General features: G+C 37.8%; 1 protein-coding gene and 1 long non-coding RNA gene across 2 annotated transcripts in view; both read right to left on the reverse strand.

Moving 5' to 3' along the window:
• Positions 1-41,580: 41,580 nt before the first annotated feature.
• LOC145984539 (uncharacterized) lies at positions 41,581-61,813 on the reverse strand. Its single transcript, XR_014441347.1, has 3 exons — positions 61,628-61,813; positions 48,029-48,073; positions 41,581-43,195 (listed from the first exon to the last, which is right to left on the reverse strand). It is a non-coding gene; the product is annotated as an uncharacterized LOC145984539 (long non-coding RNA).
• A 37,902-nt stretch (positions 61,814-99,715) lies between these two features.
• The window catches only part of LOC145984151 (tumor suppressor candidate 2-like), a 44,604-nt gene continuing 140 nt past the window's right edge, over positions 99,716-144,179 (reverse strand). The window contains exons 1-3 of the mRNA XM_083117618.1: positions 144,027-144,179; positions 114,978-115,095; positions 99,716-105,489 (exon numbers count right to left, since the gene is read on the reverse strand). The exon at positions 144,027-144,179 is cut by the window's right edge and continues 140 nt beyond it. Coding sequence (XP_082973744.1) covers positions 105,424-105,489; positions 114,978-115,095; positions 144,027-144,157 — 315 coding nt within the window. The 5' untranslated portion in view covers positions 144,158-144,179 and the 3' untranslated portion in view covers positions 99,716-105,423. The remainder of the gene's footprint in view (positions 105,490-114,977; positions 115,096-144,026) is intronic.

A 144,179-nucleotide genomic window follows, 5' to 3' on the forward strand; every position in this document is an offset into this window, starting at 1 on the left:
TATATTGTGATATACATAGTAAAATAGCTGTAACAGAGTAAATATGTACATTTACTACACAAACATTCAAGCTGTTAAGCACTTATGGACAAAAATATAAAACAAAAACAATTGAAGATAACTCATACTAAAAAATCTGGCTTGAACTAGTTGCTCTAATACTAGTTGTCTGTGACTTTAAAGGGATCTCAGGATGGAAAAAAGATAAGTACAGATTTAGCAATATGGAATGGTGATATATTTGTACAATAATTGTTGCTTTTAAAGCATTAAACTGGGCAATGTTATAATAACTTGGATGTTTAAGTTATATAGAAGCCTTTTATGACTCGAAGGAACTTTGAATATGATATAATCTTATAAAGATTCGAAAGTTGTGAAATGACACTGATATGTATAATAGATGCCATGTCGAATTGGAAGCAGTGAATAGGTATCTGTTTTCATCTTCCTTAATGGGCAGGCTTGTAAAAGTTACAGTTCCTCCAATGAGTGCTTTGAGGAAGGTCGCATAGAGTGACACTTATATGTTCTACGTTTGGAGGTGATTTGATCAGATGATGAATTTCCAAAACTGAAGCTCAGAATTGTAGATACAAAGACTGGCTTTATCCTGGAAGGAGATAACAAAGATATTTTTTCTTTTTATGTATAGCATTGATATCTTATAAATGTTCTTGTAAACATTTTCAATGTAGCACCGTGGCTACCTATTGTGCTGATACTGAGTTTGAATTATACTGTCAAAGTCGTTATAAAGTTACTTGAATGCAGCACTTGAAGTTGAGGTGATGCCAGGAAAATTTGCAAAAATCATCCTCCGCTCCACACCTCTTTCACTGCCTACCATGTTAAACCATAGGGCATCCTCCCATTTAGACCAGAATTTCGAGCAAACATTCCTTCACCCAACAAGGTCCACTTCAAGGGCTGCTTGAAAGGTGACATTAATGAAATTGAAACAAACAGCAATTTATATATATAAAAATGGATGTGTGCGTGTGGGTGTGTGTATTTGTTTGTTCCGGCATAACTCTCGAATGCCTGGAGCAATTTCAACCAAATTTGGTACACGTATCACTTGCAATCTAGAAATAATATTTTGGGGTAAGACACCCCTGGCACCCCTAGGGGTGGAGTGGGAAGGGGTGACCGAGAACCACCGATATTAAATTCCGCACAAACAGACATCTGTGACTCTATGCAATCTGCACAACGATAGTGTTTCTTGGGTTGTCTAACATTCAGGCTGTGTTGCGAATGGAATCCATAGTTTTCGTGACACTCCCAATGCGGCTCAACTCCAAGTTCGTCACTTATCGACATGGGGGGGGGGGTGAGGGGGGTGAGAGGGGGTGAAAAATAAAATTCCACAAATGACCTAGATTAGTGTCGAATCCATTGTTTTCAGAGTCGCTAAGCTAATTGGTGACATTCACGATCACATTTAAAATTAGTTACATTTTACACTATAGTTAGAATTCGTTATTTTCCTGTCTAATAAAAGATTGGGATAAATAAGTACCCGGGCACACCGGGTAATCAGCTAGTAATATATAAAACTGTAAAGGGCATCCTAAAAAGATAGAAAAAAGTGGCAAATTTTGTAGCTGATCAAAGTGGTATTTCAACATTGGACAACTTGTTAATAAGCTGTTAAATGTGTGTAGGAGACAAATGTGAAATATATTAAATACACATACCAGAACCATTGGTCATAAAATCTGAAGTTAATGCTATTTAAAAGTTTAAATAAATATACAAATAACAGAGCCCTTGGAATTATGTTAACACTAGAGGTATAAATTAAATATGCTTAATGGAGATTTCAGACAAAAGCGACAAGGAACAGGCAACAAGTAACATGGGGGTTTCACACCAAAGTGACAAGCAACATGGGAACCTTTAGTCTATAAGCAAGCATTCACTGTGCATGTGCAACAACAGACCAAGGTGACATGCAAGTAACAAGTGGCATGCACAGCTTGTTATGTCCCTTCAGTTTGATAGTTGTATTTATTTCTGAAGGTTGGTTTTCTAGAGACAGGCATAACTTGTCGCTTCAGTCTGAAGCTGCCAAAAAAAACATTAATATCTCAAATTCATGCAGTCATTTGTTTACATTGATTGAATTTGGTGTTTTAAGTCCACTTTATGCACAGTAAGGCTAATCGGGACTGGACCTACAGTTTAAAGTGGAATCCGAACCATTATGTGCCTCCGACAAGGTATCAAACCTGGGACCCCTTGATTAAAGGCGAAGACGCAACCCGTGCCATCGGGAGGAATGAATGAAGATAAAATTAATTAGCCTAATTAATTACTCCCTCTGTCCCATAATTATAGTCCCGTATGCCAAAATGGTGACTTTTTATTTATGTTCTTTTGGATACTTGATAGGCAAATTTGTACTGATCCTTGAGTAATAACGTTGTATGACTCATTTCCGTGTTTAATTTTCTTCTTCTGTATACACCAATGTCACAGTTTGCCTATCAGGCAAATATTATGAGACAACAAACAAAAGTGTACAGGACAATAATTATGGGACAGAGGGAGTAATAATAATATGAAAATACTTCTAAAAGTAGCAAATGAAATAGGTTTGTTTGTCAGCAAAGTATATGTTTTTACAGGTCAAAACCAAATACTAGGTAATAATCAGAAATAAATTATTCGAATCTGTTTCCAGATTCAAGTAATTAAAGAGTAATATTAACACATGAAAATAATAGCAATGAGGAAATTAGAAGCAGACAATTCAAGTAATGCATGTCATTTCTTTCTCACAAACTGTTCTTCTCAACTAACATAAAAAAACTAAAAGTTTATAATGCATAAAACAATAATTTTACCTGTAGTAATAATATATGGATGTGAAACATGGTCTCTTACACTAAAAGAGTTATCAATTACGAAATTTTGAAAATAAAATTCATAGAAAAAAATCAGCATTTATGAAATATGAAGAAACAGGTGCATGGAGAAGGTTACATAACATAGAACTGCATAATCTATAATCACCTCCTAATGTTAGTAATTATTTAAATCAAGTAGACTTTAATGGGTGGCAAGCATAGAAGAAGTAAGACAAGTTTACAGAATCCTTGTTGGGAAACTTGAAGGTAACATGGCTTTGGGAAGACCAAGATAAAGGTGGAAGGACAATGTGGAGATGGACCTGAAGCCAGGGGCGATTCCTCCATGTAGGAAGTGAGGAACTTTCTACAGTTCATTTATACTTATTTCCAGTTCTCTACTTTCTAGGAGTTTAACGAGCATTATAAAATTATGAGCACAATGTGCATACACTTGCCTAGGTTGACTATCGTTCACTATCACTCGCTTGCTCCAGCTGCTAGCCAAAGAAGACAGTCTTCCCTGCTTCTGAGGGAAGCTTCCACCTACAGCAGGATGGGTGAGGGGTGTGGAAGGTATTCAATACTTGCTTAGTTTAATTGGCAACGAGGAAGAAGCAGTCACTTCCTCATTCAGCGATGCCAATCCTAGCATTATGGTTCTAAGCCTAGCATAATTTAAACTTTGGGGGCACCTAGCACCCTGTGCTTGACATAAGAGTAAAATCTAGCATCAACTCTGGGAGACAGATAAATCGAATTCAATGGAAGATACTTTGAGGAAATATATTTTTTGAAGTTATATATTATTTGCACTTCTTCAACGAATTTGTTTCAAATAAAAGGAAGCATGCCGACCAAGTGTTTACCATCATATCCCAGTACATCCTCTTCTTTTCATATTTTCTTTATCCCCCCTGATTTAGCAAATGAACGTTTTATGAAAGGAAATATGTAGAAAGTTGGAGGTCACAAATGAAACATGAGCCACAGTTCCCAATCGAATTTTCTCCAACTTTTGCAAGCACTATGCTGAATCCATTTAATTGAACCATTGTAATTGATTTGATGGGCGAAATTCTCAAATGTTGCTTAACTATAGTAAATAATGGATAAACCAAGTTCACAACACCAAAATAACTGCATAAATTGAACTTAAGACTACATAATTAGTTGCATTTAGCATAATTTAAGAGTTGGAGAAGCAATATTCTTATCACAGGATTGGCAAAACACACGACGACAGGCTGAGATGACTCCACAAATGTCGAACCACAGATAAACATATTATATGTCAGTACCTGTGGTCAAACCAATCAACTTGGTTCCACTCAATAGTGGGTACAGTGAAAAAAACGTTAGTTTATGTTTTTAATAAAATAAATTACTGCCTTGGTCAGCATATTTAGTTTTTCATAATCATGGAAACAAGGCTTAATGGAGTTATAATGGGTACAGTGTTGCAGCTAAATGCAATGGATAGTACAAGTGGCATGTGGGCCTATTTAATTGAATGCATCTTCAAAGTCTTCCCTCGGTCTGTTTACCATAACTCCCTACACCTAAAAAAAGCCACGAGTCACCACTGCCTGAAGCTGGATTGATCTTGCCCAACTATGCATAGATGGAAAGCTTGTTATTCAATGGTAATAAACACAGATTTGGAAATGAAAGAGATCTAGTTACATTTCTAGATCTAAATCTGCTAGAACCATGAAATAAAGAATTACATTGTTTTAATGGTAACTGCTTAACATACGTAACTGCTGAATGACATATCAGAATCACAATGGACACAATGGACCAATCTTGATGGAAGCCTAGAGTCAGTATAAAAGATAGGATCTCACATTTGGAAAACTGATGACACTGTCACAACACTTATAAGAATGATTCAATACTTGTGTTAGTAGATATACAAAATAAATTGTACTGCTAAAATAAAAACTAAACTCCATGGTGAAATAACCCTGCGAAATGTTCGTCTGTCAAGTGTTTCTCTTTTCATTGGGTGTGGTCAGGGCACCTATTGCTGTTGTTCTCTAGTTTTCAAGACCGGAGCTCACTACTACTTCTATTCAAGTAGCTCCTCAATTGTCCTCATCATCCTGGGCCAACACCAACATTTTTAGGGCTAACACCTGGATTCGAACCTGGGACCACTCACACAAAAGGCTAGAGTGCTAACCATTTGGCTATGCAGAAGCCTTACATTATACTGTTACGTAAGTTTACACCAGCAGAAGATTTAGGAAACGATTTGAGGACCAGATCCTTTTCATTTATTGTGAAGTATATCAGTACAATATCATTTTCAATGATGAATTGAACAATAAAAATACTGCAGGATAAAGATATATCCTCCAATCTTTAACTTTTCACAAGCAAAGATGTGCACTTGTATGGTAACAATCACACTTGGTGCAACATCACTTATTTATTAAGAAGTGCAAGAAATAGACTGAAGCACTATGGTATTCAGGGGAACACTGCATTATTAGGAACTTATTGAAAAACAAGCTGAAATTCCTACAATTTAAACCCAAACATGAAACACAATCCTACAGCAAGTATTGCTTTTTTTTTTACATTATCTGCCTGGTTTTCTCCCACCTCCCCCAAAGGAATATAAGTTACAAGAATATTAAGGTGTATTTTATTGATTTCATAACAGCAGAAAATTTTCATGACTGTGCAGTCAGTCCCCATGTTAACCTCAAGCGACTGACCAGGATGGCTAATTGGAAGGTCAAAACACACACTTTCTCAAAAGTCCATTATTACTTGATGCTCCAGTCTGTGTATATTGTTAAAAATTAATAAATTTCTATTGAGTTGCCAGGATTTTCTCATGAAAGTGCACATATTGTTAAAACTGTTCCATGAATTTTCACCATTTAATTTTCCATCCATTAATCCATCCATACAACAAAGCCCTTTGTTCTGTTCCTGACAATCACGCCAAAATCTTCCCAGCTGATCATGGGTCCACCATAGCAGTCATGAATTTATCAGACTGCAGCACTATCCAACTGTATGGCTCATATACTTACAAATTCACAGTGGTTGACTTACCCCACATTCATCTCATTATGACTAAAGATTTCATCCCTTACAGAGGTTGCCTTGAAAGCCTGCCCAACTTTCCATCTCTACCAAAATTCCTGACAATATCTACATCCCTGCTTCCTACCTGCTGTGAAATATATATAAACTCGACAACCTAGAGAGATCCAAAGTGTGCAGCTACTATTTGCCTACAATGAAGTTTCCCACCTTTGGTAAAAGCCTGCTACCTCATTTCACCTAAAAATTCCACATGCCCATGACCTCCAATCTATCATTGTTCAGTACTGTAACATAATTATAATTAAAAATGATGTTAGAGTTGCTTGCTAGATGGCAGGGAGGTCTGCCACATGAAGTATGTGTCATATGCATGATGCAATAGGACTGACTGAACACATGTGTCTCAGTGTGTGTGTGTGAGCAAGTGCGGCGTGACCACAAGTGGTGGTACTTCGTCATCTATAACCTGTGTCTTTGTGTATAATATCCATTATTATAATACATGTTTGTGTTCATGACTTCATTCTTTCATCCAACACGAAATCAACACACTCCTGGACTTGAGAAAGTTACGCCAGGTGTCTTATTGGTGTAACACCACTTCATGATTCACCACGTATACCAGACTTCAAATATTGAAGTTTCTGTGCATGTGACAAAGAGTTATTATTATGTACAGATGAAACGAACAAATCACGAAACGAAAGTCACTGCTGTAAGTTTCCAGCGAACACATGGAAGTCCAATTTGGGCAGTCTTACATCACTTTGTGTTCATGAGCTATGAGACACTTCATTCTTTCACCCAACATGATATCAACACACTAATGGACTTGGGAAAGTTACGCCAGGTGTTTTATTGGTGTAACGCCGCTTCAATCATACATCACAGTCCTAGCAGCACTCATTTTCTGGCCAAACTAACCCATACTATATTCAACTGCTGTATCCTAGGGGCACACAGATTTGAGGAAGGGGGGGGGGTGGCTATTAAGTAGTACATTTTATTAAAGGGGCAATCCATTGTCATGGGTGGGATATGCAGTTAAGCAACATTTTTCTAATTTTCTGTGCAATAAAATATGAAATATGAAATTTAACACTGTTGATTGAATATAACTACCCTTAAAATATTTCTCTGAATAATCCAATGATGAAAAATAAATTATTCAAGACAACGAGAGAAGGTAATTGGCCTTCGAATATTCTAATGGAGTTGAGGGGAAAATGTAACATTTGAAGGAGAAATTAATTGTATATTTCGTGTCATGGGTGGGGAAAAAACATTAGTAAATAAAAAAAAAAAAAGTTAAAATAAACAAACGATATGTAACCTTCTAACTGAAATATGTATAATACTTGAATTTTTATGCAAATGGTAATTTTAGATCGTTCACTCACAAGATAGGATAAAGTTACAACATTGTATTTAATTTTAAAAATAGAGATTCAGGGGCACTTTGACATGGAATGCCCCAATATATATTTTTAAAATCTCTTTCTGTAAGTATGCATTAAAGAGTGAAAGAAAGGTGAACTCACATTGCAAGGTGATGCCTATCATCAAATCAGAGGCAATATACGTAAAACTACACTCCCTCTCTTTATGCATGTATCACTTAGACAATATTGCACATGTAGTGATGTAGTGGTATTGCACTACATCAATTGTTAGGCAATGGTCAAAACATGAAATCGATCTCCTTTACTGCCAACAACATTGAAGACTTGATGAATTTGAAGTACACAAGCACCAAGCAATTATGCAATCTTTAGTGGCTGGGTAATGGTGATTCAGTTTAATTTGAAATATTAAACTGTATGATTGTGTGGCTTTTAGTTTTGATTCATGAAAAACGAGTGACATTCACAAAAAAAAAAAAAGTGGTTCTCAGTACCAGATGTTGGCAAAAGACATTGCAATAAAAAAAGCTGACGTAGTGAGAAAGACTGCAAAAACTGATCTGCTGTTTAAAAGATGATCAACAAGCATGCAGTACAACACTCCTTGCCTGACTACTTGGTGAGTTTAATATTGATGTATTATTATAATTATAATTACTACTATTACTATTATTATATTGTTACTATGCAAAGTGATGAGATGTACTTTGTTGTTTCCAATTATTTTATTATATTTCAAATGTTTCTACTGTGTTCTAGTTATAAGGATCTACAAAAACTTATTGATTCAGCATTATTAGTTTATGTAGAAGAAACCTGTAAAAAAGCTAAAAAAGTTACTATTTTTCATTGAACTTCTTTCAACAGATTGAAAACTTTCAGGTTTTTACATATGAATTATAGAGTTCAGCAGCTAAACCATGCCAAAAAAAAATAGAATCAATACAGAAATTATTTATAAGATTATTGTGTATGAAAACTCAAAATTGTTATGTAACATTAAATATGAGCATACCACAAGTATTTGTACATTAAATACTCTCACCAAAGATTGATAGTGACATTTCATGAGAGCTTTGATTACAAGGTTCCCAAATATAGCATTAGACACAATTCCCTTATGTCAGTAAATACTTACTGTCAGTGACAAAAATATTGAGCCATCGGTTTGCGTGCTTGTAAAATTGTACTCCGTTGGAGGAAAAAAGTCAAATATACCTCATTGGAAAGCTACAAGTGTCTGCTTTTAGAAAAAGCAAGACAAAGTGATTTTAACTCTGTCTGTTTTCTATTCAGACAAAAATGTTCGTAAAAGTGTAGTTTTTTTTTAGTTTTTTTTTTACATAAGTCGAATTCAATTGAATGTAGCTTCGTGTAAAACCATAGTAAAAATATGATTTCTTTTGTGATTGAACCTTGTTTATGTGAAAATATCTCAGCCAAATATAACGGTACTATCATCTGTGGAACAGTCACAATTAATGATTAACTATGATGTTGCAATCTCGGTAATTGTCAGCCCAATGGTTATGAAATGCATATCAAAATGATGGCCGTGGAATAAAAATCAAACTTTCATATCTCATTCTTGCACACTGTGCCAATTGAAAACAACAGAGATAATTGTTTTTCTTGGCAACAGTTTCCCGTTCGATTCACATCGTTTCTAAGAACGCATGTAGTGTTGCTAAGCATCGCCACTTGCCCTTTAAACTCCGCATCCGAGCAGCTTTGACATGGGAAATGAGCCGAAACAATGTGTTGCGCACAGGAAAGCATTGTAGAGATGCCGAAATTTTCTTTTGCCACTTCTATGTTTATATTCCTGCCATGAATTATTGCCTGAACTCCCAGATAGCCATAATAATTCTTATGTGCATTCTATCCACGCAGTCGGTCTCTCACAAGTTCGCGTGTTTGTTTGTACGCACTGTATTGAGTGATGACGGTTCTGTGAAGTGATTTTTTTGTTGTATGAAAATGGCAAGACAGTAATATCATAGTGGTGCAAAAGAAATGATAGTGAGTGCCAAGAGATATTTTGACCAGGAGAAACGAATGGGCGCATCTCACGACATAAACCAAGGTGTCAAGTGCACGATGGAGTGTTTGGGGGTTATGTCAGCACAGTGAAAAAGGTGTGTAAAGAAAAAGGGAACAACAAAAATTTGCATCGACTCAATATTTTATTGGGCGAGTTTTTCCAAGGTGTGGTGAGAAGAAAGATACACGACATTTATTTTAATTATCCAGTTCAACATAATCCATTATACAGCATTTCATACTTTTACCTTTCACTCATATTTATTGAAAATTTATTAATGTTTTTAGGCCTTTTGTCTCTATAAATGAACCCACAACTCCTTGCTTATTACAAGAGTTGCTGCTGTGAAACAGACCAAAATATAAAAGCAATATTTCAGGTGTGTTAAATGCTGAAACCACCACCACTACTCGATACGATGATTAAGTGAATTTTGCGAGATAAACACAATTTACATGCATTTTTGCTCGAAATATATTTTATTGAAATGTTAGTTGGCGTGAAGGTTTCAAATGTGCAATTTTTTAAATATAATTTCTATGCTTTGCTATCGCTAGTATGCACCGCACTCTGTTTCCCTTTCTTATGAAATTGTTGTACACAGCAGGTGCGTTATTATTGTATACAGAGAAGACTGGATTTCTCATTGACTTCATTCGAATAGTACTCATCAAACATAGTTTTACTCAATACATCTGTTTAAATGTGTGACATAGAACAATACTGGGAAAATGACGTTCTCTTTAAGTCCACTTTATGCACAGGTAGGCTAATTGGAACTGGACTTACAGTTTAAAGTGGGATCCGAACCACTATGTACCTTCACCGGGTACGGAAGGAGATGATGTTCATATGAAGATAAAAGCTAGAAAAATGGGGGGAAAACCACTGCAGTACAGCAGTACTCCATTTGCAATATGATAAATATGTCATTTATTATTTTATGCTGCGACAATCCTTTGGATCGGCTCGATGTGCGATTCTCGCAGCGAAGCGGCAATGCTGTGGAAGTCGCCTGCTGCCCGTGGAGACAGATTGGCCACACTCCACCATACGTCATGCACCCGTTTACCATATTAGGAGTGCGAAATAATAATTAATATCTGGAGCCATATTTGGGGTGCACACGCCAAACTTCTGTAATTTGCTCAAATACGTTATATCATTTTTTTTTTCATTGAATTTGTAATTATGCATTTCAAGTTTGCATGTTTTCCTAAAACGTCAATTTTTGAAGTATCTAGTAAAAATATGCATTTGATTTTTTCTACAGAGGTGTAAAAATAATCAAACTTCAAGTTAAGAAAAATCTTCAGATAACGCTTATTAAAAAGTAGATACTTGAAGCTTTCCAATTAGGTATATTTGACTTTTTTCCTCCCACGAAGTACAATTTTTCAAGCGCGTAAACCGAGGGCTCAATATTTTTGTCACAGACAGTAGTAACAATGCTGGTGAGCTAATAAAAACTCTAGACTATTTAAAGAATAATGTGTTGTGAATTAATTGTAGAAATTGTATGTGGAGGTGTGTCTGACTGCAAACTTCACATCACTACTGTTTCTGGTTTCTTCGCTATTTCAGGTGGTACTTTTAGGTGCCTCACGCGGTATATTTAATATACATACTATGCAATACACAAGAAGAAAGTAGTGCCAGATGCATGTGCAGACTGAGTGAAATCTATTGTTGATGCATGTCTGAATTGTATAAATTAGAATCAGTGACCACTGGTGTGCAGGTGTGGTAGTAGTCACACAGAAAACTGTAATGTGATAATATATGTAACAAAGAATGTTAACAAGCCAGACTATTAATAAAAATATTGTACTTATCAGGCCACTTTCATGTTGACTTAAGATGATCCTACATTAATCTCCTTTCAGTTATACATTTTACTGAATTATTTAAATGGCATTCAGCTTTACATTTAATTGAACCATTCAAAGAGAGAGGTAATACTGTGACATTCATTTCAAAATTTACTAATGCATCTTTTTCTGTAGTGATCCATCCTTATTTCCTTTCAATTGAATATTGCCATTGTTTTCAGATCTATATGGTTCAAAATAACATTCAGGATTTCTCACACAACCTTATCTTATATTCATTCATTCATTCATTGTTTTCTGCCTAATTGGCAGGTTTTTCACTGCAATCTCCAGCTTTCCCTGTTCTCTGCCTTACGCTTCGTAATAGCATACGACCCAGTTAATTTAATATCATCCATAAGCTGATATCTCTTTCTTCCACGGACTTTTCTTCCTTCAACCATTCCCTCCAAGGCATCTCCTAGCAGGCAGTTCCTTCTTAGACAGTGTCCTAACCAGTTTCTTTTCCTCTTCTTGATGGTCTCCAGTATAGATCTTTTTTCACCAACTCTTTTCAGTACGGCTTCGTTTCTTACCTTGTCCGTCCATTTTACACGCTCCATTTTTCGCCATGTCCACATTTCAAAAGCTTCGAGTCGTTTCTCTTCATTTCTTCTCAATGTCCAGGTTTCTGCACCATATAGTGCTACACTCCACACAAAACATTTCACTAATCTCTTCCTTAGACCTATGTCCATGGGTCCACAAAAAACATTTTTTCTTCTATTGAAAGCTTCTTTTGCTATTGCGATTCTCATTTTCACTTCTTGGTTGCAGCTCATGTCAATGCTTATAGTGCATCCGAGGTACTTGAAGCTATCCACTTGCTGGATTCTTTCACTGTTTGTTTATCTTATATATTTTATCTATATATATAAAAATGGATGTATGTGTGTGTGTGTGTGTGTATATATGTTTGTTCTGCCATAACTCTCAAACACCTGGAGCAAATTCAACCAAACTTCGTACACGTATCACTTGCAATCTGGAAATAATATTTTTGGGGTAAGACACCCCTGGCACCCCTAGGAGTGGGGTGGGAAGGGGTGACTGGGAAGGGGTGACATGTAAAAATAATTAATCACGAACGACCGATATTAAATTCTGCACAAACAGACATCCATGACTATGCAATCCCGCACAACGATAGCGTTTCTTGGGGTGTCTAGCATTCAGGCTGATATGACTTTGTGTTCTGAAAATGACCGATATTAGTGTGGAATCCATAGTTTATGTGGTCGCTAAGACAAAATGATACAAAATGAACTGCAAAATGTGAAATAAACTTTTAAACATTTTTAAATAAGTTTAGTTTTTATATCACTTTTGATCCCAAAATGTGCCTAGTTTTTTGTACCAAAATCTTGATATTTTATTCACCATAAATATGTGACCCTACCCATGGCATATCAATGGAAAGCTTATAAAATTATATTTTTATTTTGGGTCTGAAAATGACATTGTGACCTGTAAAAATGTTATTGAATGGAGAGATTTTATTCAGCATATTTTCATTTTTTGGAAATATTATGTGGAGCATTTACAGTTGATGACAAAAAAGTTTGTCTCAAAAAGAAGCTTTCATATATATATATAAAGAAAGGAAAATTAAATGGTGGCTGAAAGTGCATTCTGCTGAAGCCTACAATGGTAAAAATCACTAATTTCCTATAAATAACAGAAATAAAGTTTCATACTTTTCATATAAAAATGCACAATATTGTTAAAATTGTGACTTTAGCCTTTGGTTTATATCACATTCAATATGTATGATATTAGCCAAATGCATCTCATTGCTTATTTTAATTGGCGAGATCTTTTACAACTGGTAATGCTCATTGAAGAAATTATTTCTTCCTAATTCAAGAATGTGATTTAGTTCCACATTACTTACGTCCAAATTTATTTTTTTTTCTCGCAAGGCTACCAGCTTTTTGCATTGGAACTTTGAAAATGACAAATTATGGACATACCTATTCTGTAAAATGAGCAACAAGTTAAAAAGGAATAAGAATTGCCCTTCTCCATGCCCTAAGTAAACCTGAATAAGAAATGGAATTTTATTCATTGCTGATGGAAGACATTTAATGTTAACTGCAAGATATAAATGAAATTGTTGTTACTGTCAATAAATTATTCAATAAAGTAGAGGTACAATAAACTTCCAAACTGTTAAACACAATATACCATGTTCCACATATATTAGGCATTAATTGTGAGTACCCCACATAGCATAATGAGGACAATGTAGAGAGTGTGAACTCAATCAAGGCAGGTTCTCATGGAAGGAAGAAATATATTTTTGTGAATCCCAAAGTGCAATGAAAGATGGCCAGATGGGAAATTCATTGGTGCAGTTGTGTTGCGCTATAGAATCCTGGAATACAGCAGCAAGGAAGTGGTCTGTGCCAGTACTAGACACAAGAAACAGTTCAAATCTACGCAGCATGTTTTTCATGGGTATTGTTGTCCCCTCCCCTTCTTCTGACCCCTCATAAAGCGCAGTATGGATGTGGAAAATTTTACAGCATGGTACTGGTAACCAGTGACCCCCAAACCAAATCATCGATGTGGAATGTAAATCCAAGCCTGTGACCACAAGCAAGAAGTTTAAGCATTTCTTTCCCAGAAATATAAACAGCCACAAACCCTTGAGGCATTCTCAAAGAATTACAATTGCCATAAGTCAGGGGAAACTTGTAGAATTTGTGGACTTCTGTGACAGGAGATGTTGCAGAATGAAGCCATGAGGTAAGATCAGTGGTGTCATTCCCATACAATCTAAAACAACTAATTCTATTATCAAATTGTCCACAGGTTATGTAATAAGTATAGACCCTTTCATGGAAGCATACTAAGTGGTAAGCTTGATGTAATGTGTGTTTCCAAAATGTGGCTAACGTCAGTCATCTCATGTCAGTTTTGAATACTTTAATCCCCAGTACAGTCACACACTGTGGCCATGCAGTCTAAGCTGCAAACTTTGGGCTTTGGATACAGAGTGCATGCAGGTTCGAGTTTCTCTTAGTGTAAATTGTGTAACAACTTTTCTCCTGAGATTTCAGCCTGTGTATGGAACCAGTGGCCACCCACCATCGTGACAAAATTAGAAATGAATGAGTAGCATAACCGGGTCATAGAAAACCTACAATGACTGGGGGTTTGTCATGCTAACCATACATCACCCCATAACTGATTGGATGATCTCCACCTCTGGTGGGAGTGAGGCTGGCAGTCGGTTGGTAGGTACTGGGCTGTTATGTTACACCATGGGTTGTTATTATTATTATTATTATTATTAATCCTCAGTACACCACACACAGATGTGATTTCTGCATTCCAATGCTGCAGGACATGGAGGAGCACAGCTTTTCTAAATATTTCTCTTTTCTCTGATGAATCAACATTTCATCTCAGTGGTAAGGTGAATTGCCACATGAGAATTTAGGGGACAGTACACCCTGGTATAGCTGTGGAACATGAAAGGGACTCACCAAAGGTAGATGCACTTTGTGCCAGCACAGCCAGGAAAATATGTGGGCCTTTGATGAGTCAATAGTCAATATCTGTCCTATCCAGACATGTTACAGAACTGGTTGTTTCTTCAGCCTGAAGAGGACTTTTGAGGACCTCATTTTCATGCATGATGGGTTTCCACTGCTCTTCCACAGGGATGTCTGAGGTTATCTGCATGCCACCATTCCAGGATGCTGGATTGGAAGAGGTGGCTGCCCAGGTCCACAGACATCAATCCCTGTGATTTTTATCTCCAGGGGTACATAAAAGTCATTGTTTACCATGCACACACACCTGCAATTCTATATGAGCTGAAGCATCAAATTTGGAGTACATAACTGTAGCCCAGTTGAAACATGTGTGGAAGGAAATGGATTATAATTTCAATGTTTGTCACATCACACACTGTGCTCATATTGAGTGCATAAAACTTTGATTCTTGTTCTCTCCCCGGTGATGCATAGCACGTGTTTGTATCCTTTACCACCTGTCAACAATAAATATTTGTAATCTGCTCCTCCTTTCTGAATAACCCAGTAATAAATGCCCCTTGTTGCAAATTTTTAAGCTTTCTCTCTTAACCAATACTTTTCACCTAAATGGAAAATTTCATCAGTCTGTCCTATCCCCAAGGACCAATCTCAATCTTGTTTAGTTTTACCACAAAACTTGAACTAACCATTTATAACAGGAGGCTAGTAATTTCTCCCTGAAAACATGGATTTACATCAAAGAGGTGAACAAACTTAGCTAACTTCACCTATCATGTATACACTGGATAACATTAAGTATATTAACTTCCACATGACCATCATATGTGCACACACATCATGGTGTCAATATAGCCAGGAGAACATAATTGAACATGATCATTTTGGAAGTTCTGGGATTCTTGTGGGGGCTGAAATTATGATGGGCTCTCCTACACCTCCCCACATCTTTGCTAGGGGTTCTGTCACTGCCTAGATATACCAGGATGAGATTATCCAACAATATGTTTGTCTATTCAAGGGTTGAATGGGACAAGCTTTCTTGTTTATGGATGATAATGCAAGGACCCATAGAGTGGATCTTGTCAGTGAATCCCTGTATGGCATGCATTGCTGCCAGGAACACCAGATTCACTATTAACATTTCTGTGGAGCATTCAAATTTGCCCTTGTGTGAAGAGGTATCAATCACCGTGTGTACATTTGCTTTTTTCCATTTCTACAATTGCTTTCCACCACGACTGTTGGCTTCTTGCATTTTCTTATTGTTTTCAGTTGTATCTCACATACATAAACCAAACTGGTACATGCTAGATAGCTGTATGTGTCTGATGTGCCACCGTCCCTAATTTATGGACTGGGGTGTAAATAAGAACCTTTTTAGTAAAATTATTTCCAGCATTTTACTAATGACTTCTTGCAAGTATTCATATAACTAATTAAAATGCTTACATTTTAGAGATTGACTTTCATTAGCTCTCACTCTACATTTTAACCTGTGTACTGCCTAATTCACCTTTAGCTTTAAGGAGATTTCACACCAAAGCTACAGGCGACATGCGACAAGAGAGTTCCACACTGAAGCAACAAGCTGTAAGCAACACGCAGCAACTGACACTTGTTTCTTTGCTCAGTTTGCATGATGAAACCGATATAATTGCATTCATCAGTTTATTAGTCACCCAAAAAGGTTATGTGTACTTTCTAGTAGTAATTCCTGAAGTCCTCATTTTGCCATCTTTTTCTGTCTTTTTCTTATTTCTTTTTTCAAAGAATATTGAGCCTAAGCAGAATTATGATCTTCACCACCCCTCCTTGAGCACGCCACTGGACACTCGGAAGAATCTTGACTCCAGACAAACCCTGCCGTGGCTGTAAACATGAGGATGGAGGCTGAAAAAAGGACCTGTTATGACCCAGACCTTCAAGAGTGGGGGGAAAGTACAGGTTGTTGGACCTGTCTGCCTGTTCGGAAGAGTTCGACTGTTCTCGGCACTGGCAGAGACTAGAGAGATTCACACCATTCTGCGATGAGTTGGCCAATGAACACCATTGCCTTCATAGGAAACTTAGAGGGAGGGTTCGGCGCAAGGGGTAGTACTGGGACCTCATTTTGATGCTCTAAGATTAGCGAATCTCTTGCGTATTTCGAGCTGTTTCATGCTGTAGCTTGGCTTATTTCGCACAGATATGCGAGTATTCTGACTTATTATTTTTACTGCTTCTCTAAAATATACAAAATGCAATATTTGTATTATTTGGTTGGTCATCGCCGCATCTCCCGATGACCGGAGATGACCTCTGGCCAAGACCCACCTATCAACTGCCATCCTCAGTCCCACATACCTCAGGAAAGGTGGGCCAACCAGTTTGTGGTCAGCATGACGAACCCCAACTGACTGGGACAACCACTGACAGGACACAATTTAGAACTACAACCACTGACAGGGAATTATGAACATCACACGAAAAACTCCACAGAATTCGTAAAGACACTGTAGCACATCAGAACATCACCAAGTGACATCTTAGTCAGTTTCGAAGTAGTGTCACTCTTCACCAAAGTACCACTTCAAGACTCACTGGAGTTACTGAAGCACCACTTCACACCAGAAATCATCAGACTACTCGAGCATACACTGACTTTGACCTATTATAGCTATGGAGTACAGTACTATGAACGAACAGATGGAAAGGCTATGGGCTCCCCACTCCCGCCAGCCATAGCCAACTTTTTCATGGAAAACTTCGAGCATAAAGTGTTGCACACAGCACCATTGAAACCTTCATCATCTGGTCGCACAGTACAGAAACTCTTCAGTCTTTTCTGGATCACATAAACAACCAGCACCCAAACATCAAGTTCACCATGGAGACATAAGAATAACAGCCTCCCATTCTTGGATATCCTCATCAAATGAAAGAAGGAACTTTGGGGCACAATGTGTACTGAAAACCGACTCACACCGATCTATACCTCAATGCCAACAGTTCTCACTACCCATCTCAACAAACCACAGTACTCTCCACCTTGTTCCACCAGGCCATCTCAATCAGTGACGCAGAGCATATACAAGAAGAAATTCAGCATCTTCATTCACATGACATTCAGACAGAATGGGTACTCAGAAAACATAATGAACAGAACTTTAACCCGAGTACTGTCCAAGAAGACCACCACAGCAGAAAACTCTGACACGTCAAGGAATCCAGATGCAGCGGGAAATCTGGACACACCAGGGAATTCAGACACACCAGGAAATTCGAACACATCAGGGAATCCAGACAAGACAGAGGGCGTGAAGATAGCTATCCTGCCATACATCAGAAACCCCTCCGGAATTATAAGCCATATTCTTAGTAAACACAATATCAAAACCATCCACAAACCACTGCCATAAATCAGGAGCTTACTATGCAACCTCAAGGACAATTTAGGACTCAAAACACCTTGAGTTTATCGGATTCCTTGCAACTGCAGAAAAGCATGCATTGGTCAAACAAGCAGGCCAATTGAACAACGCTGCAGAAAACATCAAAGTTACATCAAGAATTTCCATCCAGAGAAGTCAGGACTAGCCGAACATTCGATCAATCAGAGGTCATAGAATATACTTTAACAATACAGAAATTATCGCTAAATTATCAAACTATTGGGACAGAATTATCAAAGAAGCAATAGCCATCCACAGGAAAAAGCACAATCTGAATCGCGACACAGGGCTCGAACTGGATCCAGCCTGGCTAACAATAGTCAGTCGGCAGTGGGAATGCAGCAGACACTGCTCCCATTTGGTCCGCCATCGACACCGAAAACAGTCACACACAGATACATATAAACCAGGTTGATGTTCAGCACTGCACTTCTACCCTGAAGATGAGAGTGACGGTAGCCCTCGAAAGCTCAGAAACTTTTCCAGAATTGACATGGTCGATAGCCTGAGAACCCCCAGTCATTGTTGTAGGTTTCCATGACTGGGTTATGCTACTCATTCATAGCTCCCCAATTTCTTCACGATGGTGGGTGGCCACTGCTCCCATACACAGGCCAAAATCTCAGGAGAAAACTTGTTATGCTTCCCTCCAAGAGACTCAAACCAGTGCATGTCCCATAGCCTGAGGCCAAAGCCTGATGATTTAAACAGCATGGTCATGGTGCAGGATCAGAGAAATTTAGGTCATCAGAGATTATCAAGTTTTTGTGTCATTGCAATCTACAAACCCTATTTCATGGACTCAAATAGAAGTAAGTCACCATTTGCCAGTAAAGAACTCAGAAGAATTCAAGCATGGAGTCATCTCTTGACAGATGAGGTGGCATTGTTTGCCTTCCATCTTCCCATTTCGCTCAGATGCAAGGATGATCTTCCGAGTCACAAGCACATGAATTCCACTGCCAAAAGAATCTCTCGCAGCAGAGATGTCCTTCCTGGACATAGTATGTAAAATTTTGTACATTCTTGTACATAACATTATTTTTATTAACTGTCTCCCCTATATTACAGTATTAATTATGTACATGCATTTTGCATGTTCATAACTTGACACGTGTATGCATATGTGTGTGGAAATCTGGTCAGATATTTGTAATTCTAAGGAACATATTGGGTGTTCTTTCTACGTAATTCTTAATTCTCTGGTGCCTTGATGTATTTATTTAAGCTCTAATACCTTTTTCTGATGGTTTGGGAGTTGTTCCCCCAAAACCTACATAAACGCTGGTTGAGAAGAATTTTTGCTGTTGGTCCAAATGATATGTGCAGATATTTCCTGAATTGTGTATTTTTGTGATAAAAGCTTGAAAACTGCATAAATTTGGAACATCATTGGATGCACTGGAAATACACCATACGATGGGAGATAGGGGGAAATTTTCAAAATGGCTGTCAAAGGGATCCTTTATAGATCTTATGGGCTATATTTTGAAACCAGAGTTACTTGTTTTATATTGTTGTCACAGAAAATGGTACAGTAGGCTCTATAAAAGTAATTATTATAACAAAGAGAGGTAGTGACATGTAAATGCTGATTGCCTGAATTACAGGAGCAATTCTTGAACACTGATACACTGTGACTCTGCTTGCATCATATACAGATGTAATATGTGTAATATAATAAAATAGACAAATCACTATTCACAGCCATGTTTGACTTGTCATGTTTAACACATACCAGTACAGTAAAAAATAAACCAAACTTTTACAGTAACATTTATTGCACATACAATACACCCTTTTACAGAACCCACGCACTTCTGCCAGCATTCATACCACTTGTCAAAACAGCACTGGAGGCCATCTTTGGTCACCTCCTTCAGAGAGTGCATCTCATACGTCTTGACTTCATCAGCTGAAGTAAATCTCTACCCTTTGAGAAACTGTTTCATCTTCGGAAAGAGGTAGTGATCAGCTGGGGCCAGATCCGGGAATATGGACGCTGCAGAAGGATAGGAATGTTGTGCTTTGTGAGATATTCGTTCACCTTGAGCGACCGGTGGGGTCATTGTCCTGGTGGAGGAGCCAGTTCTTGCTTTGCCACAAATTAGGCCTTTTCTGATGTACTGCATCTCGAAGATGATGATGAATAGCAACATACTTATCCCGAATGATGGTTCTACCTTCAGGAATGAATTTGAAATGCACCAATCCCTGGATATCAAAGAAACCTTCCAGCGTAACCTTTCCTTTGGCTCTGTCTGCACAAAATCCTTTTTGTCAGGGTGAGGAGGATGATTTCCATGTCGATGACTTCCGTTTGGATTCTGGATCGCACAGGAAACACCATGTCTTATCACCTGTTCTCTTATCACCACTCTGTTCGAAAGATCTGGATCCTGGTCCATCCTGTCAATCATTTCTCCACTGACTAGTGCACACTCCTCCTGTTGCTCGTCTGTTAACTTCTTGGGAGCAACGTGCTCACACACATGTTGTATCTGCAAATCATTTGTGAGGATAGGGTGAACCGATTCATGAGAGAGTCCTGTCACTTTTGCCAAGTCATTTGTCAACTGTCTGTGGTTCTGATGGACCTCTTCCTGAACTCTGGCAATCATTTCTTCCATTCATGCTGATCTGGGTCTTCCTGGATGTGGATTATCTTTGGTGGACATGTGACCACTTGTGAATCGCTTGTGCCACTTGTGAACTTGGGTCTGCGACATTGGGTATGCTTGGCAAAGCAGAGTAACAGTTTCCGTAAATGTCTTACCCAGTTTAACACAAAATTTGATGTTCACTCACTGCTCTTGAAGCATCATCTTACCAGCACGATGAACTGTGGTAACAGCATCAGATAGCTTTCGCCATAATGTGTTTACCTTGAGAGCTGCATGAATGAACTGTCTGCTGCACATATCATACCACACAAGCTAACCCTCTACGCAGCTGCAGGCCAGTCATTGCAGATACAATGCCATGGTGGCTAAAGTTTGGTTTATTTTTGACTGTACTGGTATGTCAGATGCTGTAAAAAGTTCAAGGCACAACCTGCAATGTGAATCTCTCCTGATGCTTTTTTGTGAGCTCCTACATGCATTGCAAAACTTGATGTAAAGAGATAATTGATCCTTAATTCATGCTGCAAACGTCGGTGTCAGCATGAATGCCCTAATCTCTGTAACACAACCATTGTTAATTTTTCAAAGTGTTGGAAGATTTTGCCCACCTCAACTGAAAATGGCTTGTTTACTACATTGGCAATAAACAACCTCGATTTGTTGGATGAACATCAGTCCTGACTTCAACTCAAGTAACTAGCTATGGAACATCAGACTTATTCATTAAAGCTACACATGTGAAGAGAACACTTCATGCACATCAAGTCACAGCTTGCATTCTCTTCGAACTTCAGCAGGAAGCTTATGATTTAAGTTCAAAGGAGATGGATCAAGATCCTCAGAAGCCTGAAGTGTAAAATAAGAGACGAGAGTGCCCACTTTGCTTTTTGGGAGATGATCCTGCAATTAGAGTTTAGTGTTCTCATCTCGGATCAATCTGTCCACAAAGGTAATTTTCTTCTCTATGTGGAGTTTCTGGCAAACTTCACATGGCTATTTTTGCCCTCAATCACCATAATTATACCCATGCTCTTGAAGTACACATACAGAGATATGATTGAGTTTGATGGAACTGAATCCAACATTATTTGGCAAATTTATTAAAGGAAAAAATGCAGTGCAAAAATTCCAGAGGCCTTGACTGATGAAGTGCACAAACAGAACAATGTGTTAGTTAAGGGGACTGGAGGAGGAATCAGATTGACAGAGAATCCAATACAACTACTTAGGTGGATGGTTGCCAGACCAAAAATGGCATGGGTCTTCGAAGAATTCCTTGCTGCAACCACGAAGAATATACACAACAAAGATCAAAATTGGCTTGAGTTCCATCACGTGGATGAGAACAAGATAGAACTTTTCTCTACACTTGCCAATAAAGTCTCTTCATTTCCTAAGATGAAGCAAAGGTCACTGTGGACACAAACACAAATCAGTTTTCACAGTTTTTGCAGGAAGAGTCAGACAGTCAAATGTTGCTTCATGCTTTGGACAGTGTTGCCTGCAACTTCAAGAAAGCACTCCAAACAGGGGATGCAGACATGGTCATCCTTGCCATCAGTTTCGCTCAGAAGCTTGGATGCGAACCTTTGGTGGTGGAATTGGAAACTGCAAAAGTTTTCAATATCTGGATTCCTCAAAAATGGCCAAATAATTGGGTGAGGTAAAGTGCAGTGTTCTAGCTTTCCATACCCTCAGTGGGTATGCCACCAGGTCTAGCATTGTGGGTAAAGGAAAGTCTTCAACATGGAAGTCCTTTGAAGAAATTACACCTACAATTTAGTTCTTGTCAATGGCACCACTAGCTGAGAAAATTATCAGTGTTCTTGAAGACATTGAGCAATACATCCTGGTTTTGTATGATCAATGCAGTTCTGAAGGGAATATCAACAATGCTTGAAGAGCATTTTGTCAAAAATGAAGCAAAATTGAACATATTCCTTCTACAAGAGAGATGCTCTACACCAATATCTTCAAGTTGCTTACCAGGCTGCCCATGTATGGGGTCAAGCCCTGGAAAAGTCTCCCGTACTACCCAGTCCATAAAGGTTTGGATGGTTTGTTCAAAATGGGCAATACTGTCACAATATAATCCTGACCACCACCACCTATCAATCACCCACAGAAATGTACATAGTGATACCTAATGCAGTTAGCACTACTATAATTCCCCAATACCTGAGGAATCACATCAACAGGTTCAAGGGATCACATGAACCTCTAATTGAAAATGCAAAAATTAAAAACTATGTTTTCTTTTTGGCACAATAAAACACTTGGCTTCAAATTTTACAATTTTCCCTGACTGTTCACAAGAAAAACTCACCAGGTGGGGAAGCAAGAAGCCAATACACACCACCTGTGTGAACCAATTTACAGTCCTTTGTGATTTTCCCTGTTGAAAACATTTAGATTGGTATTTCGCCATTCAAATCTCCTCAACTCAGGAAGTTCTGCCCCTGTTCGAGTTTGCTACCTACACTTTCAATTGTCGGTTAGAAAGTTTAACTAAGCAAACTCCAGATGGCAGCACCACCTGCATAGTGCATTATGTTAGCGCCAAGGCTTGCAACAGAAAGTGTCGAGCAGTCACTGCTCAAGAGTCTAACAGCTTCAAGGCTGACCAGTATTTGTACAGGTCTTGGAAACACTGTTGATAGTCATTGACAGTAAGTGTTCGCAAAATGTGCGTAAAATTTAATTTAATGTCCGCGACGTCATCAAATCTTTGCCCTTTCATAGCCATCTTAAGCTTGAGATAAAGGCAAATATTCAGCAGGCGGTTAGTCTGGAGAATATGGAGGGTGACTGATCACTGTCACTGAATGCTTAGAACGGTATTTTTGTACAGACAATGTGGTACGAGGCCGAGCATTATCGTGTAACAGAAACCATTGGCCAGAATCACAGAGGTCCTCCCTAACCCACTTCATCCTGTTTCTGAGTCGACCAACCACTTCCTTGTAATACCAATGATCTCACCAGTGCGTTCTCCACATTGTCGTCATTCCTTGACGTTGAAGGGCATCCTGATCTTGGTTCATCCTCGACACTTTCACGTCCACCTTTGAAATGATTGTACCAGTCATACACCTGAGTTCTTGATAATGCTGCATCACCATACACTGCCCGTATCATCTGCAACATTTCGGTAAACAATTTATCCAATTTGTAACAAAACTTTATGCTGTAACGTTGTTCCATCTTGGCACGCATATTTTGTACACAGCCTGCACACGACCTGCATCTGACGCACGCTTGCTCTGATACTGACTGCCTGTAACAGGTTGAAACATGTACGGTACCTTTTTATTTGGTTTGGTTATTTTCTTTTGAAGTTTGGTTCCTTTATGGGCAGACCTTGTAGTTTCAAATCGTCTATTACATACTATGCACGAACGACCAAGTGAGTGAGAACATGGACAAGATTTGTAGTTACACCCAGTGTTTCTTTCAGGCACTTTTCCGGGGGTGTGAAGCAACCCCGGAGAGAATCTACCCCCCCCCCCCAGACAAAACTGTACAACAAAACCAAAGTATAAAACTTTTCTGCTACCGTTGTTTCCCTTGCATCAGACCGCATTACTTTGTGTGGCGAATATCTTTGCCTTTATATTTCCGTCTGTAAATAACAACGCCCACACTTGTCCAATCTTACAGAAGAAGCAGAATAAAACTGGCAACCGCACTAGCATTATCTCCTCTCTCCCATCTCGAATGAAAGTTTCATTATTACTTGCAATGTGATGAATGAAATCCTCAGTGCTTTACAAAAGAAGCATTTGAGTCTGGCCAAAGTCATCCCTCTAATTACTTCAACCAAATTGCATTTGCAGGATATTGAAAATCAGTGTGAAAACATCAACAGTGATCTGCAAAAATTATTCGGAGTGAACGGAAGAATATCGGATCTGAAGCGCACCTGGTTGCTGATGAAGATGCTAGGAAAACTTTCTGTGGGATGAAAGAATACACGGAAAGTGTAATTGAAGAAATGGAAAACAGGTTCAATCTATTAATTCCATGAGATTTGCAAGTCAATTTGAAACCTTTCAGTCAGTTGTAGACTAGCAAGACACCGAAGTCAAAAGGTTTTGTGCTAATTGTCCCATGCTTAAGGTACAAGGCGTTCTTGCTGACCTCAAGTCCTACAGTTTTTTTGTCAAGTCGATGCTTGATAAGGGAATAATATATACAGAAGCTGACAATCCATTGTTGAAAAGCTGACATGAGATATTGCGAGTTGAAAGAAACTCTGTGAAGTCCTTCAAACCATTCCTGTAATGACAGCAGGCATAGAAAGGTCTTTTAGTGCTATGAATAGGATACTAACTAGGACAAGAAGTAGAATGCTACCAGGAACTTTAATGCATTGCATGATAATAAGCATCGAGGGACCTAAGATTCCAACTGATGATTTTCTGGACAAAATAGTGGATTTATATGCCACGAAGAAAGTTTGCTGCAGGATAAGATTGTTGTAAATTCTTCATGCCATCTTAAGCTTTGCATGATGTGTTCTATTGAGTTTAATAATTGTAATATTTTTCCTGGTTCACCATTGTGGAATTTGTTCTGGATGATTAAATGTAAAAGTAGGGGATAATTTACTATTTACTATTGTAATGCTAATTGACAATATAATATTTGTAACTGTTAGACAACACTATTAAAAAGAAACAGACACAAATAAAAAGAAAAATCTATGTCTTTCCACATTGAATTATTAAGTATACTTAGGTCACTGCATTCTACTTTATTTTTGTTACTGTACGTCATTTCCCACCTGTAACGCTCAGCATCAAATTCATTGACAAACCACGAATGACCACTGGTAATTCTCAATGTTAAACACACATATGTTGTATGTCACAGATGAGATTCACAACGCCCTCCTGCAGCAAATTTTCTGAAAGAAACACTGGTTACACCATAGCCCCTGATAGATTTTCTACATGAAGCCAAGAGAGAGAACTTCACTGAGAATCTAGTTTATTTCCATTATATGAGATTTACGTCACAGGAGGAGGAAACTAACTGGGTTGATTAATGTTGACATTATTAATTGTTGTGATTGAGAAACACAAATATCCAAAAGTGAATACAGTTAATAAGGCTCACACATAGCCAAGTGGTTAGCACTCTTGCCTTTGGTGCAAGCGGTTTCAGATTCGATTCCTGGTGGGTGCCCCCTAAATTTCAGCATTGACCCAGCATCGTGAGGACAATTGGGAAGCTACTTCAAGAAGTAGTGGGCTCCGGTCATGAAAGTCAGAAAAACAGTGGTGATGGGATCCGATGCACTGACCACGCATCACCCAATGAAAAGCCGCTCTGGCAGGCCCTGGCACTTCAAGGGCTGTTGCGCCATGTAGTTTAGTTTAGAATACAGTTAATAAATTATGAGGGCATTCATTAAAATAACAATATTGCTGTTAAATGTACAAACGTTGCGCATCATTTAAAATATTTATCAGAATCAACCACTATGGATACCTTGTTGTATTGTTACATGTTTATTCTTGTTGAAAACCTACATTGAGAAAATAAAATAAACTCAGTTTAATGATACTTCAGGACTGTTCTGTAATTTCACCTGCAACATTATTGCAAGATACGATATGCATAAAATATGACTGGTGATGGTGCAGTAGGTAGTAGTAGTGTAGTGGCGTAGTTAGATTTAAAAGTGCACATTTGAAAAACAACCTCAAGCACAATATTATACATAATTTGTTACTCCTAAACTTGTTTGATTGTCTTATGCCGAAACTTAAAAAATCGGCATTGAGGTTGAATAAGAGCCTTGAACCGGTCCATAACCTCTGACCAAAAGCTTAAAACCAAAAACTCTTGTGCATGCTATTGTTAACATCATCAGCTCCCGGACTTCCTGCATGTTTCCAAATGAATGACAGAGTAGAACGTTACACTTCTTAGCTCCACTGAGGAAGCTGCTGAAACTAACAGGTAAGCAGAACACACCAGGTGCTGTGAACCTAGTGAAAAGTCTTCTTGGTCAAAAGTTACAAAACTGTCAATGAAACATGGTCTCTACTTTGTATTGAGGGAAAGCAAGCAGCAAAAGATACAATGCAATCATTGCTTGCACTTTCATAATAATTTTGAAGTTCTTTACTGTTTTTGCCTAATATCTTTAGATTACAGTGACATTCCTTTGCAATACATTTTGTGAAATTTTTGGTCACTAACTCCTTCGGCTACTGCAAGCTGCACATTTCAGCCCCCTCTACACTTTCATAATATTTTTCACTGGGTACATCTCAAGTAGTCTGGACCTTCTTGACTGCAAGCAGATGTCAATATCATCCATGATAAATGTGTGTTTACTTGATCAAAACAGACATACATCATGCATATGGAAAAAGTCTCTCCATGCTCATTCATACATTCACTACAATGTAAAAAGTGAGTCATCAGAGCATAAAATTTGCTTGACACGTGGAAACTGATGCCGTAACTTGGTGACAAGATCTCTCACCTGTGTGCATCACTGTGTATTTGCCAGACACAGGATGTTGCCGAGAATTTGCAGCATCTAAATATTGATCCAAAATACTTCCCTTGAACTGTTCTAACATGGTGATAGCTCACAATTAAATTAGTTAGTGGGTCTGCTGGCAAGAAATAATTTATTTAAATTGCAAATAAAGCATCACATGCACTGGTAAATGGAGAATGTTGTTCACGATCTATGGTAACAAGTTATGAAGGTAGTGGTAGCACCACATGTAAATGTACAGAAGCAACGCAAACTGCAGCAGTGTGAGTGATACATACAGAGTTTACAGCAGAGTATTAAAGTGCCATGCACGTAGAATTGAGCTGAAAATTGAACCATTCTGAAAAAGGTACATCACCACACTTTCCGATACAAAATACTTGCATTGGGAGATTATCAAGCAATGTAAGAGATGTGGTTTCACCATCTCCAAGAAAGGCATCTCATGCGTGCTGCACAAACAAGGTAAGCCCAGGAGAGGACTGATTCCAGAGGGTAAGAAACCTGCACGTCCACAACCAGCCACCAGCCGGACCCTGGATATCATTCAGAAGATGAAGGCCCTACCTAGTCTCTGACCCAAATCCAACAATGCAGAGAGCCAATGTAGTGCAACTCAAGATCTTCCTGACAACTGTCAACACTATTATCAACCAAGATTTCAACCTGAATAGGCAGCATTAACGCTGAGTTCATAAGCAGCTGCCCTGGCACATTGCACAACGTGCCACGAACAGCCAAAAGCTGTATGAACACCACCTGGCTGGTGAAAAGTGGATGTTTTTGTTACATTAGATGAGGCATATGTCTAAGTGACTGCAACAAACCCTGGGCAATATATTAACAACCACGGGCTGAAAAAGGGTTTGCAAGATGGTATTGGGAGATGAAGGAAAGTCTCCAAAAGTGTTCCATGGTCATCACAAGATACAGCTACAACGACAAGTTAACCATTCGCCAGGTAGCTGCAAATGCGAAAGTCAACTCTGTCTATTATCAGACTCACGTCCTGACCCCAATTTTTCACACAGAAATTCCAGCTCTCAGTGGTGCATATTCCACTAAGGTTTGGCTGCATCACGATAAGGCTTCAAGCCATACGTCTGCTTCAACCCACAAATTCTTGGAGGATATGGAGAAAGAAACGGGAACACATTCCATTCCTTACAGTGACATCCCTGTTAAATCACCTGATGCATTGTCAATGGATTTATGTGCATTTCAGTTATTGAAAAGAGCCCTTGGATGCAGATGACTGCAAACAGTGAACAGTATCTGCAAAGCCTGCCACGAGGTGTGGAATAAACTGGATATCACTGTACTTCACACAAACTTGCTGCAGTGGAAACTGTGATGCAGTGTGATAGCTCATACTCATGGCCACCACATCGAACATCACCACTGATGGAGGCGTGGTTTTTAATCAGATATAGCTGTTTGAATTTGTTACCATAGATACAAATATCTTCGGTAGAAAGGTCTGGTTTGTTGTGGGTTTGGATTTGAATGTTTACTGCAGTACAAACAAAACCTAGAATGTTGAACATGATCATGACATAAGGAGGGCAAAATTTAAAATAAAGTATATCAAGAGCTTTTTTAGCAAATTCTACTTGAAAATATGTGAAAAGATTATTATAAACCTCTTTCCTTGGATATCTGGATATATTTGGTGATCCCTAATTTCAAGTGCGTTGCTTTCAACTTTTCAGATAATGAAGCAAGCTATGCACAAACACTCAAATGGTGCTACAGTTTATAAAAGTGTCTCCTCATCAATCCAAAATGAATCATTGCACTGCAGTTAATATCTTTTTATAATTATTGTCACATAACTACTGACAATTGCTAGATCAAAAAGTTTGTCAAAGCTTGTTTGAAATCTACTTTATGCACATGTAGGCAAATAGGGACTTGGCCCACAGTGTAAAGTGTGATCCAAACCACTGGGTAATGTGCCATCACCAGACATTGAACCAAGAACTTCTTTGATTACAAAGTGACAGTTATTAGTATGTTACTGGGGAGCAGTGGCATAACAGCTGCATCCGGGGCCCCACAATATTCTCTCTCTGCTCCTGAAATTTTATATAAAACCCCAGAAATTCAACATGTAGTGTCACTTAAAAAAATATTTACTTCCAAAAATCTTGTAGCAGATAGTACTTTACATGATTTCGGTTAGCTTTTGCAATTACAATGTATAATACAGGGTTATTACAAATGATCTTTCAGATTACAAAGTTTAATAACTCACATTTAATAACACTCAGATATGATTGATTGATTGATTGACTTGCTTTATTTTACTTCGCTTTTAGTGCCACTTTTTGCTAATTTGCGAAGATGGGGATCAGTGATTATATCATGTAATTGATGAAAGGACAATCACAAAAAATTTCCATGCCCAGACCAGGATTCGAACCCGGGACCCCTGGCATCATAGCGTGATGTGATCTGCCATGAGGGCCAGCAACACTCAGATATGAAAGTGGTATCAATGGAAAGGGAAACTCCCAAAAGTTTTGTATTACATTTGGTTCACAACATCACATCACATGTGCTCAATGTGACCTCCCTGTCACACCTCTCTGCTGGCTGTGGTGGTGGATTTCTGTGGACTTCATATGACTCTCTCTCTCACACGCTCCACAGTTGCCTCGCTTACTGGTGACGGCCGGTTGACTTTCGTTTGCAGATGCATCCCCTTGCTTTAAAGTCAGAATACCACTTACAGATACTGGAACCACTGGATGCATCTTCACCAAACTTCCTTCTAAAATTACATTGCACAGTGACAACAGACTGGCAGACATGAAAATCCAGCACACAAAAAGCCTTCCTGTCTTCGTTGGCAACCATTTTCTCTCCTATTCCCCTAGCGACGAAATCAATAACTATGCAACAGTTGTACCAACCACTAAAACTTTTTGAGTTTCCCTTTCCATTTATACAACTTTCGTGTATCTGAGTGTTATTAAATGTGAGTTATTCAAGTTTGTAATCGGAAAGATAATTTGTAATAACACTGTATATACAGCATGAAAGATATGTTGAGTTACATCATCTATGGTGAGTGCATGGTGTTTACAATTGAAACAACTAAAATATTCTTCCATATGTGTACTGCATGTGTTATAAAGCATGTATTTAAGCAGCGCCATTGCTTTGAACCTAAAATCTTTTTATAGGGAACGTTATCCTTTCAGTTGAATAGTTATCAGCTTTTACAAATATGAAGTTATACCAGGGCTGGACTGAGACTGCCAAGAGGGCAGTGGCAAATTGCCTCAACAGGGTGCCCAATTGTGAGCAGTTGGAGAAAAAGGACACCAAATGTGCATTTTCAGAAGGACACCGAGAGGGTGCACTGGGATTTTGCCCGGTGTCCTGGTGAGCCAGTATGGTTCTGAGTGATATGTTGTTTACATCACACTCAGCTGCCATTGCATCTGCACTTGTCACAAGCTTGCTTGTGATAGGTTGTGATATGAAAAATGGTACAGAAATAGCACAGATTCTAACCTTGAGAACACAAGTTTTTTCACTTTACACAGTCATTTCAGTCATGGCATAAATGTTAAGAAAATACTAAGGAAAATGCTTTCATCTAAAGAGGCCTCACAGGTTCTTCTCTCTCTTCTTTTTATCTGTACCATGACAAGGTAGTTACTTTTCCATTAATTCTTAAACACTGAAGGGGCCAAATAATTCAGTTGGAGGTGGGGTCCAGGAGTAAAGTGTCCCCTTGCCCTAAGGGCCTGTACAAACTCTTCGGCTGTACAAAATAAATGTCCCCATTATTTTGGAGGATTTTGTTAATTTTATACATCTTCCATATTGAAATTTTGTGGACATTTCTGTTGAACCAGTTAGTCTTTCCCAGTGTGTTATGATTTGTGATTTTACAATCTACAATACTTGAAGCTGAAATTCCTAGCTAGAAGTATGCTTGGTCAAGTTAAGGGATAGCAAGAAGGTGGAGAATCCTTACGAAAATTATCCAAATTGGGGGAGGGGGGAGTGCTTCATGCAAATTTCCTTAAGTAGGTGATAGTATCCCCCTTTGTTCCCTCCACACACACACACTTTCAGCATTGATGATTACATGTATAAAGAGGTCTTGTTCCATGAAAAAGTCTAAGAAATTTATGTTTGGTGGTATATCACAAGAAAAGACATCGTTACAATTGTGATGAATAACATTGAGGTCCACTAATATTAAAAGTAAACACCATGTCCATGTTGCAACAATCTTTTGGGGATCAAGTCCTTCCAATATGCTTTTCATTAAGTGACACATTTTCAGTGAAAAGAGTCCCATCACCACTTCATTGCCAATATTTCAAGACAGGAGTGAACGACTATTTCTTTGTAACAGATTCCAATAGGCCTTGTGATATTGAGTCAACACTGACATCCAGATGTCCAGTTCAGTTTTGAGGGTTGAAGTACTAAGTTTTCTTGAAGATATTAGATATTAATCACAATTAGTATAGTATTAATTGGCAAATGTGAGCTACTATTCCACTGAATCGGTGGCTGGTTGAGCTAAAGCAATGGCATTTGGAGCTAGCAAAGACATTTCGAGCTGAAGCCCCACATACCTCAAAGTCCAAAAGAGGAGCTTTGCTATCCTCCAAAAACTTCTTTTTTAACAGTTGCGTATGTTTATACATAAACATGTACAACTAATTGTTATTTTAAATTATGAAGCAAAAAATACAAAAGATCATGCACTTAATGCACATGTACTTCGCAGCATGAAGCATCATCCCCTTCCTCAAAGAAAGAATACTGGCTGCAAAGTAATAAAAAATATTTCCAATTTCCTCTTCCAGTTATTTGTCAGAGACTCAGACCATTCTGATTTGGTTTCTCCAACCTAGTACACTGACATGCAAGTCAACACGAAAAAATAATGGAATGCAGGGTATTTGGGATAAAAGTTAATTTGTCAAACAACTGTGCATGGGGATGGGGACCAGCTAACCATTGTATGTCACTCAATCCCTCTGGCATCATCCATGGTATATACGCAGGCATGTAGCCTACAAATATCGAATTTAAATAGTGTATAGTGGTAATTAATTTTACTTCCTTAGCAGGATTAAACATTTTAAATAATAAGTTCCAATATGCTGAAAAATTTATCTTTAAGGCTTCTACCTCCCTCCACACTCTTTCGCTTTTCAATGGTAGCTGCTGATAAGGGATGAGCCCCCAGAAATAAAATTCTGGCTATGAGACTATATGTACAGTATTCTTGAGATTTTTTCACTAAGCCCCCCCCCCCACCAACATTTTACTTGCAGGGGGAGGAGGGTACAGAAAACTAGTGTCAAGTTGGATTCAAAAGTTTAAGCTCTTAATATTGATTACATTTGCTTATTATTTTTGTCCTCCGTAACATTACACCAATACCAAGATAGTCAAGTTATCTAGTTATTAGTGTTGTATGTTACTGTAAGTCTTGCACCATGGTTGTGCGGTCTAAAGCATCATGCTTTGAGATTCGGCTATGGGACACGTGTAGGTTCATGTCTCCTGGGGGGAGTGTAACAACTTTCCTCTGAGATTTTGGCCTGTGTAAGAGACTGGTAGCCACCCACCATCATGAGGAAATTGGGGAGCTATGAATGAGTAGCGTAACTCGGTCATGGAAACCTACAACAATGACTGGGGGTTCATCTTGCTGACCACAAGTTGGATGGCATTGGTTGGATCTTCCACCTTGGCAGGGTGGGAGTGAGTGGAATCAGGTGGGCGTGAGGCCGGCAGTCAGTAGGTAGGGCCTCAATGGGCTGTTGTGCCACGGGTTATGTTACTGCAAAACCAAGAGTCCAGCTTTAATTCTTCAATAACATTTCAAAATTAATCAATTTCACTTGCATCTCCAGTTTTCTCCTCTATCATGGTGATCAATAATTAATTTGTCTGTGTGTGTGTTGCATGGGGGTGGGGGCAAATTTGGCGTGTGTATTTAGACTGGTTGTGAACACCCACAGATATTCTCCACACAATGCCACTGACCAATACAGATTTTTTTCATTTAACCCATCCGCTTACCTAGTCCTTGAATCGACGACCTGTCTGGACGTTCGCTGGCCGTACCTAGTCGTCGAATCGACGGGTTCCCGATTTCCATCATGTAGTTTCTTTTTCATTCAATAGATGGAAGAGGTTGTATGATCTTTCGAATCTATGACGTGTATGTTTGTGCTGCTAAGTTTTTCATACCATTTCAAGCGTGTTTCGTTCAGTAATTTCTCATGTAAACAAACCTTCATTTGTTACGTCTTGCAAACATGTTGCGTAAGAATGTTGTAGAAGATTCTGCGATTGAAAAGTTGCTTTTCAATAGTGATGAAGAGGAAAATGTGGATTTTGGAAGTGGAGATGAACACGGGGGTTCATTTTGTGTTAGTGAAATTGAAGAATGTAGTGAAAGTGAGGAAGAGGTGGCTGTGGCAGGAAAACAATAAAAGGTTTAGGAATGAAATGCAAAGATGTGTGTGATCAAAATTATTAGGCGAGTTTCTAATTATCTTTCAAGTAAACTGCATATGTGCATACTTATTACTATACTTCCACTTCAATATATAAAATTTTCACATAGATTGCTTGGATAGTTTCCACAATATTTGACGTCTTGTCTTGCTGTGCAACCTTCATGGGAGATAGCCAAATTTAAATGGTATTTCATGGCAAAAAATTTGGCATTTAAATGGTATGCGGATGGGTTAAGGATCAGCTATTCAAACATAAATAAGTGTAATATCTGGTAAAAAAAAATCCCTTTAAGTAGATTTGATCTGATTTGCTTTATTTTACTTCGCCTTTTGTGCCACTTTTGGCTAATTTGCGAAGATGGGGATGAGTGATGATATGATGAAATTGTTGAATGGACATGCACAACAAACATCCATGAAGAGGCTGGGATTCGAACCCAGGACCCCTGGCATCAAAGCACGATACGCCAACCACTCTGCCATGGGGGCCAGCCCCTTTAAGTAGAGACAACCAAGAAAATCCAAAATTGATTTGTATAAAATAGTAATGTTACATTGATGAAAAACTACACAAGGAAGATAGTTGTTATTGTAATACAACAGTGTGATTGTGTGTCAATGGTGTAGAATTTGGATGCAATTCATGTGCCTGCATGCTGATTACTTCAATGGCCTTCAATTTATTGAACATCAACAAATGTTACTAATATACTGAAAAGGAAGTACTCACTCACCCATGATTTGGATGTATGTGTGATTTACTAATTTTGGTAGCCACTGCCACCAACCTCTTGCGAACTTGTTGTTCCTTTCAGTACATTAATCTGTTACCATATAGCAGATGCTGTTGGACACATCAATGAAGGAATCCAACAGTACCTAACAGATAAAAAAAAGCCCAACCCAGATACAATAACAAAAAGAATGAAAAAAGTACATGTCAGACACACAGTGCATTCTCTCATATACACTAAAATCGAAGAAAACACATGCCATCATGCACTTCCCACACAAATTAAGCACCAACTGTGGACAAGCACACCATTTATGGATCACCCTACTACAGCACTTAACACCAAGGAACAGCAGATGATGCAAGTGCTGGAAGAGGAGAGACAACAGCACACCTTGCGGAATGTGACACATCAAAGCAACAGAAGGATGCCAAGAAACAGTGCAGCAAGTTTCAAAATTAATAGAACAATAACAAAAAACAGTTTCACAGAGAAGTGAGTACATCAGCTCTCTACATTTAAATTTAGCAGTTGCAAAGTTAAAAAAATAAGGAGCTTTAAGTCACAAATGTAACTCTAATTTCTAGCTGGAGTCTATCGCAATCTTTTAGTTCACAACTTTTAGCAACTATGCAATTCTTAAATTTACAAACATGATGGAAATTTTGCATGTTCATTGCAATTTATGCACCAATATAAAATATGTGATACTTTTCAATTCCAATTCTTTATCACTCTGAAAACCAAAGTAAAAATTTATTATTGCTGGCAATGTACATAGGTTGAATAAAAAGTAGTGAGAACACTGCTATAATTCGTACCAGGCTTTATTGGCAGCAGAAAAAACCAATTACACTGCTTCACTACAACCTTTGAAAAGGACAAATGTTGAGAAGAGTTGTTGCTCTTGGCCACTCTTCTAGCCACTCAAACCCATTGCTATCTGATGGTATTGGTGAAAAAAATTCAACCGATACCACTGGTAACGAATGCATTTGTATTGGCTCTACCCTAGCTTTAATATGGATAGAAATACAGTGTTCTTTACTTGAAAATCCATAGTGGTTTATTTAAACTTTTTCAAGAACCAGGGAGTGAATTATCACACAGTGCATATGATGAGAACCAGTAGCGTACGCAGGATTTCATCAAGGGGGGTGTTATTTCGAAAACTTTCTACAAATTCACATTACCATTATTTTATTATACTTTAATTATTAATAATAAAAAAATAATTAATAATTATTGTAATTAATTAATTAATTAGTTTAATTACTACTAATAATTACTACTAATGCAGCTGCTATTTATGAAAGAAATAGAACAAAATTACATTTCTTTTGTTTCTTTGTTACAAAATAATTCTCTAGTCAACGGTTATTTGTATATGATAAGTGAGACATTTTAAGTGTGAAGAAAATCCATAAACACAAGCAAATATATTAAATTTATTGAAATAATCGAAATATGAAACTCATCCAAGGAGCCGCGCTGGTCTAGTATGACAACTTCGTGGGATATCCGGGTTCGATTCCCGGAATTGGTTGGAATTTATCCAGCCTTGTCTCCGCACCCAGCCTCATAGCAATGGGTACCTGAGAGCAACCCTGGGGGGATGAAGGCTGCCGGAGCATGGTGCTGATCACATCACCTGCAAAATAGTTCGAGATCGAGAATCTTTGGGACCCACCACACCACTACGTGTGCCTTCATGGCACGGGGAATTTACATTACCTTTACCTATGGAACTAGCCCAGGATGATGATGAAGCGCGAGAATACATGTTGCTAAATTCCACTGAGTCTATGTTTTGGTTGAAAAGTAAGTTTATAGACATTCCAACACATTTATCACTTCTAGGTGATTCACAAAGCACTTCTTCAACATTATTTAATGATGTGGATGTAGACTCAGCATCACTTGAGAGTTCACAAGGGGATGTGAAATCAGTACCGGGAAGAACGTTTGCAATAAGGACGAAGCAAGGAATTTTCACAATTTTCGCGAGAGTCACTGCGCGACTTTTTAAAAAACAAATTGCAAAATTGAACTTTGCGGCTGCTTAGATTGTGTTTGGAATGTTGCGTTTTTCTTCATGCTGCATGGGAATAATAATTCAAATTATTATTATTATTATTATTATTATTATTATTACTGTCGCAGATCTTTGACTGTGATAAATTAGCCATTTTTATTTTTTTCTACAGCATTTTCCATAATATTTCAAAAGCTCAAGGGGGGGTTTAAACCCGGTAACCCCCCCCCCCTTGCGTACGCCACTGATGAGAACTACTATCAGAAAATTGAACAACACATAATTTACATTTTCTCACATCAGCTAACTTATATTGCATTACATAATGGGTCATTCCATACCAAACCACCCAATGGTGGTTGCATGACCAGATTAGAAAAATTTCATTTTTAGTACTCCCTCTGTCCCATAATTATTGTCCGGTACACTTTTGATTGTTGTCCCAAAATATTTGTCCAATATTCAAACTGTGACATTTGTGTATACAGAAGAAGAAAATGAAACACGGGAATGAGTCATACAACGTTATTACTCAAGGATCAGTACAAATTGGCCGATCAAGTATCCAAAAGAACATAAATTAAAAGTTACCATTTTAGCATACCAGACTATAATTATGGGACAGAGGGAGTACATACATTTGTACATGTTTCTAGATATCAAAACCAATGTTCAAAAAGAAATATTGTCTTTAGTTCTCCTGGGGCAGTCATTTTTCCAACATGGCGCAGGGCTTCTTTTCCTCATGTAGCAGTTTATGGAAACCTTAATATCTCAAAAAACATTAGAGCTAGAGTCCTGAAACAAATTTCATTTTGTAGGTAATAAAGCATACCTTCTGTGATATTCAAGTATGTTTTGCTTAACAAAATTTCCTAAGTAAACACAGTCAAAAAAGTTTTGCATCAGGATGGAAAATGACAAAAGATATATGAAGCACAAGATTTATTGACAGTGACAGTGGGAATACAAAAGAAAAGATGAAGAACAAGACATGTTGAATGAAAAGGGAACAAAAAACTTACAATTTTCTCAGAAATGTGTTTAAAACGAAAATGGCACAATTCATTATCGAGGCGAAAAAACAAAGAACTGTCACAAGGAGACTGTTCATCATAGCGGATCCACCAGAAGCATTGTCTACCACCTGATGTGTCCTCCCCTGGCTGCAAGAAGGTTCTGAACATGCTGTGGCATACTGAGGATGAGACGATCAAGGTGATCTTGCGGTAAGCGATCCCATTCATCCTGTGCCGCAAGAAGAACTTCATGAAGATTGGTGGGAGCCACAGGACGGTTTGCAATGGCAATGGCATTTTTTAGGATTGCCCATGCATGTTTGATGCCATTTATATCGGGACTTTGCGCTGGCCAGAGCATGCGAGGGATATTTGCCACCTGCAGATAATCGTGTACCATCTGTGCGCGGTGTGGACAGGCATTGTCATCCACCAAGACAAATTCGTCACCAATTTCCTGATGAAATTGTTCCACAGTCGTCTGGAGAATGTCCCTGACATAACGAACAGCTGTTTGTGTCCCTGTAATTGGAATTAGGCATGTTCTATGTCAGAGCATGATCCCTGCCCACACAATGATTCCTCCTCCTTGGTATGGATGGACCCCTTGGACACCACGAAGCTGATCCTGCAGTCCAGGGCCTCGCCACACCCGTCCTCTTCGTGAAAATGGCCTTAGACAGAGCCTACATTCATCGGTGAAGAGCACATGAGCTCAATGACCAGGTCCCCGATTTCGATGTGCACGGGCCTAATGTACACTGTCACGCCAATGTCGTGGCAATAGATACTGGCGCAGGAGAGGTCTTCTGGAATGTAAACCACTTTCTCGGAGTCTGTTACAGACAGTTTGGTTTGACACATGGACACCAGAGGCTGCCTAGAGGGCATGAGTGATGTTCCTTGCCATCATGGTATTCTGTCGCCAAGCTGAGACACATACATAGTGGTCATGTGCTGGTGTTGTGACCCGTGGACAACCTGTCCGTTGACGATCTGCTATTGTTCCTGTGTCTGTATACCGCCTCCAGGTCTTACAGACATCGCTTTGCGCCACTCCAACAGCCCTAGCTACAGCCTGTTGTGACATGCCAGTCTGCAGCAGCGTGATGATCCTGGCCCGATCAAACTGCACTGTCGTACGTCTAGGCATGCCTTGCACACAGCTGCACTCGCTTGCCTTTGCTAACTGGACACAAGGACCACGTAACTAACCTTCGCCGACTACCGTGGAGCTACGCTAGAACACACTCATGCACTTGCCGACTCCAGTAGTAGTCTGTGGTGATCGGTATTGCACGTCGACCGCGTTACTTCGCACAATGAGCTCTGCTTCATCGTTTATTGTCGGTTTCGGCATGTTACGGATGCTTTTTTCATCACTTCTCGGGTGATGCAAAACTTTTTTGACTGTGTTTATAAATATTATGGTGGAAATTCGGTTAACAATAGTTTAAAATTTGGATTTTTAAGCCCGATTTTTTTTAATGAAGGCATTTAGTTTATGGCTTGAATTTTCTTTTATGTGTAGATCTACCTGCAGGGTGTCTGTAAATAAAATATCAGTGCTTAGAAATGCACCCCTTTTTTACAGCATGGGCTCAAACATGGCCGTTCATGGAATTTTGACAGTTTTAAGGGTTAAATATCTCAAATGGGTCCTCTTGAAAAATTCTGAAATTTGCACAAAGGAAGCCCTGCATGAACCTGAATCACAGTAAAAATCTCAACTTTTAGATTCAACTCGTTTTGGTCAATATGAGGTAACATATGTGACCTAATTTGTGATGTTGATAAGTAAGGTTAAGCTACATGTACACCTAGAAAAATGGAGTCTTTTCTATTTCTTCTTTAAAGTTGGGTTATAAAAGCCTCAGAAATTATAGTAACATAGGATTTTAATACTTCACTTACCAGAAATTAAAATTACAAGGTATGACAATTGAAGATCTGCAAAATCTCATTGCAAAGGGTTTGATTTATTTGGTATCCACATGCAGTTGGTGGTGTCAGCTCCAAAACTGAGAGTTTTCTCAATATTTTATTTACTGAAATCCAAGTGTCAGCAGGTATATTTTCTAAATATAGCAGTGCATGTAGCTTAAAAGTAGGCTATTTATTTTGGAGTGTCAAAGCTAGTAGAAGATATGATTTTATGTTCCCTGTACTTTCCACTATATTTTGCAAGAAAAGACATTCGTGGAAGTAGATATGAGTCATGCACAGCAGAAGATTCAGACATGATTTGATAGGATTTGAGGCAAGTCTGGAGTTGATATGTGCATGAATAATCTGTGTGCTGTCATTCCTTATTTGCCTAATGGGCTGAGAGGTAGTGGTTGTGAATGTTTGCTATTTGTGACTGGAAAAGCAGTGTTCTGCAGGATTTTTAACTGGAGAGAACTGTCACAAAAATACTTTTGGTAAAGTAGCCAAAGATTCAATTAATCTTAAACAACTTAGTGAAAATGATAAAACACTTCTTAGGTCGAGGTACAAATGGATGACTTCGAGACATTTATGCAAATGCCAATCAAAAAAGATTTTCTTTAATATAATTTTTTATGTGGTTAAGTACACCGTGATCTTCTGAAATACCATTTACAGAAAAAGGTAAGTAAGTGAATTGTTGAAATCAGATCAAGGGATATTTCCCCATACAAAATGAAGGGTGAAAAATGATGCACCAAAAAATGTTATATCAATCAATCAAACAAATTGCATCACATGGCAAAACCAAAAAGTGTCAAGTCAGTCTTACAGTATACCAGGTAAATCAATATGCCCATGTTACAGTGAAATTTTCTTCTTTGGAGAAGTAGCTCACATAAAAGCCAGAATGGAAATGATGCCATTGTGCCATCCCAAGGAACACTGAAGGAATTGGATGAAGTCTGTTCTGTTTTTGAAGTATCTCCTATTTCAAAACAGAGAAGGCTGATTGCAGAAAAATTCTAACATGCTCTTGCTCACAAAACTATTTGCATCATACAAGGAGTGCAAAGGAAACTGGTAAGGTCTGTTCCAGCAAGTATTAGAACTGAAGGAAAAGAAAGCAAGTGTAACATTCCTTTGCATCGACATTACAATCATTAATTGAAATTTTGAAAAGAAAAATGTAAATTAGCAAAAATTAATGGTGAAAAGGTCAGAATCATCAGTTTGATTATTACCACTTGGTCAAGAAAAATATATGTGATGAACTGGAGGTTTTTATCATTTAGTGAGAGTAGGAACTTAGTGAAAGAAAAAGGATTTCTGCATGATTTGACAAAGGGAATCAGTAGGAAACTGGAGCTGACAACCAACTGGACGTGGGTACCAAATAAATCAAACCCTTGGCAATGAGATTTTGCAGATCTTCAATTTCAGAATTTTTCAAGAGGACCCATCTGAGATATTTAACCCTGAAAACTGTCAAAATTCCATGAATGGCCATGTTTGAGCCCATGCTGTTAAAAAGGGGTGTATTTCTAAGCACTGATATTTTATTTACAGACACCCTGCAGGTAGGTCTACACATAAAAGAAAAGTCAAGCCATAAACTACACCCCTTCATTAAAAAAATCGGGCTTAAAAATCCAAATTTTTAACTATTGTTACCCAAATTTTCACCATAATTTTTATACTTAGGATGCAATTTTATGCAAAACATACTTGAATATCACAGAAAGTATGCTATTTATTACCTACAAAATGAAATTTGTTTCAGGTCTCTAGCTTTAAATGGCTTTTGAGATATGAAGGTTTCCATAAATTGCTACATGAGCAAAAAAAGCCCTGTGCCATGTTGGAAAGATGGCTGCCCCAGGAGAACTAAAGACAATATTTTTTTTGGAACATTGGTTTTGATATCTAGAAACATGTACAAATGTATGTACTAAAAATGAAATTTTTCTAAAATGGTCATGCAACCAATTATTTTAAAATTGGTTGATTTGACATGGAATGACCCTATTTTGGTTGTGACAATGAGGATGAATAAAAACTTGATAAAATGCATAAGAGAAACACAAAGAACCATAAAAACCAGAAATTAAAATCCCTGGCTTCATATACTACCAGTCAATTTGGGTTTCCTTGCAGTGATGAACACTGTAGCGTAATTTAATGATGATAAGTTTTAAGTGTTAGGCCCCTTCCAGATGCATTGACTTCTCACCATTTGTTCCTAAGGGACCCTTCATATGTATTAAACACAGCTTACTGCTCTTCATGGCTGCCATGAACAGTTCAGTATGACGTGGACTTTGGTGTGAAATGCACACGACAATATATGGGAGAGTTCATACAGGTCACCCTCCATGTAAACAGTGTAGCTTGAGAAGCACTTATCAACTGCTCAGGATGGGACTGTGTGCTTACATGGTTTAATTAAAGTTCAATTTTATGTAGGTGGTGAATGTTTCTACAGATATTCACAACTGTAGTCAAGGATGGGCCAGTTACTTTGGAAATGAAAACCTAGAAATACCTCAGGCAACTAGTTTGATGATTTAGGCAGCTTACAGACAGATGTGACAAGCAACATAGTAAGAGTATGACAGATGTGACAAGCAACATAGTAAGAGTATGTCATGTTATTCAGGATGCTGATTCTGCACTGTGAGCACTTTTTATGCTTAATTAAGAAAAAATAATAATTTTCATGTATATGTTGATAGATTGTAGCTAAGTATAGCAATCTACTGACTGGAATTTCTGGAATTATTGACATGTGGATCGATTCATAAATATTCAAGTGGCTGGTTGATTCACTAATTTAACAACATTTATTTTTACTATTAGATTAAATGTGATGAGGAAGATGGCAGGACAATGGAAAGAATCTAACCAAGAAATGGAAGAAAGCATCTGGGCCTTCATCTACGGTTATCTTGTCGGAATTCACCTAGAATGTGAATCTCTGACTGGATGGCCAACATTTTTTCACAAATGCAGAAACTCTCACAAACAATTATATCTTTCACAGTTTTATCAGGATTCTCAACCTGGGGCTGCATACCCTTGCAAATGAGTGTTTTTTTCTTCTTTGTTTCTTTTATATCTATTGTTAATAGCCTTCCCATTTATTGTTATGTTTAATATGTATATTCCTGTCTCTTCATAATTTCATTGCATTTATTGTCATCTCCAGTGTTTGTATTTAATAGTGTCCATCTTTCACACTTACCCATTTGGAGTGTAATATAGTGTAAGATGTGTGTATATTAAATAACATGGTTAAATTTTAGTTTGTTAGTAATCCTTGTCAAGGATTAAACTAAAAATATTGTTTTAAAAAATTATTCAACAAAATAAGCGAGAGAAATTGTTTACACATAGAATTACTTCGAATTTGATAAATTTATCCTGAAAAAACCTAAAATTATACTTGAATTTGGTCTTGTCACTAGAGTAGCCACCCTGCAGGAGCATAGTTCAAGGCCTTGTTGGAGCACTCTCTTTGACCTGCAGCATTCTTTTTGTTTCCTGCATGGCTTTCAGCACTGCTGGTGCCATAAATGGTTTACAGCGAGAAGTCAATGTGTCTGAAAGAAGTGTTTTGCTGACCAAACAGCACCTGAAAGTGAAGCAATATATTTTTAGTAAATTTAGAGTGTACTGTAATTACAGTCACAGATGCTTCTGGGTTAAGTTGCTGTACAATTGTTACAAACAGAAGTCTTCATGACAGTGCACAATATCATCTGTGGCTATTGAATCAAATATTGGTGAATAAGTCTTCAGTTTTAGCACCTAAAACCTTGACTTCCAGTTTCAATCCTTATAGGGTGACCCGGAGTAAATATTGGATAAAAATCAAACTTTTACCATAGCTCCCACATTTATGTATTTTTCTAGCCAGTAATTTTTTGGTAATGACTATTTGATATATCTGTCGAGTACCATTGTTGAAATTTACTAATTTCAGGAGTAGAAAAAAATAATAAAACTGTGTCCAAAAATTACCCCGCCCTTGGGGTAATTGTTGGACACAGCGGCGTAAATATTGGACTGTAGTTTTCAATCTGTTCTGCACAGTACAGAGATGAGCCACAGGGGGTAAATGCTGGACAACGTTGTGTACTATAGGTGCTGTGTGTGGGGTAATTATTGAGCACCACATGACTGCTCTAGAAAATGTATAACAGTGAAATCCAGTAAAAATTAGCAAAATTTTTAATTTTTCGGGCAACCCTTTAATAATTTCTGCTTTGTTCAAGTACAAACATTGCACAATTGGTGTTTGTTAAATTACACAAAAATAAAAAGTAAACTTAAGCATATTGAGGTGCTGTCTGTCACCAAGCTACAAACTAACTAACTGAACTGATTAGAACTAAATACAGTTATAACTAAAAACTAAATACATAACTTTTCAAAACTTTAAACTGTTTAGACTGTTTCTTTGTTCAAGTAGGCCTAAAACATTGCACAAATGGGTTTTAATGTCTTTTAATCAAACACACTGCAACAAGCATATTGAGAAGCTATAGGCTTACACTAGGTTGTCACTTTCCACATCATCTTCAATAATTACACGATCAGACTGCGGAGTAGGGAATATTTTGTTCCCGAGTATAGAGATACTTTGAAACATTGACCTTAATTCATCATTACAAGTTATTTGAAATGGATTAACTGATACGGTTTGCACAGGAACATAAAACACATAAAGTGTTTCCACAATTTCAATCTGTGGTTCCGCTGGCCACCAGTACCTGTTGTTCCCAAACCATTTGAGAATTTCATTTCAACGCTAAGTTATTTGTCTGAGGTTTCTTCTTCATCTTCATAAAACATATTTTGTACTTTTCCATAATAGTAACTTGTATCATAGTACACAGCACATATACCATCTTCTTCAATATGTTCACACACACTCTGAATGTGAAGTTACTTCCAACACTTCATGGTGTACATTTCCTACATTGTACTAGTACACTGGTTTCATCATCAGACTCACTAAAAGAAATATATGTCAAGTCCTGTAATTCAATTTCACCCATGTCTTCACTCTCAGAATCTGAAGAAATAGTCATATGTAGGGCTAACTTCCTTTTCCTTTTTGCTTGTTCAGAACTCTTAGGTTATTTTTTGCATTCTTCTTACATAAAGCTTTCTCTTGAGCTTTCTTTACCTGATCTGCTTTCTTTTTTTCCAATGCAATCAACCTTTGCTTCTTCTTGAAGTTTTTGTTTGTTTTCTTTTTCAAGCTGTTTTTCCTTAATTTCCTTTTCTCTTTCTTGGATTTTCCTTGCATATTCTTTTGATGTAATGACAGCTGCTTTCTGAACAAGTTTCCATTTACGAGATGCAATATACAATATGCAGTCCAATAATCAAGCTGTCCAATAATTACCCCATAGCATATCCACCAATTACCCTGCTGTGTCCAATAATTACCCCATAACTAAACATTCATGTCATACTGTTACTGTTCATCTACCATGGTGTTTTTCAGCACAAACCACCTTCATACACATATCCAAGACTGGGCATTACAAAATTCAAGATCAAGTAAAAGAAAAAAAAACATATATACAATTATGGTTCACTTGAAAAAAAAGTTAACCATTATTTTCAAGTACTTTGGGTTATTAATATATTTTTTGAGAAAATGTACTAATCTCATTCCAATAATTAATCAGAGCATTGCTGGATATGCAATTAACAAATGTTGGTTGGTTAGATGTAACAAATTATGATACATGGTTTTTGGTCCCTGTCCAATATTTACCCTGATTTTCTGTGTCCAATAATTACCCTGGGTCACCTACTTTCAGCATTAACAGATTTCTCTTCCTAGAAATCTTGATAATTATCAGAATCACTTTGTCATGTGATACACAACATTCAGTTGTTGGTTGATTGCTGCGAGACTAAAAAAATGTCATATTTTGTCAAAGAAAGTATTTACATAGTTGAAATAAATCCTCACATTGGTTTCTTCAATGGAACGCACACAATTTCTTTGGAATAGTTTCCTAATGCTGGCATACTTTCCAAGAATACAGTTCAGAGTTTGATCGTAAAATGAAAGTCATAAGGTTCGGCTGTAAAAGCCAATGAAATTTTGTGCTTTCTCTTCAGACTTCAGAGATAACAGCAAATATTTAGTAAACCCTAGAATATCAGCAGTTAAACACTGTCTTAGAGTACTTCATCCCTTACAATTGAAACCCTAACATATTTTCTGGATTCATGAATAACTACTCACTGGAGTAGAAGTATATCATGCAAGTGATTTCTTACAATTGAAGAGCTAATTTCCAGAGGGTCATATCATCAATAAGCACAAAACTTCAGAAACACAGAACATTGAAAATGAGCTTCAATTTTGATAAAAAATCTAACTGTTCATACATAATTTGTTTGCATTGGTAAATAAATGTGCAATAAGAAAAATCTGGAGCAATAGAATTACAGAAATTGCAATTATAGGAGTGGAATTATAACACTTTGGAACAAAAAAAGCTCTGTTTTAATTTCAAAAAATGAATTCTCAAAGTTATATAACATGAAGAAAAAAAATGTTAAGTTACACTCAATGCTAAAAATGTTATTAATAATAACTAGACCAGAGCAAGTGTCTCTGACACGGTCTACACCCCAAGGTCCATTGACCCATGTTTGCTGACTAGGTCTACCCTCTTGTCATCTTTTCTCAGTTTAGCCAATTTGCGATTAAAATTATTCGATATGCCATCTGGTGAGATTTTCAGGAACCACTCCACGTAGGACACTTTGCTGTGTTAAAGCCGTTCAAAGCATGGGGAACATGCGAAAAAGTAACATCTACTGTTCAGTTTTTTGCTCTAAATCGTTTTGAGGGCCAGGGTAAGTGAAAAGCTTACATGCGTTTTCCAACCCGTGGAATCAATGAAATTTGTAAATAAATCAGGGAAAACAGAACTGATTGACAAGATTGGCATAACTGAAATGTGGCAAGGGAATTATGAAGAATGTACGAGTCTGTTCACTTTTGTTTCCGATAGATGATTTTATTACCATGAAAGTAAGTTTTAAATTGTTCTTTATGAATATAACTTTTTTTTTTTGAAAACAATGTATTATGCATGTAATTTGGAACAGGTGCAAGTCGATTGAGTGCGAAGATGAAAATAGTTCGAGAATTAATTAATGTCTGTAATCATAAAGGTAAGTCAGAAAAAGGAAATTGACATGCTAATGTTGCTGTTTCATTCAGTAAGTCAATTTTCAGTGAAGACTGAAGATAGCCTCAATGAAATTGTTGTTGTTGTTATTATTATTATTATCCTGTGTCACACTGCGACGCCAGGGGTCCCAGGTTCGAATCCCGCTCGGGCATGATTGTTTGTAAATGGCCATTCTTCAATTACATCATTTCATCACTCATCCCCATCTTCGCAAATTAGCCAAGGGCACAAACCGTGAAGTAAAATGAAACAAATAAATCAATAGTATTATATATTATCCTGTGTTGTTATTAAACCAGCCTGCCTCTTTGGGGAAAGAACTGCAATGGCAGGTTTACATTTTTCTCCTGCCCAAGCTTTGCAATACAGGTGAATTGCTTTATATTCAATTCATTTCTGAGAGCCTCAGTTACAACCAAGGTGAAGATGAAACAGCACTGCTTTGAAGAACCAGTGCACATACATTAGTTTCGTCTGCGTTTTCCGTATTATTTTTGCCTATCATAATTAAATGCTTCACTCTCAGTACAGATTCACCTTTGTTATAGTTCCTGGAATTCACATCGCATTCGCAATATTTAAATATATCACTTAATTGAAACATTTCTTCCATACCAGCCATGACAACACGCTGCTATTACGTACTACTATTGAATATAAACAATAGATTTATCCTACATAGAGCAGGCATATTGGAAGTGACACTAGCGCTCATGTGGTAATTTTAATCGTGAATAGAGTGGGAGGCAGTGTGCTGTACCCTCTCGAACAATAAAGTTTATGACAAAAAATTGGTAGAAGGTTTGGGTGGATCACAAACAAGAAATTCAAGTGTGTTACAGGTGGCAATTTTTTTTCACGAAATCTTTTCACAGTAGGCATGCGGTTCCTGTTTGAAGGCTTGGTTTCCTTTCTCTATAGTGTAAGCTGATTACAAATAGAGTTGTATCATTAATGTACATCCCTTCTCTTTTCTATCATCTGTTTTAATGTGATGGCATTTGCACAAGAAATAAATGTCAGTTCACATTTAATGCAATACTATTACATAAATATTTCGGAAGCACATGGCCCTGTGCGATGGCATGTGTTGCACACCCCTAATGACAGCCCTGCATAAAATTCATGATGAGTTTCTTCATTTGAATGCCATACACATATCACGCATTTCCATAATGGATTGAATGATTTGTTTTCTAGCCAGATTTAATGAACAAAAATTCTTCACTAACCTCACACAGCAGGTGCCCATGAAATATTTCTGAACTTTCAAACATCTATAAAAAAAAGAAATGGCACATAAGTCTACTTATATAAACCATTCTTCACCACTACATCACATAGAAATAGAAAGACAGACAGAGATATGTAAAAAAAATAATACTATTTTATGTTATTTAAATTACAAAATTTCCTCATGTACAACAAACATTCTTTCAAGCTCACTGTTTAAAAATTAGAATATCCATAATATATTTTGTTATTAGAAAACATAATTCATAAAATATGTTCACAAGTATGCAGCAAAATATAGTGAAATATGTAGTTCAATATGTAAAAACATAGCATGTATATAAAGCTTAAAAATTAAAAAACTCAAAAAAATTGTTGGTTTAAATTATAAAAATACTTCTGTTAGTTAGGATTATAATACTTTATGATGTTCCAACCATTCCTGATCATACTCCAAAAATGAAATATATTATACCAATCTCTCTGTAATATGTGTTGGGCATTCATACTCCCATTCTAAATTTGTGAATAAACTACGTATTTGACCAACATTCAATGAATACTAGAGAGAAAAAAATTTAAATATACTCTGTCCCAAGAATTTGTGTAGCAGCACTGCTCATAAGAGTAGAGAAGGGGAAAAAGTGAGTGGACCGAGCGAATCACTTTGCATTGCAGCAAATGGCCAGTAGCTGCCCCAGTAGCCTGGTCCAAAATTCCCTGTGAGAATAAACAAGCCCCCCCCCCCCCTCTTGGGTGTCAATGAACCTATAAACACCCCACATGCTTTTATTTTTTCCAAAAGAATAGTTTTCATGCATTCCCACTGAACCTGTCCTGATTCTCAAGGGTTTTGATCACTTTAATGTTTTCTTTTACATTTGAGCTCAAAGGTATGCAGAAGGTCATGGAAGAGTCACATAATACATCCTGTGTCTAAAACGTTTGGTGAATGGTCTGATATAGCAACAGCAAAATGAGCCAGGTGCGTGCGCAAGCACAAGGCTCTCCAGAAACATGTCGAGAAACACTACCTAGCGTCGAGTGCATGTTGTCTGTCAGGGTAAACCCGCTGAGGGCAGTCAAACATAGTCAGTGTGAGAGGTAGTGTCACAGTCCAATGGAGCAATGAGTGAACGTCAAGTCAATCCTCAGTTGTTTCCTTCCTGTCGCGAAAGCATTTGGACAAGTCATAAACACATTTTCTGCTCATGGCTTCCGTCCTGTACACTTATACCAACATTTCATGCACTTGAGGAGTATTTTTGTTTCCCTGCATGAAGAGTGTCATTAAAGGTGCATATTTTGCAGAACAAGAACATGTGACAGTGGTTCTGCGATCGATTCCTAAAGAGGCCTTTGCTGACAGTTTCCAGAAGCTTTATAAACATTGCCAAAAGTGTGTTGTGGAAGATGGTGATTATTATTTTGAACGCCAATAAAGGTAATTTCACTTGTTTGTCTCTTTTGTTTTGTTTGTTTTCTGATACCATTCACCAAACTCTTTAGACACAGGGTGTACATATTCATTGCAGAAACATTACACTGGAAACTTATGCATAACATGAAGTTTAATGTTATGTATGTATGTATGTATGTATGTAAGGCCCTGAGGGAACCTTAGTTGTGTGTGTTAAGTGCATACTGAACACCTCTGAGCTCAAGTTTAAAAGAAAATTAAAGAGGTTAGATCCTTTGATGGTCATAGAGCAGGTGTACTGAGGATGGCTACATTCTAGGCATGTTGTCCTTATGGAAAAAATACACATGGGGCACAGCCAGAATATGTCCCTTGGATCGCAAATTTTGCATGGTGTATTTTTAGGTCAATTGGTACCCAACTTGTTGTTGACTTGCTTTACTCCAACAAAAACGGGAATATTAGCTAATTTTGGACCAGGCTACTGCCCCATATTTCCATCTCATGCATGTGTTCATTGGTCAAGCCCCTCTAGCCACTACTTCTGCAGAAGACTCATTTTCTTCACTTGCTCCACAGATTCCCAGGACAGAGTATAGTTATAGACATGCAAACACTTCACTTTTAATAAAAAAAAATGACATTCATTTGTCATGCAAACCTGAAGACTGGAAGCTGAGACAACCTTTGCAATGAAGCATCTGACTATCTAAGAAGAGTTAGTTCTAGGCTCAAATTGCGGAAAAGGCATGAGCATTTCATTCTGTTTCTTCTAGGTAACAGTTCCGAAAGCTTAATGATTTCTTCAGTTTCATAGGTATAAGATGAAGTAATAGTAGGAGAAAGACTGCATATTGCAGAATAGTGGAAACTAAGTTTGAAGATTTTTTAAAGTAATTAGCACTCTGTGCAGTTCCAAAATGTCATATATATATATATATATATATATCAGCGAAAGAAATATGTATAATATACTTTATGAAAACATTCCACAGGCCTGACCCACCTAACTACAAAAGCATTTAGGGACATTCTATGAATTCTAAAAGCCGTAAACCTGACTTGCCTAACCTAACTACAAAAGTTTTTATGGATGTTATTTGAATCCTAAGAGCCTTAAACTTGACCTAATGAAATGGAAACTACACAATAGTTGTTCAATATGTGGGGGGATGCATAGCCTGGTAATTTGCACTTTTTTTTTTAAGCAAGTCATGGACCTAAAGTTTGATGCCCACTGAGATGTGGTGAAACAAGGAAATATTCAGCCACACAACTTCTGTTGTAATCAAATAATACAAGTATAACGCCCACTACAGGGAAACACGTCAACCCGAAGCACGAAATTTCCACATAGAAGTCTTAAGATTATCTTAAGAGTCCGGATCAGCGTCACTCGAAAAAAGCACCGGACAGATGTCAAATTTTCTTCCCAGTCTTAGCAATATTGATTCCGAGCTGTTAGCACATCGCGCTGCGACGCTAGGAGTCCCGGGTTCGAATCCCGCTCGGGCTTGGTTGTTTGTAAATGTCCATTCATCAATTTCATAATTTCATCCCTCAACCTCATCTTCGCAAATTAGCCAAGAGGCACAAAACGCGAAGTAAAATAAACCCAATCAATCAATCAATCAATCTCATTATTTATTTTATAGTTTGATGCTTTACTTAGGAATAGGCCTATATTGACTTTCAATTACCCGTTGCTGCGTAATGATGGGGGTGAGTTCAAAAGGGAGTGGCATCTGCTGCCACCACCCAGGGTGGCAAAATTACTTGCGCCAGCCCTGCCTACAGTCACGCCCTATCTTGGCCAGGAGTCATAACGAATGCATGGTATAAGTTATTCAAATGTGAAATGTCATTTTTTTAAAAAAAGATAGTAACACAATCACATCTCCTTCTAGATGAAGCTTTTTAGATGCACCAATCAAAATTTACTCTTTAACCACCTAAGCACAGAAACTAAAAAAAGTTGAATTTCAAACTTCTGCGTAGTAAATATTTCTTGCAGTAGAATGAAAATCAAAGAAACAATGGAAGAGTGTACAAAAAAAGGTATTTTACAAAAATATAAAACAGATACTAGTTCAATAGAGCTGTTTTATTTCAAGAAATAATATTCCACATGGGTGTGCGGGATGGATTTTTTTTTTTTTTGCTGTTGTTTGGTTTGGGTGAGATGGAGATGGGAAGTGTTCACCATTCCTTGATCTTGTAAATCCTCAAATTGTACATAATATTTCTCCATGAAGTGATTATTCTTGCATTTCTGGAATGAAAAATGACATTTCAAAGAAATTTTTGACACGTATAGTACAGAAAATGTTGATTGATTGAGTTGGTGTTTTAAGTACACTTTATGCACAGTAAGGCTAATCGGGACTGGTCCTACAGCCTATAGTTTTAAAGTGTTATCCGAACCACTATGAGTCTCCACCAAGTATCAAATACGAAACACCTCGATTACAAGGTGATGACGCTATCACTGCAACATCGGGGAGGCTGCAGAAAATTTCGAGAATTTTAGCACTTTTAATACGTAATCACTAGGAATTGTAGATTGTATCAATTTCCTGTTCATGTATTTAGTTGCAATGTTGATATGACCGTGGAGATTTTTTAGAAGCTGATGAGGTACCTACGTGTACACCTGGTGTAATTTTATGTACCGAACGTGATTCATTCTCAGATGTTTTCTGCACTGTAAGAGTTGCAAATTTCTTGTAAAGGGCAGGGTTTTTTTTTCTTTTTCTTTTTATCTACAATCAATTCAAAGAGGAAAATGTGTGCAATTCAAGATTTTTATTGCCTGCAAATCCTGAGCATTTCTCATCCCAAAAATATCCTTGTCAGGAAATGGTGAACATTCTGAACGTCGAGATGTCCTTTTTTTCCACTTCATGACTGAAACATTTCCATCCAGCATTTTAAGAATGTTATGTCCAAAGCATCCCGGAATGCAATTGAAAATGAATTAGCCGAGGGTATGCTTTTGGTACTATTTCTACCTGGGGGATGGCATGACCCCCCCCCCCCCAACTCTGAGCATTGAAGATGACAGTAAACAAATGGCTTGTACCAAGAAAATCATTCTAAAGCAAACACACAGTAAGTAATCATTAAAACTCCAAAGCTTGCGTTACCAGATATAAATAGAAATCAAACCATGTGAAAAATGCCTATGTACCAGTGCTCGAAAAATCTTCTTCAGAGCTAGGCGCCAGCTCTGAAAATCAGGCGCCAGGAAACCACCTACTAGCAATTGCGCATAGCCTATATAAGAAGTTGAGAATCACCGTATTCAAAACATCGCTAAATCATGCGAGAAAGTTGGAAATGGAGGGGGGGTTGAGGGACAAAGAGTAAGGAGTAGTTACTGATTCTATGAAATGTTCACAACATTGATAAAAAAATCATTTCCTAACTTTCGCTGTATTGCAATTTGAACTTAGAATCTTCAAAATTTCGTACATGCAAACTTAAAAACATGGTAATATTACAGCAAAAGATCACAGTCGCCAGGCTGAAATTTTTCAAGCCCTGCTGTGTACCATGATAAAATTGGAATTAAACAATCAGAACTTTGGCAGTCATCAATTCATTATCCATTCTTAACACAGATGGAAAAAATACAAAATAATCAAACAAAGATGTTTACTTTCAGATATTCAAGCAGGATCATATTTTTATTTAACATTGCTTTCACTTCTTTAGGTAAATTGCAGATATGATGTTGATTGATGATTACTAAATTGTTTTTAGTGCATAATAAAACTGCCTTGGTCATCAACTGTAATGTTTTTTAATATGGAAACATGGCTTAATAGTGTTACCATGTAATTTATATACAAAATAAAAAGTCTTCCATGTCAAAAATCCATACCATGTTCATTTACTAATGGGGACAAGCAAACCATATAAAATCATACATCCAGCATAATCATTACAGATTTCGGCATAGTTCCTTTTGTTTCATTGCAATTTCATCATGCTACGAATGTAATTCTAACAAAGTTAGATTTCAATTTACGTACTTATGTTAGGAGAATTTGAAAATCATAAAACAATCTGAACCATTACCCATATTTCTTTAAATACAAATTCAAACTTCCATAAAACATGAACAAGGAATGAATTGCTTTTACTTCACATTTCTACCACTTTTGGCTAATTGTGAAGATGAAATTCATGAAGGGACAATCACGCACACATGCATAGTACACAAGTCCCACAGTGGAAGAGAGGTTGACATTTTGATGCTTTCCGAAAGGTCACCCCTTACACCCCTCCATAAAACATGACGGTAAAAATTTACTATCCTTCGGACACCTCTAATTTTTTCGTTTCGTCAATTTTTGACATTCGTACTTACGTATCTGCTTCGCGGAACATTCCTGAAGGTGTAGAAAATCTAGAAATTGCAAAATAAGCGGAAATAAGGCGTTAGTTTTCGGAATGGAAACTGTCGATTTTCACGATTTTTTTTGTTTCACAACCAAATTCCTGATACTACCACGACACCAAATTTTAACTATGTTTGCCTAACCCAGTGATTTATCCACACCCCCTAACACCCCCCCAAATTTTGGTGAACACCCCCCAAACAGAAAAGTGGAACACCCCCTTACAGGGGGGTGTAAATATGGATGTTTATATCAACAATAGAATGACAATACTTCAACATTAACAGAAAGGAATCATTTGTAGCTGAAGAACTGTAGTCCAATGGACCTTTCCATCAACTAAAACCAAAGTGTCAAGGAAGGAGGGTGGAATGTGCAGCATCCTCATTTCCTGGAAACAATACCTCCCTTGACAAGGCTTCGGTCAGCTCTAGGGAAGGGACATTGCCATCTGGAAAATGTCAAACTGACCTCTCGCCCTCCTTTCAGGGAGCACATTCCGCGCACAGTGTTGACAGTTCAGCGTTTGAATACCTTACATATTTCTTAAATATGTTACAGATTTGTAAATTCAATTATTCAACCTGAGTCAATGAAATTTACATTTTGTTGCATTTTCCTTTCGATTCTTTCATGTGAAAAATGTACGATAAACATAAGGGAAGAAATTCAAAGATACAGGTTTGACTCCTTGTAGTGAATTCTGTTACTATGGTTAGCAACACTATTTTCTGTACCTTGGCGAGATGAGTGATTTTGGAGTGGTAGAGAAAAGAACAGTCAAATCCCCTTGGCCTTAGGTCAGTCTCAGTGTAGCATCTCCGTTCGTGTGAGGTCGTTCTGTTTAGTGTATAACAATGTCTGAAACTTGACTGCAAAACTGTCTGAAGAAGACAGAGAAAATGAAAAACCAGACAAAGAAACCGAAATTAGTGAGTAGAAAATCAGTGACACTATATGTAGGTATAATTTCTTCCAACCGATATGCATAAAGTACCAATATAAAATTTACTGACCGAGTATTCGATATAAAATGGCAAGTATTTCATGAAGAACCTAAGTGATTCATTCACGCCTATAGTTGATGACCATTTTTGTGGCTCCAAGAGTTCTTTGTAAAATAAATTATATACTATTAGAAAGAGAGTTGTAAAAGGGGGAGGGTCCACGTGTGGTGCTTGCCTGGGCGCTAAGTACAAAGGGGTGCCGAACAAGCAAAACAGATAAAAATTGAAAAGCGTTAACATCGTGGTGCCCTGTGAAATTACTGGCACCCTATTAAATTAAAGTTATTGTCAGTTTGCAGAGATATAGCTTTAGTAAAAATTGTCTTTCTCTTTGTATCTAGTCGGTTCCCTGACATAATGACATGTTTAATTTTATTCAAGAAGTGTAAGCAGACCCGTAGCTAGAGGGGGCCAGGGGGCAACTGCCCCCTGAGAGCCTGCTTTGTTCCCCCCTTGTGAAAAATACAGAACACTTGGAATTCTCACTAATCTTTAGAATTACTCTAGCAACATAACAAAAACACTTATTGATTTTGTGATTTATGAAGGTGTGTGGGATTCAGTATAATGTCGTATCAGAATTGGGGGGGGGGGATTTCCCTTTTTGGTAATAGTGATTCATGTGGTAGAGAGAGGGAGTGCATATTTGATTTTTGTTACTTAGCGTTGCTTTTCTACCACTTATAGCTAATCTCAACAATGAATGATGACTTGAAATTAATGAAGACACACTCATAAACAGTGCCGCAACCACAGGGTGGCAGGGGGAATTGTCCTCCTCCCACCCTCCCGACCTTGGACAGAAGTCCATTCTAGGGGAAGCAAACATTGAAGTAAAAAACAAGACTAGGAGAATCTAAGAATAGCAGGACAATTGGATATTCATGATGGAATTAGTTTTTACGAGTACCTTGCATTTTTCTTCGAGACGGCCAAGGTCACTTGTAAGGGGCAATTGTCCCCCTCTCGATTTCAAATTTTATACAAATAAAAATATATTTTGTAAAATTTTCTTGCTCGCTTTGCTCGCAATATTTTCTATTCTTATAGTCCAAGTCCAGAGCTATAGCTATGGGGCGGTGGGAGTCGGTTCTGGGAGACAAACGATCTATATGAAAAAAAAAAAAAAATGTTAAAGAGAATGCCATGGCGTGCCGTAAAAATATTTGCACCCTATTACAGCAATTTCTTTCTATGAAACTTAATATGAAATATTAATGATGACACTGTAATCCAAGAAGTCATTGATCAATCAAGGTATTCCTATTTGTTTGTCAGGTGTCAAAACATTTATTTCAACTATAATATAATACAATTCACACAATATTTTGCAAAATGGTTAACGTAACCAGTAGGCAAACATTATCAGTAGTGATGCAAGAGTCTCCCCTTTGAAGGAAATATGGTGGACTAAGGGACCCATGTTTTAGTAAGTACAAAAAAAAATGTATTACAAATTTTTGCACAATTCATCAAAGTGTAGATAATATGTAACCATTATTATTTAATTAATTTGATTTTTCTTGCATAACACAACACAATGGTGTTATTGGACTCTCGTTAGATTCCTTTGTGCGGAAAAATCTTGCATACGGGAAACTAGAGGGAATCATTATGAAGCATGATTTATAAAGGGCTCCCTTAATCAGTTCTGCAGAGAGGTCCCTTAATCGTCTATTAACATTATCAACCTGTAAATATGAAGTAGATACAGTCCCTATTAGCCTATTTATGTTAAACTTTATATTCTTTGGCAATCTGGAAAGGTCATTATCGAAAAAATGCCATTTGATGTTGCTCGAAGTATTTTTTTGTCTGTTGCAGTTTCAAAATATCATCCCATTTCTGTTACTTATCTCTTTTGGGGGAGGGGTCAAGTACCTCTGTGCACCCTGCTATATCTGCCAAAGCGACACAATATATTAAAAATTTGCCCCTCTAGGATTGACTTTGCCCCCCCCCCCCCCACGAAGAATTCCTGGCTACGGGCCTGACTGTGTAAGGAATTAAACATAAAATACATTTCATTTACATTTGACCATAGGCGCACCAGTGAGGGCACGACGGCGCTTGCCACTGCCTGCTGGAAAACGTGGAGGGAGAAAATTTGTTTGGTGCTCTTTGTGTTGGATAGTGAAATAAATGCTATTCAATCTTCAAATAATTGAAAATAAAGCATTGCCTCATTTTAGAAGTGAAAATTCCTTGCCTTCCTTTTGCAGTTAACATGCCATGCGTTTAATTGCACATGTTATCTCGTTTTCTTTTAAGGCAAAGATGCTCGTGACTCCTAATTCCCTAGAGTCTCTCATTTATTATTTGAAAGATAAACTCTCAAAAGCGCCAAGCATATTTTCCAAAGTTTTGTAAGGGTATAATTCATATGCATATTATTAATTAAACATAGCGACACTATTCCATGATATTTACTCTTTACAATCTTGCTTTGCTCGTTCGGCGTCCTCTTTACCTCACCACATGCCCCTGCACCCTCCTGTTCTAACAGTTAGAAAATATGCATGTATAATTTTAACACTGTAACGACGGACGGGTCTTTTAGGCCCGGTTTCAATTTTTATACCTGTCTAATTTTTTAATGCTGCAAATGAATGTGTTCTCCTTCCGTGACTTTTCGTCAACTTCGAAGGCCTTTGAAATCATTTATTGTAATCTTTGGTTATTTTTTAACTTTGGTCAGAAAATGTATTACTAGTGTTGCGGACGGACGGGTCCTTTAGGCCCGATTTTAATTTTTAAATATATAGGCCTATTTTTTCTAGTGCAGAAATATCAATCTTCGCCTCTGTGACTTTTCAAGGACAGTCACAACCTGGAAAAGCGTATTCCTGGACCCCGTGGCTTAGTGATTAGCACATCGCACTGTGACGTCAATGGTCCTGGGTTCGAATCCCCCTCGGCAAGGTTCTTTGTAAATGTCCATTCATCAATTTCATCATTTCATCACTGATCCCCATCTTCGCGAATTAGCCAAGAGGTACAAACCGCGATGTAAAATAAAATGAATCAATCAATTGAAATCATATACAGCACCCTTTGCCTGTTCAGTTTACCCAGGAAAAACAAATATTCTAAGTTGCTGATGGATATTGCAGAAAAGGATTTTTTTGTTTGTCGACAATAGTCTGCATAACTATTGTTGGTTATTTCAGTTTGTTGGTTTCAAAGCACAGGTTCCGCAATTTTCCGAAACTTTCTGAACGAATCTGCATGCACACTTTGTTTGGTGCAGAGCATCTGTGTAGTTTGGACGACGAATTTGTTCATTCTCACGAGTTCTTGTGTATAATTGAAGAAATACAATGGCTCGTGTACCAAATACACGAAAGCTTTGGTCTCGTGTCTCGTCTCCAGGTAAGCTCGAACCCATAAGAGATGTATTCGAGACTTGGACTGTTTACTTCCGAGAAGTGCACATTCTGATTGCATCATGACTGCATACGAACAACTGGTCAATTTTAGAGGGCGATGCCCTTTTAGACAGTGCATGCCGTCGAAATCTGGTCAATACGGAATCAAGCTTTTTCTGATTTGTGATTCTCAAACAGCTTCTGTTTTGAAGGCTCAAATCTACAAAGGAAAGGAAGCTGGAGTTAATAGGGAGAAAAATCAAGAAGAGAGAGTAGTGAAGGACTTAGTGAAGATAATCGAAGGTAGTGGAAGAAACATCACATCCCATAATTTCTTCACCAATGTATCTCTTTCAAGGGATCTACTTGCCAAGAAACTTACTCTGGTCGGCATGATGCGAAAGAACAAAGGAGAGCTGCCGCCAGAGTTTACTGCCACAAAACAGCGAGTGTGTTGCTCCACTTTGTTTGGATTTCAAGATGATCTAATGATAGCATCATATTGCCCCAAGAAGAACAAGGTGGTGATTCTACTTTCTAGGTTCCATGGACAGCCGAAAATCGACGCTTTCACAGCACAGCTAATAACACAAAATGGTACAAAACTACAGTGTGAAACGAAAAGCTCGGAGATGGCCATGGTTATATTTCATGACATGATCGACTTCAGTGCACTAAATGCATTTGTTTTGTACCAAACAGTACATCCGTAAGAATTGGGAGCCAAATCGGGTAGATGTAGAAGGTTCTTGCAGTACCTGGGAAAGGAGCTCAGTGGCAAACTAGTAATGGACGAGCAAACCTACGGATGTTCAAATGAAGAGCAAGGTGTACAGAAGCAATCCAGAAGGAGGTGTTATATTTGTCCATCAAAAATCGATCGGAAAACAAGAACAGTGTGCTCGAAATGTATGCAAACGTTTGTACTCAGCATTCACGTGTTCTATGTAACACATGTTAATCGATGTTGTAAGTTATTCTTGACAAAAAGTAGATAATAAAAATATGTAAATTCTTACAAATCATTAATGATAACTGGACATATGATAAAAATGTTCCAAATGTAAGAAAACTATTATAATAAAAACTCAAGGGTTTCTTTATAACATATGTTATTCAATGTTTAAATTTCTTTTGCAAAACATGTTACATATTAGAAACATGTAAATGGTTAAATATCATTAACAAATAACCTGAAACATTATTTTCAGTCATTGATATTAATTAGAAAGTTTGAAGGCCTGAAAAAAAGTATAATATTTCCCCGGGTCGAATAGACCCGATCCGACAATAACGTATAGTCATTGTAGCCGTCGTTATAGTGTTAATAGTTCTATGTAGCGAGTGAGTTCCAAATTCTGCTAGTGTTTTCAAATCTCTTTTTAAACAATGATTCACAAACTGAAATAAAGTAATGAAACTCGCTATATTTAGAGCATGGCCATGAAGACGTTAAATATAGTGGGAAGTTGGGATGCACGTTTGATATTGCTTTTGAATGAAATCGGTCAAGGAATTTCATATTGAAGTCTTCAACGAACGAGCAAAGCAAGATTGTAAAGAGTAAACATTATGGGATACTTGCAAAGAAATAGTTCTAAAAAATTTCTTGCTCGCTTCGCTGGCAGTGTCATAATTTATTTAAGTCCTATTATATTTGTATTTATTACTACAATGTCAGACAGGCAAGTGCGCGCACACCCATGCAATGCATTCTCACTGATATTTCAATTGGGTACCCCCAAGTTGAACTCCAAGTTACACCTACGGCAAGAACGATACAAATACAGTTAAAATATTGCGCAAATGTTCCTAATTTCTTTATAACTAGCTTAAGAATTGCATGAAATGATTCCTGGTAATAATATGTTAAAATTTTGTGTTTTTTAATGTCATCCATTGTGTTTTGTCTAACGATTGATTAAATCAAGTACTGAACATTATCGGAAGGAAAGCAATACTCGAAACGATAAACTGCAATGTTAACCTATTTTCCATCTTTTCCTGTATTTGACATCTTTTTTCTTCTGAAATGTTACGTGAAGGGAAGAGAGGGGAGGTTAATCTCTAGAACCATCCACGAACAAATTGAATTAGGGTGAACATTTTTAAAACTGTCCAAAAAATGCACCTAACTTACCCAAACTTACACCCCCCCGAGGGGAAAATCCTGGATAAACCCCTGGCCTAACCTAACCACATGCCAATGGTTCGTGGGGCTATCGCCAATGGTTTGTTGGGCTAGCACCAATGGTTCGTGGGGCTAGCGCCAATGGTTTGTGGGGCTAGCGTCAATGGTTCGCAATTATTTCCAATTTCTAGATCCTGATACTAACACGACACCAAATTTTAACTATGTTTCCTAACCTAACAGAACTAACCTATCCACACGACAATGGTTCGTGGGGCTAGCTATTCTCCATCGGAGAATTAATTTTCAACGAACAACATGAATTTCAGCTATGAAACATTCCCACATCACACAAAACACCTTCCCGTGTTCGACAATGCTACAGGAACTTATTACGGTAAGTAGTTTCTTCTGTAAAAATAAATAAATGTGTCCGAAGGATAGTAAACTAGTACCAACATGACATATTGACAGACTATAAAGGTAGACTGTTGTACTTGTGGAATTATGCATTAAGCACTAATTAGAGAGTAGGGACTTAGGAGTGAATTACTGCCAAATATGTATCAGATACCCTTAAACACTATATCCTCATTTAAAGTTTGACAGTTAAACCTTCTCATACAGAATTACTCTAATTGCAATAACATTTGTGCAACCTACAGTACAGTAGCATAATATTCTGGATTTGGTAAATATTGAATAAAAATTAACAGCAGTTGGCAGAGTTTGTAATGTGACCAAACTTTGCAGGCTGTTTGTGTACATATATAATATTTATTTGATATAAATAACTGCTTTATTTTCAACTGTGCGACTGATAATAAAACAGAAGTATTTGAGAATGGAGATAACAAGCCCCACGTAAACTGTTATGACTTGATTAGTTATCATGACAGCTGACCCTGTGGAATTTAGTTTGCCCATATGGTTTTTACAGTTAACATGAAGGTCACGATACTCGAAAGTAAATAGGCCTAAATAAATAATACGTTCCAAACTATCATGAAACATGTTTCATTGACATTGCATAGCGAGTATATACACAATTGCCAACAGTTTGTAAACTTCGTGAAATACTTGTAAATACACGTACACTTCTGGGCCCCTTTTATGCAATTTTGAACAGTTCTGCAGAATCTGAAGGGCTGGCATAGATGATTCACGACTCATACATGTTAAAACAATTTTATTGCTCTCCTTTTTTATTTACGAATGGGAAATGAGATTTAAATCTTAAATAGCCGGTTAATGATACACGCCTACCTCATGATTGCAACTTCCGATCTTCTTAGTGTCATTGCATTCACATTATTTAGATACACTGTTAAACACTTCAGAAATAACATATGTACTTATTCGTTGTTCCTTTTTCTGATTAAACACATTTTACAGTTCTGTGAAAACAAACGAATCGTTTTCGAAATCCCGTCCGCTTTTAAAGAACTTCTAGCGAATGGTGCTACCCTCTAGCGTTAAAATTTAGCATTCGTCAGATGACGAACGCATGGCGTATGTAAATAACTTTGCAAATTATTACGAACAAGAACAAATAACTATAAAACTAAAACAATGTGGAAATGCTAATACATTTTACGATACATGTAAATAATAACTTCATGTCGCACCACATTTATAGCTGGGAATAACATATTCAAATTACGAAGCATTTATTCTTATTTTAACCATTTTATCAGTTCAGCCATAAACGTGAGCCGCTCTATTCCTTGATAAAGAGATCATAGTTTTAAGGAGACCAGGTAAATGGTAGGATGACAGCCTCAGGCAGGACATGTGCGTCGCCAGAAATTTTTGTAGGTGAGGTTAGAGACGCTTAATCTGCCCAAGCCGGGATTCCTGTCGTAGTAAGCTGTGATTACCACGGAGGTCGGCCCAAATAACAGCATATGAAATGTGAAAAAATAAGGAAAAGCCGTTCAGCTGGGAATTCGCTCTCTGGTACAGTAACGCACACTTCTGAGTTGTATTAACCCCATTGACTTTAAATGGAATCATTAAAACCTAGAACTGTCCATGACTGTACATCGAATGGAAGTGCCTCCCCAAGGTTATCAAGTCCCCCTGCAGGATTTCTTCTCAGGGAGGCAGCAGTGCTGGGGAAAAGGCAGGCCCGTAGCCAGGCTGGAGCCAGCGGGGCTGAGCCTCCCATGGAACTACCGTCAGCCCCCTTGACATTAGGTGAAACTATTGTGTGTAATTTGTTTGCAGTGAAAAGTGAATATGTTGACAGCCGATATTATTTTGCTCACAACTTTGGTGAAAGATAAATTCAGGGAGCATGAACAGCAGCTATTACATTCGTTCATCTTATTTATTTATTTATTTATTTATTTAATAGAAGATTCCAAATACAGCGTTAGCCATTTTACATTGGAACGTTTTTATAGAACATAAGGACAAAAAAATAATAACATAATACATCAAAAATAATAACATAATACATCAAAAATAATAACATAAAAAAAATTACATGTGGTTAAAAGACTTACATATTTTTTGCTAACTTTCTTCTAAAACTGTCCAGATTTTCAAAAATGTCTATTTGGCTTCCTGGATTATTATATTCACTGGGCAGTCTATGGAACAGAGAGCGCTGGATGAGACACAATCTCGGCTTCTGAGAGGCAAAAAGTTGAGTGCTTCTTGTTGAACGGGCAGGCACACGAAAGTGAATTTCCTGAAGAAGGCGGTCACTTCTGAGGTTGCCATTCACTATTTTATGTAGAAATATTTGGTCAGCCTGTCTATGTCTCTCTTGTGGAGTTTGAATATTTAACATTTGCAGGAGGATGGACTTTTGCAAGTGTTTTGTGGACGGAATTCGGTGTCGAACAATGGCCAGGAAGAAATTTAGGACGGAATTTAGTCTATCTGAATTTGAGGGGCATGCCATAGACCAGATCGGAGAACAGTATTCAATTTTAGGTGACACAAAAGATTTGTAAAAGGTGCTGAGGGCAGTCAAGTTGTTTATTTCCGTGAAACGATAAAGAAGACCCAGCATACGCATTGAACCCCTTGTGACTGTAGAGATGTGCTCAGAAAAGGAAAGTTTCTCGTCAAATATGACGCCCAGGTCCTTTTGTGCGGCAACTCTTTGAACACAATTATTTCTTATGAAATATTTAGTATTAAATGTGTTTTTCTTTAAGGAGAAGGTCATCATGGTACATTTTTGAGGGTTGAGTTTTAAGTTCCATAATTCACACCACTTTATTAGAGAATCTAAATTCTTTTGCAGAAGTGTCATGTCACTGAAATTGGAGATTTTACTATATATTTTGCAATCGTCAGCGAACAAGAGAAGGTTCTTGCATGACTCGGAAAGATATTCTGGGAGATCATCAAGGTACAGGATGAAGATAAGAGGTCCAAGAACACTGCCTTGAGGTACACCAGAAGATACAGCTTGATAAGAAGAAGACATTCCGGAAAGAACAACTTTTTGTTGTCTGTTTTGGAGGTAGTGCTTGAGCAGAGAGAGAAAGTTTCCATGAATATTGAAATATGGGATAATTTATGAAGCAGGAAATTGTGGTTTATAGAGTCAAAAGCTTTCGAAAAATCCAGATATATTACATCCAGTTGAGAATTTTCAGATATAGAGTTGATAGCGTCAGATAATAAAATGCTTAAGTTGGTTAAGCAGGAGCTTCCTGGTAAAAAGCCGTGCTGTGCTGTATTTATATATGGAGAGGTAAATTTGTAGAGTCGGTCCTTTATTATCTTTTCACAGGCGATAGAAAGTGGTGAAAGAAGGGAAATAGGTCTATAAGAAGAAACAGCACACTTGTCTCCAGATTTATATAATGGTACCACGTTAGCATTTTTCCATGCATTTATAAGAAGTCTAGTAGCGGCAAGTATTTAGGATATTCTCTTCTCTAGAATTCAGAAAGTTCCTTCACAGGGGAGCTTCTTTATCTGTACCTTCGTTGCCCCTGTTGCGACCTCCCATTTATACAGAAATCTGTGACTTTGATGTAATTATGCAAATTCCCTCCGCATCTTCGTCAAAGGCTAACAGCTCCCAAGTTTTGGGAACGAAGGGGAGTTTTATTGTTTCTGCCGGGGAGTGGAATGTACGCTAGGCACTATGATTGAATATTACCCCTTTTTTGTTGTGTGATATCTGTATCATGAAACTTAGTATGGAGTGTGTAGTAAGGGATGATTTCAGTAGCAGCCAATTAACACTTCAAGTGATATTTTAAAATATATAGAAAAAATGTAGTATTTGTGTGATATTTCTAAACTTTATGTAACTTAATGACCCCCTCCCCCCACACACATAATTTACCTTAATTTAACACTGTTAAACTTTTGAAAAATGGAGTTGATTTACAAAGCCCCCATCATAACCCGTGAGCCCCACCTGGAGATCAATTCTGGCTACGGGCCTGGGAAAAGGTGGAGTGATCCTTTCCTCAAGTTAAGGGAATTCTCATCATAATCATGACTTGCATAGCTACTTAATTTTCTGTCCTTCACGACACCTTTCTTCCATGTTTTCACGATAAACTTTCACCATTTAAATTACATGAAGTTTTTCTAGATATCTCAGTAGGGGCAAGTGCCCCCTCTGCGGGCGGCCTTGATATTATTATTATTATTATTGTAACTATTATCATGTGATATTATTTCTACTATTCAATTCGTTGGCGGCGATTAGATGGGACGTAGGGGGCAGTTGCCCCCCCACTTTTTACTACTTTTGCCCTCGCACTATGCTAAACCTAATGTATAAAGGGAAAGCAAACTGTCCTTGCCCTTGACCCGCAGTTTTGGAACCCAATCGCCGCCACTGATTCATTTTTTTTTCAGTGTCACAGACTAGAAATGAATACAGATTGGTAACTTCCTATTAATCCCGTGGAAATTCTATTGATTTCTTTTATTAATCCATAGCAATAATTACGTGGTTTTTATCTTCAGTGTAAATTTCACTTCTTAAAGTAAAATTGTTCTATGACAAGAAGTTAGAATGCGAATTTGGTATTATTTATTTTCTCTGTTTTATCGGGCAACGTGCAAGGTGTTACTATATGAAGTGCACGTTGTGCAAATATTACAGCATACATACAATCATAGGCCTAACTTAGCGGGAGCAAGGGGGTACTTCCCCCCCAAATTTTCAGGTTTGTTGAAATTTTCAAGTTAAGGATACTTTTGTTAACATTCTAAGACCTGAGCAGCTAAGTAATAAATAATAATATTTATGATTTCGCAAATGTAACAGTTATTTAAAAAATAATCCTGGACACTACTTTTGTGGGATGAAAACTTTTAGACTCTGCCCCTCAAAAGTTAAGCCCCTCAAGTTCGTACCTACCCCCCTCAAAGTTAATCAATAATTCAATTATATTGCCAATAGAAGTACATCATCCAAATAATGCACCTGCTTTAAATTAAGCAATATACCAACACTAACCATTAAATATGAAGAAGTGAGAGTATCGAGAATATTGCGCATGTCTTGTAATGCAGCTATAGTATAAAACTTCTCATTGACCTCAGTAAAACGCCAAATACGCATTCCCGTAACAAAGTATTGAGAGCAAAAAAAAAAAATGCGCCCATTCATTTGCAGGCTTTCAAGAATATTAATTTAATGGGGTGTCAGTATTTTCTTAGCATCTTGCGATATTTTATTTTCCAGCTTCTCTTTTCGCACGTTCGGCGCCATATCGCTAAATAAAGTTCCCAAAATATAATATCGTCGTCGCCTTGTAATCAAGTTACTCTTTCGTCTAGTACCACTCGCATTACATTATGTTTCATAACCTTTTAGCAATGATTAATTGAAATGTGGGGGGTTTGAACGGAACACCCTGTATTATATAAATTCCATTAAACTAGGGAACAGCCATTTTGTATCCTGTTAGCGAGTGTGTGTTCTTAACTAATTTCGGCATGCTGATTTTGAATTTGACACTCATTTTCCTCCATCACGTACCATTTTCGATATACGCGTGACGTCATATGGTATAATATGGCTAATGTATACACCACTGAATTCCGCTTTTCTTGAAATCTGGCAACACTGCAAAACTGTTCGCGTGCCAAAAGTCGTCTCTTAAGTGTTGGTATGTGAGGTTCATTGTAACCCTGTTTGCTACAATAAAGGATATTACTACATATCGTAATAAATAAACATGCAGTTTACAGCTTTTGATTTGTGCAGTCACGCAGTGGACTGTGCTGTGATAAACTATGTCGACTGAAAGAACGCCTTAGCTGTGTATATCACCCTAACACATTCTGTTACATTTCTGACCAATGCACTCCAAAATTGCAATGTAAAAACATCACAGATTGCAGGGATCGGGGGTGGGGGGCGACTTGCTCCCCTACTCATCATCGAGGGAGGGGGCAATATAGTCTTTTTGTCCCCCCGGTCGCATGCTAAAAATGAGACTATATTTTTTCAAACTTATCTCTGGCTTTTTAAAAAAATGGAAAAAATATTTTTGCGCTAGTTGGATCAACTTAGCATCAAGTTTTCGCTACCAGCAAGAAGTACGTGACACAAAGATTGACGTGTAGATTAGAATTGCAGCCACATCTCCAGGTTTCCATTGCCAGGGGGCAGGGGGGGCAACATGCCCCCTACTCATCAACGAGGGGGGCAATATGGTCTTTTTGCCCCCCCCCAGTCGCGCTCTAAAAAATTAGACTATATTTTTCTAACTTATTTTTGATTCTGAAGAAATTTTGAGAAAATATTTTTACACTCGTTAAATGTACCTGGCCTCAAGTTTCTGTTAACAACAAGAACAGGAAGTACGTGACTGACAGATCCATGGCAGTTTGGTCTCTTCAAATAAAGTGGAACGTGAATTGTCTCCCACTCAGGGACGGCGACAGGGGTGGGCACGGGTGGGCAAGCGCCCGCCCAAAAATTTCTGTGCCCACCCGATTGTCCACCCAATCAAATTCAATGGGGATATGTAAATCACTCAATAAATAAGTGTATTCTGGTGTTCATAACATGTATATTTTACTTGTCAATATTATCTATGCTAGAAATGTTCACATATTATCAACCCATAAAAGGCTAATTTTGTCATTAGATAATGAAAGTAATTAATAGAGGTATTGAATAAAAAAAACTGTGATGAAATTATTACTTCTATGATTAAAAGCAGCTAGTACGCTTAGGAGGATAAAATTATGCAGGGTATAATCAAGATTAGATCAGACTTTAGAGTGAACTTGAGGACTGCAGCTCCAGGCCTTCACTGGGAAAGACTGCTTTGAAAAGTACCACATAATTAAAATATTAGGTACTTCGTATGTGGTAAAAAATATAATAACAAACCGCACCATGTAACTTGGCGAGAAGTTAACAAAAACTGTGTAGAGGGGATTGGAGCGAGGTCTTGGTGCTGTAAGCTCCAGGCCTCCACATACGTATATAAATCCCGGCCTAGGTATGGTTAAAATAATCTCCAAATAAGCAAATGAAAACATCTTAGCGTTACTTCCTCCAGCAACACAATAAATTATTTCGACATCTTAATTATTATTAGAATAATTTAACCAAGAAGACTTAGATGTGCAGACCATGTGACACGAATGGCAGAGGAAAGAATAGTTTACAGGATTCTTGTTGGGAAACCTGATGGTAAGAGACCAGTAGGAACGTCGAGACGAAGATGGAGGGATAACATTGAGATGGACCTAAAGGAAATCGCTAAGGATGGGAAAAATTTGATTGATCTTGCTCCGGATAGGGACAGGTGGAAGGCTTGTGTTGCTGCAGTCATAAACCTTCGGGTTTAAGTATTCTACGCAGTGTAGTATAGTTTTAATTAGCTCCGCATTGAAATTTCAGAAGTGTTCCTTTCTTTATTTCATTACAATTTTTATATACCTGTCATCTTCAAATACCAATATGGTATGTGAAATATCAACTTTATATTCGTTCTACTAATAAGAAAGAATCACAATAATCACAACAATACCGAACTGAATAAATTTTGATAAACCAGTTATGTATGGAAAAAGCTACAGAATTATTCAATTGCTAACGAGTGACATATCATATTTAGAAATCTTTGTTCGACACATAAATTTTGTCACATGAATCAACCGAAAATGTCGACACTGACAGAATCTGTATATGCAGCTGAAGTAAAGAAAAAAGTTATGTCACGAAGTATCCAGAAGACGTTTTTGTGAGTTTGTTTTTAAGCCCAGTTTTACGCTCCGATGGGCTAATCGGGACTAAACCTACAGTTTAACGTGTAGTCCGAACCAGCGTGCAATGTGCTTCCACCAGAGGAGGGGGGGGGGGGTTTGAGTCGAACACAGGATCTCTTCATTATAATGCGACAGCGTTATGCCATTGGAAAAAAAAATACACAGAAAGAACTCGCAACATTTTATGTCATTATGTCAACATGTCATTTTACCACCACAGAAGATGCGTCCATTTTAAGAGGGTGTATTGCCTGAGACAAATATTTCAGACTTTTGGAAAACAACGTCATTGTTCACGGAAATAGCTGTGCAATGCGTTTCATTAGTAGAAACTACCACCTCAACTTTCGAAGTGGTATGTACTAATAAAACTACATTTTTGGAAGAGTAAGTTGTGGATGATTTGTCTTATTTTAAGTCATTTTTCTGCTAATTTGGATAATGACGACGAAAAGGTTCAATGGTGATTAGATGAAAGTGACGAAGGGGCGAAAACAAACACACGCGGACACTCAAAATACAAATCCCCATAAATTATTTCTTCGGCTGTGGTTCCAGGCGCCAGGGACTCGTTGAGCTGCAAGAATAAAGTTTGCAGGGTATGCTGTACAGGACAGAGGTTGGCATTCTAGTGTGTTCAAAATGATCATGCCATACAACCCAAGTCATCTATGAAATATAGATGAATTATTCCTGGTACGGTGATCAACTTCGATGAATTCCTTGTGTCCTAAATAACTTTGTTACCTCAAAAAATATATTCATGTAACCATACATGTATTGCTTCTCCCGCATGAGTAACATTGTTACAAATGAAACGTCCGCTATCTATAGGAAATATACTAATTATACAAACTATTATTGCCTGCCTAACAATATCAACATTTATAAAATCCACATGACTTTCCTATGTATTATTTCCAGTATTTCTAGTTAAACAGAAAAACAAAAATATAATAAACAATTTTTTAACCCATACCATATACAGTATGTATCATTCTTATTCGTACACACGGATTTTCAAAGAAAATGCTTTAATATCTGAAAGGAAATACACTCTTTTGAAATTGTTTCTTTACAATTCAATAACTAATATCATTAGGAACATAAAATCTTACCCAAATTCTGTATAACCAATGGCAATAATAAATTAAATGAAACTGAAAGAGAAACATGCAATTTTTTGTACAACTTTTCTATTCGTACACTTAATAATATAATATAAAAGAAAAAAAGTATATTCAGAGCAAATTGACTGACAGTTTTAATACTTTGATGTGCATCGTTTGGCTTGAATTGCTGGCTTGACACCTATTCTTCATAGAATTAACCAGTTTCCGACATGTTTCAGACCTTATTTTATTCTACTCGGCTTGCACAACAGTTTTCAACTCTTGTTTGGACTTGACGTCTGCTTTATAGACACGCCTCTTCAAAATTGCCCATAAATGCTCAATGGGATTTAAGTCTGGACTTTGAGCTGGTGTTTGTAGTAGTTTGAGCACATTCCATATTAGCCAATTCATGTTAACTCGCTCCTTATGCTTACTGTCATCGTCTTGTTGGAATCTGTAGATAGGCGGCATGTCCATTTTTTGGACACTCTGCTGTACATTGTTTTTCAATATGTTCAAATAGACATATGCATCCATGATACCACCAATAAACTGGATGGTACCAACACCTTTGGATGACATACAGCCCCAAATCATTAATGACCCATCACCGTGATTAACTGTTGGAACTGTGTTAATGTGATCATTGTCTTTATTTGATTTTCTCCAGACCTTATTTATCCCATCTGACCCGTATATATTAATCTTGGACTCGTCTGACCATATGACACTATCCCAAAATTCGTGGTCCTTGCGGGTGTGCTCTTTCGTGAATGAAAGTCTATTCCTTATTTACATACGGCCTCTTTCCATTATATCCATGCTTCCACAAGGCATGTCGGACAGTTTGATCGGACATCATCTTGCAAGCAACATTTTCTACTAACGGTTGTAACTGAGGAACACTTAGTCGGGGGTTTTCTCGCACTCTTTTAAAATAAAGCGTTCATCACCTTTATTCAACCGTCTCTATTTTGGATTTCTCGGCACATTCTGTGTTGAACCTTCCTCTCTAAATTTGTTTACTATGCATTGAACTGTGGAGTGTGATTTATTGATTGTTTGTCCAATTTTTCTTAACGAATAACCTCTAAAGGCCAAATTTATAATAACATATTTCAGATCGGAACTAAGTTCCTTCACCAGCATTCCGCTTGACGGGGAGCGCGCCTGCATGTTCAAACTTGTTACGAAGTTGCAAACTGCACGAAATTGCCCGAATAGCGGTGGCGCTGTATGCGAGGAAGATTGAAACTCTTGCCTGTACGAATAACAATGTTGCATGAAACAGCGTGTTTTCCTCTTTTCACACAAATTTATACACTTTGAACATACATTTTTATTGACATTTGTTGGCGAAACCTTCATTAACACTAATTTTCAGGTACATATGAAAATGATTATATTTACTAGTAGATATGACATTTTTTCCTCGGAAATTCTATGTGTACGAATAACAATGTTACATACTGTATATATATGGAAAGATTATTGGGGGGGGGGGGAATTCTGAACAGATTTTTCAATCTTACTTGTTTATTACTTATGAGTGATATTTTGTCAAAATAGCTTTTCATTAGCCTAGGAATACTTCATGGACAATGAACAAAGAATTTGTTTTCCGTCTGTGTTTTAAATCATTCCTAATAAGACGTTCATTTTAATCCAAACATTCAGTGGCAGCGATTAGGGAGAGCGGGAGGGGAAGTGCATCCCCCTCCCACATTTTGCCACTTTTTGCCCCCGCACTATGACCTCTTTATGTTAAGCCTCTTTTCTACCAAAATAAAGTATATTGCCCTTGCCCCTCAAATGTTGGAACCCAATTGCCCCTACTGCAAACATTCAGATAGATTGTCAGTTGTACAAACCTTGTAAGCTAAGAAAAGTGACCCCCAAAGAGTAAGAGAACTCTTTCAGTCAAAAACTCATACGATGAAAATACTATGCTCAGGAACAATAACTTTAAATTACGAGAAATATCACGATTGTCTGCCATCGCACTTTCTATAACTGTCGCCGAATACATAAAATCAAGTATGTGCTGTACTTTTTTTTTTCGAAGGGCAAAATGTGATGCAACACAAGCTTAAAGCTAATTCACATTTATTTCATTACATTAACATGCATGAAAGAATGTGACTGTGAATGTATGGCTGCGCATGGATAAACACAACGTTGAAATAATTGTGTCCTTCAGAGACAATGCGAAATGAAATGGAACAAGTTGCGAGAATAGATCAGAAAAGAATAAAGAGGAAAACAAGGAAATGAAAGGGAAAAGAAGCAAGAAGAAAATCGGGCGTGTAACAGAGAGGGGGATACACATACTGTACGTCTTACATGCACATATATATGGTCTTAAATTCATACTGCCCACCCTAATCTATCAATATGGAGCTTCTGCCCCCCGTCGAAAATTTCTGGCGCCGCCCCTGCTCCCCCTCCCCTTCCCCCTAGGAATTTCGTACTTCTGTTTCGAGTTCCACCAAGTTTTGTACAGGTGCGTTCGCTTGTAACAATACTCCGGGGGGGGCAGAGGTCGGTGTACTCAGATAACTGCCTGCAGTTCTTAAATAGATATTACCTGACACATTTCTGCGAAACAGGTGCTGTGGAGGAACCAAATTTCCTTTGACGAATCCTGGCATCCCTATCTCTGCATGCCTCGTAAAAGCAGATGCGCGTTTCGCAAGGTTTGTCTGTAACTTTTCAGTTGAAGTTTGGTGTTGGGTTGGCCACTTACTGTCAGTTATCTATGGTGAATCGCCTCGGTCCGGTGCATCGAAACAGTGCGTCCGTCGACTACCACATCCTATCATAATTATTAGTATGTCAAATTTTGATTACGAAAAGGTGGTTACAGGGGAAGAGTGGAAGAACCAGAAGTCTTTTTTGAGATAAGCACTAAGCAGTAGAATAAAATTTTCCTTGATCATTTCCATGAGAGGGAGCGATTGTAGTAAAACCGCCAAAATTAAAAATTTAACAACAAGGTGTTCGATTTCCGGGGAAGTACACACATGATTCCTTCATTCATGATTATCATCATCGTATCCTAGCCATTGCGCAAACTTCAGTAACAAATTCTACAGTAATCACCTCTGTGTGAACGTAAGACATTTAAAACGGAATGTAAAAATGTCATCGCACGATGCTCTGCAACACATCGCACCGGCTGTAGGAAGGAGGGGGTGGAGGTGCTTTTCGGATACTCGCCAGAGGTCCAGCGCTTCAGAGTGTCCTGCGCCAGATAAAAATAATTGTTTGTGCCCAGTTTATTGCGGGTTTATATGATTTTGGCTTGGTGGTTCCAATAAAGCAACTAATTTCATTTTTTTCATAAATTCATGAATTGTTTTGACATACTTTAAAGTATCCAAAATTATTTAAATCATATTGTAAACAAGTACTAAATTAAAATCGTGTATTTCAATCAACTATAGTTCATATGCAATATTAGCTTAATTAGAGAATGAAGCCTGGAATTGGAAATTTTATTTTATTATGAAACAACATAAATTCACCACAGCATCAAAATTCAATGAAAAGTAAACCAAAATGAATTATGATAGAGAATGTTATTGTAAAATTTGCCACATTCATAACAATAGTTTGATATTGAACACACAGAGTTTTGTAATTAAATATAATGAACATCGAACCATGAAAAGAAACACCAATTTACAAGCTCACATAATTCTTGGCTTTAACCTTCAACATGTTCTGCTTATTGCTCTTAGGTAGTAGCACGAGATTGTGATTTTATAGAACACCTGTACTTTAGACTAAGGAACAAAAATCTTTGATTTTTTCAGACTTCTGAAATATTTTGGTTGTATATTGTATGCCCCCACCTAGGGCTGGCCCTGGAAGAAGTTAAGATTTGCTTTACCAGCCTTTCCAAGAACCATGTGGCTATTAGAAATTTTGAAATAAGGAACATAGTTTTTAAAGAGAATTAAGACTATTTTCAATGGATTGTATCATCCCTTAACTGCTTATTTGGAATAATTTAGTGACAGTTCCGAGAACTTGATTGATTGATTTAGTTTATTTTACTTCGCGTTTTGTGCCTCTAGGCTAATTTGCGAAGATGGGGATGAGCGATGAAATTGATGAATGGACATTCACAAACAACCAAGCCCCACCGGGATTCGAACCCTGGACCCTTGGCGTCGCAGCGCGATGAGCTAACCACTCGGCCACAGGCTCGGGCAGTTCCGAGAACTGGCTGTTTACTGTCGACAGCGTAGTGGTTAATGCAGCCGTCTTATCATTAAAGGGACAGGGTTCGATTCCTATGGAGAGGGGACAATTTCACCGCTTCGGAACTATATATACACCCAGCTTTAAATAATATGTAATGTTGATTACAATTGACAATATGTGTGACATTCTTGAAAATCCATGTCAGTTTCGAGAAGTTTTTTCTAACGTCACTTATTTCAGTGGCGTATGCTGGTTCTAAAGAGTGGGTAATCTCCGACCCTTGATTCTCAAACTCCAAAGTTTCCGTGCAATTTATGTCAGGATCCATATTGGATTTAGGAATATTGTGTCGGAATGTTCGTCTTATTGCTACGACCACAATCAATTAATTCTCGTTATTGCAGTTTAATATGCGTGTAGAATTTCAAATAATAAAACAAGACAGTATTATAAAACTATAAAAAAACAACCTGTGAAATATAAAAAGAAAGACGTGCACTAGTGAAATAAAAACCCGCAATATTAATTTAAGTGCAAAATTCAACTTACTCCAGGACCCGATTACTTGTGCTGTACCACATCCAAAGCACACTGTTTGTCCAGTTGCACGTCAATACGTGTCTGTGCGAAAGATTGCAGCTTAACAAAGGAAGTTATGTGACTTTTTGATTTTTCATGTTTGGCACAAGCGTTGCAAAGATTGGATTACAGTATATATACACATTCTTTTCAGCCCCGAAAAGTAAGCACGGCCAACAAACAGGCTTATTAACACTTATACTTCCTGTCAACCATGGTGTTTTGTCATAATTTGCTTGCGAAAATGCCTCACATATTCCCGATTTTTGTCTTTGTGCGCAGAAATAAGTTCAAGCGATGACACTGGCCTGCCTGTATTAACAATTTGCAACTTCTCCTGAAAAGATCTTGTTCCAAAAGGTTTCACCAGCAAATCTTGTATCACATCCATTACCCTTTAACACAGCACTATCACGACAAACACTAACACCTAAATAAATAATAAACACGAAGCCAATGACTACACGCATTCAGTTTCATGCGCCCAACTTCTGTTGTTGTGTTCCTGGCTGAGAACGAAATTCCCTATGAATGATAAAAAAAAATCCCTTTCCGAGCTCGAAATGACAGGTTTTAAAAGTTCGAATCATTGCAGGTCAGAGCCAGAATTTTATTTCGGGATGGGGATCATCCCTTATTAGCAGCCGCCACATAAAGTTGAAACAGTGGGATTAGAAGTCCTGAAGATGAATCTCAGATTATTACAACGTATTATGCAAGGTGTTTAATCCTGCTAATGAAGTAAAATTAATTACCACTATACACTTTTTAAATTAGATATTTGTAGGATTTCGGAAAGGGGGTTTTCAGCCCCCCGAGTCCTCCACCTGGCTACGTGCCTGATGTGTTTTTTTTCGTTTTATGTTTAATTCGTTCATCTTCATCACTATTAATCTAAAGAGGCGGAATATAGCAACTTAAATTAACTAATATATATATATATATATATATAACATTTATTTTTGATATCTTTCCCTTTAAAAAATATTCAGTTCCGTGAAAGAAGTATTCTCGCTGCTTTTGAAGATTAGAGAGGAGAAACAATCACTATTTTTTGTAAATACAAGGATGGGGGAGTCAGCATATAGGTGCTTTAATTGCTTAAGCTTTGAATTTTAATTTAGTTTGCTTCATCTTCAATATTTAAGCTTTTTCCTTTTGATAAATTTATGTTCAAGTAACAGAAATCAGCAAGACAGAAGCAAATGTAAAGTGAAAATTAGCGTAGAATTGGTTTGCCCATGTTATTCAATTTTCCTGTTCTTCGCACTCTACCGGGTATGTTTTCCCTAGTTCAGCGGAGGGAAGGGAAAGGCTCTGAAGGTTGAGAGTGCGACCGGTGGACTCTCACAAGAAGGAGCTTACCCTGGGCACGGAATCACCGCGCCTGAGAAGCAGTGTTTCCTCCCCCTCTTTCCTTTCTCCTCCCTCCTCGCCAAGGTAAGGGAAGCGGGAGGAATGACGTCAGGGTGAGATTCCCTGAAGTCATTCCACCGTCTGGAGAAAGGTTCCCGGACATTCAGCGGCAAACGGTTGGAAGCATTCGCGCGCTGGAAGCAAAGAAATGTATGCATCGAAATTGGTTTGGAAGAATATTGCGAAGAAATGTGTATATATATATATATATATATTTTTTAAAAAAAGAAATACAGCCGGGTCATCTGCGATTACCTAGATGACCCAGAGTATACGCCGCTGACTTATTTATAAATTCAGATTAACCGGAACGGCGACTGAACAGCAGTAACTCTCCAGAAAAGGAGCGAGGAAATAGGCGACGAGTGGGTAGAGATCCCAATTTTATATAGCCTATATTCCTAAATATCACATGCAAATTTCACTTTTGCGGACGAAAGTTCATTAAACTACCAGGTTATTTATGAAAAACTAAATATGCTGACCAAGGCAGTAATTTATTTTATTAAAAACATAAACTAAACGTTAGTTTAATAACCTGTTATAACACCATTAAGCCTTGTTTCCATGATTATGAAAAACTAAATATGCTGACCAAGGCAGTAATTTATTTTATTAAAAACATAAACTAAACGTTAGTTTATGTTTTTAATAAAATAAATTACTGCCTTGGTCAGCATATTTAGTTTTTCATAATCATGGAAACAAGGCTTAATGGTGTTATAACAGGTTATTTACTACTGGAGTCTTCACTGTTGAAAAACCGGCAATGAAACAGGAGAGAAATGTCCCTGTCTATTAATTATTAAAGGTACAACATCAAAGTAAAATATAACTGATCAGTCTGGCATCTTTAATCAGCCGAAAGCCATCGGCAGCAATTTAGAACGATTGTACCCATATGGAATCTTATAACCAGCCACTCATGGAAGCATATACCCTACAATACCTGCAAGGTAAAATGCTATTTACATGCCTGCCAGTTACATTATCCCCTCTTCTACGTGGAATATCAATGCAAAATTGAAACCAGACAATTTTTTTTAATTTTAGTTCTTGCGTTTATGATTCGCAAAAAATACATAACAGTAATTCCACTTCACATTTCTTGATTTTAAGTAGTGTCGATAAGAAAGTTCCTTAAGTTCAAACAGTATAGCCCTCATGAATTTCGAGCTTTGAAAATGCATTCTTTTTTATAAATGATTTGAACATTTAAATGCTTGTATACGTAGCAAAGTGCTTGTAAGGAACATGCTTTTAATGCCTGCAAGCAAGAATTTGACTTCCCTTGCGCTTGCATCTGATATTTTGAAATCGGGGAGGGGAGGTTTCAGGTTTCAGGTGTGTTATTGTTGTTGTAGAGTTATCTACTTAATCTAATCATTATTCATTGTCAATATCGTGATTAACTCAAGAAATAAAAATGCGACAAAAAATTGAATAAAAATATAATTTCCCCTGGATGTCGACGAGGCCAAATAAATAGGCTTTTGAGAGCTCCATTCTTATCATCATCCCCGAAAACTTGATAACATCCCCACAACGATATCTCGAGGTAATCAACACAATTCACCAGCATAAAACTTCAAGACGTATTTACGTAATACTTTCTTTGCACCGGATATCCCCTAAAATTTCTTTCTTTATTTTAATACGATAATCGAGAGAAATGCTACAGTATAAATTGGAATATTACAGTACTTCCCACTGGCAAGTTCTTTCACCTGCTGTTGAACCAGGTACCATTTAATTACAAGGTGATATCTGTAGGACGCCCAACGGGAAGTTCAAAGGTTACTTGACCGCCCTACAAGGAAAAATTACGGCTTACTTTTCCCAGGAAATATCTGGCGCCTGGTTCCACAGCCATTATAAATAATCCTCTGTGGTGTTATGTTGTGTTGTCCTTACATGTGCTGAATGCTCCTTTTACATCTTCAGCTTTTAGCAAAGATTTGGAGATTTTAAGAGTTTTATGGGTTTTAGTCTTGGTAGGGAGTTCATCTCCGATGCCTATGTATGAATGTATGTATGTATGTGTGTATGTGTGTGTGTGTGTGTGTGTGCGTGTATATGTGTGTACACGCACGCACGCACCCCCGCACACGCACACACACACACACACACACATGTTTTCGCACCGTGAAAAACGAGGAACCGGTTACAGCAACGGCAAAGTTGGGAACCAAAAAAGTGCTCCAATCCGCTTGAGATTTCGAGCAGTGAGCTACTACCTCACGGGTATTCTCCAGTTGGCGTGTGGCTGGCGGTTTATGCGTAGAAACTGAGATATAGACCACCGGCTGGGAACCCACCAAACGAGGTACTCGAACCCCGAAACGAGGACCCGATCGTCTTTTGTCTTGTTGAACACTGACAGGTTACGTACCATCAATTGGGGGAACCTCAAAACGAGGAACTTTGTTCTTGTTCACACACTTGATTGAACACCAACCTTGTGAGGAACCAAAAAGAGAGTTATTTTAAGGATATAATAAAACAACAGTCTGGAGAAGTCTCTATTTTTCGTTCAGATTGAAATGCTTTGAAAATATTGGAAATGAGTTTAGGGCTATTAGCTAGTTATTTAATGTCTCTTGTTTGTAACATTAATTACATTGTGATGGAGGAGAGGAGAGATGAAGGGAGAATAGCAAACAAGGATATAAAATGAATCGTACGTGACGTTGGTTAGAGTTATAGTTGAAGAATTTGCGTGAACCGGCATAGGAAGCCTAAAAAAATATCGCAACCACGTGGGATCGTATAATTTCTATAAAAAATCATATATTTTATTAAGAACACACAAGGTACTCTCGATTCTTAACTATCCGAATCACAGCCAGGAAGCAGTCTTTGAAACTCCAAGTATTGCTGAGTTAAGGTGTTACATCAATCTTAGTAGGAAACAACTTCGAGGAAATAAAGAAGTGCATCGACCTGGTATTTCGCATATCAGTCAGTAGGGCTGTTGATGGTTTGACACCAGGGAAAGTGGTGTTGATACTCTCTTCCTATACTTCAACGCTAGTAAGAACAAGCCTACGTTCTTCTACGAGTCTTCAGAGAACTTCAGCTTCTAGTTGAAACAGGCATTTTCCTAAACATCATGCCGAAACAATCTTAGGGAGACCTAAAGTCCAATTTGTGTATATTGTGTGTTCATTTGCCATTCTACGTTATTCAGGTACAACCTCTCGCATGGGAGTTAATCGCCAAGCGAGTGTGTGCGATAAAAAGTGCTATCGCAACTCAAGGGACATCTAATGGTCCCAGGTTAAGATCCTGGTGTTCCTAAGGGAACGATACCGGATTATTACTAGATTTAAACTCTCATCTTCCCCAATAAAAGGAAAGTTTCATTTCGTACAACTTGTAGTACGATTGGGGTCTGTATGTTCTAATGCAGAATATTCTAAGAAATCTGAATCAAATGCAAATCAACAATTAATATTATTGAGTTTATGTTTTAAGTCCACTTTATGCACAGTATGGCTAATCGGGACTGAACCTACATTTAAAAATCGGATCCGAACCACTATGTGGTTCCACCGGGTATCGAATCCGGGGCCTCTTGATTACAAGGCGACGACGCAACCACTACGCCATCAGAAGGCGCAGTTATTTAAGTAGAATGTTGTGTGATATAAAGATTAAATATTTTAGGCAAAGTTATTGGATTGTGTGACTACAAGAACTGATGTATGCAGTGCGTGTAAACTGTAAGATGACACGCTTTTCCTTTTTTCCGCGTAACACTCTCTAGCCTGCATTTTTTGCAGGCTAACGAGACACTACCGCCTGGACCCATGGCAGTATAACAAAGAATAATGCACTTGAGGATAAGCAGCCCCATGGCTGCGGAAATCACTACGCGGATACGGAAGTTGCTATACCACATTTCTGTTGGAGACGGAAGTTGCTATATGACTTTTCCGTTGGACAGGGGAGGAGGGATATTATTGTTGTCGCTTCTTGCCCAAGGCTTAAAGTCGGGCCGCGGTATCAACCGGCGTGCAATCACAGCGCACAACGATTATCTTGAAGAATCCTGTTTCCCTACTGGCTGCTTTGTGGAAGGGGAATATTAACGTTGTCGGCTCTTGCAAAAGCGGTGGGCCTAATTGTTCGTTTGACCGCGAGTTCCTTCGCAGGTGGGCGCGGCAATACAGGGTCACTGTCATAAAGGCGGTCTCCGCTCTGGTTCCTGGTCCGGCGTACTTATAATAGGTTGTTTAACTGCGAGTTCGTTAGTAGGTAAACGCGGCAACAGGGGATCACTGCCAGACAGGCGGATTCCGCGTGGGATCCTAGGCACTTCCGGCTATATATTTGTATTACATTTTGCGCAGCGGTGGGTTACGTCTTGCACATACACCCACTAAAATTTAAAAACCATATGTATTAAACATATTATACTTTTCTGGATTGCAACGTCATGGGAGATTGTGATGCATTTCATTTCTCTCAAAGTTGGATATTGAGTAACTTGTGGTAATCCACGGAGGACAAAAAAATTCGATGATGTTAGCATAGAGAGATGTGTGTCATGGTTGCTTCCTTTTGTGATTAAATCTTTTGATATGTTATGTTTGACGCTTCATGACAGCATTATACGGAAGAAACTAGGACTTGGTATTCGTACTCTACGAAGACAGTTCTCATTACAAACGTTTTACATGTGTTGTTGCTTTACAATATTATGTGTGATTACCCTAGCTTGAAACTTTAGTGTATAGTGAGAAAATAAATGTTTCCTGTAGCTTATAAAGCATCCTCCTCTATAGTTTATCCCATCTGTTGTGCAGAAGTAAATAGCTATTTCGTTTTGCTCAATGAAGACCTATTCAGACAATTTTGAAATAAAGAATGATTTTTTTACTGTCAGATGTTGAAGTTCAAGTAAATGTTATGTTGGTTGGTTGATTTGTTGTTTTAAGTCCACTTTATGCACAGTAAGGCTAATTGGGACTGGACCTACAGTTTAAAGTGGGATCCGAACCACTTGTGCCTCCACCGGTTATCGAACCCGGGACCCCTTGATTGCAAGGCGACGACGCTACCACTGCGCCATCGGGGAGGCCCAAGTAAATGTTATGGTAAATCGAATTCAAAACATGTGTATTGTCGAGCTTACAAATTCTTGCAATTTGACATTATGTGGTTTTGTTCCTCCGCTCTATTTGCATGTGATGAATTTTCATTGTAACTACACAGAACAATATTTCTTCTATGGTAAAAATGTACTGGCTGTATTTTGGGTAGTTTGTTACTTACTGTACGAAATTAGGAAATTTTCTTTGCGGCTCCTTGGCACAATCCAAGTCAAGTCGCAACACTTTTAATAATTGCATGTATTTTTATTTGCTATACATTACATTCAAATCGTTCGTTACGATTTAAATGAAAAATAGATTATCTGTTCATTATCTATTAATATAGATATTCGAATCCTAACTACATCCGCAGATGTATTACACTCATGGGCCATACCATCCATGGAGAATATGCTCATTGTCCCATCCTTAATATATTATCCTTGTTACAATCCTCTCTAGGGGTTATTTTATGTCGTCGGTATACACGATTATTACTTCATCTATCTCATCCTAACGCCATTCATGCTCATCGTCTTAATTACCCTAAAGTGGCAGAAAAACGACATAAAATAAACTAAATAAAACTGAAATCAAATGAAGTCATATAAGGTAAAGAATGTTTAATTGAAGTTAATCAGCACCAGACCTTTCCCACGCTGAATTGAGTTATTTTGCAATTGTTGTGAATTATTTCGCATTGTATTTTGACTGCTCAAGGGCACCTCATCTCTCCCTAGAAATTTTCGGAATTTCATCTGGGGTTAAGGACTGACGCAACGGCAAGGAGAGATTTTACTTCTTCAGGAGAGGTTTTAATCGAATAGAGTGTGTGCGAGCTGACAGACTTTATGTGAGGAAGAGGTTCAGAAAATGTCTCCGAGGAGAAATTTTCATGAAAAAACACAAAAAAGTTGTGCTCTCTCATCTCCAACAGCAGTGGTAGAATTATACATAATTTCCATCGGCACACGAGGGTTCTGCTTTCTTGAATTAACTAGCTAAAGTCTCCATGGGGCACTCCCAAACTAAGAAAAAAGAAATCGGGCAGCATTTCTCTTGTCTTCAATAATTCTTATCCCTTGTCTAAAGTTATTTTCAGTGTCCCGACCTTTCGCCAACTCCCGTGGCATGAGGCATGTCCATGATAAGATATTTGGTGGGGGGACAAGGTTGGCATGAACAATATTTTTATATGTTAACATATATACAAATCTGTCCTTCCACATGGATTTGGGGGGTGGGGAGAGACAGAAAGTACCTTGATCCCTTAAAGTCGGCAACTATGCAGATGTCCCCTTAGCTACAGCCTCACCATGTGTGGTGTACACAGGGACGTAGCTAGGTTGATTAGCTTGGGGGGGCCCAAATGTAAGATTTTTCCATCAAACTATTATAAATTAACAAACTATAGGCTTATACTGTATATATATATATATATAAAATATAGTCTTGGAAAGGAACAAGGGCCTCCCCGATGGCGCATGATAGCATCGTTGCCTTGTAATCAAGGGGTTCCGGGTTCGACACTCGATGGATGCTCATAGTGGTTCGGATCCCACTTTACACTGCAGGACCAGTCCCGATTAGCCTTACTGTGCATAAAGTAGACTTAAGACACCAACTCAATCAATCAATAAATTGGAAAGGAACATCATTTTCTTCTGTAGCCCGCAACAGTCTACGTATATAGACTCGCGAAATCCACAGCCGTTATTCTGGAAACTAAATGCAGAATGAACTCATTAACTTAATGGCTGATACACCAAGATCAATGTTATTAGTCTTTAGATTTTTAAATTTGCTCGAAGAAAATTGAGAAGTAGATAAAACCCTTTTAGATATAAAGTGCTGGAACCAGGTTTACAGTGCAAATATGAAATGTGTGCGTAATGAGTTCAAGCTAGGCATCTCATGTATACAGTTTGTATGGGAATCGAATACGGTATCTCTTAGCTCAAGGCGACCGCGTTAAGCACTATTCTACAGGGCGGGCCTGAGTCGTCTATGACATATGATTGTTCACTTGGAGAATGATAACGATAAGAAATTTTATGCACACGTCTAATTTCTTAAAATTAATCTTATTTGTGGGTGAAAAACTGAATACAGAAGGTCGTTTCACGTCCATGGTAACAAAGTTAGAACCCACCTCACCTTAAGAAAAACCGTGACGCCACGAGCGGTGGTGCTCCACTTGATACCCCTGTCTTGCAGCAATGGCCCTGCAGCGGAGATTCCATTGGAGGAGACTGCGTCGAAGAACACATTGGTCCAAACGATCATATTCCTCCTGACAAGCTTTCCAAAGACCCTCAATTGTGCGGGGCCGTCTGCTTCCCAAGGCTCGTTTCAACAACGGAAACCCACAAAAATCCATGGAAGAGGCATCGGGGGATTTCACAGGGATGTCTGTAAAGGGGATTGCATGAATGCCCCTTTCACGTGCCATCCGATCCATGTTTGCCTGCGTGGACTTTGCCGTATGACTGGAAGCCTTGTCCTGGTGGATGACAACACGAGATGTGTCGCTGCCATAGAGATAAGTAATTTCATGTCTGTAAAGTGGCTCCAAAATATTCGTCTGGTAATAGGCTGCATTTATTTTAGCCTTTTTTTCCACTCTGCGCAGTGGAACTTTGCCGTTATGGCAGTAACCACCAACAACCATGAACCCGCGTGGAAAACTTTCAGCACATTCACGTACCCACTCAGATCGACCTCTTGCATCACTTGGACGATAGTAGATGGCCCTTTTTTTTTTTACCACAACCCGACAGATACACACATGCTTCATCCAGGGACACCACAAACTTCCAGCGGTCACCTGCCAGATGGCGTTCGTAGATCTTCCAACTGTTGGTCTTCCTCTCCTGGACATGTGAGGCACGCAGCTTATGAACTTGAGCCTTGTGCTTCCGCACAAGTTGTAAATCTTGGGCTATGATGCGATTCACAGTTGCAGGGAAACATTGCATTGCCTGTGCAATCACTCTTTGCGTTGCAGGGTTTTCACATCGCACCAAGGATCTCACTTTCCGCACAACATCGGAGGAACGCTTGGGCTTCCGATATGTCCGAGGCCCACTTTGACTGGTTCCAGCAACAGGTACGGTGCAAGCTTTATGGCGATTCAACACTGATTGATGCCCTTCTTTGACACATGGAATGCTTTCATGTGGCACTGTTTAATTATCTGGCTATAACTATAACCAACGTCGGAAAGGGTACAGATGTACCCCTCCCAAAAGACTGGAATTTTTGGTGCCATATAAAGACTCACTCACACACCAACCATCGTCTTTGAAAGTCAACACACAGTACTTTCGTCCTACTGGTTCTGGCTGCTCTGTGCTGTGCCTACGTGCTGCAGCCTGGTGATCGAAATCGTTACCATCAACGTGAAACAACCTTCTGTATATGATGGCGCAGGATGCAAAAAGTTCCACACGCTCAAATGATTACGCTCTTGTGTTTGATTCGGCAGGTTCAACAAGGGGTCCCGGGTTCGATTCCCGATGGAGGCACATAGTGGTCTGGATACCACTTTAAACTGTAGGTCCAGTCCCGATTAGCCTTGCTGTGCATAAAGTGGACTTAAACACCAGTTCAATCAATCGAAAGGTTCAAGATTCGATCCCTGGTGGTCAGGCAGGTAGCCAGAATTTGATTTCGGAAGGGGTTTATCCCTTATCGGCAGCCGCGATCTAAAGGCGAAGATGTTGGGGGGAGGGGTAAATGCGCTGAAGATGAATTTCTCGGTATATTGCAACTTACCATATACAAGATGTTTAATCCTGTTAATGAAGTAAATTTAATTACTACCACACATTATTAAATCTTGATATTTGTAGGATTTCGGGAAAGGGCTGCAGCCCCCGAGCCCCTTCCTTGGGTACGTGGATGCTTGTATTAGTCTGTGCTGTCCCAACATCGTGAGGACAATTTGGGAAATACTTGAAAGCGATACGGAAGCAAATTCTGCTCTTGAAACTAGATGGGACTCGATGTGATGACCACGCGCAACCGAATGCAAGAACTCTTCGCAGGCCTTGTCCTTCAATATTAATTTTGCTGATTAATTGCAAGTTTTTCTGGGCCTCCTCGATGACGCAGCGGTTGCGTCGTCGCCTTGTAATCAAGGGGTCCCGGGTTCGATACCCGGTGGAGGCACATTGTGGTTCGGATCCCACTTTAAACTGTAGGTCCTTTCCCGATTAGCCTTACTGTGCATAAAGTGGACTTAAAACACGAACTCGATAATTGTAAGGTTTTAGAAGACCTAAACATGGCTTTTTATGCATCATACAATTTTCCTTCCTTTCAACCTACTTTTAAAGTTTTTCTTACTAATAATTCCACTGAGTATAACACGCTATGAAACCAGAGGTCCAAGTTCCGGACCTTGGACAGGTATGGTTGTATCATGTCATCCTCATCGTCGCATTTAACCCAAGAGGTAGAATAGCGGCGTAATATAAAAATATATAAATTATTGATTTGGTTTATTTTACTTTGCTTTTCTGGCTCTTTTTGGCTAATCGTGAAGTTGAAGATGACAATGAGTGATGCGAAATTGATGAGAGGACCATCATAAAGAACACAGACTCCCAGTCCGGGATTCGAACCCAGGACCGCTGGCATCGTAGTGAACCTGGTGCACAACAAATAGAAACAGAAAATGCTTCATAAGTAATTTGCTTCTCCATAACTCATGATTATATTATATAACTATTATTAGCTGTATGACTAGGGATTAATTATATTTGGATGTCTAGTCAACCTTGCCACCTAAGCAGTGGAGGCTAAATGAAGAAAAATCACAGAAAGTTCAGAAAGATATACAAATTTTGAAACATAATACTTATAGAGCATGCAGACGGCTGTAAAAAAAAATGCTACATACCTAGTTTTCTTCCTTAATTGAAACGTGGTTTATTCTTCATTATACATGAGATCAACCACTCTGGGAGTCGAACTCAGGATCTTGTGTGGTAGTCAGACTCTCTTTTAGAACGTCAATATGTTGGACATTTGGTCAATCAGTCGATCCTGATCCATTATTTCCAGAGGAAGACAATCTGGCAGTTTCTCATTCGACATTTCACTCGCGATGTACGAAAACAAGATCACAAACACTTTGTGATTCTATCTTCTCGCATTTACAGAAGTTAACCACGGCTTGGACCACAAACCCTACTTCAAACTATCTGACAGCCCTCCAAATCAACAGATGAACCGACCGCTTCGATGTTTTTCCGAATTTTCAGAAAATGGCCTCCTCCTTTGCAGGGCAGGTCATTAGCAGGAGGGTTGACTGCCTGTGAGAAGAACCGCTATGTCATTCATTCTCGTGCCGAAAATGGACAAGCCATAGAATTCTGTTCTTGGAATTTGAAACGCATGGGGGATATCTTTTCTGAACCATAAAATAATTAACCCAGAAAGTTCTAGCCACCTGCGGCTAAATCTTCCTGTTTGTGTCGTCCTTTCGGCGCCCATGGTGCCAGACTGCCAGTGCAGGGCCAGATGGAGAGAAAGTACGGGTTTTGGTGGGATTCTGGATCTGGTGTGCAGCAGGGAGGAAAAGTGCATTTATAATAGATCTCCGACTTCCCTGATCGGGGCGGACCATAAAACCATTAACTGCATCCTCTGCCAATACATCTGTTTGTTGTGTTCAACAAGCAAGAAACAGGGAAATAAGAAAGAAATGCCTTGCTTTGGATTTGTGCTACTGAAAATTGAAGAAGTGTTTCAAACTACAAGCAAAATTTACTGAAGAATTATTTTGCAATATTTGTCATCAAAGTAAAATTTCCAGCAAATACAGGACAGTTTCCCGGGGCCACGTGGATGTTTGCCGGGGCCAGTGCCCCCGCGGCCCCCCTAACAACGTCCCTGGGTGTACAACACACAATGTTTGCTATATTTCATTCCCCCTCCCAGCAAGACAGTCAGAGGAAAGTGGTCGCACCACACCCATTGAATCTGCCCTTGCAGCAAGCTTGAAGATTGGTCCTTCATCTAAAGTTATTTTATCACCCACATCTTTCGCCACCCAGGGTCACAGGATTCACTGACCTCGGAAAGTTTCCAGAAATTTTGCAGAGTTATTTAGAAATATTGATTGACACATTGAGGGTACTTGCACAAATGTCACAGACAGTGCAGATCATGACAATTTCCATCTGAAAGAAACCAATAACTGGAAAAAACATCACAATGGGAACAAGCAACTAATGTGATGCCAAATCTTGTTTAATGCAACAAAGAATTTTTGACCAAATGTTTACAGACTCCTGTAACTCTTCCAGTCACAACTCAACTCAGATTGTTCTCCCACCCTTTTATCGATAAAAGAATGCCTTAATGGGTCTCATGTCTAATGATGAGAACTGTGCACAGATTACACTGGAGAAGTGTTAAATATGTTATTAAGAAAGACAAAATGCATACTATTGTAAGGAGTATAATTTTGAATGATTGAAAATTTCAACTGAAATTAGGTCTATATGCAATTGTTATTAATAGTTAGTTCAAAACTGGTGTATGTATAGAGACAGAGTACATTGCAAGGCATTATTGCAGTACTTCCTCCATAACAACTTTCCAAAACATTGGTTTTTAGTCTGGGATTCTCCTCTCGAAATAAAATCCTGATTATACCTCTGCCTGTGGCACAGGCCCCCTGCTCTCCACGTTACGGTCTTTCCATGGTGACTGCACCAGAGGGGGAAAAAATGTCAGGAGGCAGAGGTGATGGGAATATTTTTTTTGGGGGGATTAGAGTTAATATAGCTCTAAATACTATACAAAGATGCCTATTGGAGGTAAAAGAGCATTTATTTATGTAGTTTTTCTCTTGTCTGGAGGGAATGGTAGGGCGAAAGACTGATCGACTGGGGTTATCTTCCCTGCTACAAAGGGGCATATATGATGTAAATTGCTTAATGTTTACTTTATTCCAACTGCATGCATTATTTACCAATATATGGCAAAAAAAATAAAATGAGGCCCTGGGATGATGCTCCCTGCACCACTCCCAAGGTCCTTTGAGGAGGTAGGTCACCTGCAGACCCCTTTAATTCACTCTTGGGGCAAGATAGTAAGGTTAGTCTTTCGCCTAATGTTCCTTTCATCTCCTCCTCTTCGACAACCTCTTATTTCAGCTCCCTCTATTTTTCACCCCCCCCCCCCCACCTTTCAGCAATTGCCCCTGTCCTCCTGAACTACTATGTCATGTGTGTCACAAAATGGCTTAAGGTTTGCCTTGCTTCATTCCAAGTGTAATTTGTTTTTATCAATATCTTTAAAATAAAACAATGTCTTCCACAGGCCCCTCTTAATCTGCTCTTGTGTGTGTCTTAAAATGCCAGAATGTTTGTTTCATTTATTTATTTACGACTTTGTTTACATGGCGAAGTTAAGGCATTAATGCCTTCTCTTCCACTTAACCATTAATTACAGGGATCATTTTTTTCTTTGCAGTAAATTGTATACAATTAAAAAATTAAAAAAGATAAATGAAAAATAAAATAATAAAAGAAAAGTAAAGTAGTGAAAGTAAAATGAAACTAAAAATGAAAGCAATACAGTTTGAATACGAGCAGTCAAGCCCTGGATTAACCATTAATTACGTACATTGCTCATTATTTTTACTAACACAATGAAAAAAAGTATCTTAGAAGAAATTAAAAATAAAAGCAATACAGTTTCTACATGCACACACACACACACAAACACACATTCACACACAAGTACCTACATAGAAAGCATATTTCGTGAACTAAATGTATAACGTATTTCTTTCTGGGAATTTAATCTAGGTCCAATTGTTTAGCATGTATAATTTTAATTGTCTTTTGAATGTTACAATTGAGGAGGAGGCTTTGATTTCGGGGGGCAGTCTGTTCCAGTGTCCTGCAGAGGTAACGGTAAACGAATTGGCGTAGAAGTTAGATCTGTGGATAGGGATGGATAACAGAGATTTTTCACGTGATCTGGTGTTGCGGGAGTGAAAGTCCGAAAGATATTGAAACCGCCCGGAAAGGTATTTTGGATCTTTTATTTCTAGGGCTTTGTACAGTAGGACAAGGTTGTGGTAAATCCGTTTATCACTTAATTTCAGCCACTCGACCTTCGCATAATACGGTGTCAAATGTTCTGAATATTTTATGTCGAAAACGAAGCGGACACAGGCGTTCTGGATTCGCTGAAGGCGTTTAGCTTGCTCACAATTTACGTCCGAGTAAACAGTGTCACAGTAATCAATACTAGGGAAAACAAGAGATTGAACAAGTTTGGTTTTTATACGTTCGGGGAGGAAGTTTTTAAGCCGGTAAAGAGAGTGTAGTGCACCGAAAGCTCTTTTACACAAGGAGTTTACGTGTTCTCTCCAGGTAAGATTATTGTTTAGTGTAATTCCCAGATTTTTAACCGTGGTAGAGAGAGGCAAGTGTTTATCGTTGACCGTAAGATTAGGGAGATTTAATTCGTCAATTCTGTTCAGAATCTTTGGGGAGCCTACGAGCATACACTGGGTTTTGGTCGGGTTGACGTGCAAGCCGTGGTCTACAGACCACTTGTTGATTTTTTTCAGGTCGTTGTTTATACGTTCGGTTGCATTCAATATTTCTTGAGGAGGGAAAGAAAAGTATAATTGAAAGTTGTCGGCATAGATGTGATACCTACAGTGATTAAGCACCGACGGGAGGTCGTTAATATACAGTGTAAACAGGAGGGGGCCCAGTACGGTGCCTTGAGGGATGCCACAGGGGATGCTTTTCCAGGATGATCTTCGATGTGGGTCGACGACACATTGTTGACGTCCAGACAGGTAGGAACGGAACCAGTCATTCCAACTGTGCAAATTAGTTGTCAAGATATGAGAAAAAAATAAAACACAATGTGCCCTCAAGCGTTTCAGGAGGCCAATTGGCACCTCGGCCCCCTTTAATCCACCCTTCATTCCAGGACCCAATGTGTTGTCATGAATGTGTGCAAGTAACAACACTGATGATGAGTTTGAAACCAGACCTTTTTTGTGCATGGAATGTCATTTAACACAATGTTTTCCTAATTTGAATGATGCCTTCAAAACATTCTTAACATTTCTTGTGAGTAAATTTTGCCTCCAAAGAGTACATAAGAGCAGTGATCAGAACGATACATTTTATAAGTTGCTTCACTACACCTACAGCTACTCTTCCAAAATGTAAATTTGCTACAGCTACAGCTACATTTACCAAAAAGTAGTTCGCTATGTTACTACTGTTTGCTACTCGCTACTTTTGCACTACATCCCCATAGAAACTTAAAACATCCACATCGATATTCAATGGAAACCACTAGCTGTACTTGCTGGAAATTTGATTATGTTATTTATTATCATGATTCCCGTCATTTGATAATTTTGATAGCAGTGTTACTTCAGTTACTTATTTTTATTATAATGTTTGAGAATAACATACCTATGTAAGTGGTACATCAATTGAAATTTGATATATGAGTGTTTTAATTAGGGTGTTACCAAAAATTAATGATTACAACTATACACAAATACAAATACAATTTGGTAGGATTATTTATATCAACACATTTTTCTTGAGCATACATATTTCATTTTTCTAAGACTGATATGAAGGCAGAATTTTGAACAAAAATATATCTCACTGACTCTTTCAAGGATGATAATTGTCGGGACCATAATGATAACCAGATTTTTTGAATATCTATTTTATTATGACTGATAAAACTTAAGATAAAATAATTATTCAACTGACATTTCCAGTAAGTTTATGTTCAACAATTTTAAAAACTACACCATAGAAGCATGAATATATCATATATATCAAAATTAACTATAGGGGAATAACATTAAAATATGATATTTATCAATTTTTATCTCTGTAGCTCTTAAAATGAATATTAGTTTGGGGGAGGGGGTTGCTCGAACCTTGGGGATAGCTGGGGGATGCTTCTATGGGGAGCCATGCTTTACATCAGTTTTCCTGTTGGGAATGCTTCCCTGAAGACACAGTGGAAATTTGTCACCTTGTAATCAAAGGGCCCCAGGTTTGATACCCAGCGGAGGCACATAGAGGTTCAAATCCAATCTCGATTAGCTTATCTGCACATAAAGTGGACTCCAAACAAAAGCTAGAAATGACGCCTAGTTTGGAAGATGGAATCCTCCTGCTCCTCCATTCTCCACACTGCTCATCATCATTTTTAATCATTCTCACAATCAGTGGCGAAGCGTCCTATGATACCAGGAGGCCGGGACTACCCACGCCATTACTCTTTGAAAGGTGTATTTACTTATTTTGTCAAAACACATGTAATGCAATGGAAAAGTTTGGAATTTTCATTTATGATAATTACAAATAAAATTCTAACCCTGTCCAGTATACGAACTTTCCACGGAGTGAGGCACCTTTGCTGGGGCCTCTTCTCTTTACATTCCGTCGTATGGTCGTATATGCGGGAAGCCTAATCTTACGAGTACTGTACGTATGCTTATAACGTGCTCCTGAGGCCGGCCTCGCGGTGTTACCCACAAGGAGGAACAGAATATCAGCAACACTGCATTTCCGCCAGGGTTGGAAATTTGTGGTGTACCGGCATTTTTTGTAAACATTAGCCTGTGTTCGTGTAGAGATATTTCTATTTCATTGTACATTCTCCATATTTTGTACGAAACTTAGGTTTTCCTTCCTTTCATCGACAAGTGTAAGTGAAATTGAAAATTACGGAGTAGTGTAGTTCTGACTTCGTTTTCTGGTCAGAGTGCTGATGGTCTTGTCGATTCACCCAACACCGTAGCGTAAACTGAAAGTCTAAAGAACTTATATGTGATATGTGTAAAGTAAGTCTTCATACCAAATAATGTAAATTAAAATGCAAGAACAATCGAGTTCTTAATTCAGTGAAGATGTAATCATCGGTAAGGTAGGACCCACTTTTGGTCTTTCATGTTTCCTTCTTATAACAATCATTTCTAAAATGTTTTCAACTATATTTTCCTTTGCAAGTAGCAGTGGCAAGTGACAGCAAAATATTTTAAAAAATTAAAAGTTGTTGAAACGTTATTTAATGCGTTAACACTGTCGTTGAATAAATATTACAAGCAGACATTTTTTTATGCAGCCGACACAAGCGAAGAGGTAGGCAGTTTCGTTTACCCTGAAGGGATAACAAGAGAAGAGGTCGGTCAATGAGAGTACAATACAAGGGAAGACTTTTTTTGGGTTTAGGACAAAGAGTTATGGGGTTATTGCGCGGCCATGTCTGTTTCAGGTCTGACGGAACAGGCCAGTGTTGTCACATTGGATTGGCAGAAAAGAGCTGAATTGCGCCTAAAAATTGGGATTCTATTCTCTCAAGCAACTACATTTATTATAACCTGGTTATATGTTACATAGTAACCTGTCGTGTTGCCGGGTCCCAAACAAAGATCCTATGTTCTATTATCACGTAAAGGTGTCTACTAACACAAGGGGTAGAACAAACTAGGATGCGAAGTATACACACTGAATGAGAGAGGTCACCTTTACTTATGTTATTTCTTGAAAGCCGCGTGGTGGTCATCCTAACACGTTACGAAGCCAGGTGACCTAATTGTGGTCATGTCAATGTTTCCTGATCATCTTTAATTCATTCTCCATACATTCTCATCGTCACGATTTGCATAGAGCAGAACAAATGAGACGAAAATATTCAAAATTTAAATTATGTTTACTTGCACATACAGGTGTTAGAAATTCATTTATCTAGAAAGCAAAGACTGGAATTAACTACAATCATTCCTTTAGTTAGACAACAGATAACAATGGTGTTTTCCTCGGTGCGAGGAAGTCTTGCTAAAAAAAACTAAGTTGGCAGCAGTAGAATGTACCAAACTGACAGTCGCTGAAAGTGTGGAATTCTGTCGTCTGCTCACGGCACAAACGTCAGACTGACCCGAAAATTATGGGCGGGGGGGTTCTAGCCCTTTTCACCTCGATTGCAAAATAAATTTAGAATAAAAGTGATGAAGAATTGACAACAGGGCTCGAGAACGTCACGCCACTGGCAAGTAAAGAAGCGGCCTGGAGAGACATTGAACCACTCTCCATGACATAGCCCCCTCCCTTTCTTTTTACATATTTAAGCAACTAATGGAAATTGTCGCACTTTTGTGCCTACTCTGCTAGGAAATCTACGCTTCGCCACTGCTCACAATTAACCAAAAATGGAAGAAAGTGACTCTAGATAAGAGAATTACTAAATAAACCATTCATCCTCATTGTCATGATTAGCAAAAGTTACAGAAAAGCGGTGTAAAAGTAAGAAAAATACATAAATTTGGAAACTGTATATTAACTAAAGAAAATTGTCATTTGTGCAGGAAAGTTAATAACTCGTAAGTACTTTTTACAGTATCATAAAATACAGTATATTGATGAATCTGATGTGTAAACCCAAGTTTTCCAAGCATATTGTAATTTTAAAATTTGTGAGCAAATACGTAATATGACGAAAATAATTGTAATTCCAGAAAGTGCATGCCGATCATTCTTGTAACAATATTTTCTTGGCTGGTGAGATCCTACACACTGACAAGAGTCAATGCTGTTAACGTACTGATCCATTGATTGATTGATTGATTTGGTGTTTTAAGTCCACTTTATGCACAGTAAAGCTAATCGGGACTTGACCTACAGTTTAAAGTGGGATCCGAACCACTTGTGCCTCCACTGGGAATTGAACCTGGGACACATTGATTACAAGGAAACAACGCTACCACTGCACCATCGGGGAGGCCTCTACTGATCCATTGATTGCTGGCACTATTGCTTTGTCATTGAAAATGGATCGGTTCTTTCTGCACTGCAAAACATGGATATCCACAGGATTTGTTCCAGGAGTGATGCAAACGAGGCATGTTTCTCCCCAAAATAACAATGCAACTAAAAAAATCAACATAGCTGTTAGCTGGAATATATGTTAGTTAGTTATCTGGATATGTATTACCTGATATCAATATAATTATAACCTAGATTATCCGTATTTACATGTAATGGACTTTGTCTTTATGAACCTCTTGCAATATTGTCAAATTTTCTTTTATGATGTTGTCACATTCAAAATTTACCTCAAAATGCTGAGAAGAAATGTAGCTGTAGTGAAATTTTCCCAACTACAGGACTTTTGTAGCTTTGCTACATCTACAATTTTCAAAATGTAGCGATGCTACAGCTACAAATTTTGTAGCTAGCTACAAGTAGCACACTACTTCAGACCACTGCATAAGAGTCTGACTGATGTGTCAGCCCCCATACTTGTGGAAGGAAATGTTCATTTTTTGCTGTTATTCAGATTCTTTAGTGTGTGTGTGTTGAGGTGGTGGCGGGGAGGGGGAGGATACCTCTGGAAAGATTTGATTCTTAAAAATTTAGCATCTCATTTCTGACACTTTTGGCTAATTGCAATGATGAGGATGATTCTTATGCAGAAGTTTTGCAAAATCATGTACAGATGGAAATTTTGATAAGTTACTTTTGAGAGCTGTTTAATGAGAGAACAATTCAGCTGGGAATAATGGATCAAAACCGGTTTCATAATATTTCTGTAATTGCTCTGCATTTGCTATCAGTTTGTCATGATTTGTATTTTGTGTTGGTTAGGTTAGCAAATCACGATTGATGGCCCCCAAAGTAAATAGTAATTTCATTCTATCCATGGGCTTTTTGTCCCTTGCTCAGCTGTGTTGGACTTCTAATAAGGCCTGTTTCCCCTCTTAACTCATGTGTACATACAGTATCATCTCAACTAGTAGCCTCACACCCATGGGCGTAGTTAGGTGGGGGCTAAGCACTCCCAGAACCAGACATTAGCCCCCCCCCACGCATGTGACATATGCATAAAACAATTAAGTAAAGAGAAACTGCACACAAAAATTAGAAAATTCTCCTGAAACTTTAATGTGTTAATCTTGTGATGTGGCAGTCACACATAATATTAGAATTCAAATTATGTCCTGATGTAGAATACAATGTAAGTTGAAGTGCATGTGCCTTTTTACGGGGACCATATGTTCCACACAAGATTTCAAAGAAAATATATCATTGTTATTTATTTTGATCCTCCACCTTGGAGAGCTAGGTAAACATTGTTACATTCAAATAATAGTGGCGTTGCATCCAGCCTTTCAACAATGAGTTCCTACAATTGTGTTTCTTTGAACATGAAAAAGAGAAGCCATCATTGTAGAGACTTGAACAGAATAGCAGTTTTGATAGGAGACTAAAAAGGTGCCATCGCCAGTTCAAAGAAGTGAATTTAGTTTCTGGGGACATTTCAATATGTACACCTAAATGTCACTTTAATGTGTCGTGATCCTGTAGAAGCGATTCAATCACACGTAATTGCTTTACTAATTGGTGATTACTACAGTTCATTGACGAAATCACTTTTTTCCATGTCTTTGGTGTAAGTTGCACAATAGATAAAGAGTATTATACCCTTATCTGTGGTTGCACTGCATCACCAATATGAATGTAGATGCACGGGATTTATTTGGATTTTTCATTGTACGAAGGCAGTCGAGTTGAAAGTTGTGTTCAACTCTCTTGGCGACGAGTGTCTCTTGTGGATCACTTCTAGGGATGCTAGGAATCTCAGGTATCTATCTCTTGAAGTCTCAGATTAGATTAATTCTTCTGGAGGTAAGAAGAAGCTTATTTGTTGTTTCAAATAACCAACAGGAAGATTACCATGGAAGTATACGTGCTTATGCTGGTTATATAACAGCAAGAAATCTTAGTCATCTTTTGGAGACTGGAAATTATCGGAAAATCATTCTTTGATGTTGTGCTCATACTGTTTCTGAAATTATGGCACAGAGAACTGAATGATCATTCCTTTTAATAGAGAGTTTATTAATAGTATAAGTCAGGCTTCGAGCAAACAGGCTTAGACTATTGAATTTGAGGAAAAAGTTAAAGAATTCATAGGCAAAGTGATCACATAAAACCTGCTTCGAATGTCATCATTGATGTTCTTTTGAAGTCACCTGGCCAGGGTTATATAAAAGTTGTTTGGTCGACAAGCCTCATTTAAAAGTCTAGTTTTCAGAATAATTAAATAATATTTCACCTACAAATAGCAATTTTCTATATCTTTCATGGCATAACTTATTAGTGCATGTTTTTTTATATATTTTGTTTCATTCAGGCCTTCTTTTCAAGTAGAAATAGTAATTCCTTAATTAAAAAATGAATTATCTTTAAGCCTACCCAGAGACCAAGATTAGAGCATCTTTCGCCATAATTCAGTAACTTGCAAGGTTCTCAATTTCATAATAGCCCGTAATTCTTCTTAATTCACTTCTTCAATAGACAATTTCTTAAGAACCGAAAGCATCATAAAATTTATAGTGTTCCAGTTTATTGCACTTAATTTTAGAGCCCCATATGTATATACATTTAAAATGCACACTATTTCGTCAAGCATTTTTTTAGATACGTCGCAGCTCATTAAATGTTGACACAACTTATATACGTTGCTGTTCATTCTTATTTGGTTTCTGATTTGCCAATACGCGATACTGGACTATAATCTGAATCAACAAAACTTAGAATGACATTGATTTCTGCTAGATATTTAGCAACGTTCAATTATAAGCATGCATAGTATATTCGTAAAAAAGATCTGCATGCAAGGTTTAAATGAATGGAAACCTATTAGAGCCTACTAAATAGTATTCTGGGGAGCTTTTTTGCAACATGTATAAGATTATTAAGATAGCAAACTCAACTAAGTTCATCCCCTCTGCCCCTCTGATAAAATACATATATCGCACCCTGGGTAAGTGATAATTTTCAGTTGACATAGATTTATTACATACCTATGGAATACTGCTAATATGAGCTGAAATTAACTGTATTTTTCTGCAATGAACTGTATTAAAACATGGCTATGGTTAACCATGGGCAAGACAAACTTTCTTCCATATCACTGTTGAACATAGAAAGGGAAATAGTAGTTGACCGACAAAGATTTTTTCAGGAATTTATACAGATGAGCAAAAAACAGAGCACTTCTGTTGAAGTTTTAGATAAGACAAATACGTAATTGGTGTAATATCTTAAAGATTTCTTCATGAATCTAATTGCAACTGATTTTCAGTTGTAGTAAAATTAGGAAAATGATAAGTTTTGTTGTATAAAAATTAAGGAAATTTAAATTTTTACTATTCCGTTACCTACATAGATTGTGTTTTTAAATGACTTGCAGTACTATAATTTGCTCAGTACCATGAACACAGGAATATTATCACATATTAAAATTATAACTTCTTTATTCTATGAAGAAATGTGTTCTTTAATAAATTTGCATAATAGTGTATGTATTCCTTTTAACAGTTCCATTTCTTTTTGATAAGATGATGTGGGGATCATAAGTCACTCAAGGAGAATGCCTGTGATGATTTTTGTAATGGATAAAAGTTAGCCCCAACTAGCCCCCCTAAGTGGATGGGCAAAACCATGCCTATGCTCACACCACAGAGCTAGGGAAGAGAAAATTCACAGTTAGAAAGAAATTAATGTTTAGTTCTTGGTATAGAGCATTCAACATTTAACCAAAAACTACTGCACGTTATCCAATTTAAAATGAATAACAAATCCTTTCACCTTACAATATTTAGGTCTTTTCTCCTCTGCTCTGCTGGACAAATTGCTACGTTCACTGTTTTACATTGACATATTTGAATATGTAAAGGACATGGCAAGAGCCCCCTGAAGGTTGCTCATCCCCCTTCCCCTCTTCCCCTCTGCACTGCGGGGTTTTGCAGTTTATAGATCCGGCACTGGAAATAGGTCTACCAGAACATAAAGTATTCATCTTATCACTGATCTCCTCAAAAAACAATGTCATGCTATTCACAAGTACATTGCAATTAATGGCAATTTCAGACATAGACTATAATCATAAAATACCCCTTCATTAATCAAGTAAGAACAATCTTTAGTACTCAGCTGCTCCCTGGATAACAAATCTCTCTCTCTCTCTCTCTCTCTCTCACACACACACACACACTTTCTCTCTCTCTCCCTCCACCGTCACTCAAATATTCCTTTACTAGTGAATCCATATTCATTTTAATATATTGCTCTCCTCCTCAGTCATAGACGCACATTTTCTAAGCAGGTCTGTATCATGGCAGAGCTCTGGAATGGTATACATTGAAGTCAACAACTTCTGACAAATTAAGAGCTTTCAAGTTCCCTTAAAGCACTAGGACATGATCACAAAACACAGGAGGAAAAGAAAGTAATGAGGGGGAAAGAAATGAACAAGGAAAAGACATGAATAAGTTAGAAGAAAACAGTTGGTAGTAAATGGGAGACAGGCAAAAATAGAAAAGAAACTATGAAGATGATGCAGGAAATGATAAAACTACTTTTACTTACAAAATAATTTATTGAATTATGCATAAACACAAAAAACTGCCTTACACAAGTGTTCACAAGAATTTAAATTTCTTCTCATAGAACAGTGAAACTTTATGTAAGGACTTCATATTCCATATCAAAATTTAACTAAGGAAAAATTTAACCAATACTTAATAGTGCAACTGAGACTGTACAGTTAACCACAAAAACATGATACTATTAGCTGCTCTCTACACACTTTTCACTATGTTCTTGATTGTATTAACATTCCTTCACCTCGTGCACTACATTGTACTTTTTTATCATAATTAATTCACTTACTTTTCCAGATATAATACTCATGGCTATCAAATGTGGTTAGCTGAATAGATTAAAGCAATAAAATAACATTACAGGTATTCTTTAAAACTATAAAAACTCAACAATTTGAACAGTTTATACTGCCAACATTCACTCACCATTGCATTAACTGCTCACATGGCAAGTTGAAATTTTTACTCACAAACTTGGAGCTTTCTATTATGTACAATATGTATCTTCAGAAAACAGCATTAAAATATTTTTCGCTTTAGTGAATGAAAATGAATTTTAAAACAAACATGCATATTTTCTTGCTTGTTTCTTAATGATGCCAAACAGATTTTTCTGAAGCTGGTATCTCTAAGCAAGAATTAAATATGATTCTGAACTAAACTGAGGCACACACATACTTGGTACAAGTTCAGTATATTCTAAGTCTTTTGAGGATATTACATATTGATATGTCTTCTTACAGGTAGTAAACAAAAGTAATAATAAACCAAGATCATCGTATTATCATACATATAATTAAAAAATATGAGAAAATTACTTAGCCCATTAAATAGTTAATGTTGAGAAACTCAATATTATTTTCATGAATAATTTTTGCTTAATACTTGTTGCTCCATTACAACCATGGTGCTTCATGGATATATTTCTATTTGATTTGACAATGTGACTATGTTGAAATGAATAATATCACATTGTTAAAATGCTAATATTTTTTTCTCAAACTTGATCAATATAAGGAATCTCAATTATTTAAAAAGATAATTTGATGGTTTTCATGCCAGTAAATTGCAAAATATATTCAGTTATGTTGCTTAAATAATCATGGCATGAACCAAAATACATAATATGTTTTCACAATGTTGGCCTTATTGTTTAATACTTTTTTCTTGTACATTACCATAACATACACTAAAATGGATTTATTAACAACGTGCTCATTTGTTGCAATGCAATGCTTGCACTATTCGAATATTATTTAATGTACTTAATGTTTTAGCCTTATTTAGTTTCCATCGCAATCAATTTCACAAAATTCTATGGCCTCAAACTCCTTCAGCAGCAAGTTGCAAGCAGCAGAGAAGAGACTCTGCTTGCAGCTGCCAACACAGGGAACAAATGCACTCAAATGATCATATGGTGATGCATGAAATGTTGGAGAAACGGGCTTCAAGCCTTGGAGAAAAGCTGAGGATCTTAGTGCTTCTCGGAAAGCAGAAGGAAACTGCTAGCAGACCAATAACCAATGTGTGTCTTCGTGAGCACATAAAGAAGATCATAAGGATGCCGATAATTAGTAATTATAAAATAACTAAAACAAGCTATTATTATTGCTCTAAATTCCATGTAGGTCACATAAATTACAAATTATTTTGCATTTCGCGAATTTTAAAACGTGTCAAATATTTGACATTAGGGGTTGGGACAAAGGTGAAAAGGGCGAGCAGTTGTGTTTTCGGGAAGAGGAATGTCTGCAGTCTGCACCCTGGGTCCAGCTTGAATTACATCACCAGTGTTGGCAACTGTCAAATTATTTACACGGTAATTTAAGTGAGATATTTAACAAATTTTACAATTCAATAAATTGATGGCTTTTGAATAGAAATTGGGGTGGAAAAAAGGTATCTGAAGAAAGAACTATCTTCTGATATTTGTAAACAGCACAATCTAAATCATATACATTGTACACATAAGAACAAAGAAACATTTTGTATTATTATGGCACTTTATTACTTAAACATTGTATTCATACTCTTTCTGTTGTAATGATTCTGATTACACAGCGTAATTTCTATCTCCAAACTGATACATCTCTCCCATGAGTGATAAAATTAAGGAAATAGGTTGGTATCACTTTCTGTTGTTTCAGAGCTTTTCAAAGTGATTTTGTTTGGATGCTTTGTAACTGGGGAAAGAATTTGTGAGGAAGTGAGTTTTTGTTCTCTGAATTAATTGAAACAAAACATGAATTTGGGAACGGTTGATACAGCAAAGTGAGGAAGTTTTACTATTTGTTTGAGTTTGGTTATTAAGTTCACTTTTTGCACAGATAGGTTAATCAGGACTGGACCTACAGTTTAAAGTGGGATCCATAGAAAGTGCATCAACCGGGTATTGAACCCAGGACACCTTGACTACAAGGCGACATTACCACTATGCCATCGGGGAAGCTTAGAGGTGTATGCATTATTCATCAATTTAAATCTGCTTCGTTTAGCTCGAGAGAGATAAAAGTGTGGAAATGAAAATCGTGGAAGCGAGACGACCAACATACAATTTACTTGACTTTAAACAAGTTATCTCATTGAGGGTTTGTGTTGACACTTCCAGGAGTTTGGAATTTATTGTGGTGAGTACAACGTCCATGCATGTGTTTCTGTGCTTAAATGAGATTTTTAATGTTTATGTCCGCTGTGTCAGAGGCGCCAACTTAATATGAATTATTTTTTTTTTTTGGGGGGGGGGCAAAATTTGAATCAACAATTATATAGATAATAGCTGTCTATATAATCGCTTGCCTCCTTCGTCAGTCCACGCTTCGCTACTGATTACTAAAGTGCGTTCGTTTTGACTCCTGGCTGAGATAGTGCGTGTCTACAGAATGGAAAGGAGAATGCCAGCAGTTTTGACTGTGACGTCCTGCTTCCTTTTACGCACATATCTTTAGCATGCAGAAGATTGTATTTATATTGCATACTAACCTGTGTTATAAGAGTTGTTCAAAGTGATCGTTAACTGCATTCACACATTCCCTGCATGCTGGAGAAGAAGAAGAAAGTGACTGTGGTGCTGACGTGTAACTTGCCAAAAAAGATATGCTTTGTGCTACACCTAACTTTTCATCAGTTATGTCCCAGGATGAATATTGCTTACAAGGATCATTTATCCACTTCAACAACAATGAAAATCTAACACCAAGGGGGACCCCCGGCTATGATACTTTGTTAAAAGAATAGTGGTAGAATTTATTCATAGTAGTACTTGGTCCCAGGTAGCGAAGCTACACACACACACTGGGGGAAAATTTCTACTGCAGTTAAGTATTTCAATTAAACTATGAATTAACCAATAACATAATCCAAGTTAGTCTACTTTTCGGCCATTAGGGCTAGAATTAACCTACTTAAAATGTTTTTTTTCTTCTTAAATTAAACTTCCATAGCTTTTTTATGGCTGATAATGTTACGCGTGATAATGTAAAGAATTAATATCGTCCTATAACTATACAACATATACAGGGGAGTGAACACTAAATTTAGGTGCCAAGTCGTCAAGGTTATTTACTGGTTATTTATATAAATGTTAGTAATGTTAGAATTCTTGTTATTAGTAATTACTATTTACTTGTTAATGCTTTGGTTTAGTACACATGAAATTGAAAAGATACATTTCTTTGTAATTTATAATTATTTACTAAGGTCTACTGCTCTCACTACTAGGTATATAGTTGTATGGCTCTAGGAAAATGGGGGCCCAGCCAAACCATTCACTGCTTGGTACAATGTTCGCACGTAATTTGCTTCCTATATAGAGGAAAAATACGAGGGGATGTCATATTAGTATATTCATAGTAGTACCTTGGAATACTTTCTTACAAATTTATGCAATTCTGAAAATATCCCAAAAAAACTACACAGTGAAAGCTATACGAGCATGGCAAAGACCCGCAGTGAAAGAGTTAGGCAGTGAGGTACACCACTGACTTGACCAGTGTCACTCTTGTACAGTCATGGACACTTCTGGGTTGTAACGATTCCATTGAAAGTTAATGGAATTGTTATAACCCAGAAGTGTCCGTGACTGTACATGACACAGTAACACATTCAATTAAATTATCATAATATTATACACCTGTTTGTTACAAAGGATTATATCTGTTACATGAAATGTCATCTTCCATGAGGTCATCATCAGTGGCAAAATGCACTTTCAAGATTAGAGTAAGTACCATGGCAGAGTGTATTGTATTGCATCAATTCACCAGTCATCCTTGTCACTGTGATTGTAAAATAAATGTATCTCAAGTTAAAACTAGTGTTTGTACAGAAGTTTTTCCTGATACTCACAAAATTAAGAGTGGTTTTCAAGTCAGTGATGAAAATACACAATTCAAAAATAGTTCTTGGTGCTAAGAATTCAGGCATTCCCAATTAGTAAGCACTCTGTCACATCACATGTTTTGCAAGGGTCCCACAAACACATTAACACTAAGTTAATTCTCTACATTTGACCTGCCTCCCCAATGGCACTGTGGTAGTGTCGTTGCCTTGTAATCAAGGAGTCTCAGGTTCAATACCCGGTGGAGGCACATAGTGGTGCAGATCCAACTTTAAACTGTAGGTCCAGTCCCAATTAGCCTTTCTGTGAATAAAGTGCACCAACTCAATCAATCAATCTAAATTTGACCTGTTATTAATTATTGAAGATAAAATGAATAATTTTGGCAGCAGGTGCAACAAGAGGGAATAAGCTGCTCATTTATGGCTGCCAAGATCCTAGTTAAAAATGAAGGGTAATATGGACACCCATGAAACATTACTTCAAATACTGCAAGAAAAGTAATAACTGAAAGAAATTGTAATAACAGCTCACAAAATGGAGTCTCCCATTTTGGTTATCAGGCCAAGTTGTTGTTACCACCTGGAACAGTTAAGAATTTAATATGCTAAATTATAGTTGAAATACAGGTGCTATAATATTCCAATTAGGTACAAAATTAGGTCCCTAGATTTATGATTTATCAGTTATACCAACTGAAGACACTAAAGGCCAATATTGTGAAAACACATTCTTTATATTGAAACGATATAAAACTTTTCCATATATATATATATTTATATTCAAACTGGGTCCTAATTGTTTAAGAAGCAACTTAGTTGAAACACCTTTTCCCATTTTTACATTTTTATGGACAGTGAAAAGATGACAACTTGTTATTTTACTGTCAAATCAAGAAAATACTATATAAAAAAATATAATTTCAGATTGAAAAAAAACCTCTTTCGAATTAACCTCATAATTATATGTTTGTAAACTTTCATAAAAAAATTCTTATCACCAACCCACTGTAAAACTCTGGATTATACACTTCAAAACTCAGACTAATGCCATTAAGATGGGGTTTACAAAAACAAAATTGTACATACAATATGAAAAACAAACAACAACAAGACAGATGAGTAAATTAATAAATATTTTGTTCAAAGTTGCAAGCACATGCTTAATTCTATTTTTAATTTGAGAAATATCTTCATGAAAACAATGTACTTTTTTAGCAAGTGCCAAATAAGGTAATTTTCCATCAACTACAAATTTTGCAAACTTTCAAACAATAATTTCAAATTATATAATATTCATCATAAACTAAACAAACACGTGTTAAGTACTTCTTTAATCTTTAACAATTTGGCATGCACAAAAACACATAAAATTAAATTCAAGCATGTAGTTACACTCTATATTTCTAACAAAGGTACTAGTTTAAGAGTAAGCCATATTAACACATAATATCACATGGGCATTAAATAATGATTTAATATTGAGGGGTTTCTAGCAAAGACAGAAAAAAAAAAGTTGTTCACTAACTCCAGAGTATGGTTGTTGCAGAACATGTACACACAAGTCATCAAAATACATCAAGCAAGAGAGTAATAACATGTTTCCCTAAAGTTGAAAAGATTCACATTTCTGGAAAAATGTAACCTGTCATTCACCTGACACCAGAACAAGAACCATGTAATCCTTGATTTCTTGTATATCCTTGTCCTTCTGCATTGTTAAAACTCTTTACCAAAGTAGATAACTATCCTTAGAACAATGATCGCACCATAAAAGAAGAAAATGCCAGATGACTGGGATTAGGCTATAGCCAATGATACACAGAAACCATCATGCAATGCTGCTTTACCTGACATTATGAACATAAAGGAGGCAGCTTACTTTTACCCATCAGTGTACATCACAATAAGTTCAAACTACACAATTGTAAGCTTGAGGAACATGTACTACAGCATATGGCAGGACAATCAAGCGATCAGTATGAAAACACTGGACACCTTCAAGCATCGTATCAAGGCACACTGTAAAACAGCCCTGCCAATATAAGAGACATCTCTCTCATGCATCTTTTATCAAACTAAAACACCCAAAGTTAATTAAAGTAGTGGATATGAAGACAGGCAGTTCTAATGAGGAACAGAGGCTGGTGGTATTCAGACATGATTTCTACACTTTGACATAAGAAGAAATATCATCACTTATTACTCGCAGGCAAAATTTATACATGTCACATGTACTTTACTTTTAAAGAAACCTGTTATCTTGATGAGGAAAAATGACTATAAACCTTTTTTGATGGGAATATAACATATTTTGAAATTATTCTGACTTGCTATTTTGCTATAACCACCTCAAGAACATAACAGGAATAACTAACACATACAAGATACTGACAAAGATATTTATGTGCATAATATGCATGTGCCTCTAAAAAAACAAAATTTCACATTGACGATGTTACATGGCAACATGTGTGCATTATGTTGTTCTAATAGCCGAGGCTAACATTTTTGGTGAGACTGAACAAAATTATACAAAAGTTGCATACTGTATGTGTGTGAGCAATAATTATTGACGTACACAGAGACCTCACAGAGGCTAGCATATTAGGCTTGATACATTATCACAGGGTAATCAGGATGTAGTCGTGGAAAAGGAAGTTTCACTTCACCCTGTAATAAATAAAAACTTCATCAACAGCAGAAGTTGAAAATACATGAAAAGGGTGCATGTACACTCATGGACACTTCTGGCTAGTAACAATCCCATTGCCTTTCAATGGGATCATTACGACACAGAAATATCCATGACTATAACTCACGAAATTATGGGCAATATGCATCATAAAGTAAAGCTCTACCCTGTGCATTACAAGACAGCCTGGGCAAGGTTATTCTTGTGCATGTCCCATCATCAATATCATGACATCATCACTGAACCTCATCTTTGTGATTAGTTGACTTGTGATCAGACAACAAAGATTGAGACCAAAAACATTAATATCCTGTGGACCCGATAGCAATTCGTAATACATTCATGGTAATTGTGAGAGTAATGAGAACCAGACCTACACTCCTCTACCATTACTCTTAATAATAATAATAATAATAATAATAATAAAATCCAATAGCAGAATGACATAAACTATTACACCAAATCAATGCAAGTAAATTGTTAAAAGATATAGTTAGCATTTTCAAAAGATCAATACACTCTATGGGGAAAAAATCATACTAATTCTAAGTTTGCCTTTATAATTACAAGTTTGTGTGTGTGTGTGTGTGTGTGTGTGATAATGTTCAAAATTATCTGTGTACAAAAATCAATACTTTATCATGTGCAAATATACATTTTTCTATTAACAGCTAACTTAAATTATAAATTCAAAGGTGTCAGAAACATTAAATTTAAGTACAACACAATGTCAATAACAAAAAAGTGTGGCAGTAGTTTTTCCCCAACCCAAAGAAGAAAGAACCCAGCAGTAGGAGCTTCTCAAGATGAGCCTCAGCCACTGGGCAGGTCACAGGTAGTGGATAGTGAATGGCTATATGGTGGTCAGGTGCAAATAGAGCATAACCAAATCAACAGTCCCAGACTGAGGTGGCAGTGTTTTCAGGTTCTTGGGAGGATGATCTCTGGCAGGACCATCCTCATAAAAGCCCAGAAGAGCCTGCTGATAGCACTTTGACATGGTGGGGGAATTCAGCCATAAAATAAGAACTGCCCCTACTCAAGGGCAGATTAAAGGGGGAGGCCCTTGAGGGGGCATCCTGGGAGACTTCCACTGAGGACCTATTTTATTTTTTCATATATTGGTAAATAATTTACACAGTTGGAATTATTTACACAGTTGGAATTAAATATAACACATATAGTTTCAATTAAGAAACATACAAGAGCAGAATGAAGGGGAACAGAGAGGGTGCCCCATTACCCGAGGGGCGACAGACCCTTAATATGGCCTTATTTTATTTGTTCAATAACACTGAGGAACAAATTTAAACTTTTTGTTTTGCCGCTGGATCAAAATAGGTGATCTTTAATAAATCAGGTGCGCTGATTTCAAAAATCATAACTAAAATGCTCTATCATGTACCATTTCTGGTGGAAACCATTTTGAAAAATGTTCACCGCACATTAAAAGAAGGGTAAAATATAGCATTTTGCTCCAAACCTTAATGTAATAATAAGAATTTTAGTAATACGTTGGGTTCATAGAATACCAAATATGATTGTAAATTATGTAGTTATGACATTCACTAAAATTGGCAGTTGCAGTAAAATAGTAAATATTAAAATAAACAGTAAAAGTAACGCACGTTCAAAACATATTTCTGTATGATTTCCGCTTGTAGCAGGCGTGTTCAACATCTGAGATTGTGTTCCAGCAGTAATCCGCTAGTAAACTGGGAGACCATCTGCCTTTATAACGTTTTTCCATTTCTGCAATTTGTTGGTGAAAGAGCTAGCCCTGCTCGTCACTCACTGCACCCAGATTAGAGGGGAAAATGTCTAAATGGGAACAGAGAAGTGTATCTTGAGAGACATATTGCATCCCATTTCTTTGTATGTTGCCAGCATACGTTCTACAAGTTCAGAGTAATTGTGAGCCCTATGGTTGCCAAGGAAATTGCGACGCACACCCTTGAACGCACCCCATGCTGCTTTCTCACATTCACTTAACAGTTCTTTAAAATTGGGATCGTTCATTACCTCCCAGATTTGAGGGCCAACAAAAATCCCTTCTTTTATTTTAGCATCACTTACACCAGGAAATTTGCTTCGTAAGTACTCAAACCCTTTTCCTTCTTTGTTCATGGCTTTCACAAATGTCTTCATTAACCCCAACTTGATGTGCAGTGGGGGGAGTAACACATTGTTGGCGTCGACAAGACACTTTTTTCTCCAGGTGTGTAACACTCTCTGTGAGGTCAGTGTTTAGTTTTGTAATGCATGTCCTTCGCTCTGTTGTCCCATAGACAGAGTAAACAACCGAATTTCGTGAAACCTGATTGAATTCCCAGTACCTTCAGATCTGCACAGATTTTCCACTGGTGTTTGTCGTAGCTAACACTTGTGAGAATCAAAGCAATGTTTTCATATGTTTCCTTCATTTCACTTGCATGAGCAACTGGCATTAAAGGTTTCTAATTTCCATTATGCAGGAGGACCGCCTTCAAGCTAGTTTTTGACGCATCGATGAAGAACTTCCATTTGTCTGATTTCTAGTTTTCTCCCAACTTCTGCATTAATTTAGTGACATTGTTGCAATATACCAGGGACCCATTCATAGAACAAAAGGAAGAAAATTTTAGTTGACATTTTCTGAATGTAAGACTTGTCCCTGGTTCCAGCAGGTTCCACCCTTGCAGTCTTGAACCCAGCAGTTCCGCTTCTTTCTTTGTAAGGTTCAAATCAAGTACTAAATCACTTAATTCTAGCTGGGTGATAAGATGTGGTGTCTTCCGTGACTCTTGAAAGTCAGGATCATGTCCGAGAGAAGATATCGGTTCATCTGAGGAAGTTTCTGCTTCCTCTTCCAAAGACCATTTCAATGGTGGCTTTGGAACAGGTAATGTCTCATCATTTTAAACTGGTCTTATCGCAGAAGGTAAATTTGGACACTATAGGATACTTTTGGATTTTCTTGAGAATCCCGTAACATTAGTTAAACAAAAGTAACAATCAGTAACGTGATCTCGATGTTCGCGCCATACCATGGGAACAGCAAATGACATGGATAGATGGGTACCATGTAACCACCCTCGTATATATCGCGAGTATCTACTGCAACAGACATGAGGAGCCCACCCTTTATCTTGGTCTCCGATTTTGCATCCGAAATATAGCTCGTAAGCTTTCTTCACTATTGGTGTAATTGAGTTTCGTTGGGATCTTGTCGTGAACTCACCGCACATATAGCAAAACAGATTGGGTGAATTTACACAGTTACGAGGCATCACTGCACTCTTTTCAAATACCACACAAAACAATCGCAATGAAGCACACAACCTAACACACAACCTACACTTCCAGCGAACAGAACGCAAATGATAAAGACACAGTACAATAAGTCACCTTTCCTCTTTAACAGACTTTTCTCTACTCTTATCTCATCTGGTAAAAAATAAACAACAATGTTTGCTCTTTTTGTTGTCGTTACAATGCTTTCTTCATACTACGCAGGAAAAACAGCCACACGTATTCTCTTGAAGAATCTATGTATATCATATGGCGAAAAAAAAGCTTTGTCATGTTTACTTCAATTTTGTGTTATTTCAAAAACTAGATGTGGTGGAGAAAAAACAACATCATTTTCATGTTTAGCAAGTCAAAAAACATAGAAACAGGTTGTTTTCCGGTCGCGGCAAATTTCATTGTTCCTCAGTGTAATACGAACGGTTGAAATGCAATAAAACAAATATTGTGGTATTTTACGAAAAATTATTGTTATGGGGTAGCAGGAAGCTTAAGGGCGGGTGCAACAAGTGATGAATGATAAGGGGGCAACGAGAGACAGGGGTGCGAACAAAAATAAGAATGACGAAGGATGGAGCTACGAATGATAAGGGGCTGCACAAAGATAAGAATGACGAAAGATGTTGGTGACGAATGATAAGGGGGTGAAGAAAGATAGCGGAGATGAATGATAAGGGTGCGATGAGAAACAGGAGGCGAACAAAGATAAGAATGAGGAAGGATGGGGACAATGAAAGATAGGACATGATGAATAATGATAAGAGAGCAAACAAAGATAAGAATGACGAAAGATAGGGGTGATGATAGAAGGTGAAGAGAGACGTGTGGGCGAACAAACATAAGAATGGCGAAGGGTGGGGGTGACGATAGATAGGAGGCGATGAGAGACAGGGGCGAACAAAGAAAATGATGGGTGTGATGAAAGATAGGAGCCAACGAAAGATTAGAAGGAGATTAGAGACAGGGGGATGAACAAAGGTAAGGATGACGAAGGAAGGGGTGATGAAAGATAAGCACGAAATTAACTTTAGGTGAAGGACTAGTGTAATGTTAATAGGGTGGATCAAATGAGCCTTAGGGTGACTGTCCCTTCATAGAGGTTCTAGAAAATATTCCCGCCACCTCTACCTCCTCACTCATTTTTTTCACTGTGGAAAGGCAGGGAGAAAGAGCAGCTGACTTTAACCTCAGCACCACTAGGACGATGATGCATTTTTTTTTGGCGAACTACACAATGTTAGTACCTTGGTACAAGGGCAAATTAAAGGCTTGAGATGGTAATCATTCTTCTGTGATTCTCACAATATATATATATATATATATATATATATATATATATATATATATATATATATATATATATTAGTTATTGATAAATTATGCAAAGTTGGAATGAAATACATCAAACATTGTGACATTTTATGACATACCCAAGAGCTAAAAAATAGCAACCATGAGACACAAAGACACTGCAGTGCTTTTTTTGCCTGTTGGGATGAGACCTAGGTTAAGCAGCTCCTTTTTGACATCATCACTGTTCCAAACAGTCACACCTGTTGCAATCAAAAATCAATTGATTTTGATTTTTTTATAGAAATCTATTACAGTCTTAATTTTTTTGAAGTTAAACAACTTAGAATGATTGATTGATGTGCTCAGGAAACATTGCAGTATACAGTTCTTTTTTAAACATTTAGAATGAATATTCCTTTCTTTTTATGTTCTACAGTTAAATAAAGATGAAATTGGAGAAAACAATAATATATCACTTATTAAATAACACGGGCTTGTTGTGCAGCAGAATGCAGCTAGATAGAACAAGACTTTGTGGTCCTTTAAGAAAATAATTTCCTTGTCCAGTGGTGCTCCTTGATATTTATATATATATTAAAAAAAAAAAACTAGACCAGTGGTGCTCCTCGATTTATCAAAAAAAAACCTTCAAAGAGTACCAGCGACCAGTGGCGGCATTTGGAGGCAACTTGAGAGGCAGTTGCCTCCCACTTTTTGCCACTTCCAGCCCAGAACTATGCTAAACCTTATCTACGAATGGAAAGTAAACTCTCCTTGTTGGCACGTTGCCCCCCCCCCCCCCCCCCCCCTAGTTTTGGAAGCCAATGGCCACCATTGCCAGCGACGTTAGTTCTAAACTTGTGTACCCAATACAATCAGACACTATACAATGGAAGATATCACAAACACTGGCGTACACAGGATTTACGAAAGGGGTGTACATTCTTCTTTAGAAATACTGGGACATAGGGGGGTTATGACTCCCATCAAACGCCTCTGATCACAAAACTGGGACCATTCACGACGTCACTATTACTGTAATCCTGGAATACGACTATTACACTTCATTTCTGGATCTACTTACTGCTTGTTTGATTTTCCTCACTTTGCCCATAACTGTGGCCTCTGAACATGATTTTTCGAAACTTAGCCAATAAAATATTATCTGCGAAATAGTGCTTCTCAGCAAATATAAACAAACATATCCGTTTTGAACAATGAACACCGGCAAACTGAATGCTAAATGTTGAACAGGCTGTGAAACACTTTGCTCATGCCAAATGTTTTAGTTTTTCAAATAATTATTTTACGCTGAATTTAATATCGTTACTTATTTCTTGCATCTTTATTGTTTGATGTGTGTTAAATACACATTCATTACTTGTTTTGCTGCAAAATGCAAATTTATTTCAATAAACATCAGCCACACGATGTTAATTTTCTGACTTACAAACATTACAAGCATGCAATTCAACTGACCTCATAGTACAAGAAATACTATGACTGGGGCAGGGGGGGGGGGGAGGGTCATGACACACGGCTGTGCCTCCAACGTTTTAGTTATGCCAGTTATTTTATGACATATTTGATAGGACCGTAGTTTGTAAGGGAAGTGTGGTTACCGAAAGCTCGGGGTTGGTGGGTGCCAAAATGGGTCTCCACCCCCTCCGAGAGGAAGTCTTTAATCCGCCACTGCCCCTACTGCCTTGCAGGTAGGGGGACCCCCCCTTCCCCACAAGGCTAACAGAAGAATATTGTAACAAAACCAAAGGGGTGGGCGGAACTCTTTGGACATAATGAAGGCAATCCTCCTAGGGGGGAAATAACCCTGACAATAAAATTTGGTCCTCCAGAGTGGGGATTAGACATAGGGCTAACAGCCCTAACCCATAAAAGGCAGTTTGTTCAGAAATCAATAGAGCATTACCAGAAGTCATCAAGGAAAATGAAAAAGACAAAGAATAAGGTACATGACTGGATACTAACTAATTGGAAAGTTAGAAGTCTACATAGAGCTGATGCACTAAAAAATCCAACAAATGAACTTAATAAATATAGAGTACATATTGCAGCACTCCCAAGAAATAAGATTGAAAGGAAGAGACATCTTTGAAAATGATGACTATGTGATCTAGAGTGGCAGCATAGAGACAAATATTTTTGGAAATGGTTTTGTTGTGAAACAAAAAAAAACAAACAGGTAAAGCACCTGGTTATCAACTTTGAAGCAGTACATGAACATATGTGTTGTCTGAGGATGAAGGACAAATTCTGTAACACCACTTTCATTTGTGCCCATGCACCCATGGAAGAGAAGGAAGAAAATATTAAGGATGCATTTTATGCCAAAATGGAAGCCACATATCAAAGAGCACCTAAACATGACATCAAGATAATTATGGGATATCTGAATGCTAAAGTAGAGAAGGATATGGAGTGCAGAAATGTGGAAATCTCAGTTTACATGATGAATCAAATGATAACAGCTTAAGGCTAATTGACATTACCATTAGAAATAACTTAAAAGTAAGTGATAGAACACTGGAGAGAGCATTTTGATGAACTTTTGAACAGACCCTCAAGTAGAAATTATATAAAATGTAAGCAACAGTTCCCAATAGTAACTTTCCCATGCAAGAACATACACAGGGAAACAAGGGTCTCCTGATGCATCAACAAGAAATCAGATTGACCATGCTAGAGACTTTGGCCCTTTCATACATTACCTGAGGATATAAACAATTACAAAACAATATTAAGTATGATTATGAAAACTGAAAGATGTTTGTATTGCCAGAGAATGTAGAAATAGCATAGAACATCAACTGGAAATTAGAGAGACTGAAGAGAACGAGGCAGTAGAGAGAATAAGGCTAAACATCTAGCAGAACATTCAAGTAGCAGCAGACAACAATCTTGGAGAAATGAGAAACAAGGCAATGGAAGAGAAATGAGTGGTTTCATGAGGAATGTAAGCAGGTCATTGAAGAATGCAATGAAGCAAGAAAACAAATGCTCCACAGAAAAACTAGTGTGAGCAAAAATAATTATTCTGAAGTTCAGAGAAATGCTTGTAAAATATTATGAGCAAAGAAAATGATATGAGGAGAATGTGTTGGAAGAGCTGCAAAAATATATACCTCAGAAATGATTCTAGGAAATTTTATGAGGGAATGAAGAAAATAAAAGGGGTTATCAGCCTAGAAAGGTAACATGTGGAGGTAAAATTGGAAACCTGGTGTGCTGTTGACAAGAAGTGATAGAACACTGGATAGAGCATTTTGATGAACTTTTGAACAGACCCTCAAGTAGAAATTATATAAAATGTAAGCAACAGTTCCCAACAGTCTATTAATGAACCCACAGTAGGAGAAATTAGCCAAATAATTAGAAAATTAAAAATATAACAGAGTCATTGGTGAGGACAGTATCACTGCAGAGATGATTAAGAAAGGAAGCATGAAATTGTGGAAGTCCATCTATAAACTTGTAAGCATGATACGGATAAAAAAGAAGAAATAAATTAAGACTGGTGTGTGGGACTGGTAAGTCCCATTCAGAAAAGGGAAGTAAACAGAACTGCAAGAACTACAAAGGAATAACTTTATTGCCAGTAATATACAAAATTTTGACCAAAGTTGTGGCTCAAAGATTGAAGGTATACATCGAAGAGATTATAGGGGAATGCCAGTGTGGGTTTAGGCAAGGATTCTCCACCACAGATCAAATCACCACCCTTAGACAAATTTTATAAAAAGCATATAAATATATAATAGCAGTACACCAAATGTACATAGATTTTAAACAAAACTTTGATAGTGTAAATAGATTCCAAATAAATGAGATTTTGGAATAACAGACCAATTAGTAAATCTAACTGAAATTACTTTTACTAAGACACTTAATAAAGTTAAAATTCAAAATAAGCTCTCAGATACGTTGAACCAGTAACTGGAGTTAGATGAGGAGATGCCCTTTCTACAGAACTTTTCATATTATGTTTAGGAAAGGTCATATGAAATATAAAAATCCAACCGAGAGGAACACTTTTCAATAGAATGAACCAGTGCCTTGCCTATGCAGGTGACACAGCTGTTTTTGGGAGAAATGGAAGCTCTGTTGAGGAGGTTATGCTAGCAATTGAAGAGGCAGCCAACAAAGTCGGACTAAAAGTGAATGGGATAAAAAAACAAAAAAAGAAAACCACACCTGAGACTGGCAAATAACCCAACTCAGGCCAGACAAGTAAAGATTGGTAACCAAAATTATGAAGAGGTGGAAACCTTCAATATCTGAGATCACTAACGACTCAACAAAATAATGTAGAACTTGATATCAAGGGGAAAAAGTCAGCAAGCAACAAATATCTTGATACCTTTGTTGATACATTTTAAAATAGATGACTATCAAGGGCTTTAAAACTCAGATCCAATCAACAGTACTGCACGGAAATGAAATATGGGCACTTACAGAGAGAGCATCATTAATTCTGATGACTTGGGAAAGGATTACAAAAAACATAGACTAAAATATGATGGTGGAGGATGGAGAATACTTATAATCATGAACTGAAAGAAGTATATAAATTTCCTGATATTATATCTGAAATCAAGGCAAGGAGATTGAGCTGGGAAGAGCATCTTATTAGAATGAATGACGACAGGGAGTAATAAAGAAAGTATTCTCAGTAAAACCTGAAGGCAGACAAAGAAGAGGATGACCAAGGATTAGATGGATAGATGATGCAGAGAGACACATCAGAACACTGGGGATAAGAAGATGGAGACAAAAGGGACAAGACAGAAACAGACCAGCATTGTTGAGAAGACTAAGGTTATACTACAAGGTCCATAATGCCAAAGTAAAAGAGGAGGAAATAACATACCTGCGGCGTGAGATTTGTAAATATTCTCTTCATTGTAGCCTTTTCTCCCTTCCTTGGTGGAGGAACTTCTATGTAAAATTCATGTGCTAGGTCACCATCCTCATCAAAAAACATTGAACTGAAACAAGAAACAAATTCCAATAAATTTTTAATTACCTAAATATATAAATTAAGATTCTGAGCTAGTATATGATCAAGTCACTTGGTATAATCACGTGAAAAGGTAATAGCAGAAAAATTGTTCCAACTGCTATTTCATGAACTTTATTGTGCTATGAGCCTAAGGAATAGAACTGTACTGAAGTCTGTGCACAGTTGCTCACTACTTCCACTCAATATTTCATTTCAACTCTTGGAGATCACCATGTATACAACAATTTGAATGAATATTATCATTGCACTCAGTGACATGCAGTGATCTTAGCACTTGGGGTAGCAACTGATTATGGGTAAAACCTTCACGCAACCTGCACCCCCTCTCCAAACACACAAATGTATAGATTGCAGACAAAACAACTTAATTTCAATGGAAGTGATAATTTAGCATGAAACCTGAATTTTATTTATGTGTATCTGCATCTGCAAATACCTAATAATTAATGAAGTTTGGCATTAAAAAATCTAATGTTATAGTATACAGTATAAAATATTAGGACTCACTGTCACAGTTAAATAGAAAAATGATGCTAAATAACCAAATTCAAACTTTAGGTGCATATTTCGAGTGACTGAAAATCTTGTTGGATTGCACTTATGCAGAATTTGATTTTCTTTACACATTTGCTACACTTGCACACACACACACAACCACATACATGCACGCAAGCATCATAGATGCATTGAAGGGGTCTTATGAGGGTTAGAACCTCCATTTCGACTTTATAATAAATACATTCAAAGTACTTTACAATTAGCCTAACTCCTTCCCTTAAAAAAAAAAATTATGGTTGTGTCCATGCACAAACATGCAAGAAATTTTAAGAAAGTGCTTATTGGGAACAATAAGCATGTGCAAGAATGGTCTTAAGTTCAAATTCCAATTACATCATGAATGTTAGTTTATAACTGTTCCTCATCTCTTCCATGAGTTAGAAAGCCATTTTTATCGAAGCAATTAAAGTTTGAAATAGAAATATCATGAGAAACGACAAAAATGCATATTAGCAGAGCAAGAAAACTGATAATGGGTGTTGTGTAATCTACCCTTGCCTTGCACAGTTCTTCACTAGAATATTATTCCATTATTTCACTACAGACAAAGTACAATACAGCCCCCCCCCCCCACACACACACACATTTCATTTCAGATTGTTGTGCCTACCTTCTTGTACTTAGTATATTTAAAGATAATGCTACTAAAATGAAAAAGGGATATTATTTTAGTATTATAATTACATTCATTACTCAAAAAATAAAATATTCCCAGTAATTCGCCCCCACACAAAATACATACTTTCCCATTTCATAAATAATAAGACTTGAAGCTATACAAGTATAGCTATAATGCTATTATACATAAATATTTTTGCAGTATAAATATTTCAATTACTCCCCCAGAGTTCCTTGGATAAAATGAAAGGGAATTGGGGAAAATAAATCCTCTATTGGTTCCTATGGGTGATAGACAAGGGTACCTTAAGCCACGGCGTTTCAACATTTGGAGCGACCGGTGAGTTGGAAGTGAGGGGATGGGGGCAAGTAAAAATGAAGATCTTTCATCTTCCTTTCCGTGGAAGTCTCTACCTGGAATTGGTCAGGCTACCAATGCTACCTTGCAATCTGGCTGTTGATTGTACCGAGGGTTGAAAAGCGCATGAAAAAGTGTGTCCATATGAACAGTGGCTTCAACAAGACAATAATTATTGTGTTTTAAATACACAGACGAAACACAGCTGCTTTGTAATAAGAGACGTGACATTGGTTAATCTATTGTTCTAGACTCGCTATTCATCAGTGCATGTCATTGATTGCACTTAATCATGCAAGTGGCTGCAAAGATAGCACTAGGAAAATTGTACATTGCTATTTTCGATCATTTACATTCTACACTTTATGTATGATGTTTTAAGAAATGAAATTGTTCTCTGCTTATTTGTTATAGACTCGCATGAGAAATTTTGAGATGTACGTTGGCATTGCAGAAACTTGATTTTACAAACAAATATACATGTAGGTTAGATTTTGTATGATAAATTAAAATATTTTCTATCATCTGGACATTTGATTGCATAACATAGCCACTGACATCTGGTATGACCAATGTTGTCAGTACACTTCGTAACCCAGGTTCGATTCCCGGTGGAGATACATAGTGGTTCGGATCCCACTTTAAACTGTAGGTCCAGTCCCAATTAGCCTTACTGTGCATAAAGTGAACTTAAAACACCAACTCAATAACAATAACACTTCCTAACTTTGAAAAAAAAAAACTTTTTATGAATATGCCATAAATAACCCCATAAATCATCTGTAATGCATAGAATGGATAAGAATATATCATTCTTTTGCCAATTCCACAAATACCCAGAGAAACCACCAACACATATCGAAAAATTTTGCATTACACTCCATATCTGTCTTTTATCCATGTTTTACTTTGTTTCATACAAATACTGTTTTACACCTTAGTACCTTTTCTCCATTTAGAACGTTCACGCAGAGAAAAAATTTTCTTTCTTAATGTTTTAAAAATACCCACATAGACAAAGTTAATACCCAATGCAAGGTTCATGTCTCTATCGGTTTTTGTACAAAAGTTACGTACCTTCAAAGTCTCAGTTGTGTAACTTTCAAACACACTGCAGAAGGAATGGTTCATATGTGTCTTCTAGTGGCTACATCACGTAAAATTATTTAGCTAGTTCCAAAACATGATATTTCAAACCTCTAAAACTGTAACTAGATAAATAGGTTAGCTGCAATTGGTACAAAGCCAGCTTTTTATGAAAAAAAAAGAGGCATCCATTCAAAATAGCCGGATTTTTTGCAACTCTACTAATTTGACTAATATTAGGTGAATGACTAATTCATCTAATTTTCATTTAGTCTATGGTTTTATACTGCTTGCATTTTCAGTTGGAAGCTGGGAAATGACATATAAACCATCTCTTTGACTAACATTGGGCATTTTTGTGTCACAAGACACCAAAAGTTGTTGGCAGAATGAAGCAAATGAGCATCAGATACACAGCATGTTGCCAAACATAGTGTAAAAAAGGGGGAGGGAGGAGTTACTGGATAAAAGTTGTATAATAGTACACAAAGCATGGAAAATTAGTACACAAAAAACACAAACACTATACAACCAAGCTAATAAAAACAACTGACAAAAATAGACGTTCCCTTGGCAATGTTGTAACGGGAGAGTGATGTATGTTACCCCCTACAGTGTTTACTCCACAACTGAGGTTGTTGACACTCATCGAGCCACACACCCCCAAAGACAAGTGGTGAACCGATGGAGCTATGTAGGTCAACCACCAGTTGGGCCCACAATCAGTACAATAATCAACTAATATTAGTCAACTTATGCCCATCATTGTGTAATGAAGAGCTCCAACAAAAAGAACATTAATGAGAATTACTTACAACATCTTGTTTAAAAATAAACATAAATTACTCATAAAGTATGTTAACACAATTTATGACACAGAACAGAATGGAAGAAAGTTACTCTGTTAAACTGTGCCAATTAAATTAATCACATTGAGTTTCAGATGAGTATTCAGTCATAGAAAAATCAAAGTGTGCAGAAGGAGAATTCCTTCAACTATGCATTACATAAATATTTACAATGATAAGAAGAAAAAAAAAGGAGTGAGCAAGATTTGAACCTGTAATTTTCCATTCTTGACTCTAAGGGGGGAGGAGACCTTACCAACTGGTCTACAAGATGACTGACATGAAAACTATTTAAAACAAGTTGCTGTTTGTAAAAACGAACACCTGCCCATGTTTTGAACATATTTTTGGGACAGATCATGGAAAAGATGCACTTTATGAATATTCCTGGTATTGCACAATGTATTTTAACTCAAATTTTCCCTAACTTCTGAGAAATTTATCTTTTTGTTCAAAACTGATGACAATGAATGAAATTCAGAAAACAACTTCCCCAACAGTTCATTGCATGAAATCACACCCTCTGCCATGATTCCCGCAAGCATTTCAGAGCATGTTGTAAACACAGTTGTTAAGCATTGCACTTACAGTGTTTGTGGCAGTGATTCAAGGTAAAAATACTACAATTGAGGGGCTTAGTGAAAAAACGGCATATCTCACATTAGCATGTTTTCAAGAAAAAGAAGGTTTTGCGTTTCAAGGCACCAACACTTTAATATGTAAGTGTGTTACACAATTCTAACACTACAATGTAAAGGAATGTCTGTCATATTGCACTGCAAATCAACACACACTTACGTCAATTCCTTTGTGAGGAAGTGCATATGATTTTATTACTCGATGTCACTGCCGTCAATATCTTTGATGACACCATATACTTGACTTGCTTCCCTTGTGTTCCACTTCAGAGTTGTGTAAAACTGGTGGTAAATGGGTGGAATGTACTGCAACATTATCATGGTATTATCATATTTAGCCATCTCGATAGCCCTGGATTGCATTTCAACACCATTTGCCCTAAGGCTGGTGGCTGCCCTCTTCCTCGTTGTAAACTCACATTACTCCATGGCTCACATTCGGAGTACGTGTATCGCACTTGGATGATGTGAAGGCCTTTCGTGAAACGCATGCACGTTGCTTGTCTCATGTTGAAGATTTGTCCATCTTCGGTTCTTTTTTGTATTGTCAGAAGTAATCGTAAGGTTGACATTGCCTTCATGTCCTGGGTGTTCACTTCCATTACTGTAAAGGGGTTCTTTTTCCTTGCCTGCCTTATTAGCATTATCCATTGCAAGGGTATTTTACAATGGTGCATTTTACTCACTATCAATACAGATAAAAATATATAAATGACTTACGTGAGTGAGTAGAAATGGTTCAAAACAACGTTTCTGAAGTCAGGTAAATAAAATAAAAAACTTTAGGTGCCAAACATGGTACCGCATTGTCAAATCATAAGTTTAAGATTCAGGTTGAGGATAAAAAAGGTAAAAAAACTTACTGTGACGGCATAAAAACTCCGATGAAAACCTTCACTGGTTAAAAAAGTTAAAAACAAAAACCACACAACTAAAACAAATAAAAATCGACGACCTATTATAGCCCCTACTTACTCCCGTCAGTGTTGGGTAGAACACATGGACTGAGAGCGCTCCTATGCTGCGTTAAAGGGGAAAATTTCCCCTCTACGATTGTTTACGTCACCATTCCAAGGTGAACTCCCTCTCTTCTTCGATGGCCCTCACAACCTCAGGAGTGACATGAAAAACTCTGTTCAGGTCAAAAAGTCCATTGAACAACTGGTCTTGGGGCATAATGACACCATTAGTAGTTTTGATGTTATAATTTATTCCCGAGCGTACCCCAAGAAAAAGCTGGAGACTGCCTCCAGAGATGGCTTTTAGATAATGGGGTGGAGATTCTAGTTGCATGGGAGTATGTCTGATGGTTTTTTCTTCTTACTGAATATAATTACTTTTCTGTTAACAGTAAGACCCATTTCTGGTCTCATCGCCAACGTTTCCATGCATTATGTTGAAAAAAGCGGCTTTAGATCAAGTGGGGGCAAGTTTAATGTAGTATGGCAGATACGTCGACGATATCCTCATTATAGGGGATAGCAATGCATTGGACACAGCTTTTGTTGAATTAGGAAAACAAGATGAAAGAATCAGCTTTACCAGGGAAAATAAAAAAGGCGGGAGTATTAATTTTTTGGATTTAAGCATTACAAAAACTGAAAAAGGGCTTACTACCAGTGTTTTTCATAAACCACTGGCAGGCAAACTGTACCTCAACAAAAAATTACAACACCCCAATGGGGTTAAACTGAATATTTTCCTTAATTTCTTTATCCGAGCCGAAAAACTATGTAATAATGTCAATGAAAAAGAGAGAGAAATCACCTGGATTAAAAGAGTAGGTCAGAAAAATGGATATAATATCCGAGAATTAAACAGGATGGCTAAGAAAGCGAGAAAGATTATCGTGAATGAAAGTAATAATGAAAAAGAAAAAGATGATAATGAAAAATTAATGAAGGACATTTCGTCGGAATCCCCTATTACAAGGAGGTCTCCGAAAAGATCGCAAAAACAATGAGGAAACAAGACGTAAAATGCAGGATGAAGGCCCCTAAAAATATCGAAAAGAATTTTACCAGGTATAAAAAGGGGGGGAGGAACAAGGATAACCCGGAAGAACAAAAAGGGGTATACCGGATAGATTGTGAATGCAGGAATGAATATGTTGGGCAGACGGGGAGAAAAATTCACACTAGATGGGATGAACATGATAAGATATTAAGGAAGGGGTTACCAAAACAGGCCTATCCGAACATATCAAAATGAGTGGACATATGATTATAAAAAGAGAAGTAATTAGGAAGGAGGAGAATAAATTAAACAGGAACGTTTATGAAGCTGCATTTATATGCACCGGAAAAAGGAATAAGCTTAACAGAGATGATGGTAATCTGGAGGAAGGGTGGATCGCTTATCTTAAAAAGTGGGATAAAGCGGTAAATACCGACACTAAAATGGGTTATCATATCACTCCCGAGGTTGTGAGGGCCCTCGAAGAAGAGAGGGAGTTCATCTTGGAATGGTGACGTAAACGATCATAGAGGGGAAAGTTGGAGGGGAAATTTTCCCCTTCAATGCAGCACAGGAGTGCTCCTAGTCCATGTGTTCTACTAGGGGGCTATAATAGGTCATTGATTATTTGTTTTAGTTGTGTGGTTTTTCTTTTTAACTTTTTTAACCAGTGAAGGTTTTCATCGGAGTTTTTATGCCATCACAGTAAGTTTTTTACCTTTTTCATCCTCAACCTGAATCCTCAACAATACATGTTTGGCACCTAAATTTTTTTTATTTTATTTACCTGATGAAGGAAGTAGTACAGACTTCCGAAATGTTGTTTTGAACCATTTCTACTCACTCATGTGTCATTTATATATTTTTATCTTCATTGCAAGGGTGTATAAACAGACTGTGTTTTCCTCTTTGACCTCTCAATGATGCCGAAATCTGGATCACGTGGTAGGAAAGTGTGGCCAAAAACCTATGCTCTATTTGACATTATTTTGATTTGATTTGATTTATTTTACTTCGCTTCTTGTGCCACTTTTGGCTAATTTGCGATGATGGGGATGAGTGATTATATGATGAAATTGATGAATAGACATCACAAACCACCATGCCCAAGCCAGGATTTGAACCCGGGATCCCTTGCATCGCAGCGCAATGTGCTAATCACTCCACCACGGGGGCTGGCCTTATGGTCTATTGTTTTGAGATCGGTAACGTCCAGCAAGTACATCCACAGGGCCATTATTACTGAATTCTTATTTTGTCCAATGCAAGAATCACTATATACTATTACATTAGACCTGCTGTGAATATCTTCCGGTAGGTTTGTCTTCACTACCACGAGATGCGACAGATTCTGGCCAGATGCACATAACCGCAGAATCGTCATGACAGAAATGGATTCCAAAGCTGTATGTCCACAAATGTTGCAGGTAGAACACAGTCTCTGTGCTGATCATGGGTGTTGGAAGTGCTTGTTCGAGATCCATGGCAATAAACTATTCTGTTGCTGTCAACATCTTGGCACTGTTTGTTTGCGTTCCTCAAAGATTGATATGCAACTTCGGCTTTATGAAGATGCAACTCCTATTCGGGTGGCTTAGGTTCTACATGCTGCATCAAATCACATATTTTGCATGTGATTTGATTTAAATGCAATGTTGGACTAATGGTTGAATACATGTTGATATGTGTGAGTAACTTCACTGGAGTAATAGTCTTTTGTTTGCACTCTTCCACATACAAATGAAACATCTGCTGCAGGGACTGCACTGCAACTACATACAAGCTTTCTGGGTGTGAAACCCTACTGTAGTGTGAACAGTATCTTGGGAAAGACATGCTGTAATTCCTAACAATATTCAATTCTTCCTGCGCAAAAGCATGTGACCTGTTGTAATGTCTACCTCTACAATCTTCTGGTGGTGCATGCAATTTGTTTGCAGACGAATGTTTCTACCTTGCTTCTGTTTCGCCACGAGTGGTACACAATCTACGCTCAGTGATGCCATGCACATTGCAAAATGCTTGTTTACATACATTGACTTCCTTTCTGGAGGGCAGACGTAGAATGTAATGGAAAGTATTAGCACGTCAGGAAACATTTGGAATTTCCCTGTATGTCCGGTAAACGCGTTCATATGCTGACCTGTGGATCAGACCAAAAAGATAGACATTTTGTTTGTTAAAGTCGCCCATGTTATAAAAGAAAAGGAAAATGTTATCTTTTGACTCTGAGTCTATGTCCACGTACTGGCACCATTCACTTCCGCAACATACCACATCACTACATGCTTTGTTTGGTACCTTTTTTTTCTTTTTTTTCCCCCTTACATCCAACATACATTTTACCTGTTCCTGTGGCGCTTACGTTCATTGTCTTTAAAATTTTCTTCATTTCTCTGTCATTTCCGTGGTTTTAAAGGTAAGCACACAAGACTGGAACAACTTGAACCTTCTCGCACAGCTGCCATGTTTACTTTCAACAGTAAAATACAAGTGTGCCCTAGATTGGATGATTACCTGGCTTGCAGCCAATGGCAGACCGCAACACATTTTACATGCTTCATTGTGATAACAAGCAAAGGGGATAGGTCATTATTCTACTAACTTTCTGGCATTGACAGGGGATAGGTCATTTTTCCACTCAACTTGTCGGAAAAACAATTGTGTTGTTTCATTAATGTGGGTGTACAACCCATGTGGTATGCAAATGAACTGTGAAAGTTTGCCAGGAGATGGATTAATGGTGCACAAATCCAAATTTTTTGTTATCTCGATTTTGAAAATTTTGCGGGATACACAGTTTTTCCACTAAGCCCCTCAATTATATTAGAAATCTATTCCTTTACATTTTTCTCTTGTAACAATGACCATTTACATTTTGCTCTTGTAACAATGACCAGAGTATCTGGAAAGACGTTATTTGCCACCAAAAAAAAAAAAAATGTATATACACAGGGAACGCCCGAAAAAAAATATGAATAGGGAGTCTGTTCTCCTGGAAATAAGGCCTCTCTGATAGCATAGAGACTAATGGTGTCACCTTGAAATTGAGGGGTCCCAAGTTTGGTTCTCGATGGAGGTGCATTTTAAACCTTAGGTCTAGTACCGATTAGACCTGAACATAAAGTGAATTGCAAACAAACATCAACTCACAAAAATGATCAGTTGGAGATATTCTGAAGTGCAAAATAGTGTACTTTATTTATTGCAGTAATATCATTATTACTTGATTGATTTGCTTTATCTTACTTTGCTTTTTGTGCCACTTTTGACTAATTTGCGAAGATGGGGAAGTGATGAAATTGATGAATGGACACTCCCAAACATCCATGCCCAGGCCCGGATTCAAACCCATAACCCCTGGTATCGCAGCATGATGTGCTAACTACTCTACCACGGGGGCAGGCTATCATTGTAACTTTTTGCATGTGTACTGAGATAGGCATAGAACATTTACTGGAAACTGTATATGAATATATGCACAATGTGAACACATCCTCTGATTGATGAACAAACTTCAACTTTTTTGTGAATATTATTTGAGATCGTATAGCAACCACATACTTTGTAAAGTATCAGGATATAAAAAGTAGCACAAAATTCATCTAACATTACACATACACGCAGTAACTTGTCTTTCAAATACCACTGATATTTCACCTGTATTCGGAATATCAAATTATCCTAACCAAAGACGTGACTGTATAAAGGTATGATCACAATTAATATGCAAACAATAACACACACACACCCAATGCATTACTTGACCAAAAGCAAATAAACTTCTTTTTAAAATCTCCACTTAAATAACACCACCAAAAGTGTTAAACAGCAGGTCTATGCCTTTGCTCTCACTCGCTGGAATGCCTAATTATAGTTCGACCACAAGGAAAAAACCTTCGGTGAAAAGCATTCGCGCATCTTCCCTGCCAATGTCGGTGATCGGGCCAGTGTTGCAGCATGTGGCATGTGCATGTGCACTGGGGGTCAAGGGGACGTCCGTAGATTTTTTCCAATGAGAAGGAAACAATGTATTTTTATCAGGCGGGTAAACAAAGCATATTACCCCGTAATAGTGTTGCCCACGCTTGACCCCTTAAAGGCCTTCTAGATGCACTAGATGAGTAGGAAGCCATTTAATAACTAAAACTATAGCAAGTGCACAACACCTAAGACATAGAGACAAGATAGCTTGTGAATAACCTAGAGTCGCCAAGCAAAGGGTCACAGAAAAAGCCCCCTGCTGCAGTGGCACGTGTTGTTTATGGTGTAAAAGTCACAGATACTTTTGTAACAATGGTGTTAAACCCAGCACCCAGTGTTTGGTGAAAAGAAACCGAACATCTCCATTTCAGGAGTGGACATGTTCCAAACAAAAGAAAAGTAAACTGTCTGAGGGACCCGACCGTCTTTCATCTATTCCGCATCTTCCCGTGGTAAAATTTAAGAGGGTGCTTGGAAAACACCCTCAAGTTTGCCCTTTCTCAGCACCAACACAAGGGGTTTATGATGAAGAATATTTATAACAGGAAATCGTAGAAAGTTGTGTTCACAAATGAAGTCGTTGTCGGCGATTTTCCACAATCTTTCAAGTCAAATGCTAATTTACCTTCTGCTGGTGTTCAGTGTACAGGTATCATTACGGGTGGTCACACGTTCTGCACCGTAATGAGAAAATGAATTACGTATGTAAAATATATTGGTGAATTATACAGCATGGCTTCCTCAATAATTGAAGATAACAACGCCTATACTAGGGTGCCACCTATCCTCCCATCTGCTAGAAACACACACACACATATATACATGTATAAAATAATTTGCCCATGCTACCAAGTCAGAGGTTCTAGTAAGGCATGGATGTTTCACTGTTTGTGTCACTTCATCTATTTCATCAGTTTTTCATTCATCCTTATTGTTGTAGTTACCCGTAGAGGCACAAAAGCGACTTAAAATAACTAAAATAACAATAGATTTTGGGGTGCAATAAAATACAACCACCTAAAAATAGTAATAAAATAATAATAATAGTTATTATGTCCTAGCACAATTGAGTAGCGTTTGGCATAATTCCATAGTTCAAACAGCACTTTTCACGACTGAGAGGAGTTCCACTCTACATCTCCCCTCCATGTTCAAGTAAGATGAGCAGGAAACGTGTTTTTGAGCAGGCGATGGAGGTTCCATAGCAAAAGTATATTAAGGAATTCTCCCGAGAAATCGACAGGCCTGGCAACACAGACGTGGGCCATGCTGAAGGCTCCTTCCCCTTGCCCTTTCCCACACCCACCAGCGCGATGCGGTTCTGCACAGGTTTTTTTGCTTGTAGTTCCACTATACCTTGCCGGAACACGTGTTCTTTCAGCAAGATTTCCCATCACTGTGGTCCTGCACCACTGACAACAAAATGAATACCATTAATTTCCTCCAGGAGGAGCAAAACCAGTTCAGTGTTTCAAACTTTACATAAACGTCTGTCTATTCAATTCAGGGATGCAAAATTGTAAATATCTTTTAAATTTCTAACTTCATGGAAATGTGCAAGAACGAATTGTATTTTGCGAGTTTTTTTCTATCTTTCAGAAAGATGACTTGTTTCAAAGTTGGCTCTGAAATGCTATCCTGCCAACTTTACAAATTCATGATTTAGAATATTTTTCTAGGGTGGATATTTTTTTGAAGCGTGCAGGACTAAGCATAATTGCATTGGAATTAACTGTTGTAAATATGAGGGTCATCCAGAAAAAAATGAATGGAAAAGTAGAATAAGGCATGAAGTTTTTTTTCAGCAAAAGCTGTAAATTATTGCTTTAAATAATTGTGAGGTTCTAGAATTGTCAAAAGCTTGAGAAAACTTGTAAAGGCTTAGCCAAGCTTATAATACTCAAAATAATTAATGGGCTCCTCGATGGCGCAGTGGTAGCATCCTTGCCTTGTAATCAAGGGGTCCCGGGTTCGATACCCGGTTGAGGCACAAGTGGTTAGGATCCATAGGATCCGACTTTAAACTGTAGGTATAGTTCCGATAGGCCTTACTGTGCATAAAGTGGACTTAAAACATCAAATCAATCAATTAATGTGGTACAAGTCACAGTGGGTTTTTTCAGAATATTTTTCTCAAATCATGCTAGAAATAGACTTTTAACAAGAAATAATATGAACATATATCCAAGAAACTAATATTTAGATAAATATTGAATGAACAAAGCTTATAATTTTGAAATGTGGTAGCACTTTAGATATCAGTCACTATGTGGGCAAGCCACATAGTTTCACTTGTGATTATCAACTTTTACAATAAATTTTTCCATGTATAAAACATTACAAAGGAGAATTGAGTACATTTTATTGAATTGTCATAAAAGTAGAATAAAGTTAACTGTGGTATAATTAAATCAAACACACTTCAAATGATTCATTCATTTCTCAAAATTTAGTATGTGTGCAAGTGTTCTGTTTTCTTTCCAATGCCTTGCACTGAGACAGTGACCCCTCCTTACCTCCAGTTCAGTGCATTGATTGAACGTAATGGGTTGCTTGCCCATGTAGGATAAATATTATTTGTGGTTAGAGGCTCTATACCCAAGAAGTCGAGTACTCTCATAATCTACCACAATTTCATTTTTTCTTCTTAAAAATAGGGGGTGTGGGGTACTCAAGTAAATACAATGCATACATATACTTTCATATTTTTACCATTTTTGACATTTTCAAACCTTTTTAGAGACTACAATTTTGAGCTTTGTGCATAAAACTTTCAGGAGCATTGTGACAATACTTGCAATGTAAATTCACAATAAAATTATTGAAACATAATGCATGATTTAGGAGGAGCACGGGTAAGGTGGATGGGCAAAGAAAGACAAGTCATCTATTTAGTAACCACGATAATATGTTTCTGCAGCTAGAAAACTTGACAGACTGCAATGGTATTGCATGTGAGTGAAATTGAACAATGTGTTTCAAGATGGTGAATGAAAAACTGATTTTCCTCATGTTGCATGCACACTCTATACCAGGGTGTGAAATTTCCGGTCGCCAGGTCGCCATTGGCGACCAAAAGTTTGGGACTGGCAACTAAAATTTTGTTGTTTCATATGTGTGTCAAACATGCCCGAACATCTCAATCCAACGTTTGTACATGGTTTTGGAAAGTGAGCCGATTGAAAACCCCATTAACACTCAACACCGACCCCCATCTTACAAATTTATTTAATGTAGCATACTATGTAGCTAAACATGAGAAGTCATTTAAAGACTTTGTAGATCTGCTGTGTTTGGCAGGAAAATTAAAATAAAAAAGGAGGACCTTTTAGGAGTAATAGAGCTCACAAACACTACTTCTGCTGGTTACTTCACAGCCATAACTGATTATTTTGATAAGGCAATAGGTTAAAATAAATACAGAAACAAGTATTACATTGTAGGCTTGGGTACTGATGGTGCAGCAAATATGGTTGGGCACAAATCAAGATTGGCTGTGCAAATGAAAGCTATTTGTAATAAAATGATAAATATTCACTGCCTTGCACATCGTTTGCAGTTAGCTGTGTTGGAGTTAAATATTGTAGAGCATTTGATCCTGTGATTAGGAATATTTTTCAGTTTTATCATGGCTCTGCTAAGGACTTCACCTCTTGAGAGAAACGGCAGAAGTTATAGAAGAAATTCTAAAACTGAGTGGTATCCACACTATTAGGTGGTTAGACAGCAAAGAAAGTGCTGTAAGAGATCTCTTGCAATCATGGAAAGCTGTTGTGGCCGATATTGAACAGGTGCCCCATAGAAAAGACAATGATGGCACTAAAGCTAAGGGTTTGCTGAAAAGTTTGAAGCAATTTAAATTTGTTAAGCTTCTGTACTTCCTTTTGGATTTTTAAAGGAAATTGAACCCTTTAAGCGTGGCACTACAAAATAAGAGTCTTTTGATTTCATCTCTGAAAATAAGAATTGAACACTGTATTTCAGTTTTGGCTGACCTGGAATCTAATGTTGGACCAAGCGAACAAGATTTCTTGGACCATGTATCCATTTCAGGGAAGATCAGGGATGTGCAGCTCACAAACATTGAAAATGGAGAGCAAGAGTTTCAGACTGTTAGAGGAAACTTAATTTACAATGCAAAGGTGTACATCACAGCAAGATTGCAATCTATATCAACAGATGTGATTGCATCTCTGCATGTTTTCGACACCTTGGGTTGGCCTCCCAAAGAAAATATTCTTCAGTTTGGGATAGAAGAAATAAAGAAACTCTACATGTACTTGAACCCGAGCCTCTATAATGAGAAAATGGATGTTCTGTTAGCAGAGTGGACAGAATACAAACTTTTGTTTTCTTCTCTAACTTTGAATCAGACGCTGAAGAAGATTCACAGTGAGGAGTGTTCAGCAAGATTCCCAAATTTGCTCCAGATTTTGACATTTTGTGCTATTCTACCAGTGAGCACAGCTTCATGTCAGAGAGGTTTCAGCTGTCACAACAGACTCAAGACTACTTACAGGAACTCTCTGAAGACTGAGACACTGGATGATTTACTCCTAGTTTCCACCACAGCTATCAAGTATTAGTATAGTATTGCAAATGCACAATCCTGGGAACTGATCATAGGTCTATTAACTGTTACGCCATCCAGCAAGAGTAGAATCAAACTATTGGTCAAATTTTTCAGAACATAGTATTTTAGATAATTTAATAATTTGTCCCGCACTGTGGCTGTGAGGTCATGCTTTGGGCTCTTGCTATGGGACATGTGCAGGTTTGAGTCTCCTAAGATTTCAGCCTGTGTATGAGACTGGTGAACACTCACCATCATGTCTAAATTGGGGAGCTATGAATGAGTAGTGTAACCCCATCATGAAAACCTATGACAACAACTGCGGGTTCGTCGTGCTGACCACACATTACCCTGTAACTAGTTGGATGAACTCCCACCTCAGTGTAGAATCAGTTGGGAGTGTGGCCGGCAGTCCGTAGGTAGGCCTGGACCCTCAATGGTCTGTTGTGGTACGGGTTATGTATAACACCATTAAGCCTTGTTTCCATGATATAAAAATTCAATATGCTGACCAAGGCAGTAATTTAATTTTATTATAAAACATAAACTAAACATAACGTTTCAACCTTATAGCAAGGTTTTCTTCATACTCTGCACCAAGTACAAAGTACCTATTGTACGTTACGTTTAGTTTATGCTTTATAATAAAATTTAATTACTGCCTTGGTCAGCATATTGAATTTTTATATGAGTTATGTATGTTTTTAGTTTAATCATTTCAAGGTGTGAGACCTTGATCGTCAATTCTTAACTATGTTAACAGAAAATATTAAATAGTTTTTGACTCAGTGAACTAAAACAATACCAATTGAATGTTCCAATATATTACTATCAGAGAAAAATGTATTCCATTTTTAATATAATATATATATATATACACACAGGGTGTTTCTAAAGGTCGTTTACAATGCTTGGGGGGTGATTCCTCACATGAAAACAAGCAAAAGGTGTGAGTTCCATTTTTACGACAAGGCTTCATTTCCGAGATAGGAGCCTTGCAAAAGGTGACAAAGTGAATGTCACACCTAACTGGGACGAATACTATCACAGACAGAGAGGCGGTTCCAAGGGAATCATCAAGGAATTGTATGAGCTCAGTCCCAAAGTCACTATGAAAAGTTCACTGCACGCATGCGCAATGGAATCCTCAAAGGAATTGGGGATTTCCAGCAAGAACAATGCATGGAAAGTGTATGTAACGCAGCAAGAATGACCATGACAATGAGAAATGCGTTAAAGACAACACATCCCGACCTCAAACATCAAAACATGAGCAAGGTTGGAATGAACGAATCATGTCATGTGGCATATGAGACACACATTACTCCACCAGGAGGATGGAAAGAAAAACACAATATCAGATGATTGCGACAACGTGTATTTTTACACGCGACAACTACGTAATATCCCCCCCCCCCACACACACAACAAACAACAAATGCTACAATGTCTTATGCACAGACAGTGCGCGTCACTGTACACCAACTGAAGATGTCACTTTCACCACACAAATGGGGTGGGGAGCAATACCAAGAGTGTTCGCACACGATCACTCACAGTTTTGGAAGCGCTGCGCAGGCAAATCTGGCTCTCATAGTCTACGTTTGACCTTCATGACTGCTGTACCCACGAGAGGAGCTCGAAGGGTTGGTTCTCTCCAGCAGTCATCCTAGTCGTGTTGCAGGTGCTGGGATATGATCAGCAGTTCACTCTAGGTTGTCATACGCATTGAAGAGTACTAGTATGTTGTATTGAAAGAAGTTGACGTGGTGGAGTGGGCAACTCAAGTATCGCAACAATTGGTCTGTGGTGTTCGTATGGTGATACGGCCAATTTGTGCAGTGTGCCAGTCTTAAACAAAAATGATACTTTGCAGTTCCAGGTCCCTATTACACAGATGGCTGTGTATACGAGCAAGCAGCTAGCAGACATGCATCTCATGTATGGGGAGGCACGTGGTAATAGCCGTGAGGCAAGGCGTCTTTATGGAGAACGCTTTCCACATAGACATTAACATCTCACACCTTCTTTCAGGTAGTGGACAGTCGACTACATGAAACAGGGTCAGTGTTACCACCGCAGCAAGAAGTTGGAAGACCCCAAAATGTACGCACACATCAGTTTGCAGAAGATGTGTTAACAGCGGTCGAAGAACATCCTGGCACCAGTACGTGCATGCTCGCTTGGGCACGAAACACGTCTCATGTGTGTTTGACGAGTGTTGTCAGAGGAAGGAATGCACCCTTTTAAACTGCAGAAAGTACAAGAACTGTTACCTCATGACTTTCGACCTCGTATGGAGTTTTGCCAATGGTTGTTGCATCAGCTGGACACAAACCCTCACTTCGGGGCAAAGGTATTGTGGACAGATGAAGCCATTTTCACCAGGATGGATGTCTTCAATAGTAGAAACAGTCATGTCTGGGACTTTGACAACCCACATGCACTTTTTGTGGTCCATCACCAGCATAGGTTTTCAGTGAATGTGTGGTGCGGAATAGTACATGATCATTTAATTGGACTATACATTCTCCCTGTTCGCATGAATGGTCGCACGAATCATGCATTTCTTAGTGAGGTTCTGCCTGAACTGTTGGAGACCGTACCTTTGGCACTGCGGCAAGAAATGTGGTACCAACACGATGGGGCACCAGCTCATTTCGATCGAAATGTACGACATTTCCTGCATGACATGTTTTGCAATAGGTTCATTGGTAGGGATGAGCCTGTGCCTTGGCCACCGAGGTTGCCAGATCTCAACCCTCTCGATTTTTTCTTCTGGGGAGAAATGAAAAACCCCGTATACGACACACCTGTCACAGCAGCTGAGGACCTCTTTGCTCGCACCAACGTCGCCGCCGTGACGGTAGCAGATACACCTGGCTTGTTTGCTCATACTCGACAATCCTTGATTCGTCGCTATCATCTCTGCGTAGAAGTGAACGGCAGACATTTTGAAAACCTCTGTGATTATCGCCCTCGGCAAATCCCAGTGAGAACACTCTTAGAATTGCTCCCCACCCCCTTTTTGTGGTAAAAGTGACATCTTCAGTTTGTGTACAGTGACATGCACTGTCTGTGCATAAGACATTTGAAGCATTTGTTGTTTGTTGTGTGTGTGGGGGGGAGGGGGGATATTATGTAGTTGTCGCATGTAAAAATACACATTGTCACAATCATCTGATATTGTGTTTTTCTTTCCCTCCTCCTGGTGGAGTAATGTGTCTCTCGTATGCCACATGACATGATTTGTTCATTCCTCGCGTGTAACTGGGGTATGCAACCGTGCTCAACTTTTCGGATTTTGTGTTCATGTTTTGATGTTTGAGGTCGGGATGTGTTGTCTTTAACACATTTCTCATTGTCACGGTCCTTCTTGCTGCGTTACATACACTTTCCATGCATTGTTCTTGCTGGAAATCCCCAATTCCTTTGAGGATTCCATTGCGCATGCGTGCAGTGAACTTTTCATAGTGACTTCGGGACTGAGCACATACAATTCCTTGATGATTCCCTTGGAACCGCCTCTCTATCTGTGATAGTATTCATCCCAGTTAGGTGTGACATTCACTTTGTCACCTTTTGCGAGGCTCCTATCTCGAAAACGAAGCCTCAGTTGTAAAAATAGAACTCACACTTTTTGCTTGTTTTCGTGTGAGGAATCACCTCCTAAGCGTTGTAAACGACCTTTAGAAACACCCTCTATAAACATAACCTGAAAAAGCCCAATAAAACCATGTTTTGCCTGGGTTTTATCTGAAAAAACCCAAAAACCCACCCAGATTGGGTTTTTAAATAAAAACCAGGTAAAATGCCAACCCTGATGTGCGTGGGTGTGTATGTTTGTTTGTTCCGGCATAACTCTCGAACACCTGGAGCAATTTCAACTAAACCTAGAACACGTATCATTTGCAATGTGGAAATAACATATTGGGGGTAAGACACCCCTAGGGGTGGGGTGGGAAAGGGTGACATGTAAAAATAATAAAAAACGACTGATATTAAATTCCGCTCAAACAGACATCGGTGACTCTATGCAATCCCGCACAATGATAGCGTGGAACCCATAGTTTTCGTGACACTCCCAATGTGGTTTCACTTCAAGTTCATCACCTATCAGCATGGGGTGTGAGAGGGGGTGAAAAATGAAATGCCACAAATGACCTAGATTAGTGTGAAATCCATAGTTTTTGGAGTCACTAAACTAATTGGTGACATTCACGATAACATTTAAAATGAGTTAAATTTTACACTATAGTTAGAATTCATTATTTTTCTGTCTAATACAAGATTGGGATAAATAAATACCTTGGCAATGCTGGGTAATCAGCTAGGAAAAACTAAAATAGCATAAAATGTAGAGTTGAAGTGGTCGGAAAAAAACTGCTTTTTTGGGAAAAAACATTGTTTTTTCACAAAAGTCTCAAATCAATGAAAATACAGGAGTTGGCAGTATTTTTCCTGTTCCATGCTTTTCGTTTATCTCCCTCCTGTAAAATAGACACTCATTTCTAAATATAAAATACAATTTACAATATGAAATTCGTAGCTAGACAAAAACAGTGTTTTCAAGAAAGCTGGCTTTTTTGAATGGGCGGTTCTTTCCAAGTGTTATCTTCATATTTCGGTAGGCTTATTAAATATATCTATGTTATATAAACATATTCACACAACTAGAGTAGTTTTGTATGTGTTTTTAATAGAACCTAATAGTATATATATATGATATGATTTTCAATGCTTGAATTTGTTATACGAACACGTACATGAAGTAAAAGAGAAAATACTGCTCTACCTTTTGAAAATCTAGTATCAAATTTCTTTATATTAAATTTTGTGTTTAGTAATACATATTTGTATTTTGGCTGTCCAGTACATCATGTATAATTTGGTTCAATGGCTGCTAAACCTGGTCACAGAGCAACGAGTTATGTATTTTGGCTGCTTGTTGCAGTGGTTCTCGACCTTTGAGAGACCACAGCGCAGTAAATTTATTTCTTACAAGTTGATGTCCTGATCCCAACAATTTCACTCATAAATATATTTCTAATCTTTAAAGTTTATATGGAAATTAATATGCAACCTTAATTAATATTCATATATCAAGTATGGCATAATCATAGTTCAAATATGTATAGACTTGATGTCAAATATAAAATTAGTTTTAAATTTGTCGTCAACCCCTGGGTGCAATGGAACGTTTGCGGCCCGTCGGTTGAAAAACACTGGCACTAAAACTGAAGTAGAAGCAAATAAGACTGGCCGCAAATGGGGGAAAATTAAAAAATAAATCTCGAGTGGACCTACAGTTTGAAATGAGATCCAGAGCACTCTACCTCCACTGAGGATTGAACCTTAGACCCCTTCTTATTACAAGGCAACAGCATTACTTTATTCCACTCCAGAGGCCCATTCATGATTATAAAAGGAACATTCTATCAAAAAGCAGGCCTTTTCCATCAACAGTACTTGCAATTTGTTCTCTGTGATTTACAGGCTAAATGAAATCTTAATCTCTGATGAAGTAGCTAACAATCTTGTTAAGTACAGAGAATATTCAGACAGAAGCAACACATGACAGTGCATGAGGAGGGAATCCTATTGAAGTGACAAGTGACATGGACACCTTCACTCTGTAAGCAAGCATCCACCATATGCACAAACAAGATGAAGGCAACATTATGCGTGCCATTGAAGGAGCTTTCAGACTGAAGTCACAGATGACAAGCGACATAGACTTCTTCAGTATAAAGCAAAACATTCACCATGCATGTAAGAAAAACAGACCGATGCAACCGTGCACGATGCATGCCATTGAGAAGACAGTATAGTCCGAGCAACATGCAAGTGACATTGTCGCACTTTAGTTAAAAAGGTTGAATGGATTTCTGCTTCCAAGTGACACATGTCACTTGTTGTTTCACTCTGAAAGTTCCCTGAGAAAAGACAAGCTACACTTGCAGCTTAATATTTTGATATTAACAATTGTTTCATATTTTATGACATCAACATTTAAATTGAGACCCAAACATGTAAAAGAATGTTTACGTCAAGTTCATGGTCAGATGTGCTCATTAGGACTTCACGTTTAGTTTCAACCCCAGCTTACCCACGCCATACGAGAAACTTACATACCGGAAAAGGGGGGCAGCTCACAGGCCTCACTTTGTTTTATCACAAAATTTCAAGAAACCATTTTATAATTGAATCACTGATTCCTGTGTTGATTATATATGTTTAGGGTGACCATACATCCCGTTTTCGAGGCGTGTCCCGGCCATCCCATTCATTTTATTTAAAAAGCGCTATTTGTCCCATTTAACAACAGTCTAAAAGTTAATGTCAAACAAAATTCTAAATTTGGGAGATATTTCAACTAAAAAAGTGATGCAATAGCAGTATTGCAACATCACACCTTGACAACACAGCTGACTGTTTTTTAAGCACTTCATAACAATCGAAATGTTCTGTTCATTGTCGTCGATCGGCGGTAAGCATAAACCAAATCATTGTCGTCGAGTAGTTTGCATTGTGAAGTTAGCTCGTGCCGCGGCTGGTTTTGTTTTATGCGTGTTCCGTGAGAATAAGCATGGCCAAGAAGTGATCGTGCAGTTTCAATTCAGACATGCAAGAAGAATTAAAATTTCTTTGTTTATACTCAAACTCAAAAGATAATTCTCATCTTGCATGTCAGATATGTAAAAAAAAAAAAGGTAAAGTGTTCCCCTGTGCATAGCACCATGCCATGAAGGCGTATAGGGGGTGTGGGGGTAACGCCCCACACTTTCTTGATCTGGTCATGAGTGGGGGTGATGTGATCAGCAACACGCCCCTGACCGCCTTTACCCCCAGGGTTTCCCCCAGGTACCCATGTTATTCTATGCTGGGTAGGCACCGGGGCCGCTTCCACCATTAGAAAAGTTCCCGGATTTGAACCGGCCGGGGATCGAACCCGGGACCTTGAGCATGGTAGTCAGACGCGTTACCGACTGAGCCACCGCGGCCACATATGTGGTGTACGTTTTTCAATCTCTCATGGCAGAAGAAGTGACATTAACCAACACGTTGTTTCAAAGGAACACAAAGAGGCCACAAAGAGGCTGAAAAAGCAAAATGTAGCACCTCTAGTGTCGCATCACTCTTTGAGAAAGTGCAAGACGAGAAAGTTTCCGCTAGTGAAGGAGTTTTTTGCGTATCATAGTGTGAAACATGGACATAGCTTTCGATCAAATGACTTCACATCGAAGTTAATAAAGAAGCTTTATGAACCGAAATATTCCGCGGCTCAGACTAAGAGTGAAGCGTTTGTGTGTAACGTGTTGGCACCGTTATCTTTGGAGGATGTGAGGAATAATTTGGCATCTTGCTCGAGTGTTACGCTAAGTATTGGTGCTTCTAACATGAAATCTGAGAAACTGTTCCCTGCGTTATTAAGATATTTCCTTCCTGCGACTGGTATTCACACAAAAAATCTTGCATTTGCATCACTGCTGGGTGAATGTTCTGAACTGCAATGCTCACTGTTGACGAAGGTAATCGAAACATATAATTTGCAAGATAAAGTTGTGGGACTTTGTGCCGATAACACTAATACAAACTTCGGAGGTGTAAATAGGCGTGGAAAAAACAATGTGTGGCAAAGGCTTCACCCTCAAATCGGCAAGGAACTAATTGGAATAGGTTGTGGCACACATACCATTCACAATTGTTTGCCGTGGACTGTCTTCCTTACGATATTGAAAGTTTTGCTGTGAAATTGTATTCTAATGATGGAAGCGGCCCCAGCGCCCACCCAGTGTCGAATAACATGGGTACCTGGGGGAAACCCTGGGGGGTAAAAGCGGGCAGCGGCGTGATGCTGATCACATCACCCCCACTCACGACCGGATCAAGAAAGTGTGGGGCGTTACCCCCACACCCCCTATACGCCTTCATAGCGTGGTGCTAAGCACAGGGGAACACTTTACCTTTTTTTTTTCATGCGTACACAGTTCGTGTAGAACAACTTAAAGATTTTTGCAGTTTTGCTGGTGTGGAATATGCAAAACTTCTGGAACATGGAAATACCCGTTTCTTGACATTAGGACCAGCACTGAAAAGAATCTTAAATATTTTTGCAGGACTGCGTTCCTACTTGCTTTCGCAAGAAAAGCCTCCCCTTATTTTTTTAAAAAACTATTTTGTGATCCTACTTTTAAACTATCTAATGTTTGTGATTGATCAATGTCAGATGTTTGAAGAGACAATACTTATGATAGAGAGGGATGACATACTAGCCACAGTGTCTTCATGCCACATTTCCTTATTAAAGAAGAAACTGATGGGAAGACAAGAAGAAAGATTTGTTACTACTTGGGTTAGAACCCATTTGTACCCTTTAGAAGGGTTATATTAGAAGTGAAGAATTTCTAGCCACTGTTGATATTTTTTACAAAACCTGCTTGGAATACCTTGAAAAATGGAAAACTAGTTATGGTGGAGCAGAGATTTTCAGTGGGTCCTGCTGCAGAGTACACCTGATTGGCGTGATATCCAAATTAGTATGTCAACAATTCCTGAGAAATTAGTAAATGTTCATATATTTGCTACTTTAGAAGATGAAACAAAACTGTTTGATCAGTGACAGTGTGCAAGAGAAATCATAATACAACTCCAAAACAACTGGGAAGAAAATGTTTGTATTTCGGATAAATGGGTACAGGTGTTTAGAAAGTTGGAAGCAGACAACATAAAGTATGACGTCCTATTAAAAGTTGTGGACATGGTGTTGTGCTTGCCTGGAACATCCACCCCCGTTGAGTGTGTTTTTTCAATCGTGAACAATATGTGGACTGATGAAAAATTGTCCTTGCATGTATCAACAATGAAGTCTCTCTTGCTTGCAAAATATTATGGTCACCCTATATATGTTATTAATACAGTTATTTATTAATTATAATAATTACAAAAAATACTATCATTAATAAAAAATAATAACCAATTATTTCATGAGTCTCTCACATATATTTTATCATTCACTAAAACTCAGAAAATCCATAATAATTTTTATTAATGTTTTTAGTTTGCAGAAGTGCAGTTGTTTATTGAATATGATAATTACAAAAATTACAATCATAACCAACCACTTGTACACTGTCACTGGCATGAGTGTCTCCAATGAGACACATTCAAAGATGGCGCCTTATATGCCCACCAGGTGCATTTTGCCTCCTAATTACATTACATTTATGTTTTTATACAAAAGTAATAAAGAAATATTGGGAACGTCCTAGGAAATGAATGTAATTTATTTTCAAACAGTTCTAAAATATAAGTAATAGAGGTTTTGGACCTGCAAGGCCCTCCCCAGTAAGCTAGGGTTAAAATTGTATCTGAACCACTATGCAATATGTGTCCACTGGGATTGGCCAATATCTGTCTCTTGACTGCTACATCATGTAAATTTATCTTAGCTTGTTGTAAAATATGTCACTACAAACCTGTAAACTCGTAACAGTAACTTCAAGTGAAATAGGTTAGCTGTAATTGGTAAAAAGCCAAAATTTCCGTTTTTTCAGCAAAAAGCTGGCTTTTTTGCAACTCTAATAAAATCCCTTTGTCAGAACTTCAATACATTTGAAAAGCTGTGGATAATTTTTTTTTTAAATATTGACACACTTGTAAAGAATGTTACATTTCATCGCATTAAGTATTCTTAAATAGCAAATTTAAAACTATACTCATTTTTATTCCTGGATTTGAGGTCAGAATGTACACAAAATGTTTTTCCACTATAAAATGACACATTGCCCATTTATATGATTTGATTGATTGATTTGCTGTTTTAAGTCCACTTTATGCACAGAAAGGAATTTGTGCCAAAAATGCCCTTAATGTGATGACAATACATTTAGCAATGATATGCAGGTAAAAAGCTGTAAGGCCTAATTTTATGAAGTGTTGCAGACATGGTTCACCGAATGGTAAGCGGACCGATTCAGAAAACCCCTTCATACCCCTCACGAATGACCTAGATGGCAGCAGCAGTCCGTAACTAAGACTACACTGAGTTGAACACTGTATTCTTGCCTTGCTTTGTTTATGATTTGCAACTACAGCACGGCAGACGTTAGTAACAATTGGTGTTACTAACAACTGAAATATGAACATCTGCTACATGAACTGTGGATATACAATTTTTAAAATTCAATGCAAGAAATTGAATTATATCTCCAAGTGAAATTCTTATACTGATATATTTTCCGTGTGATTTATTGATTGATTGATTGATTGAATTGTTGTTTTAAGTCCACTTTATGCACAGTAAGGCTAATCGGGACTGGACCTACAGTTTAAAGTGGGATCCGAACCACTTGTGCCTCCACCGGGTATCGAACCCGGGACCTCTTGATTACAAGTCGGCGACGCTACCACTGCGCCATCTACAAATATTAAATAAAAAATCCCCTGGTGATGTGAATTCCCTCTGATATTTAGACAATTCTTTTGTACAGAAAATTTCTTCAATATTGTCAACTTCAGTTGCAACACGTGAGTGTCTGTGTGCATGAGAGCAAGGGATATATCTTTTCTTAAGGAAGAAATCGATAACAAAAAAGTCTGGATGGCTCTTTAGACGCAGCTATCTAAATGATTATATAAATTTGGGAAGATATTAACTTTGTTGTTCCCAAGTAGGCAGGAAAGTATCTTTCTCGCGAATTACTTCTCCAATGAGTATTAAAATCGGTCAGGATTAGACACTTCTCTATGAAGTTTGCAACTATGTCAACACAATGCGAAAGCATACCTCTGTGCACAGGCCATACTATGCTGGCCCAAAGCAAGTGAGAGAACAGTTGGGATGTGGCGCAGGAATTAAGGTGGCCATAAGCTTAAACGCTTACGAGATTCGAATCTCCTCATTTGTAAATGTATTAATTTAACTATATTTTGGCGAAGCAAGTGCTTCTTCTTTTTCTGAGGGTAGAGCCATGGCATGGCAGCTCTCCCCTTAGAGCCGCCGCTGCTCTTACTTATGGAGCTGTACAGAATATTCTCAAGTCTTGAAGATGCTACTAAGCCTCGCGACAGGTTAACCTTGCAGCAACTTTTCGCATATATAGACCCAAAAGTCTGTGCAGAAAATAGTTCCGCTTCAATACTGTGGATTTTCTCACTGTCTGTGATATGAACAGCTCGGTGGTTAAGGCGAGACTGGCACGGGGATGCTGAGTACCGTTTTAGAGTGGATTGATACATAAAACCTGCTGCAAACTTAACCTGTCGCAGGGCTTAGAAATACAGTATTTTTTAATGATTTTATCAAAGTTTCCTAGGGGAAAGACAAAGTATCGCAGAATTGTGGAAATTATTGTTGCAGTAAATTTCACCCTTGGTGAAGGTAATTACTACTGTTTAGAATTTGAAAAAGTGCTATTTATTGGTGAAAAAAATATGTAAAAACTACCTCGCATCAGTGATTGCTTCCCATCATTCATATGAGGGTATGATTTTACAATACCAGAAAACGAAATTTCGTTTATAATTTGAATACTGACTAATTATGAAGTCCTGATGACGTATCTGCAGTTAAGATTTGGTGCTCACATGTAGAAATTGTAAAATAATGTAGGTTGGGTAAATATTAATAATAAGGAGGTATTTGCTCATACTCACTAATTTAGGGCACGTGATCACGATTCTGCGGTTAAAATTTGTCGCTTAAGGGCTACAAAACTGACATTTTTTGACGGTCCCTGGTCGCAATTAGCCTCCACCCCTCGAACGATGCACGGGTAGCCCCACAAACCATGCATGGTTAGGCTGGTTAGGTTAGGCTAACATAGTTAAAATTTTGGGTCATAGTAAAATGAGGAATATGTATTTAGTTTCTTAAGTATTCGAAACATAAAATCTTGCGATAAACATTGGTTTTCTTGAGAAATCGAGGGTGTCAGTTGCGATTACGGACCTGCTTATTTTGAAAGTTCTTCACGTGAGCACCAAATTTGAACTGAAGATTCATCATTAGGAGCCCTAAATTATTGAGTATGCGAAATATGAACAAAATTGGGGAAGTTTCTGGTATTGTAAAATCGATCCCATATGAGAAAGAAAAAGTATTACAGAAGAGTGATAATGATTACGAAAGTTAATTTGAAGCTTCCTGAAAATAATTGGCACTGTTTGTACTTCCGAAAAGTTCAACTTATTGGTGAAAAGAAGATGTAAAAGGTACCTTAAGCAAACACCCCTTTTCCCATCCACAAGGCATTCCACAGACAATGGCTGAATTTCCATGCAAGGCCCAAAAGGTGAAGGGGCATCATGCTTGAGACCCTTAACCTAACTACAAAAGCACTTAGGCATGTTATTTTTAATGCTACGAGTTCTTAAACTAACCTAACTATGATAGCATTTAGGGACATTTCTGGCAACTGGAAACTACAAATTGTTCACCGCATGGTAAGCGGACCGAATCAGAAAACCCCTTCATACCCCTCATGAATGACCAAGATGGCAGCAGCAGTCCGTAAGTAAGACAACAGTAAACTAATGGCTGGTGGTGAGAAAAGTATTATACAGAAGACCATTCACAAGTGAACATGCAGCAAGGAATCACGAAAAATACAAAGTATGTGTTAACAGACAAAAATAGAAACCGAATGATGTAAGAAATGCATGTGCAGCTTGATGACATCACAATTAAACAAAAGGAATTTGTGCCAAAAATGCCCTTAATGTGATGACAATACATTTAGCAATGATATGCAGGTAAAAAGCTGTAAGGCCTAATTTTATGAAGTGTTGCAGACAACGTTTCTTTCAATTTTTCTAAAAAATTACAGTATTGACATGGAAATGAGAAGTTACATCACATATTCCTTGTTTCAGGATCAAACTACTTTGAGAAAACTAAATTTAATACTATAACATAGTAATTGAAACAAAATATAACTTTTGTTTATAGTCACACAAATTATTCCCACTGACATTAAGTGGTAGTCCAAATTTAACAACTACCTTTAATATTAACCTTTTCATATTCATTTATTTTTTTAAGCAATGGGCTTTAAGCAGACTTTTCCAGGTAAGTGGGAACCTTGATAATTATAATAGACAAATTACGGTAAATGTCTGTCGGATATTTTCAGTTTTAAATGGTTCGTACTTACCAATTGTGTATTGCGGAACATAGTTGAAGGTGCCATTATGCTTTTTACATGGAAATAACTTCAATTTTTCACATTACGAGTAATTCTTTTGGGTCCTTTCTTCCATTGCCGAACATACCATATGGCACGCACAGCTGTGGATCAACGCGCGTCGTGCTTGTGTTTTGTCGATTTGGAGTGGGTATGCAGTGTTTCAACCTTCTTAACCAAAAAATACCTACTTTCGTGTTCATTATGTCATCACAAACCATTGACGGATAGCCCCAAAAACCATTCACGATAGCCCCACAAACCATTTCCAGCATGGTTAGGTTAGGTAAGCATAGTTAAAAAAATAAAAGAAATAAAATTCTGGTAAAAAAAAGGCATGTTTGGAAACACTGGCGAGACCGCGTGGCTTACGACGCTCGGGCCATCTGCAGGTACATAATGGAAACAACGGCATAATGTTGTCGCTTTGCACAAAATGCAAGTTTATTATATCAAAAGTGCTTATTTCTTGTTGTGCAGCATTCTACGAACTTTCAAAATACTACAGAAACTCATTTCTGTAAGTAGTTTCTTCTGTAAAAATGAAGAAATGTCTCTCCGATATAACAGACATTTACCCAAATTTAAATAATTTCTCTCAACACTTTGAGCATGGTACACGAGTGACGCAACAGAAAACATGCTTGACCTTATTTACCATGTTAACTCAAGGTAAGGTAGTAGCAGGAATATAGACTTTTCCAGGTAAGTGGGAACCTTGATAATTATAATAGACAAATTACTTTCAATAACCAAATTTAAATAATTTCTGTCAACACTTTGAGCATGGTACACAAGTGACCCAACAGAAAACATGCTTGACCTTATTTACCATGTTAACTCAAGGTAAGATAGTAGCAGGAATATAGACGAACATAAAAATTAGAATGCTAACCTTGTTTATAGTACGTAACATTTTTTTACTGTCTGTATTGCTTGTTTTATTTCCTGGATATAAGTTTCACCAATTTAATTACTACCCTTCTATTTCCGATTACACCTTTGCACCTCCTAATTAAAAAAATCACTCTAGAGGAACATGGAACAAGTAATATGTATCAAATCACAACATATTCATAAAATCACTAACCCTTGCCTAGTCAAAACGAAGGGACTAGGTAGTCTCGCAAGTGCTCCAGATTGTCCTGAGCTGCTTTTATCTGCACTAGAACCAAAGGGAGATACTATTTTCTTTACTAATTTACTGCCATTGCCTCCCATAACGTCATTCGATTAATAGCCA

Source organism: Lepisma saccharinum, chromosome 2 (assembly GCF_977018435.1).
Source record: "Lepisma saccharinum chromosome 2, izLepSacc3.1, whole genome shotgun sequence".
Classification (NCBI taxonomy): Eukaryota; Metazoa; Arthropoda; class Insecta; order Zygentoma; family Lepismatidae; genus Lepisma; species Lepisma saccharinum.